The sequence below is a fragment of the Catharus ustulatus genome, chromosome Z (genome assembly GCF_009819885.2).
Source record: "Catharus ustulatus isolate bCatUst1 chromosome Z, bCatUst1.pri.v2, whole genome shotgun sequence".
NCBI classification, from domain to species: Eukaryota; Metazoa; Chordata; class Aves; order Passeriformes; family Turdidae; genus Catharus; species Catharus ustulatus.
Window position 1 is genome coordinate 8,834,042 of NC_046262.2, and position 105,882 is coordinate 8,939,923.

Below are 105,882 nucleotides of genomic sequence, written 5' to 3' on the forward strand. Positions count from 1 at the left end.
GAGCCTCGGCGGGACACCCGCGCTCCGGAGGGCACCGCACATCAGTGCATCCCGGTGGGATCCCCATCGCAGCGCTCCGACCGGGACCAGGGCGGACCGCCAACCCCGGGCAAGCGGTGGGCAGCGTGTTCGGATCCCTCCCGGTCCCGGGGGGCGGCTCACAGGCAGGAAGCGTCCCGGGGTGGTGGCGGCAGATTGGCAGAGCCCTGCTCCAATGGAGCGGCGGCGGCAGCCTCGGCGGCTTCGCACCGCCTGCGCTACCGGCCCCAGCCAGCCCGGTGCGGGCGCCCCGCTCCCGGCCCCGCTCCCGCTCCCGCTGCCGCTGCCGGCTCCGCTCCGCTAGCGCCATGGACACATAGCCGCGGCGCCACGCAGGAAGGTAGGGAACAGTCCCCCGTGCCCAGCCCGCCAGGGGAACGAGTCGCCGCCGCCCCGAGTGCGCGGTGAGGGACGCGCGGCTGCGGTCAGGCAGCTCCCGGAGCTGTGTGCTGCCCGGCTGGAGAAAGTTGTGCGGGTGTGTGGATGTCTGTGTGTCTGTGTCCCCCTCGCAGAGCAGCTGCCAGGGACTTGCCCTCCCGGTCCCTCCCGGCTGCTTGTGGGTTCCCAGTGCTGCTCTCCCTTCTCCACCCTCCGCGCCTCCGCCTTGCCCGGAGATGCTCGGGGATTGATGGATTGATGTTCCTGCGGTGGGATGCTTGAGCCCCTTCCCCAGCCTCCACAGACCACCCCCTGCCATTCCCGATTTGGACACCCCTGCTGTTTCTGAAGGGAGTTTTCTGGAGAAAGACTGGAATGCCAGGCAAAGCGCCCCCCTGGCAGGGCCCCCTCTTCTCCTGGGGGGTCCAGGGAAAAGCTGCTCCCAATTAGGAGAGGCGCTGAGAGAGGCGCTTTCCCATGCGCGGGCGCTGGCAGGGCTGTGCCTGCCTTGTCCCTCCTTGCCCCGAGATGCTGTCTCAATCCCTGCTTTCTGTCCTGTGCCAGCCCGATGAGTGGCCAGTCCTGGGCTGTGCCCACCACCATCCTCACAGGCTGGCTGTGTCACCCACCAGGTCCCTTCCAAGCTCTGCCTCCGGGCTGGTGAAGGCCGTCAGAGATGTCCGTGGGGCTGAGCTTGTCTTGGACATCACTGTCAGCAACTGTGTCCCCACTGTGATGGGGCCTGAGGGTGTCTTGTGCCTGGTCCCCATGGATGGGAAGAAAGCCAGTGCTGCAGCTCACAGATGTGTTGCCGTGCACACAAATTGGTGTTGGACTGATTGTCGTTGGTGGGACAGCCAGAGCTAAAACTTCTGGGACTACCCAAGTGCTTTGTGAGCCCCGAGGTGGCTGCCCCACATCTGGCTGTTGTGTCTGCAGGAGGAGGTGGCGTGTTTGCACTCTACCTGTTTACAGGAGGGCAGGTCACAGCGAGGTTACATGAGCAGTGACATGAGACACACAGCATCCCAGCCTGGCACAGGGAGAGGAGCTTCACAGGGAGCTGGGAGCTGGTGGAGGCCCTCCTGTGGTCCTGTGGCAAGGATGAGAGATGGCCACAATGCCCCCTCATCCCCCCTACACCTCCTGCCCCACCAATCTGGCACTTTTGGGGCGAAACAAAAGGGGTAGTATGTGCTCTCCACAGAGCTGCAAACCGACCTTGGCAGCCAAAAGGGGCTGGAGGTGTGGGACAGGGTCTAACTGGTGACAGCAGGGTTGTGCCCAGGGTTGCATGTCGCCAGCAGTGGGTGAAGAGGGCTTGTGGGGTTCAGTGGGGTGGTGGGGAGGGCTCCCTGGAGGGTGCAACTATGGCAGAGCCTGCAGGAAGGTGGAAGAAAAGCAGCTCTGGTCTTGTGCTTCCTATTCCAGGAAGGGGAACCTCACAGGGAGGGGAAAACTTGACTTGATTATATCTAATAAGCCACTTTTTCCCTGTCCCAGCAAGCTGTCCCAGCAGCGGGGGGAGGAGGATGCTTGGCCGAGTGCAGGCCCTGTTTTTGAAGGATGAATGAATGACTCACAGCACAGCGAGTCTCCCCGCCGTTTTCATCGTGGCAGCAGCAGCAGCAGCAGCAGCAGAGTTCCCCTTTGCAGCTGCTGGGTTTATCAGAAGCAGTCATGCTGGGTGGGCAGCCAGGTGGCCCACACCTGCAGCCCACACATGAAGGTGTTCTGCCTCCCCTGCCCTTCTCACACAGCTCACCTGGACCATCCTGAGTGGGGAAACCCTCATGGATGGCAACAGCGCGTGGCATCCTCACCTGCCATGAACTAGCTGAGCACTCAGTTCAAACCCTTCCTTTCCACTCTGCTCTTGTTCAAAGGCAACTCCAGGCTCTTCCTGCTCACACAGGCCTCAACCTCCCTCCGGTTTCCTGCCGAATGCGTTCCTGGAGAGCTTATTCCCCTGTGGGTTTGTGCCAACATTGTGCTTTTAGTTCAAGACCTCTTCTCCCTCTCCAGTGTTTACCCTGCTATATTTATAGCTTCCTCGTTAGGTTAAGCAAGCCAAAGGATTTTTGCCTCCTCTTCTCCCGCGGGTTTGGCTCTGGAGGAAAACCCCTTGCGAGATGCTTCCCGTGGGAGGGGGCAGGTGCTGGCTTGTGTCTGTGCTTTTCTCCCTTTGGAAAATTTTGGCGTCTCTCACAGCTTGTTTCCCCTCCTCCTGTTTAGGCATGAAAGAGAGTGGCTCTGCCCCTGCCCAAGATATAGCCAAGGGCAGAGTTTGGATGGTATGGGAGCTCTTCCCTACAGGCAGCACACTGGGGCTTCAGCAGCATTTGGGATGCTGATACAATGCCAGCATAAGGGATTAGCCCTGGGATGTCTGAGTTGGCTTGCTGGGATATTTAGAGAGTTTCTGGTTTTTCTAAGTGTTCCTGTGGTTACAGCAGCATCGCTTGTGTGAAAATCACCAAATCTCTCTGGCTGGGGAGGCCATGGCATTATGACCTGAGTTTCTACCAGCAAATCTCTCTGCACCTCCCAGTAATGGTCGTCTTCTCCCATCCAGGTTTTGAAGGTGGAGAAGGGCACAGATGCCTTGCAGTTGTGGTTGAGTCTTCTCCAACAGCCAGATTCCCATGGATAATTTCCATGGAAAAAGGAAAATTCCTCTGGAGATTAGCAGCAGGTTTGCAGTGTCAGGGATTAGTGTGTAAATAGGAATTATCTATCAAATTTGGCTACTTCCCAGGTCTCTGAGTCACCCTGGCATGGCAGTGGGATGAGGTGAACTTTGGGTTCTTTTGAAAGGTCACAGCACCTGCAGCCCCTGGAGCATCTGCCAAGCTCTCTGGTACAGGTGGATGGCTGGGCTGAAAGGTGCAGTTCCTGCTCTCTAGGTGGTACAAGTCTGGGACGTGGTAAAAAAAATGCTTCTCCTACTCCTGTAGTTTGAGTTGGGGGCACCAGGAAAAGAGGGAGAAGAAACCTGTCAAGACCTGATTTGCCTCCATCTTACCAGGACCACTCAGTGTGGTCACATTTGTCACAACTGATCAGCACAGCGTGGGCTTGCTGCAGGGGGCATTGGTCGTTGCTGAAAAGGCTTTTGAGGAATTTTGGAAGAGTCTGGGCAGGGGAAGATCATGTCCACCTGCTCATTCATGTTTCCTAAAGATGCTTTTGGAGAGGACAAGGAGTCGGACATGGGGCTGTCCCATGCAGGTGGTGATGGCCTGAGTGCAGGCAAGACTGCGTTGACCAGGAGAAGGGAGGATGCTGAAAGCACTTTGGAAATCAGCCTGGGGCTCCCCAGAGGCTGCTCAGCTCTGGTCCATTCTTCTCAGTATGAAAACAGCCAAAATAGAAACTGCCTAATGAAAATTGTTATGGACCCACAGAGATTTCCGTATAGGGAGAGGTGGAAAAGTTCAGGGCTCCATCACCTAATGAAATCCTTATGGTGGAAGGAAAATCATTTGAGCATCTTCTGGTTTATTTCATCTCCCAAAGTGCAAGCAAGGCATGCCAACCCTTGTTTAGAAGCCAGTGCTGATGACACGCTGAGGGGAAGAAGGGAAGGAAGAAGCTTCCATCTTTGGTGGACCATCATCTCTGTGGCTGTTTGGGAAGGATATTCTGACCCATTGACTTTGAGGAGTGTTGTGCTTAGTTGTAGTTAAGGGTCATCCCACCTTGGGGAGCTCCAGAAAGGGCTTGGGGCTGCTGCCTGCTGTTCTGCTGGCAGCCTAAGGGGTGTGGATGTCCTCACAGAAGGGCATGTGGGAGGCAGTAGGGCTGGCACAGCATCCCTGGAGCCCCTGGGCTGGCGTGGCTCTGCCTGTCCAGCTGTTTCCTTTGCCTTCCTGTGCTTTCACCATCCCCTTCCTTTGGGACAGAAGGCTTTCATCCTGGCCAGACCAATAGTCCCATAGGTACATCACCAGTCCATTTTTGACAAAGGTTGGCATGGGCATCAGTGCTTTTTGAATTCAGTAACATCATGAAAGGTGCAGTTCAGCCCTTACCTTCCTGCAAAAATAGATAGAGAAAACCAGAAAGGGCTGTCATGAAGGGTCTTCGCTGTGGGCCAGCCCAGTGCCGTGCCAGTGTTGCGACAGAGCTCAAAACAGCTGTGCTGCAACAGCCCTGCAAAAGTCTCCAGGGATGGCCCGGCCACAGTGGCCCGGCTTGGTTTTGCAAAAGCTGCTGTCACGCAGGGTGCCCAGGCCAGCTGGCACCTCCCCAGACTTCCTTACAGCGCCAGGGCCAGACCCCAGCTGCTGGGGAGGTCTGCAGGAGTCTTTGCTTTCCATGAGTTTTGCCTGAGGCCTCAAGGCTTAGGAGGAGCTGGTGGACCCAAACAGCTATTGCTCCATCCTTGTCTTGCAAGGGCCAACATGCAACTCCGGGGGGGTTCCTCGGTGCTTTGGCTGCTTTTGATTTTTTTCAGCTCCTGCAAGGCTCCTACTGGGCTGTTTCATGGCTCCCTTGAGGCTGCTCCACCCCATCCTGGCTTTGAGTTATGCAGCTTCATGGCTGGAGCATGGCTGTGCCAGGGGAGGCATCCGTTTTCTCTGGCCTCCTTGATCCTGTGCCTAGCTCCATTTCCCCTCTCCAGCTGGGACTGTGCCCACAGTCCTTGCACCCCAGCATCCAAAAAACAGTGTACACAGCGAGGAAGATGAGTCCCTCCATTTCCTGTGCTGGCACAGGGAGCAGTCAGTGTGAGGGACTGTCTCTCAGAGAATCTTGTTGACACAGCTCTCGATCTGCTGCACATCCACATTCCTCCTTTCCCACTGGAGTTTGCAGATATGCACTGGGTTCTCTGGCAGCTCCTCAAGCTGGATGGTTCGCCCTGGAGGTGCTTTGGAGAGCTCTGCTCAGCAAGGCACTGAGGCTTGGGCTCGGAGTGGTCCGGGAGGATGGTGAGATGCCCAAGCTCAGAGGGAGCAGCAGTGGTGCTCATGCTGTGCCTCGGATGGATGGATGGCTAGATGAAGAACTTGAGCCAGGCAAGGTGTGTGGAGAAGCACCCCTGGGATGCTGCTGTAAGAATGGGATGGTACTGGGGCAGCATGTCCTGCTGCATCCCCAAACTGTGTCCCCTGACACATGTCCCCAGCATGGTGCTTGATGGTGAGCTGTGCATGGAGAACTTTCTTTCTCCAATGCCTAGAAAGGTCTCTGAGAGCTTTTTTTCACCTATTTTCCCCCACCTATCAAGGGCAGAGGGACTGTGCAGCAGCATTTAACCCTCCTAGGATATGTGGGGGACCTCACATTGCTGCTGGCGACGTGGCTGCTTCATCTCCATCAGCAGCAGCATTTCAGGGATGGCAGCAAATGCCTCTCTACCATCCCTCACCACAACCAGAGGTGGGTGGAGCGGAGCCAGAGGCAGCATTTGCGGCCAGGCCTATGAATTTCCAATTACCAGCTCGCTTTGCCACTGTGTGAGAGGTTCCTGCACCTAATTTTTGGTGAAACGATCCATTTTTCTCAGTAATTTAATAGCGTGGGCAGGCTGCTTGCTGTCGCAGAGCCAGCAGCAAGCACCGAGGAGCCTGTGTGCCGGGCTGCCGGCCGTAACCACCTTCCCTGGGCGACGCAGGAATGCTGACCTAATAGAAAAGACATTTAAAGAGGAGTTTTGGAGAGCAGTTCAGCTCAGATTCAGCTCATGTGCACGGCTGGTGATTGTAACAGAGCCTCTCCATGCTCCAGCAGGTCCTGGGGACCGGCATGGTAACTCGTGGGGGAGCGGAGACATCCCTGGCACCAGGGCACAAGCCATGCTAGCCATTAATTGGCACAGTAGTTGCTTTATTTTCTGAGGAAAAAAGTTGCCTCGAGGTGGGGGCTGTTGCAAGTTGTGAACCAAGGCTGGGTTCAGCGCCCGGCTGCGGTTCTCCCAGGCTGGAAAAGCCGTGGCGTTTTGCTCTTGACATTTTCCAAATGAGATGTTTTGATTTATTCTTTTTTTTTTTTCCAATTTATTTTATTCCCTGCCCCAAGGTAATGTTTGGAAGACAAATTTAGCTCGATTTAACTCAAACCTTTTTTAAAAAGTAAAACCACTGAAAACTAAACAAGGCCTATCATTTAGAACAAAATGTTTTGGTTTTCATTTTCCTTTTGGCATGAAAAACACAAACTTCTTTTTTTCTCATTTTCCTCTTGACCTACAAACAATTTTACTATTTTCTTTTCTCCTCCTTGTTCATGCTCAAGACCACATTGTGCATTGTGGCCAGGGAACTGGGGAGCCCGGGTGCTTTTCTCAGTGGGATGGGGGTCCCAGGGTGAGTGCTTTCCTGTGGAGACCAGAGGAATCTTGCAAAAGCAAGCAGGAGCCGCTCTCGCTGCTGCCAACACTGACTCAGCTGGGAGCTCCTTGTGGAAAAGGGAGGCCCCTGGTTGTGGGTCTGTTCCAGCTCTCTTAGGGGGATGTGAACCCCTGGGCAGGGCAGGGCTGCGCTGCGAGTGCTGTGCTCTGCTGCTGGGCATCCCTACTGAGAAGGGCGAGCTCTGGCATTGCCTTTTCTCCTTGTTTATTCAGGTTTAAAATTAATCTGACCTTCCCCTGCTCAGACTTGTGCAAACATGGCACGTCCGTGGGCAGGGAGCTCCTGCTGGCCCAAGAGGAGCCCTCTCTGTACCCAGCTTGTCACATTACTGTCCCCTCTGGATGAGGTCCCCACGAGGATCTGGGTGCTGGGGGATGGTGGGGCTCCCTCCTGGCAAAGGCAGCTCTGGCCATCAATCAGCGCACGGTTAATCCTCCAGTGCGAGCTGCCAGAAGACTGAGTGCCCGGATCTGGCGTCTCTGAGCTGGGCAAGGGGTGGCTGCAATGCTTCCATCCCGGGCAGGAGCCCATGTCCCAGAGCCAGCGATTGTTTCCCCAGCCTTGACCCCCCTCCACTCCCCGCCATCCCAGCCCTGCATCTTCCACCTTTTGCCAAACCCCAGCTCTCCACCCTGCCCAGCCTCACCGGGCTCTCAGCCGGGCAGGAAGCAGGGAAGGGGTGATGGGGTGCAGCACCACCGCCAGACCTGGTGCAGAAGCAAGCGCCCGGCTCATCCACCACCTGATTTTATTTTATTCCCCTCTCAGTGCCTCTCTGCATACCACAGCCGTGCTTTTTATAGCCCCCAGCTGCAGCCTCGGCGTGCTCCCAGCCAGCTCCCCGCCGCAGCCCTGCTCGCTCCATGCCAGCAGCCCCGGCCGGGGGGGGATGGACGACATTCCCGGGGTCCCTGTGGCGGTTCAGGGAGCGGAGAGCTTGGGCTGCGGAGGAAGGCAGATAATTAAACCCTAACCCGGAGCCACGCTCCCGTGCCGGCAGAGGCCTTTCAAGGGCCACATTAGTCACCCCCGTCACAGCCGGCACGTGCTGCTGCCAGGTCGAGGCCAGTGCTGGTGGCCTGTCCCTCGCTGTCCCCTGCGGTGCTGCCCAGGGCTGGTTCCAGGCAGCCCGAGCCACCGGCTCCTTCCATGAGCCAGCATCTCTGCCTGGAGGGTGCGGTGTGTCAGCCAGAGGGGTACCCCCTCCAACCCTGCACCCCCGACTGCCCCCCAGCCTCTCCTGGGTTTGCACAAGTCAGAGGGAGAGATCAGAAGTTCCTGCCCACTCCCCGGGAGCACTTTTACGAGCATCTGGGGCTCGCTGCTGCGTTTCCACATCTCACAGCCACTTTCCACAGCTGGGATGCTGCTATGGGATCCGGAGCGAGGAGGAGATGAGGTATGAGGCTGTGCTGCAGGCTGCACGCCCGGAGCACCCCTTTGCTGGACGCGGGGCTTGCAGAGCGGGGGCAGCTGGCCAGCGGGCGGGGAGCGAGCATCCTCGCTGGGAAGCAGCGGGGGGGGCCCGGCGCCTCGCTCCCCGGGCTTTCTCCAGACGTGATTTCACCACTGCGGGGAGGGAGCGCGGCCAAGGGACAGGCCCTGCTCGCCCCGACGGCACCCGGTTCGCTTGCCGGGGCGTTAGTCACTTGGGCCGCGGCCCCCTGTGGGGCAGGGGGACGGGGGCTTGGAGAGCCTGACACGGGAAAGGGAAGGGGACGGGGGCGGGGATGGATGGGGGGAGGTTCCAGGCTCACAGCCCAAGGTCCCCTCCTTGCTGAGCTGGGAAGGGGGGCAGAAGGCAGTGGGGAGGCCAGATGTGCGCTGGGCATCTCCAGCTGAGCAGGTGGGCCAGGCTGGAGCCACCCTTGCTGGGCTGATCCCTGTAACTGCTTCCCAGCCTCCTGCTGTGACTTTCCCGAGCTGTACCTGGCAGCGTGGAGGCAGAGGTGATGCAGTAGAGAGGCAGTATCCTGCTTCAGGGATGGATTTGGGGAGATATCCCAAGGAGAGGGCTTCTCCAGGGATTTGTGGAGTCCCTGGGAGTGGGAGAAGCCCCATGCGACCCTGCCATGTTATTTTGCATGTGCACAGGGTGTTGGGTGCCTGTAAATAATTCTAAGCCTTGACCAAAAGACCATCTAGCTTATTTTACTTCCAGCAGGAAGGCAGGGAGAGGCCAACCAGTGGAGTCCCAGTGATGTTGCCATGTGGCTGCTGCCAAGCAGCTGGGGCCAGGCAGCCTTGGCTCCCTACAGGCAGGGCAGCGGACCAGGGAAAGCAGAGAGCTGTGGGGGGGACAACAAAGGGATGTGCTGGAGTGGGTTTTACAGAGGCACAGCTGTAATATGGGTAGCTGTAGAACTGACCCTCCCAAATCTGCTCCCTCCTGGAGACGATGAGTTTCAGTCCATGAGGGATGCTGACAGCACCTCAGTCCATGGGCGAGCTGGGGGTGGCTGGGAGGGCTGTGGGAAGGGGGAGCTGCTTGTGCTGCCGGCCAGGTGCTGAGCATGACGGGAGAGGGGAAAGCCTCGGAGACTCGTTCTGAAACAAGGCTGCCCTTTTCTTCTATTTTACGACTGCATTTTAATATCCACAAACATCCCGCCCTCCCCAGGCTGCTGCCAACAGAGCCTGCATCGCCTGCTCTTGGCCTGCCGAGAAACCCCGGCCAAACCCTGGGCCCCAGTGCAGGGGAGAGGATTATTTTCCCCCCCTCTTTTTTTTGTAAGATATGTTTTCTATAGCTCTAATTGGACGGGCTTGAGCCCCAGCCAAGGCAAACACACCTGGGGGAGCCTCACTTTACAGACCCCATCTGCTGTGTCGGGGGCTCTGCTCCCCACACAGCCGCTGCCTGGCCCCTTTATAGGGGAGGGGGCTGCTGGGGTTGGGGGGGTAGGACCGCTCCCACGCCAAACCACTGAGCAACCTCCGTGGAGGAGGAGAACCCAGCGAGGCGGCGCAGGGAGATGGTGCAGAGGCAGCAGGGGCACCCGGCAGAGCCCCGTCCCACAGCAAGATTCCAGCCCGGCGTGGAGCTGAGGTATCTCCCCCCTGCCAGGGCTGCTGTGGTGGCACGGTGCTCTGCGCCCACCAGGGTGGGATGCTGTGGGTGGGAGATGCAGCAGGTACCAGCAATGTTCTGCATTCCTGGGGTCACAGCATGTTCCTCAAGGGGTTGCAGTACCCCAAATCTGCGTGTGCCTAGGGAGGGAGGATGTGGGGGTTCCCCAGCATGTCAGGGTGTGTTTTGGGCTACAGGACCACCTACCTGGTGAAACTCATTCAGGGGCTGTTCTGGACAGCAGACAAGGGACATCAGCATGCCAGGCCACTCCAGTGGCTTGCACTGAGATCCAGATCCATTCTGGACTGAGCTTTAAGGTACTTCTTCCTGCAGCTGTTGGCTTTTTGGGGGCCTTTTTAGCTGGAGTCTTCCCCTTGCAGCTGTTTCAGGATCTACCTCCCATTACCAGTGGGCAGAGCAGTGCTGGCACCCTTACACCAGGGTGTCACGGGTTTCACCTCATATCTTATTTAGACAAAGCCAAGAGAGCTGTTGGGGTCTCTGCTTCACCTTGCCGGGGTCCCACCTCTTCTGGGACCAGGGTGCATACCCTGACAGCACGATGTGTGCCAAGGAGCTGCAGGACACTTCAGTGGCACCCACTCCTTGGCTCCTCCTGGAGTACATTTTGTCCTCCCTTCCACTCAACTTTCCAGGGTTGAGCAGGGCACAGGGCTGCACCCCCATTCCATGCTCAGGGATGCATGCAGCACACCATCCCTCCCTTGTCCCTGCCCAAGCGATGACCCAGCAGCACTAGAGAGGCATCACCACTGCAAAAAGCACTCTTGGTGCTCGAGGTGCTGCTGACCACTCTCAGGAGGAGCTCTGGAACCCGCTGCACCGTCTCCCCTCTGCCTGGTGCTAGGGAGATGCTGCCTGCAAAGGCAGGTACTGTGTTTTATTAGGGTGCATTGCCGCCCAGTGCACCCATGTACTTGGCACCCGCACTGCTGGCTTGGAGCAATAAGAACTGAAGTGGCAGTTTGAAATAGAAAGGTGGGATCCAGACCCACCAAGGCCTGCTGTCTCACTTTGGGTGAATGGGATGAGCTGTGGGGAATTACGCAGGATGGAATGTCCCTGTGTTCTCCTCTAGCCAGGCCAGAGGATCTCCCGGTGCATGGAGGGAGCTTTGGGGCACAGCCGGAGCTGTGGCAGTGCACAGGGCAGCTCAAGCATTTTGTGAAAAATTTTGGAGCTCTCTTGGCCTCCAGTCAGAGCAGGCTGCAACGGGAACATTTCGAAATTCTTTTGGATGAGGAAAATTCCACAGGCAGCCCCCCTCCAGAGAAAGTTTGGGATGGCTGAAATGTTTGGAGTGAGAGGCTGCTTGCTTTTGTTTACTCTGAAGTATAACATTGGATGGGGGGGAATCCAAATGAAAAAAGAGAGACAATAGAAGCCTGTAAACAGAGCTGGCCCTGAGTGGGGCTGGGGCTTCTCTCCAGCAGTGGGGAAGGAGATGTGTCAGCACACTCTCTGCATGGCCCTGCTTTCCCCCTCTTGGATACAATCACACTTAATCTTTCAGAACTTGGCTGGGTTTTTTTTCCCCTAGCAAAAAACGAGCCGAATGGTGTTTTTCCAACCTTCTCAACTTAGGCAAGGCTCAGCCCCTCATCCCCTGGCCCTGTTGTACACCCCCATGTTTTCCCCTTCTTTCCACTTTTTGCCACGTTTCCATCTCCTTTTGGCTTGGGGACCGCCATCTGATTGGCTTGGCAAGCAGCGTGGTGTGGGGGCATGGATGCTGCCCCCAGTGAGGTGTTTTCCCAGCCTCTGTTTCTGCCATGTGCATTGCAACCAGCTGCCTCCCCTGAGCCGCCTCCATGCAGCAAATTTGATGATCTTGGAGGTCTGTTCCAACCTTAATATTTCAATCATTCTGTGAAAGCAGGAAGGGTTGAGCTTGGAGAAGACAGGTCATGGTTGGTTTTCCCACCAGGTGAAGGAGATTGGCATCATTATCCACACATCACACGTTGTTGGGGGTCTGCAGTTTGCATCCCCTGCCCCTCTCCCACAGGGACACTGCTGGTGGTGTACAAAAGGTTAATGGGACACCCTTTGCTGGTGACTTTATTTGGGCCCCCCTTGATGGTGGCTTTATTTGGCCGGCCAGGTGGTCCTTAATGACTCCTGAAATCCCTCTCTTGCCCAGAAGGGATTTTGTTTTGCAGAAGGAGTGACAGCAAATTGCTAGCTGGGGGAGCATTTGTGTAAGGTGAGCTGTTTATTTTGGCCCTGCTGTGTTTTGGCTGACCCGTGCGCCTTCATGCCTCAGGGATGGAGCTGAGCCTGATGGCTCTTGGGCTCTGGCCAGCTTTGGAGCAGGGGGAGGGAAGGGGGAGCATCGCCTGTGGGGATGTTGTGGGGCCTTGCTCCTGATCACATCTCCCAGCCCTAGGCTGGAGTTCATCAGGAGCATCAGAGAGAACTGGGTGTGCCTGGGGCATTCACAGGTATGTGCATGTATGTGTGTTCCCTACATTTATGGATGCATGGGCTCTTGTATCAGCTCCAGAGCCAGCTTGTGGGGGAGCTTTGTTCTGGGAGATGCAGATGGTCCTGGGAGGGCAGGCTGCAGGCTGGTACCCGGCTGCTCTGCCACACTGGGAGCTGCGTGTTCACTTAATTCTCTGCCAGCCTGGGCTGAGCCCAGAAGCAGAAAAATGTCCCAAATCCCAAAATGTTCCTGGGACAGGAAAAGCCTTTCCCACCCTGCTGTAATCACAGGGTGGCCCAGCTCTCTGCTGGCAGGTCCCACCCGTGTCCCCAGATCCAACACTGTGCCCATCCCTGTCCTTGTAACCATGTGCCAAGGACAGTGGGGATGCAGCACCTCCTCCCACCAACTTCCATGCCTCCACCCTAAAAATAATCTCCAGGCTGTAAAGAAACCCACCAGCACTACAGCGCTGGTTCTTTACAGCCAGGAGATTATTTTTAGGAATGTCTCTGGCACGTGGCTTTGGAGAGAGGAGTGTGGGGATGGGGATGGAGAGGGGGGCGCCCCTTCTCTCTCCCCTCGGAATGCAAACGCTGCCAGCTGGCACAGTGTCAGGGCTGCTGGCTGCTAACAGAGCCCTCGCTGTTTTGGCCCTTGCCGATGCCTCCAGTTACAACCGGGAGCCAGAGACTTCTTCCCGCAGGATGGAGCAGGGGAGAGCGGAAATCAGGGTGTTGGGGTGAGAGTTTCCCGGCTGGGGAAAGAGCAGAGCCTGACCTCCACGGTGCTGCTGGCACGCTGAGGTGTGTAGGGGCCCCCAAGCCAAGCACCAGGAGCTGCTGGCAGCTGCTGGCTCCACAGAGGAGAGAGGTGACCCTGGGGTTATGGAGGGGCTTGGGCTTGGCTTTGGGCACCAGTGGGGCTGTGGTCAGCTGGATGTTGGAGGGGATTGGTTTGGATGGAGATGTGCACTGTATCTGGCTGTGGAGATAACTGATGCCCTGCATGATGCTGGAGTTATCCCTGTGTTTGGGCTGAGCTGGGGTTAACCCCACACCAGGGTTGCATTTGGTTTAGCCCCGCGTTTGAACTGTGTAACTCCATGACTGGGCTGTGCTGAGGTTAACCCTGTCTTTGAACTGAGCTGTGGTTTAACCCCACTCCTGAGCTGTGCCGAGTTTAACCCCACATTAGCATGGCATAACCACATGTTTGACCTGGCTATGTCCAGCCTCACATTTTGGCTGAGCTGGGTTTAGCCCCACTCCTGGGCTGGGCTGAGTTTAACCACACATTTAGACTACACTGGATTTAATTCTCCTCCTGGGCTGGGTGGAATTTAATTCTCCTTCTGGGTTTCTCCCAGTATTTGGATTGCCCTGAGTTAATTCTCACATCAGGGCTGTGCTGGGTTTAGTCCTATGTTCAGGCTGCACAGGTCTATTGGACTGGTCTGTTGAACTGCACTGGCCTCATGGGGAAAGACTCCAACTGGTTTTACGGGTTTAACTGGGGTAATTCCAGTGCTCTGGAATTGCACCGGCTGCAGCTATGCAGGCGTGTGTTCTGGCATGGCATGGTATCCCCCCAGCAGGCATGGGAGCCCACGCACCCCAACAAAGGAAAAGAGCCTTTTCTGAGGTCCCCAAGGCACTGGGGGTTGGGAGGGGGACTGGGGGCAGTGCTCAGAGCATCACCCCAGCAGTGCCCAAGGTGGGCATGGTATTGCCTCAGGTGCTGCTTGTAGTCCTGGAGATTGTGCATGGCCCTGGTGGCCCTGGTGGTGGTGGGGGACGTGCATCTCTCCAGCAGCCACTGCTGGGCTTTCTCTGGGCACCCAGGGAGAGTGCCAGCAGCGTTTGGGGGACAGGGGTGGCTGTTGCAGGGGACCAGCCAGCAGTGGAGCTGATGCTCCCCTCACAGGCACACGTTTGTGCAGTGATGATGGAAGTCGGCAGTGCAGTGGGGTAATTCCAGGGCCCCAGGCAGGTCAGCAGCCACAGGGACATACTCAGACCATGGCATGGCTCCTCAGAGCAAGGCATGGTGCTTCTGCAGGCCTGTCAGGTGCAGAGGGATTAGCAAGGCACTGCTCCCTAGGCACATTTCCCCACAGGGAAACAAGGAGAGGGGAATTCCTGTGGCATTCCGCATTTCAGCATAGGAAATTTTTCCTGCAGCAGTAGGAAAGGCAGAGAGGAGGGTTTGTAGCACAGGGCCAGAGATGCTCCCACAGCTCAGGGGATGTTAAGGATGGTGCCATCTCTCAGGCATTAGAGCCAATTTGGAGCCTCTGCCCATTGCGTTTTGCAGGTGGGTGACTCCATCAGGGCCTGGCACAGGGCAGGCAGAGCTGCCAAGTGCTCTTGGGTTATTTACCATGTCTCTGTTGCTGCAGTGCTGCCCCCAACCACCCTAGGAAGAGGTTAAGAGGCACCCCAGCTTTCTGTGCTCGGTGGGGAGCATCCCACATCTCCACACTGCCATCTGCAGCCTTGAGGCTCAGTGTCATCTGTTCCTGTCCCTGTCCCCACCACCCCTGCTCTGTGTGCAGCGATTTGCTTTGAAGAGTAACTTCAAATGAAAAGAAAAAAAAAAAGGCCCAACAAAACACTAGGAAAACAAAACCCAATGTCTTTCAAATCACTGAGTACAATGGAAAGTTGGCTTCCCCCAGGAATCTGTGCTGGGCTTTGCCAGGCCTCAGCAGGGCATGGCACAGAGCAGCTGTGCTGAGGGTCCTGTCACACCCGACCTGGACATTGGTGCTGGTGCACATGGCCATGATTTTGAGGGAAGTTTTGGCTTACAGCACTTCTGTTTGCATGCAAAAAGGGGCTTATGTCAGGATTTCTCACCAGCACTGCCCAAAAACTCAGCTCAAATGGTGCCCAGCAGGATCAGGGAGGGATGGTGAGTGACACCTTGCATTTCTGGCTCACATCCATGGGTGCCAGAGGCCATGATCATCCTGGCCATGCCAGTGACAAGAGCATCCCATGCTGAGGGAGCAGGATCCAGCACTGCTGCCCTTCCTAGCAGGACCAAACCACAGCCCCAGGCTGAGCCGGGTCCCTCTACCCGGGCTGGAACGGGATGTCACCCAGCCCCGGCTGGCGGCAGGCGTCTCTGGCCAGGATTAGCGTGAAGGGAGGAAGAAAAGCTCTGATTGTTCCCTCTGTCCCGGCTCGGCTCCAGCAGCACTGTGCCGGGACTCTGTGTCCCCAGAATGTGTCACTGCTGGTGCAAGCATCGAGGGATGTTTTCTCTGCCTGTGTGCCCATCTGTGGGGGTGTGGAGCCACCAGGGAAGGTAGACCTGGCCACTCACATGCTTGTGTTCATTTGCACGCCTGTTCTGCCCTTGGCCAAGGGGTTTGGTGGCAGAAAATAAGGGGATCCTTTCTGGCTGTCTTTAGCACCTGGCCCCCTGCCCTGCTTCTGTACCTGGGGCAGACGAGGGCTCTGGGTCTTCTCCAGCACTGTGGCTCTTTCCCCTTTTGTTTGTGGCCTTTGGGCAGGCAAGGAAGGGCTTGCCCTGCTGCTTCTCTGCAGTGATGCTCCGTCCCCAGGGATAATTTTTGGCAGTGCTCATGTAGGTCATTTACTGAGTCACTGGGTGTCTGGAGGGCTCAGTGCTGCCTTCTGTGCTGGCAGGGGTGCTCCTCTGGGGCAGGAGAGTTTGTGGGGTGCTGGGGTGAGGGTGGGGAGCTCTGGGAGGACCTTGGGACAAAGGGTGATGAAAGTGGAAGATGTGGACTGGCTGTCAGGATGAGCAGTGTTAGGGTTAGGTTTGGGGTTAGAGTTAGGGATCACTAGGGTTAGGGTCTAGGTTAGGGTCTAGGTTTGTGGTTCCTAGCTAGACTTAACCACTTGGAAACAGTCTGGGTACCCTCTGCAGTGTTTTAATGAAAAACCAGGGTGGTCAGGAGAAGAAATTATTTTACTTTAAAGCTGTTTTTCTCTCTGTATGCTAACACACTCTACCTTCTTCCTGAGACACACACATACACCCACCCCCCTTCCTCCTCCCCCCAGAACTATTCCTTCACTCTAGCCCACGTGGTTTTTGGAGTTATTTTTGGTTGCTGCTTCTAAGACAAAATACACTCATTTTTCTTCTTCTTCTTTTTTTTTTCTTTTTTTTTTTCTTTTTTTTTTTTTCCATCACCAAAATATTTTACTTCCAGGCCAAATGTTCCCAGTTACTTACCAGCATAGTTCTGGCAGAGACTTTTTGACTGATACTTCTTGGGAACATTTCTAGGGTGGTTTGGTAGGAAAAGCTTATGACAGTCTCATTAAATTATTTACATTTGGGGCTTGTGTTTGAGGCTGCCTGGCATGCTCAGAACAGGGTTGATGTGGGGTGCCGCACGCCTTCCCCGATGCAGCAGATTGCCTTGTAGCTCTTGTTTCCTTCACCAGGAGGTTTGGTCTGTGGCCATGGGCACTTGGCCACAGGAGGGGGACTGGCTGCTGCTCTGGGGTGCCTTTGCTGGGCTAAAGCATCCCTCCTTCCAGTCTCTCAGCTGTTGAACCCAGGGGGACACAGATTTATGCCTACGGATTTATGCCTGATCTTGGGGCTGGCAGGGAGCTCGCTGCCTTATGTGCCCTTAGCCCCTGCCTGCAGCTGGGAGCAGAGCCCAGCAGTGTGGGTGTAAATAAACAGACCTGTCCAGTTGTGAGGGGTGGGCAGGGGGTCTTCAAGGGAGAAATTATTAATTTCTGTGTGACAAAGACTGTATGGCACTCCTGGTAGGCACAGTGTGATGCTGGCCAGACGGATGCCCTGGAGGATGCTTGCTGGCACAGACAGGGTGATGGGGCTGGGATGTACAGAGTGACACTGGCTGATGTGCCCACAGTGGTGTCGGTGGGATGGAAAGAGTGATGGCTGGCAGGGAGGCTCCAGTCTGTGGCAGGGGCTGACCCAAGAGGAGCTGGGTGCACATCCCTGACTCTGCATCCCCTGCCCCTCTCACTGGTGATCACTGAGTGGGAGGAAGGGATTTCAGTGCCATTCTCCCACAAATGGAGACTTATCTGGACCAGCCTCGCAGTGGGTGCAGGCATGGGCTGCAGTGTGACACTTGGTACAACCTGAGCCATCACAGCCCTGCTCTCCCTGGCTGTGTGAGCCTGTTTAGATCTGGTTGCTGTCACCTGCCATGTAATTACAGGCCAGAATTTCTCCTTGGTCCCTTCCCACCCCAGCTGCACATGCACAGGTCTCTGGACCACCCTGGGATTGGGAGCCAGCCAAGGCTCCCAGCACAGGATTGAAATGGCAAAAAGCCCTTAATCCCACCAGCCCACGAGCCTCAAGCTCCTGGTCAGTGTCTACCCCCTGCATTCCTGCTCCAGGCATGGGGACTGCTCAGAAGCCAGGAACCAGCTGTGACTCTGGCACAGACTCGGCCAGATGTGCCAGCTGAGGTTCCCGGATTCAGTCTCTCTTCTGTCCTCATCAGAATGGGATGAGATAGAGGGAGATGCAGGATCCATGCCCCTGCAGGAATGCTGTGGGCTGTGGAATGTGCCAGCTGCCCCACTGCAGGGAATAACACTCTCTCCTGCCTTCTCTGCCTCCTCCAGATGCGCAGTTCCATCCCAGGCCTGGGCAGGGTGATGGTGTTCCTCGCAGCAGCCCTGGCATCAGCCTCCTTTGCTATCCCTGAAGACTGGGGAGAGGAAGGTGAGCTCCCCCATACAGCACCCCCCCTTCCCATGTCCCAGGCATGAGGACCCTGAAGACACCCCATTTCCCCCAGACAGGAATAGACCTTCTAGAGCTTTGTGAAACATGGCCTTACGTCCTACAGTGATGGCCAACCTGTGTTTCTGCTCATTGCCCAGCCCCACCTGGGACGAGGCCTCACCAGTCCCCTGTGGTGCTACCTGCATGAAGCAAGACCCCATTGCCAGTGCCCACCCACTGTGGGGTACAGCCCCAGGGACTCCCCACCTGCACCCCTGGCCCTGGTGTGGGGTGGCATGGAGTGCTAACACCCAGCTGGGGATGTGTGTCCCTCCAGGCGTGCAGTATGGACAGCTGGGAACGGACGTGACCCTGTCATGCCCTGGTGTCCCTGCCAGGTAAGTCTTTTCCTTGCACATCAAGGCACCTATCCAATGGGATGGTTTACAGGGTGGGCCTGGGCATCCCTGTCCTCTAACGCAGCCTGCCTGCTCTCCTCCTCAGCTCACCAGTGCAGTGGAGACGAGCAGGTGCCACGGCGCTGCCAGAGGGCTCAGCCATCCAGCAGGGATCCCTGGTGCTGCCAAGGGCCAGCTTGGCCTTCGTGGGAACGTACAGCTGCCATGGCGAGGACGGTGGCCTCCTGCACACTGTGTCCCTCCGCCTGGGGCGTGAGTAGCATGTCTGTGACTGGACTGTTCTAGGGGCACACTAGCACACTGCATCCCTGTGTGCTGGGTGGGCTGCAGGATGGGGGACTCGTCACTGACTGCTGTTTCCCCCGGACCCCAGACCTGCCTGGAGTTCCCTTTGTGTCCTGCAGAGCATCTGACTATGAGAATTTCTCTTGCTCCTGGACCTCCAGTGTGGAGACCTTCCTCCCTACCAGATACATCACCACATACAGGTGAAGTATCCCCACAGGGCATGGATTGGGCGTGTTATGGGTCACAGCTAAATCCATCTGGCCATCCCACACATGCCCTGGGTTCACCTCCTTCCCCAAGGACCGTGCTGCACCCCAGAGCAGGTTCTGTTTTGGGGTGAGCAGAGCACCAAGCATTTGGGGGTCTCAGCAGCACTGGGGGGCTGGCACAAGCAGGCTCCCTCCCTGCTGACAGCTCTGCCAGTACCAGAGGGGCAATAAAAGAGAAGCAGGTCATCTGCAAGCTTCCACGCTCTGGCATGCTTTGGGATGAAAGGAGCCCTGACAGCATTGCTGCTTCTAATTATCCCTGCAAGCCAAATTAGCGAGTGCCTTTGAAGTCCAATGGAGCTCATAAAACACAGCCCTGCTGAAAGCTGCAGGAGCTGAGGGCTTGGTGGGGAGGAGGTTGAGTGGAGCATCAGGGGCTCCACAGGGAGGGGGAGTGGAAGCATGAGTTTTGGGGGGCTTTAGGGGGAGGGTGAAGCCAGGCTCTGGAGAACTGCTTTTATCAGTGTCTCTGTGTCTTTGCTGCTGTGTGATGAAATCCCAGGCAGGGAAGGGTGTCCCATTTCTTTTCCCTGGGATCCCCAGCTCATGCCAGGCTGTTCACTAGAAGAGCTGGACATGCTCTGTCCCCCCTGCTGTCACATGTGCATGTCAGCGTGGGAGCTGCTTTGCAGTGTGGCCTGCTGTCCCTCCTCTGGGTCATGGTGGGGTTCACTTTGTGCTGCCCCCTCATCCTAATCATCTGCTTTTCCATCTGTCTCCGTGGCAGGAAGAAATCTCTGACAGGCGAAGAAAAGCGGAGGTAGGACTGACTCCCACCCTGCTCCTGCTCCCCAAGCACTGGCCCCCATCCCAAAGGCTCTGCTGCTGTCTTCAGCAGGGACCCCAAAGCAAGAGCTGGGGATCCCCATCAGAGAACCAGCTATTTCCCAGCTACTCTGGGAGTGTGGGAGGAGGGTTTGCCTCAGGGAGAAGGGTTTACCTCAGGGAGAGACCTTCCTGGGCAGAGTGTGGAGCTGGGATAAGGGTCCCTTCTGTCATACTCAAAGGGATATGCCATACTCTGGAAGGGTGAGTGCAGCTGAGCCAGAGAGGCTGCCTCCTCCACCAGGGTCTTGGCATGGGGGTCTCCCATGGCACCTCTTTGGCAGCATTTGGAAATTGTGCGTGGTGGGCGGGTAGGACGTGTCCCCATCCTGCCTCCCTGTCTGCAGGAACAAGAACGGGCACGTGGGGCTGTGCCTGCAGGATCCGTCCCGCCCTGGCACCTGCACCGTCCACAGGTCAGAGTTCTGGAGCTCCTACCGCCTGAACATCACCGAGGTGAACCCCCTGGGCTTCAGCTACCGCCTTCTTGATGTCACCATGCAGGCCATCAGTGAGTCCCCATCCATCTGTGTGTCTGTCCCACTGTTGGTCCATCCCTGGGCTGTTGCCGGGGGGTGGCAGTCGGGATCCCTACCCCCCTGTGCACACAGTGCAGAGTGACAAGGGCTTCCTGTCCTTTCCCACACAGTTAAGCCTGACCCTCCAGAGGGTTTGGTGGTGGAGCCTATCCCCCTGGCCCCACGGCGACTCCATGTGAGCTGGAAGTACCCTTCCTCCTGGCCAAAGGAACCCCACTTCCAGCTGAGGTTTCGGCTCCAGTACCGACCCGTCATCCACCGTTCCTGGTCCGTGGTAAGTGTGCAGGGAAAGGCAGGGCCAGCACAGGAGCAGGGTGTGCCTGAGGCCAGGGAGGGTAGTGAGGCATGCCCCTGCCAGCCCCACAGCTCCCCTCTGCCTGGCACAGGTAGAGACGGTGAATCTGTCTGAGGTTATCACGGATGCCTTCACCGGGCTGGAGCACGTGGTCCAAGTCAGTGCCAAGGATTTCCTGGATGCAGGGAATTGGAGCGAGTGGAGTGCTGAGGCCCGAGCAACACCAGTCAGAGGTGAGAGGGGGACCGAGTCCACAGCAGCCTACCACATTATCCCATTCCTTCCCAAAGTCCCCCTGAACTGCCTCTCTTCAGTCCCTTCCCCATGGCACTCATTCTCCCAATTTCAGCCAGAGCGAGTCTCAACTCCAGGGCCACTTAAGGTTGGGAGGCAGAGCTGCAGGAGGACAAAACGCAGCCCATGTCAGTCTGCAGCTGTGCTGATGCCATTTGGGGATTGCCCCCTACAGGACTTCCAAAGCACCATTAGCCCCTCAGTGGTACCCTCGGGCTCGTGGGACTCCAAGGCACAAAGATGCCCTTCCATGCTCCTCTCTGTAGGTCCCCGGGGTGCTGCATATGCTTTTGGTAAGTGTTTCCATCCCTTCTGTTCTTCCAGACTTGGCCTCCACAGCAAGTGAAGAAACCACTACAGATGCCAGACTGGAGAGCCTGGCTGAGGAGCCCTCCCAGGCTCCCAACCCTGAGCCCATAAGTGAGTAGAGCTAGGGGTGGTGGGCAGGAGTGCCGTGTGTATGGCTGAGAGCAACAGGAAGGGTCTCTTGCCCCAAGCCTGTGTGTGTGTGTGTGTCCAGGAGCTTGCCATAGGTCCCCAGGTGCTGGGGACTGCGGCATCCCTCAGCTGTGACAGTCTGTCTGTCCCAGATCGCAGTGACCCCTTGGAGAAGATGGCTGTCCTGGTGTCCCTTGGGATCTTTGCCTTCTTCATCCTGGCTGCTGTTCTTGTCATCACCATCCTCATCTGGTAGGCTGGGTTTTGAGAAGGAGGGGCTGTATGACTGCTGTCCCCATCCTGTCCTGAGCATTCAGCATGGAGCGCCCTGTGATCCCTGCCAAAACACAGTTGGTGCCCTGGAGGGTGGTTTATGTTCTCTTTGCCCCGGTGCCACACCCAGCCTGCCTGGGCTCTTTCTAACCACCCCAGATCCAAAGGACCTTTATCTAAATCCCCTCAAGATGCTGCTCCTTCTAATCCTCCCAAAGGCTCCTGCTGGGGAGTCTCACGCTCCAGATTCAGCAGAGACATCCCTGCATGTGCCTTTGCTCCCTGGGAATCCTGTCCCCAGGTCCCCTCTCATCCAGCCACCATAGGATCTCCCTGGCATGCTCTGGCTCTGCTGTCAGTCCCTGTTCCCATCCCAGTCCTGTTCTATCTGGTGACCAGTTCCTGCTGTAGCCCTGGAGCTGGCCCACTGAAGAGGCTGAGCTGAGCTCAGCACAGCTGGGCACAGCTGGATGGAAACACAGCAGGATCACTGGGCATTTGGGCAATTCTGATGCTCAGAGAGGCTCTTTGGGGTCTTTAGCCACCATTGCTCTCATCCCCAGGCTCCGGGTGAGGAAACATGGCAAGGACAAGACCAAACCCAACTTTTTGGTTGCTGCCACCCACTTGAAGGCACTACCAAGTGAGTCGGGGTGCAGGGGGGGAATGGGGGGGAATGTGGGGCAGGGAATGCGGAGCGTGGGGCAGGTCAGTGTCCCCTTTGACCCCCTGTCCTCTCTCTCGGCAGAAGCTCAGATCCTGTAGTGAGCCCTGGCCGATCCCTGCTCCCTGCACCCGCTTGCCCACGCGTGGGACTTGATGCCACTGCTGGCCCCCAAGGACCCCACGCCTCCTGGGTCACCCCACAGCTGTGGACATTGCCGGAGCCCCCAACACCCTGGGGTTGCAGGATGGATCCTAAGGAGAGAGGCTCTGCTCTCAGGAGCGTTGGACTGCCTGAGCCCACCAGGAGCCAGCTGGAGTCACTTCAGGCTCAGGGTGACAGGCCAGCTCCACCTCCGAGCGCTGCTAAACAAATGGGGATAAGACACTGAGCCAGCCCCACTTCACTGCCTAGTGTTGAGGGGGACCATGGGTGTAGGCTCCCGGGGGTGCTGGGCATCAGTGCCAGACCGAGGGGTGCTGACCCCTGCCTGTCACCCCCCACCGGCCGCCAGCAGGCGGAACAGAACACCCCCTGCCCCTTCCCTCTGCCCCAACCCCCTGTGCTGTGGCTGGACGGAGCAGCGATGCCAATAAAGGGGATATGCCAATGCTACCATTGGCACTGTCCAGGCAAACCCCAGTGCAGATGATGTGGGGCCAAGGGAAGGATGAGTGCCAGCTTGGGAATGGTCCTTGCAGGAGGTGCACAGGCAGCAGGGCTGCCTCCCAAACTGTTCAGCCCTCTCTCCAGGTGCCTGAAGGGTCTGAGGGAGCATGACAGCTGAGACAGGACCCTCTGCACAGCCCCCCTTGCTCTGCATGCGGCCCCCTTGCTGCACCTCGACCTGGCCCCTCTAATGGCTTCCATGTGTTGGCACCTCCCGACCCCCGTGCTCAGTGCCAGCAGCCCAACGAGATCCAGATGGAGCTGGATGGAAATTCAGACAGCGACAATGCGTGGAGCACGGGGAGCAGAGCCAGTGCAGGGTGGGGACCCACCTGGGTCCTGGGGCTGCCTGTGACCCTACAATGCAGAGGGAGCCTGGACTGGGGCACCCACAAAGGGTCCTTGTATCGGCTGGATTGTAGGGAACTGGGGCAAGCTGTGCCTTTTCCAGTGTCTTGTGTGCCCACAGGCTCCCTGCTGCTCTCACTGGGTGCCCTGGTTGTGGGGTCCATGCTTGACTTTGTGGGGTTGCAGCCCTTGCCTGTCTCTCATGAGCACATCAGAGAGTTGGGGTTCAGCCCTCTATCTGGCACTATCCCTGGACGAGAGCAGAGCTCTCCACAGGGCAGGTAAGGCAGATCACCACCCTGGGGAGGTGTAAGGAGCCAGATCTTGCCTGGACTTCCAAGCTCAGCAGCCACATCACCTCTCCCAGGTGTATCCCTAGGTTGAAGCTCCAGCTGTATCACACTGCCATCATCTTCTGGGCTCTGATCCCCAGCATCCAACCCAACCAACACATATTCTGACATGTCATAGAGTCACCTTTGTCTTGTCCTGGTCACCCTTTTCTGTCCTCAGTCCCCAGCAAGGCATGGCAGCCTTTACCATTGGAAACCTCCTCTTATTGCCACCAGATCCCACTCCTCTGCCACTGTGGAAGGGATCAGGGCAGTGGTTGTCCAGAGATGCTGTGGAACACAGGTGATGTACATCCCATACCTGTGGCTCCAGTGTTTGCAAACAATTTTCCAGTATCTTCCCAGCAATTCTCAGTAATTTCCCAGCATCTGGTGCTGGTTTAGAGCCTGCTCGAGATGTAGCAGCACAACAGACAGAAAACGTGAGACGGCAGCTCTGGCCCCTGTATTCTGCCTGCTTTTAAACTCCAGGAAGTCCAGGCATGCTCCAAATAGAAGTTTGTTGCTGCTGGCTGGGGAACACATAGATCTGTTGTCCCCATGTGCCAAGCCTGTGTCCCCTGGGGCTTGTCTGGCCAGGCAGTAGGGACACCCAGTTCTGATGACCAGGGCAGCTTGAGGGCAGGAGAGGCACATCTGGGCCTCATCACTGCATCCTGCTGCCCATGGTCCTGGAGGGTGACCCCTTTCTGGTGTGAGGAGTCATGACCTGCCATCCGTTTGGCAGCTGGAGATACCAAGAACAGGCAGGGGGTTTGCATGCCACCACAAAATCCTGCTTGCCTGCACTGTGGCTTCCTGCTGGGATGCCCCATGGCTCAGCTCCCTGCCCCAGTAGCCTGTAAATGTCACACACAGGCTGTGAGGACCCAAAGGAAGCAGCAAATTCTGTGCTTTGGGGAATAAAGAGGCCTGGTGCTGGGTGCTGCTCTCCCTGTTGCCAAAGGGGAAGATGCACTGGTGCTGGACATGGGCAAAGAGGGCTTTCCAGCAGACTGAGAAGATGCAAAGGGAGGGCTGGGGTGAGCAGCAATCTGGAATAAAGGAGAGGGACCCAAATGCCAAAATCAACTTTGTCTTCAAGCTGTGGAGAAGAAAAACAGGAAGGGACCATGAGACCAGTCCCAGTGCCGGCACCTCCCTGTCCCACTGTGGGGCCAGGGCACTTCCTGCAGGCTTGGGCTCTCTGGTGGCTCCCAGAGCCGCTGAGTGAGCAGGAGGCTTCCTGCTGCAGGCTGGAGCCCTGCCTGGACGCACCCTGCCCCAAGTACGCAGAGGCACATCCAAACTTGCCTTTGCTGCCATATCCCACCCTCCACAGGGTGGATGCTGTGCCAAGATCGCCAGGGGAGCTGGTACAAGCCGGGCCTGGAGATGCTGAGAATGTGCCAGGTCAAAGCAGCCCATGGACTGCATCCACATGAGGCAGGGATGTGTCCAGCTTCCTGGCAGGGAACAGGGACCAGCCCAAGCCCAGCAGGAAAAAAGTGCAGAACATGGCTTGGGATATACTTGGTTTTAAAAATTTCCATCAGCTGATGCTACGCACCAGTGCAAGTCTCCAGCACTGAGGTATGGAGACATCCATATCCATTGTCTCCATCCAGCACAGGGTGGCCAGATCGTGTCTCAGGCAGGGGCTTGTTTGGAAAATCTATAGCTTTGGCAAAAGCCTTTGCAACAGGGCACTGGTTGTGGGTGGTTGTGCAGCAGTGCCTGGGCTGTTTGACTGCCACCAGCCCTGCCAAATTTCTGAGCTAGCCCTCAGGACTAGCCTCCTCCTCTCCCTGCCTCGCTGCCAGGATCAGCCCGCATTTTGCTGGGGAGGAGGCGAGTTGCACAGGACTGTGAAGCAAAACAGTCTCAACTTACCTCTCATGGCTGCTTCTGCTTCCTTCTGTGCCAAATCCTGAGCCAAGGAAAGAAGTAAAAGCAGCTTAAGCAGAATAGCCATGAAATATACAGCCGTATATGTCATGAAATGGTGTAGAGAGCAAAGGGTATGTACACAGTCAGTGGTTCAGCAGGAAGGGAAGGATGCATGGATTGAAGGAGACCTGCAGATGTATATATGAATGTGTGGATCAGTTGTCAGGGGGAGGAAGAGATAGATGAATTTATAGATTAATGTATGGATAGGTGGTTTGGACACTTAGTTACCATCCTAAGCATCAAAGATGCTCACTCTGCAGGGGCTGACTTGTGAAGAAGGATGAGAGGCCCATGGGCAGAGAGCAAGGACTGTGTTTGGGAACAAGCCTTGGGTGTGACCTGTGTGCCCAGTCCTCATGTGGCATCACAGCTGACATGAGCCAGAGCCTGAGCTGTCATCAGTGCAGGTCCTGAGAGTACAGGGGAGAATGTGAGCATCTCCAGAGGGATTGCATCCCCCTCAGGAGCCACTTCCATCTCACACTGCCCAGACACAGAGTAGGAACAGCAGAGACAGTGTGCCCAGAGACGCAGTGCATCCAAACATGAATGCTTTGAAAATGTAGTGCTGAGCATTCACCCTGACCATGGCTTTCATCTCACCTCCATGTGGATACCTCTGCCTGGGAACTTGCTAGAGATCCAAGCACTCAACCCATTAGAGACCCCTGTGATCCCCCATACTCCCTCTTCTTCATCTGCATCCCTTTCTAGCTGCCACAGGCCTGAAAATTCCTTGCTCTTTTTCTGCAACAGAAGAGGAAACATCACCTACCAGGCCAAATGTGGAGAAGGAAGAGAACTGAGACATCTTCTTGCTGCTGCATTGTCAGCTTCTCCCTCCAGAAATTGGTTGGTTTCTTTTCTTTGCTTGCTGGGGCTGGCCCCTTCCCTGCCTCTAGGATGCTTCTGTTCTTTCACAGACGGGAAATGCCAAGCACCTGGCCACAGAGATGCTGGGAGGCAACAGCCAGCAGCACAGCACTGCTGCTTTTGATGCTCTTGGGAAATAGTTACACCCTGCTCCAAGCAGCAGCAGCAGCCCACAATTTTCCTGCTAGATTTTCCCTTTTTCTGTTTTTTTTCAGCACTGGAAACAGTCCTGCTGTCCAAGCACGAGTTCCAAGTGTGTTGTGTCCCTGTCCTGGAGTGTGGTGGCACTAGGGGGCACATGCTGCGTGCTCCCCATGCACACGTTTCTGCTGTGCAACATGAGGGCTGCACCTCCTCAGAACTGCCGTGTCACTTGCTCAGAGGAGATGATCTCCTCCCTTCCCCATGGCAGGAACTCCATCTTCTCCAGCTGCAGCGACTAAAACAGAGCAGGACACACTTTGGCAGCTTCCCTGGGCAGCCTCTCTACCTGCTTTCCTCCCACCAGCTGCACTTTTTCCTCCCCTGCATTCACTGCCACATCTTTGTCAGCATGGGCAGAATAAGCAAGTGGAGGTTATGGACAGCATGGCCCAGCCCTCTGCAGGAACTTCTGAACCAGCTGTGACGGTCCCATGCTCCCCATGTTTCCAGGATTCCATGGAGCAGGCACTGGGCAGACAGAGTTCTGTACAGCTATGCCTTTGTCTTCATCCTGAATATGATGGACCCAAGTCAAATGTGCCTCTGGGAGTCTCGTGTGTGCTGTGCAGGGTAACATCACATTCAAGCAATTCCCAGCCTTTGTTCTCCACTGGGAGATCCACCAGGTGTGGGAGCAGTTGAGCTCCACGTGAATTCTAGGCACTGGCACTGGCAGTCACCTCTGTGCTGATGGATCTGGAGGTTGTAAGGTGCCCAAAGTGTCAGATCTGTCTGAGATCCACTCCTGGGATGATGGCTGATCCCCAGCAGGATCTGCAGGTCTTACAGGCACTGATTCCCAGGGAAAGCTAACCTGGAAAGTGCTGATCACTAGAAATATGCTGACCTGGAAGGCACTGATGCCAGAGGGGATTCTGACTTGGAAGGTGCTGATTGCCAGTGGAGTGCGGAGGATGCCAGCCTGGAGGGCACTGATTCCCAGGAGGATACTAACCTGGAAGAGAGATGCCTGGGACGATGCCAGTCTGGAAGGCACCAATCCCCATGGCTTTGCTGACCTGAAAGGCACCATTTGTCCAGAACATGGTGCTTTATTTCCCCTACTACAGAGCATTTCTTTCAGCTCCCCACATACCCTGGGCAGCAGCTTGGCCAGGGTCCTCTCCAAGGCTTGTCTAGGGATCCACACTCAGGCATCTGTGGCTGGCGGCAAAGAGCCTGGCCAGCTGCCTGAAGGGAGCTGAACCAGCACCACCTATTCCAATTTCCCTCCTCCCCAGAACCAGCTATGGGCAAGGGGCCGTGTGGCTCCCGGCTTCTGCCAAGATAACCACGAGCCACATCCTTCAGCAGGCGAGATACACAGACTCTGTTTTCCCACTAGATGGCAAACATTGCCTTCAAAAACAGCCTTCGGAGAAATTGTGCCCATCCCTGTGAAAGGAGGCTGAGAAAATGCTCAGGGAAAAGCCTGGGGGTGATGGGCCTGAGGCTTCTTCAGGGTGGGGCTGGAGGTGGCAAGGACCCTGACATGATCCTCACCTTGCTCTTTCTGTCATTTCTGAAGTGGTTTTCCTTTCCCAGCTGCCTGGTTTCTCCCCGGTCCTGGAAGACCCATCCCTTGTCCTGTGCTGGTGGGACTGAGCACCCTGGGTGTGCAGGAGAAGCATCTGGTTAACTCTGGGTAGCACCTTGAACTTCCACAGCCACAGAGCGAAGCCCAGAAGCTTTTCTGGGAATTAATTACATTGTGGTTTGTGAACCAAATGAGTGTTCATTCCTCTCTGCCAGTGCCCAGGTCCACAGGCAAGCCATTATGCTGTGTGGAAATAAAGGAGGCAGGGATGAAGGGTGTGCGTGGGGATGTGCACACTTGTCTAAGGTCTTCTGCTAGCTCAGAAGTATTTCCAGGCTTGTTTAAGTTTTAATTCAGACCCAGATTTTTTCATAGTCTCTGTATTATCCTTGTGCAGAAGTTTCCTGAGTGTTTGCTGCTGGCCCTGGCATTGGTGCAATATTGCTGTGTGGTTAAACATGATGTGTCATAGCTAATGAAGGAGCTAACTGTGGATAGTAAATGTTTAATATGGACAAATCAAGCCAATTAGGGAATGTCAAGAGAAAAGTGTGTCATCTCAGCTGTGTCTGTCCTGTGTGGAGGAGAGGTCCTGTGGAAGAGTAAAACCCCTGCCACCGCAGGATCAGCAGCTCCTAACACCAGCCAAGGGTAAAGATGCTGGATGCAGATCTTCCTGCAGACCTCCAGCCCACCCTGGGGGTATCTTCACCTGGGAACAAGGACAGTTTTTTCAGAACAAGACTTTGTTTCTGGAATGCAGACCTCTGTGTGGCTGGAGGGGATGGCTGTCATCTCCAGAGCCAAGCTGGGAAATGAGAAGTAGTAAATCATCTCACTTAAAACACTCCTTGTAGACCCCCAGCAGGACTCTTGGCCATTCACAGCATGCTGCCTGGTTTTGTGGCAAGCCTGTGGCCTGGTTTTGTGGCAAGCCTGTGGCTCAGCAGTGCTCAGACGGGAGCACCATGGATCCCCAACAATGACAGCCCCTCACCAAGCATTAACTAATGGCAGCAGCTGAATTCCCTCCACAAAGCACTCTGGAGCCCTGCTCCTCACAGCTTCCTCTGCCCTCGCTGCCTCAGTTTCCTCCTGGGACATTGTTTGGTATCATTTACACTTAGGTTAGAAGAACCCTTTAGGTGTCCTGGCCTTTCTTCCACGAGGGCTGGCAAATCCCTCACCAGGCTGTTTATAGTCACAGAGAAAACTCTGGAAAATGAAAGGAAGAGTGTGACTGGGGAATAGAAACTGGGGGAGCTGTTGGGAGCCAGTGTGCAGCCTGTGGCTCAGGGCAGCGAGCCAGTGACAGATCATGATGAGCCAAGCAGGTAGAAAGAGAAGGCCCTTCTGGCCCTTTCCAGCTGGGCTCCCTGCCAACCCTTGTGTTGGTGTGTGCTGATTACTGGGGACAACAGGGACAGCAGTGACAACGTGGATGGTGTGGGCTCTGGTGCAGCACCCCTGTGGCTTGAGGCTTCCCCATCCCTTGGTGAAACTCACAGCCTCTGCAGGCAGCAGAGCAGAAGTTCAGCACAGATGTGACTGCCTCAGTCCTGAAGTTGAGATTTACCAGCCCAGGAGGGTTTGACCTCTTAACCTGAGGGCACCAAGGAATGGACAAGTACCCCTGTCTAGGGCTGTCATATCTTTGTCTTGATGTGTTCCTGATTCCAGCTTTCCAGTCCAGGTCCTGGGGTGGTTTCCACTAAATGCTTCCTGTCTCTGCATGGCATCTCCAATTGGTGACAGGCTGCCATGCACAGCAGCCACCCTCCCACCCCACAGTCTTACTTTGGGCCCCATCTCAATCCCTGGAGGCTGGGCTCTGTTAGGAGTGGTCTCAAGATAACCAGCAAACCAGGGGCTGAGGCAAACTGGGAGCCATGTTCTCCCATCCGCAGCAGCGTGACACCATCCACATCCCTCAGCTTGTGCTGCCTGGTGAGAAAATCCTCTAAGCATGAGGCTGGCAATGCTTCAGAAATTCTGGTAGAGCTGCCTGAGCTACCTGCAGAAAAGGTAGCCAAAGGAGCTGGAGAAATGCTTTTGCTGTGTGCAGAGCTGAGGAATGAGCCTCTCCAGACCCGTGTGGCAGGATAAGGGGAATAGCCCACCGTGGCACTCTGAGAGCCCCAGCAGAAGCATCGTGCAGAAATCAACACCCAGGCATGCATAGAGAGGAGCAAGGATGCTCCAGCTATGCTTGCACTAAGAAATCTGACAGGGACTTCTTTCTGGTTGGGAATGTTGCCTGGCTTTGGGTGAGGCTCGCTGACCTGGGCCAAAACCTGCTGGGAATAATGCTCAGAGTTTTCCAGCACAAGGGGACATTTGCTCCAGTCACTGCCACCTGCAGCCCTGATGCCCTGCAGTGGGCACCCCACTGTGTTCAGGGGCACTGGGACAGTCAGGAAGGTCTGAAGGAAGACTCCTGCCTGTAGCTTGGCTAAAGAGAGCTGCTGAGCTCAGGGGCCCACTGGAAGGTTGGATGGAAGGAAGCACAGAACAATTTGTGTGCCACCATTGCTGGGAGGGCTGCTGCCCAGCAGCAGGGGAACCCAGCAGAAACCGAAGCCTCAGAGGAAAGAGGAAGAAGTCAGCGCTGTTGGTGGCTCAGATCCTGCAGTGGGTTAGTGGCCTCCCCTTCCTGCGGGATTTTTGCTGTTTGCTCATTCTTATTACAGAGAATAATAGGAGCTTGGCTCTGCTCCAGGGCCCACTTCTGCAGAAAATAACCTCTTTCTCTTCCTTTTTGCATTACAATCCTTTAAAAGCAGCAGTTCCTAAGCTGTGGCTTGAGGATCTGTGGTGAAGACCTGACAGGTGATGTGCAGACCTGCTTCTTCACCTCTACAGTGCTCCTTGCTCTGCAGGGCTGGAGACCTATAAAAGTGTTAGAACTGGGATCTGGAGCCAGGGGTCAGGTCATGCTTTTATTTCTTCAGGAAGGCAGTCACTTCAAAGATAAAAAACCGAAAGGATCTGCCACCTTTGCTGGAACATCAGCTGCAAAAGGAAGTGCAGGTTCCCTTTGCACAGGCTCCAGCACAGCCCATGGTGACTGGTACTGTGATTCCCTTGGTATAACAATTCTGATACCCTTCCTCAAAGCACAGCTCAGATCCAGAATGTAAGAAAAGCCCAAAAAAGACAAGGAGACTGGTTGTCAGGGTGATGGGCAGCAGCTGAACCCTCACAAGGTGCGAGAAGGGGTGCTGCCCACCCAGCTGTAGGGTCTTGCTCCTGTCACGCCAAGGGAAGCCCAGTCTCTTGGTATCTCTGGGATCTGAGGTGTTGACCCATCCTGTGCTCCTCATCTTTGCCAGGAACGGCAAGGAGACAACACAGCTCCCCACTGCTCCTCTAGTTGTGGCTCAGGCCAGGAGTGACAAAGTACCTCTGCAAGCCACACAATCCATCAGCAGCAAAGGACAAATTGCCACTGTCAGCTCTAAAAGAGAGAGGATAAGACCAAGGTGTGGAGCTTGCAAATGTCTCTGCAAGGAAATGAACCTTCATTGTAGCACTGTGAGTATTTACTGAAATGTACACAGGGCTGTGTAATCTGTAAACCTGAGCAGACTGTAAAAAGGGGGATAAGGTGCCAAGTCCTCCCTTTATCATTTAGATTTACCTTCACTTCTTTTTTCTTTGAAGACAGTTACCAGGCTAAGTTTTTGTATCTTGTACCCAATAAAGATATTGAAAGCCCTTTAATCTACTGCTGTGTAATCAGCAGCTTATTTCACTGCAGAGGTAAATGACACTGGAGTAGACATTAGCTGTGCATGGCTCGGAGCTCTCTAGAAAACATCCTTGATTAGCTGGGAAGTATTCACTGGCATGCACCTGGGGCAGGCTAAGCAGGCTAGCCTTTCCCCATCCATGGCTGCAAACCAGGTGGCTTTCAGTGTCCTCACACAGATACAGGGGGCCATGCACAGCTTGTGACACCATCCAAGTACATCAGGAGGGTGCCAGGAGGGATAAACCCAGTGAATGGCTCAGTGGAGTGTGTCTAGGGCTCTGATGTGATTTAGCTCTGAACTGACACTGGCTTACATGTACGAGCGTGGGAACCTTGAAAAAGAGTCGCAGAGACCCACCAGGATGGAGAGTTTGGCTTCCTCCCCTGCTCACTGTGTCCTGTGCAAGCTCTTTCACCATAAGCCATGGGCATATGTGGCTGTTACCTGTGCCCAGCTCCCACCCCCTTCCTGCTGCCACTGCTGGTGCTGGTGGGAGCTTGGCAGATGCCTTCTTGCTCTGTGTTTGTGTGAGAAGGGAGCTATGGGGGCAAGGCTTGTGGAACCCTCCCCGCACATCACAGACTCCTTGAGATGGTGTCTCCAGCAAAGACAAGTGTTACATGACCAAAGCAGGGCTCCTCTGGCCCAGAGGATTGTAACAGTGTTTTCCTATTGTGTTAGGACAGTAGGGAGGTAAAGAGAATGCTGAAGCATTTCTCATGGCCCATGCCAGCTCTCCACACTGTGGCTTCAGTTCCTGCACACCAAAGGGAGCATCAGCACTCAAGTGCAGGATGTGCCACCATGTGTGTCTCTGTCAAGGAGCTGTAACTCTTGCAGATGCTGTCCAGAGACTCAGACCTGCACTAGACCCTAAAGCCCCCACAGTCTGATCTAAACAGACCAGGCATACAATGAATGGAAGAGTTATCTGCCACTCCTGTACACACCTACACTCCTGTACAGGGAAGGAGGAGGACAGTGAGTGACACACAGAGACCGTGGCAGGGCTACAGTTAAAGGACGAGCCTATTGTCACTGTGGAGCAGAGCTCAGCAGTGTCATTCTACCATATGCCAGGTGCCCCTGAGCTCAGAGCTGCAGCTTATCTGTCTGATAAGCTCTCTGACATAGGCAGGGAGCAATCTCTTCTGCTGGGACTGCTCCTCCACCTTGGGGCATAGTGGTGACAAGGAGCATCTTCCCACAGCATGACCACAAATACTCTTGTCCTTTCAGAAATGATGTTTGGGATGCAGCACCAGCAGCTGCAAGAAATATAAAGTAAGGGTAGGCATGTGTCAGAGCAGCCTCTTGCTTTGTGCCTATCTCTGAGTCATGTCATGTTCACCCCAAGCACCCCATCCGCAGAAATCCCTCTCTTTTTAAATTAAAGAAACCAACCAACCAACCAACCAACAAAATGAAAACCACAAAGAGAGATCAAGCCACAAGATACTTGAAATGTGTTGGAGTGACACAAATGCTGACTGATCAGCATTTTTCAGTCAAAGTCAGCACAGATGTGGTCCAGTGTGCTGTTTCTCTACTGCAAGGAACTGGAAGTACCCATCAGTGCCATTTGTGAGTTCACATAAAACCAGCCCAACCTCGTGCATCATGTCCTCAGCCCTGCACCACCCCTGGATGTCCTCAGGCAAAGTTCTCTCCAGCTTTTTTATCTCTGCTGCCAGTTTCTGTGGGTCTCCAGGATGTGATGCCACACACCCACAGCCTGGAATGGCTCCGTGTGACAGCTAGCCTTGGACTTTGCCTGCCTGAACAAAGACAAGAAGAGACCCGCTGGTGCCTTCCTTCTTCCCAGCGGGTGGCTGCCTTTTTCTGCTGTCCGGGATTTTTCAGGGAGTCAGGGACATTGGGTTAAGCATTGCTAGAGCAGGGCAGAGAGCCAGGAGAGCTCTTGTTCCCGTAGCACAGGAGGTCAAAGGACCAGCACGCTCCATCCCGGACAGCGCTCACAGCTCCTCTGTCTGCAGCCGCTTCCTCAGGATGTGAGGAATGCTGGTTTCATCTTGGAAATGAAAGACAGAGAAGAACCTCTGCTGGTACCCCCCATCCCAGCCCCCTCTAGGGTGAGGGGTGCCTCAGCAGGCAGGATGCTTGCAAAGAGCAGCTGTCCCAGTACCCTGTGGGGCTTGTCAGAGGACAGCAACAAGCAAGGTGAGCACAGGTTAATGAGCCTCTTTATGATTCAGAAGAGTGGCAGTATATACCTCTTATAAGAACAAAAGGATGTGAAAGGCATCAGGTGAAAGTTCACAGTGCAAAGGGTGAAGGAAACAGCCCAAGAGCAGCAGTGCTGGGTCAGGACAGAGGCTCTCTCACTCAGTCTGTCTCTTCAGCTGAGACCCTTACTGGGTACATTAGAGAAATCCACTGGAGAGGAATCCAGAGTCATCCTTGCCTGCCAGCACCCAGGAGTCACCAGTGCAGGAGCTTCCCCAGCTGGAGCTTGTGTGGGAACCACATGCACCTACCTGTGGTGGGTTTGTCCAGCCCCTGGCTGTGCCTGACTAGCACCCTGTGCTGAGAGTTCAGTGGATTATCAACAGAGAGCGTGAAAAGAGCACTGCTGTTGTTTTTAGACTTTACCTGAGCATTTCAGGGAAGCAGATGGAACAGGAGCTTTTGCTCCTGACATGAGCATTGCCATGGGTTGATCCTGGTAATGCTGCAGTGGGCTGTGTGGAGGACTTTTCTAACCAAATTTGACTGGGGGTCCTGGGTCAGCATCCCTGAAGAAGAAGGAGGCTTTAAAAGGCCTTTAAGGATTCCAGGGGATCAGTGCACTTCTAATGCTGGAGGGGTGGCTTTATGAGAAGTGAAAGGAGCTCAGGGGTTCAGTAGCTTTCAATGCTGCCCAGTTTCTGATAGCTCCTTTCTAACAGTTTAGGAGTCTAGCTAACACAATGGCTGTGCTTGGAGTTGGACACATTTTCTTTTCCCATCCTTCTGACTGTTATCTTGATGACTCTCCCCTCTGTTTCCAGTAAGAAAGGATGTACAAGCAAGACCTTCCTCAGCAGGGCATGGAGCCAGTCTGCCTTATCAGGCACAGAAGAGCCAGCCAGGGACTTCCCATTCCTTGCTGCCGTGTCCCTTTAGGAATACCAGCCTAGTACATCTTACATGCTTCAGACACTTTCCTAGCTTCCCCTGTGCACACTCGGCAGTTCTGTCCCAGAAGACTTTACTTGACTGTCTTTGATGGCTTTTTCCTGTTCCTGTTAAACCTCTGCCTGGAAATCCTTGCACTGGGGTATCCCACAGGAAAACTGGGAAGTATGATGCTGTTCTGGAGCAGTACAGCCGCTTTGCTCCACAGGGAAGCCCTCAAATTCCCAGCCACTGTGGTCTTCTCCAGCTCCCTTTGCAAGCAGCTGATAAAATGTCTCACTTTGGAATTTTGGTGTTCGGCTCTTTGCCTGTGCTGTCCCTGATGGCCCATGCAAGCATAGCATGGAGCTGCAGACTCTCTTCCCAACAGAGCTGTGCCAAGACTCAGTCTTCTGGCTGTCAAAGAAAGCCCATTATAGCAGCTCTGTATCAAACCCCTGCAGAAATACTTGCCCTCCATGTTCACACACAATGTCCACAACAGGAGAGCAGAAAGAGGAGGAGAAATGCTGAGCAGATTGAGGCTGCTCAGACTGGAAAGTACTGACCCAGAAGGCTTTTGTGTAAGTACAACCAGACACAGTCAATGAGGGGCAAGATCTGGACCAGAGTACACTGAAAGGATTCTGGAAAAATAGAGGGCAACGACCCTCCTGAGGACCAGCCAGAGTCCTTGTGAAAAAGCACCTCAGGGTCACATTCACAGGGGCGAATGGCCTGTTGAAAGAAATTGTTCTCTCCCTACCTTTGCCTGCATGCAGCACAAGAAAGGCTGCAGCCTCAAAACTAGTGGTGCAAGTGAGGCAGAGCCCTCTGGAAAGCTGGAAGGTTCTGCTCATCATGGACTTGTCCCAGCTGCCAGCACAGCCCATGATGAATGGCCCCAGCATGTTCCAGCACACCACAGCCCCCCAGCACTTACTTTAGACAGCTGCAGCACAAGGAAGACAAATGAGATCCAGAGAAACCCAACCCTCTGCTGGCCCCCTCCGTCTCTATTTACATGTCTATTTTCTCCTCCAAGGCCATGCATCTCCTTTGTTTAGGAGAGTGTCTGGCTTCTGATCTTGTTCCAGATGTTTTTTTTGCTTGAGTCCTTCCTTATTCTGCTAGAGCACTGAGCATAGACACTTGAGGGCCTGCTTTGACTAGAACTCCCTTGACTCCAGTGCTTCAGACCTTGCACCAACCCAAAACCGTGGCCTCTGCTTGGCACTGCCCTGGGGCCAGGCACTGCACATCTCCTGCCAGCCAAACTCACAGCTGCCTCCCACTCCAAATCCTGGAAACATCACAAGGATGAGGATACCATGAAGTGGCATGGTCTCCATCTCTCTATGCTCTCCAGAGAGACAAAGGGCCCTCAAGATGAGCCTGAGCCGTGCCCTCGCTCCAAGCCTGGTCTGAGCATCAGGATGCTGGCGATGCACCCATCCACTCCACCAGAACGTGCAGCAGCATGAGAGCTCTGCGGGGAGCCCAGCCCTGAGAGGACAGGTGGTCTGGGAAGTGTTTGGCAAGATGGAACAGTATGTTCTGCCAGCTAGCTCTCCAGCTTCAAACCAGCCTTTATTTATCCCTGAGCAAGGCTGCACAGCTGCTTTCAAAAGGCGTTTGATGCTAAACTCCTTGGCTTCACGTTCGCCCTGAAGAGCTCTTTTCTGTTATCTCTTTGGGTTGCTTTCCTTTTTTCCTCAAGCCTAAACTCAAATTATGCTGGTGAAACAGAGCCAAGCCTGCCAAGGCCCTCATCAGGAGCACCCTAGCATGTGGCCCAGATGGTGACAACAAGGCTGCTGGTTTTCACTGCTGATGGTTCACACTCGGCTATTAGCACCACACAGCCTGCTCCACTTCAAAGGTACTTCTAATGGAAAAAACACAAGATCTGTTTCTTTCAGTCTGGTGTGGCAAGCTCTCCCCATGTTCCCAAGGCACCTTCATCACTTGGGCACTGGGTTGGATCCTGGATTTGCATCCAGGAACAAGGGTTTCTTGTGACCCCAGGCAGCCTCACACCAAGCACCCAACAAGCAAATGAGGGCTTCAGAACATAACCCCATCCTCCCTTCTCCACCTTTTAGAGAGATTCCCAAGATCATGGGAAGTGAAGGAATTCATGTAGCCCTCAGAAGTATGCATAAGGCAGAGAAAGCCCACCTCACCCACTAGGAACCTGGTAGGACAGTATAACAGGGGGGGAAAGGATTAGGGTGGACTGCCAAGGGTCATCTTACCCATCCTCTGCTGAGCCAGAGGCAGCACTACTTCCAGCTTTCTGACAAGCTCTGGTCTCACTGTAAAAGTTTCCAGCAATGGACCTGGAGTATTTCTTAATCTCTGTCTTCCTGCTAAATGAAATTTCCCCCAAAGTCTGACCCCTGTGGTTTCTTGACTAATCAGAATTAAACTCAGTGCTTCTTTTCACTTTCTTTTCACTATATCCCTTGGTGCACTTGGAGACCATTTCATCCATTCCTGGAAGCAAGATTGAATCAAGATCCTTTGGCCTGTTGTTTAAGGCCACATCATTCACACCTCTGATCGAACTCACCACTGTTCTCAACTACCGTCCCAAGTGGGTGCACGTCTTTCTAGAGTCCAACTGTCCCATCTGGGACCACCTCTCCAGCAAGACTGATTTTTATAATTCATGCACTACAGGACCTCTCATGAGTGACGTCCAAAATCCTCACTAAAGAAATCTCAGAAATAAATCAAGCAGCCACCCCTGCTGAAAGGGAAGGGGACAATGCCTGGATGCAGTGACAGCAAACTGCAGGACATGTACCCCTTTTTCCTCATCCCAACACAACCCCCACTTCTCCTATTAGCACTGCACCAGCTGCCAAGCTGGGCTGGAGAACTGAGCACCTCTTGGTGTGAGGCTGACTCACAAATGGCTCTTTGTGGTGATTTTTTTGCTTCGGTCTGCAGTAACTCAGTTTTAAACACCAGCTCTACAGCACACAAGCATGCCAGGAGATGCTATTTTCTGCAACAAACCACCTGTGTTGGATTTGCTGGCACCAGGGCTAGTGAGCAGTTTAGCTGGAAGCCAGATCAAGGTAAAGAGAGCATCCCTCCTACCATCCTCTGTCAAGCTGCAAAGTATGTGCTGCTCCAAGTGTCGGTACTGGGATGGGGGGCAAAGCAGTGCAAACAGGACAGAGCCTGCCTTCCCAAAGTGAGAAGCGCTGAGATGAGTGACAGCATCTCCAGGACCTGCTGCCCTCCTGAAGCCAGCTGAATCCCACAGGCTCAGCAAAGAGCCATTGCACAGTGCAGACACAGCCCTCAGAAACAGCTGGGCTCCACACAGCAGATATCAGCCCTGCTTTCACCCCAGGCAAGCAGTGAAACCCGCAGCCCTGCTCTGACACTGGGAATTCCCTGGGGTAGCTGTCCTTGTCAGGGTCAGAGGACAATGCAGTGGCTGGGAAATGAAACCAAGCACTGTGAGAAGAGGCTGAATCTGTAGCTGTAGCATATCCGGGACACTTCTGCTTTTGTTCTTCGCAGTACAGTGGCTGTCATCCATCACTATAAATGCTCACTGGTGCCTTTCCAAAAGCTGTGTCAGCTAAATAAAAAGGTGGGAAACTATACATTGCAGGTACTTTCAAGGAAAACACTTGATTTGTTCACCAAAGACCACCTCAGCAGCTCACATTTCTAGAGTATCGTCCCTCCCACAGAGAGCAGAATGTTACAGCTTGATAATTTAAACAGGATTAAGGAGTGTCCATGTAAACAGAGTTGTGGGCTTGCAGTGTGAGGACAGTCTGTGCACATCTTAGCAGAGGAGGGGCTTTCCCATCCATGACATCTGCAAGAAAGAAATGCTGCTTTCTGTGGGAAAGTGGGGAAGAAAGCTTTGTTTGGAGCAAAGAACAACTAAAGGCTGCAGCAGGTGAAGTTTCCTTGCAAATCTGCATTGGCACAGCTTCCAAATCCTTTGGACACGCAGAGAACAGTCACCATGCCAGTAAAATATATCTAGGGCAGAAGGATCCCAGGAAACTGGCAGAAACTGGGCAGCATGGGGCCAAGCAGACAGAGTGAGACACCTGGATTGGAGGTTTGTGATTGTTATGTCTAAAGAAGGATTTCAGGAAGAGCCCCTGGGTCTTCCTTACTATCAGCAATCTTCTGGCTTTCCCTTTTCACCATGGACAAGGAAATATTTCTCATGCTTAGAGGTATAACAGCCCCTCAGGTTGCACATCAATTTCACTAACCCTAGAGAATGACAGAAATCTCGTCTTTGCTCGCCCCATGGCTGCCCCCTGGCAGAGCTAACCTTTGCTAGCCCCCTCCAAACCCCATCCCTGCAGTCTGAGCTGGTGGTGACCTCTCCCCTCAGACTCTGACAGAAGCAGTTCTGTTTTGCCCCTATCCAGCCCATTTTGCTGTGGTTGCAGAGCAATTGAGAATAGAAGGGAGGACAGGTTTCCCCCAGCTTTCTGTGGCAGGGCACACAGTGTGGAGAGCGGAACAAAGCCTTGCCTGGAGGCACAGCTAAGCAGGAAAATAGGAGGGAGAGGTGGGGAGAGCCACAGCAATGGCACTAAGCCTCTTGTCACTGCCTACCACTTGTTCAGGGGGGTGGTTAACAGATACTTTCCAGAATGTTCTCTCAGCAGGTTAAAGTCTTCTCTTCACTTGCCCTCCTGGTTTTGTCTTTATCTCCAGTTTTGAGTGCTCCTGTCATAGAGGGAAGATGGGTGTATCTGAGGGCAGAGAGGAACGGGTCCCCTTTCCCTTTCCAAAGGGAGCCCTGGGACCTGGGCAGAGCTGTGCCTGGCTCGTGGCTCAGCCCCCACTGCAATGAGCTGAAATTCCTGATACTTCTAGAAAGACAAAGCTGAGTCAAGTCCTGTCTAGACACAAGGGTCTCCCTGTAAGACAGCTTCTGGGCTCAGTTTGACTCTAGGAGTTCAGGACAGGAGAAACACCCTGGTCCCATGCTCCAGGCCTGGACATCAAACCATGGAGGTGCAGGCTGGGGGGAGTTCAGCAGCAGGAGGAGGGTGGCTGGAGTGGCACCAGCTCCTTCTTGGAACCACACAGCCTGGCTAAGAGTGCTGGCATCATCCCACAGGACAAATCTCAGCAGAAAGTGTCCAGACAAGCAGCAGTGGTGATGATATGCTGGAAGTGAGGGGGGAGCAAGCGGGGGCCTCAGGATGAAAGATGCCAGGTCTGGATCATCTCCATCATCCACACATGTTGTTTAGGCGAGAGCCAATGTACAATGGAACAAGACTAAAGGGGCTTTTCCTCACCTGGCTTCCCACCCTTCCCAACCATCCACATGTTCCATCTACTCACATAACCCCAGACAGGCATCCTGCCCGCTGGATCTGGCACTTGTGCCAAGGAAGAGCAGCCCCTTGCCTTGGCACCATGGGGAGACCACCAGAATGCAGAACAACTGGCCCCTGCACTAGCAAATGTGCCCAGGGCATGTCCAAAACTCCTGCAGGCTCTTGTGCACCGGGGAGTCAGGTGAAGAAGCTGTGTGAAGGTTGTGAGAGGGGGAACAGCTTTTAGCCCCTGTGGTGCTGCTCACCTTGCCTGCAGGTCTGTGTTGGGGGGATGCAGCTGGTTCCTCCCCAGTCACTCCAGGAGCAGCATGTGCAACACATGGGGGATGCTGGTGGCAGAAAAAGCCCCTGTATACCGTCTCTTTGGAGGCAAGGGACAAAACCAGTTCCAGTAAGTACCCTTCCTGGAAAGGGTGTTATGGCACAAAGGGAGACCAACATGGCATTTCCCTTGGTGCCCTTGCTTGCAGAGAAACAGATGAGTGTTTTTGCCATGGAACCTTCAATCCTGCCTCCCAGCTGGGTATGTCTGTGCCGGGTCAGACCTTGAGACTGCAGCAGATTGTGCCTGCTGTGTCTGGTGCCCCTTGAACTCAGCCTGGGCAGCATCCAAGACTGCTTTCACCACGCCAGGCAGACACACGAGTGCTCTCATGATCCCAGCTGTGAGTGCTGGCAGCCAGGGAGTGACCTGATGCCTGCTCAGTTTGCTTGCATAGACGCAGCCTTGTGCTCTCTCTCCTGCCTGATGCACAGTCATCAAGAGAGTGGCTGTTTTATCTGCTCCTTGTGAAAAGCTTTGCAGTTATCTTGTTGCACCACAACATGTGAAATACAGGTCCCCAGGTTTGAATAAAGAGCTACAGGTGATTCAACCAATGCTCCAGAGCCAAAGTGATTCCTGCATGTAACTCCTGAGCCACTGAGGGTATGTCTGTGTCGTACTGCAATGGATTCTGATCCTGCACCACCCACCCTCGAAGATGCAGTGAGGATTGAAAAAGAGCAAGAAAAGCATGTCTGGGGAGACAAAAGCAGGAGGAATTTTTTATTGAAACTAGCTTTGGACTGGGAATCGAGGTTTTTGACACGGCAGTGACTAACTGCTTTCCCTAAGGAAAGTGGCTGCTTCCTTATAGAGATCATTGACATTTTGACTCAGAGATACTCACTCCCTACTTTACTAAGTACTGAACAAGTCTGGTTTTTGACAGATTTCCAAGAAGAGTTGGGCTCTGGAGTGGGAGGAGAGGTTGTTGCATGGCCAGAGGAGGGACAGGAGCCAGGACCACGTACCTGGTCCAGAATAGTATCTCTTCTTGTCCTCCCCTGGGGTCTGAGAGCAGCCTGCTGCCAGAGCTGGGGTCTGGATCACCATCCACTTGAGAAGCACGGCAGGCAAGGACCTAGCAGGGATCTGTGGTGTGCAGCTGCATTGCTTTGAGGAGCACACATTTACTGCTCCCAGGAGAGATGGGAGCCCTGGACTAAGACATCCCTGGAACTTACGGAAATGGATTAACCTGCTTCCAACATCGAAGAGATCAGTGCAAGCCCTTTCTCCCTCATTTTCTCTGATCCAGGACACTGTTCTCCTTGTCATGGTAGCCTGCAGCCAAGGATGAAGCTGATCCACCCCAGGCTAAGCCCCTGCCCTTCACAGGGACCTGCTCCAGCTGCAGCAGCTCAGTCTCAGAGCAGATCCATGCCAAGCATCCTCCCCAGCCACGGCCCCCTCACAGGTCACTGAGCGAGCAGCGGGATGGCTTCTGTCCAAGCCAGCACCAGTTATCCTCATTTCCCACTCACACTGTTTGTCTTGGCCCCTCTTCCCATACCAGCCTTCCTTCTCTTCCTTCTGCCCAGGACTGAATTGCTGGGGCTGTCACTATAGTTAATGATCTGGGACAGAGCTGGTGCTCTGTGAGAGTCATGCTCAGAGACATCCAAGCCCAAGGCATTGCATGTGCAGATGCCAGGGAGGAGGATCCCAGAGGGGAGAGCACCTGAAAGAGAAACAAGCCGCCAGCTAAGTGAGCCAGGCGACCAGGGGAGAAGAAGGGACAGGATTAAGTTTGCACTCAAGAAGTGTCAGCAAAAAGCCATCAGCTACCTGGGCACTCCCTGGCTTGAACAGCTCAGCCGCTGCACCACCGTGGATGCCATCCCCTGAGGGCCGGTTGCCATGCTCCCCTTGCCTTCAGGAATAGTCCTGGGCCATTTCACTCTCAGCCTGTGCCCAGGCATGTTGACCAGCACCAAACCTGACTAATTTAATGATGTGGACAGTCACACAGTAGTGCTTGGGAGGAAAGGATGGCGTCTTTCTGTTGGACGCACACAAAGGCTTCAGCTGGACAGAGCAGCTTTATTCAAACCTCACATGGCCTGGACAAAAGGGGACTAAAGGACACTTTGAGACACCAAGACTTTACTCAGAGTGCATAGAAGACCTGAGGCTCAGGAGGAAAATGTCCACAGACTTTCAGGTTACTGTTGATGAGTGGCAGGAGCTGGGGCGCTGCCGTCTCTGTGCCTTATCCATGGATGTGCCCAGGAGTGGGTGTCTTCAGCAGCCTCCATTACCCCAAAAGCTTATCTTTCTACTCACCTGCACCCCAGCTGCCAGTTAGTACTGACCTGCCAGAGTAATCAACCACATTGTGCCTCAGTTTCCCTCCACTGCAAGGACAAACCTCCCATTCCTGCAGCACTTCCTCCATGTCCCCTGCTCCTGTGGAAGCATCAGCAGGACTGAAGCATTTGGGCTGGATGGTGCAATACTGGCATGCTCCCTCCTACCCCGTCCTTTCATACCTTCCCAGGGAGATCTGCTCCTGTAGCCTGGCTCAGCAGTGCAGAGCAGGGCTCACGTTTTGCCACAGCACACCCAGGAGAGACCTGCAGCCCAGATGCTGTTCTTTCATCCCTATGAACCCTCCTTCCTTCTCCCCACAGCCCAGCACAGCCCCCTTGCCACTGCAGCACAGTAGGCAGTGCTGTTTGTTCACCTCACTCCACGCTGGCTTTCAGGCTCAAACATGAGGCATGACTACTAACTTCTGGCTTTTCTTTTTATTTAGCAAAATCACAGTACAATTTTTTAAAACATAAAAAAAGAGAGTAAAGAAGAGGCATACACATGGTATTGTTGCAATGAACAGATCTAGCAGCAAATAACCTGAGAGTGGCATGACCTCCAGGCATGGGTGTGGGGCAGGGCTGGACAGTGGTGTCAGGCTGGGGGACTGATAAATCATGCAATGTCCCAGAGGAGAGCAGGGACTAAGAGCCACATCTCTGCCTGCTCCACGTTAGTGGCTCTATTTCTATGCTTGCAAGAAAGGGCAGGAGGGAAACAGTGCAGAGAATTCAGGAGTGAGAGAGGAACCACATCAGCCCCACATTTTCTGAGGGCAGCTGGGTGGTGCTTTGCGAGGATCAGCACAACGTTTGGCCCTTGTGGAACATCTCCACCACTCCCCTCCATCCCCACACTGTTCTGTGCTGACAGCTCTTCCCAGGAATTCAGACAAACTCTAGCTTGGGACTGACAAGGAAACCAAAAGGATCAGGCTATAGCTGGAGGTTGCAGCTGCTGTGCTGATGGGAAGTCTGAGACTCCCCGGCTCACCTCGCAGATCAGTCTATCAAACAGCTTCCAGGCTGCAAAGGTGATGCAATCCAGCATCCTCCAGCTCAGCCTGACACAGGCTGCTGGGTGACATTGGACGCAGAGGGAAAAACACAGAGCAGACAGGGCTCTGCCCAGCCCCACACACTGGCATGAGTCTCAAGGAGGGTCAGTCCTGAGGCTGGAGGTGGAAGCAGGTTGGCACCATTAGCATCAGATTCACAGCTGGAAAGTGATCCCCTCTTGGTCCTGTTGGGACCAGCCATGGCTTCCTCAGGCCTACTTGCCCTGGGGTTTTCCCTGTGAAGGTGGAAAACCCAACTGGTATTAGTGTGCTCCTTGGGGTATGAGGTTCCCCAGGGTCCCTTCCTCTGCTAGACAAGCTGTGGTAGTGATGGACTGTCAGGGTTTGTAAAGCACCCACCAAACTCATCACAAGCCCTCTCCATGGAGATGCACAAGCAGCAGTATCAAGGTTTGCAGGGCAGAAGTGGGGAGGGATTTTGTTCCAGTGCCATTTGCCATGGCACACACAAAGCTCAGACGAGAGTGACATTGGGCAGACAAAAGTCCCAGGGCTGCATTTAATTGGGGTGGAACAAGGATTACGGAGGAAGTCCCAGCTGGAGGCTTGGTGGAGCATGCCCCTGCTCTTCCCAACATCCCAGTCATAATGGGAAAAGCCTGTCTGGCAGTGGATAAACCCACCCCCTGGGCTGATCTCATGTCTGGCTGAGAACAGGGGTGGTTCTTACCCTCCTGGCATCCAGCCTCTCTTGGAGACGAATCACCCATGGGGAATGGAGGGGTGCACAGAGGCGCTTGCCCTTTGTGGTGATAAATCTGTCAGGCCCATGAGGGAAAAGAAAAACAAGTAGTGAGCAGACACCCCATGGATGCTCAAGAACAGCTCAAGATCTCACCTGCTTCCTACGCATCTCTGCCTTTGTTCCCTGGCTTTTGAACCATGCTCTCCCCTCTCAGCTGCTCCCCATCTCACTGAGCCTCTGGATCTCCAGGATCTCTTCAGCAGCTCTCCCTATTCCTCCACCCTCAAATCCAGGTCAACATCCCTCTGCCATCCCGCTCTGCCTTCAACCCTGCCTCCGTGTGAGGTCCATCCCTGGCCATCACAAGGCCTTGGCCCTGAGCCACCACGCCCTGGCCACTTACACGGCAGCAGAGATGTCACAACCGTCCTGCACCAGCTGGAGCCAGTAATCCCGCACGATCCGTGCCGGGATGGGCGTCTCTCTTGTCCGCAGGCAGCAATCGAGGACGTTGTTCCCACTGTGCACTGGAGGAAGAACACACCATGCAGGCTGAGGCCAGCTGCACCTCTCCCAGCTTCCCGGAGGGTGAAGGGGCTGTGGCAGGATGGTGCCTGCAGGAATGCTGTCACACACTGCCCTGGCTGGGCACACAGGCACCAGCTTTATTGCGCTCACACCGCAGTGCTGGGAGCCTTTTGCCTCCTTCTGATGGAAAGCAAAGGAGATGAGGAAGAGTAAACAGGCAGAAGGCAACCCTTCTGCATGACTGTGTCCCTTCTGGACCCCAGTAGGGACATGGGGCTCTTTGTTTACCCCTCTTCAGGGTGCTGCAATACAGACACACATTTCCGAGGGGCTGGGGGTGACTTCAGCTTTATTCACTGAAGCAATCACAGGTTTGGCAGCTACCCCACCACCAGCCCACCCCACCCCACACAGATCATTCCTGTGACAGCTGAAGGACATAGCTGTCTGTGCTTGTCTGCAGGGAAGGAGATCCAGAGTCACCCTCCCAGCAAATGCTGTATTCACTGCTAAAGCCTGACAAGGCTGGCTGCACCCACGGACGTCTGTGCCCTCAGCAGCAAGGTGTGGTGCAACACCACAAGGTGTCTAGACCCCCCCAGCAACCCACCACAGAGGTTCTGATGTCACCCACCCAGACAGCTGTGACCTGTGCAAGCCCCACGTCCAACAGCCCCTCAAACATCAGCCCTGTCACTTGCCTCCAGGCTGCCCTCCACCACAGAGTGACAGGAATGATCCCGCAGTGCCCTGGGGAAAATGGGACCAAGACAATCCCAGCCCAATGTGTGCAAGCTGGGCTAGGGCACTGGGAGGCAGGATTGCTCCATGGCCTTTCCCAAACACGCCTTCCCATCCCCAGAGCCCTAAAGGCTCCTCTCTGGACTTTGGGCAGGACAAAGTCCCTGCAGGACAAGTTACAAGAGGATGCAGGAGGGCTGAGATGGAGCGGCAGCTACACGTCCCTCTAAAAGTCTGCAAAAGAGAGAAGAAACTCAATCCTCTCACTTCCGCAGGAAAGGCAACTCTCTTACCATCCAGGATACGTCCCAGCAGCAGGAGACTGAGGCAGAGAAGATGCAGCCACTGCATTTTGCTGCTGAGTCTGGCAGAGGATGGGCTGAAGGCGATGGATCTCCAGGCAGGAGAGGTGAGCTCTGCTCAGCTTCCCTGTTCCCTCCTGCTGCTGCTGCTGCTCCCCACTGCTTATATATCCTTCCAGCCCATGGCTTTCACTTTCTTTTGGAGGGAGTCTTACAACAGGCTGGATTTTAATCTTTGAGCAATTCCTGAATATCCCAACAGCTGTTTTCCCTGCAGCCAGATGTTCTCTGGTCCCATAGCCAAACACTCTCTTGCCCTCTTTCTGGCCAGCACTCGGGCCATAGGTGTTGCTGGTCAGGACCAGGCGGCTCCAGGGTCCCTTTATGTTATGAAAGCAACCCAAGGCCCTGGGATGGCACCTGAGGGACTCTTACCCACACATTTCCCAGTCTCTTCTCTGAGACGTCTCCAGGACATTCACATTAAATATCACATAGTCTTAACCTTCTGATGCTGTGAGTGCTAGAACTTGTCTCAACGCCATTTTTAGGGTATATGTTGGTACTGGGGTGATGTCTGTCTCCACCCCAGAGTCTCCCTGGCTGTTGCTGAAGCCTGGCTTTCTCTCCCTGCCTTCTCCAGTGCCTGCCTGGTGACACATCCGAATCTGGCAGAGAGAGTCAGCACACTCCACTCCAGGGCCAGATCTCACAGCCCAAAAGCCAACCTGACTTCCAGGTGTCGCAGAAAATGGGTTCTTGGCCAAAGGCAGCTTCAGAGCTTCCTGTAAACAGGTTTTCTGCCTGCAAGAGCAGAAATCCCCCACGGAGGCTGTGTGCACAGCGCAGGGTGCCAGCAGCTCACCCGCTGCGTGGGCACTGCCGAGAGCGAGGACCAGCACTCCCGCTTTGAATCTTCACAGGAGCACAGGGATGGGGGCTGTTCCTCGTTGGTATGGTGACTCACCACCATGCCAGTGCCAGTGCCACCTGCAGTGATGTCCCTTGAACGAGGCAGCTTCAGCCCCCTGTGGGAAGCTGAGAGCACTGGGGTTGTGCAGCCCAGGGAAAGAACGATGGAAGGCTCACTGCTGCCAGCAGCTGCCCTGCAGGGAGCTGGAGATGCCAGGCTCAGGGTCTTCCTTGAGGGGCACAGGGGCAGGACAAACGTAAAGGCATCAGATGCACCCAGATAAATTCCCACTAGGGAATTGAAATAAACAGGAAAAATGCTTTGCAACAGGGGCGAACAAACCCTGGAGCAGTGTTTCTAAAAAAAGTCTCTAAAAGCCTGCAGTTTTTCTCTTGCTCAAGCTTTGGATGGTCCTTGCACCTCAGTGGAGAGCCGTGTACAGACCCCTTCCATATGGACAAATAAGGGGACAAGGCACACAGCTGGGACACGGGGACCTCAGTGAGTCCCTCTGCTCCTCTCAACAGCAGGAGAGGCCCTGCCCCTTCCCTGCTCCATGGTAAGAACCAAGAGGAGACTCTAGCCATGCCACCAGACATAGTGCTGTATCCCTGCACTGGCATTGGCATTGGCACTGGCACTGCCACCAGCCTCTTGTGTGAGGTGATCTTCTCCATCAGGAAAGCATTGCCTCTGGCCACTCCTGTGCCTGGCAGGCCAGTGCTGTGGAGAAGGAATCGGGCAGGGGCTGGTGGGCAGGAGGAGTAACACAAACAGGATGTGCCAGCTTAACTTCAGTCAGCACCTGCTGACACTCACAGGCCAGCAGAAGGCAAGTTTAGGTGGTGGAGGATTAGCATCCATCATCAGCCCCGGGCTTCCCGCAGGTTTCGGGATGTAGGCTGGTTCTGCAACCTCATCTTTACTTAATCTCCTCAGGACACTGCCAAGGAGATGTCACAGCAGGGAGGATGACAGCTCCTCGTTGCTGGTGGCCAGAACTGCTCCTAACCCAGAGCCAGCTCCTCACTGGGGTTTGTCTACAACGTGGAGCCCTCTGCAAAAAGTGGATCCAAAGAGCAGAGCTCTGACCCACTGGCATGGGTGGCAACAAACCCCCACGTCTTTGTTCCGTGTGTTTGACAGATCTTGGAGCACAACCAAGGCTGACAAGGGGTGCTGGGAGTTCCTTGCTGTGGGACTACCCTACAGGCACAGCTGGGTCCTGCACCCCATGGCAAGCAGAGGTGTCCCCAGCCACCATTTCCCTGGCACAAGGTTCTCCTGCCTGCTGCTGGCTCCCGACTGGCTCCACACTAGGAGGAGCATGCTGAGTTGGGAATATATCCATGCGGGACTAAACCTCTCAGCCATCTCTTGCTGCAGGGGACCTCCATCCCTTAAGTTGCCCACAGCCCCTGCCAGCAACATGGGCAGGAAAGGGAGATTGTTCTATCCCCACAACAGTTGTCAGGGAGCCAAGTGGGTCAAAGAACAGCAGCTTCTCACGCCTCTGCTCCCCAGGAAGAACACCAGAGTGAGGAAAGGGGCTTTCCACTTGCATTGTGAAAGGGGAATGTGATGGGTTTCCACCCCCTACTGGGGTCAGCAAGATTTCTAAGAAAAGGGTGATGATCTCTGCAGTGCATCCCTGTGGCATTCAGGAAGCTCACCCATCCCCCTCACAGGACTGAGCCTCAGGGACCAGGAGAGGTGGTGCCGATGGGAAAGACAGGCATGCTTCAGGGTCCAGAGTCTCCAGAGGCACAAACAGGGAATTTGGTGGGGATGAGGGAAGAGCATTGTTAGCACTGACTCATTTAAGCCTCTTCCTGAGCAATTAAGGGAGCATTGGAGTTCCAGCCCCGAGGACACCACAGGATACAGCATAAAGCATCCATGAGCACTCACTCCTGCAGAAGCCTCGATAATGCAGTTGTTAATTAAAGCGGAAATCAGAAGGGACTAATGATGCCTGTGGGAAATCCAACCCATTGAAATGTAAACAGACCATGTGGGTATCACCTTCACCCCTGGGCTCTGCTCAGGGAGCACTGACCATGCTGCTGCCTTCCTGGAGACCTGACAGCCACAGGAGCTGCCAGGACAGCTGCTCCCCAAGCTGTCTGGTGGTGGTCTGCCTTCCACCTCTGAGCTATGGAACTGGAAAGGGCAAAGGGGGAATTTCAGCAAATTCCAGCAAGAGCCAGTCCCTGGGGTGGGATCTGGTCTGGCTGCATTCATTTCATTGGGAAATACTGGGAAAGCACTGCAACTGCTTCAATTCCCCTTGCAATGCCCAGCTCGTGGCAGCTTCACACAGCTGTCATCACATTTCCAGTCCTGGTGTAGCGCAAGAACTGAGGCCACAGCAGCCTATGGGGCTCAGGGCCCCACTGGATCTCCTCCAGCTGAGTGAACAGAGTCAATCTGATTTTAATGGGGATAAGGGTGGGAAAACAGCAAGTCAAAGCAAGCTTTGCCCAGAAGTAGCAAAGATGAACCTGGGGATCTGGTTCAGAAGGATTTAAAAGGTTCCAATTCCTGTTCTGTTTCTAATACTCACTGGCTTCAGTGTCGCTGATGTTGAGGTCACCATGTGTGATGAGCACCATATCCAAAAAAAATCTTCAGCTGTGTCTTGCTCTACACCCCTAGACAAGCAACCATCTCCCAGGATCCCTGCAACACGCGTGTCCCTCAGCATCACCTTTGGGCTGCAGTTTCCCAGCCAGATGCTCCCTGCAAGGGAGCATCCCCTCCAGGGATTGCAGAGGGGATGGCAGGGGACAGCTCAAAGACCTGTACAAAAAACAGCCCATCAGCAATTTCCTTGACACGCACTGCATGGCTTGGCAGAGAAGGATGCCTGGTGAGGCTGAATGCTCAGTTCACCTGTGGACAAACCTACAAACACATGGGACAGAACAAAACCTTGGGGGGCTGCTCTCACTGCTCTGTTGGATCTTTGGCAGTGGGCAGGGGAGTCTGTGAAGTTATTGGTTTGTTACAGCTCTGGGTCAGGGCTCACATTGGCCCCAACACAGGAGGACACTTGGGAGTTACACATAGGAAACAAAAGGGTTGAGGGAAAGGTCTGGGCTGTGCCCTCTGGGACAGCATGAATGCCAGGGGATGCCCAGGACTGGGAAATACCTCGGAGCAGGAAGGGTGAGAGCCCCTGTTGACCACCAGCCACGTTCCCACATTCTCGCTGCTCTCAAGACCATAGCAGACCTCAGGAGTGCAGTGCTGGTGGAGAGAACACCAAAAACCCCCTTGAAGCTTTGCCTGGAATCCAAAACCCCTCTAACATCCATGCAGCCCCAGAAGGAGTCCTTGGCCCCACGAGTGCAGCACAGCCCACTGCTGCTGCTGGGCAAGGAGCTGGATGGAGAGACAGAGCTGGTGTGCCTATGTGCAGGTGAGCTCTGCTGGAGCTCCACCCAGCATCGCAGCCCAGAGCACTCCGCTGCTGGCACAGCCTGGAGCATCGTCTGCAGCTAATGACTTGAGCTAATCATTTGGCCTGGGCTCAAGGCTTTCTTGGCTACACTCAGTTTTTGTCTCGCCCGGCTGCTCTCTGCTGTCGCTGAAGCCTTTTTGCTCCAGGGTGGCTGAGCTTTCCTAACCCTTTGCTCAGCTTGACATTGTTGCAGCTTTCCTTCCTTCCCTGCAGACTGATTCCAATATCTAGGTGGGCTTTTATACAGCCCTTGCCCACCTACCCCAGCACGTACTTCATCAACACTGCCTTGTCTTAGCACAGAGCATCAGGTTTGCCCTGCCCAGGGGTACGGCTGTGTGAATTCCTTTCTGCTTCTTCACTGCTGCACTGCCTTAGACCTTCTTCTTCACATCTCTTGTCCCAGGTGGGGTCCATGGATTCAGCTCCTTTGAGAAGAAGGAATTTTGGCACCTGCTGAGTGCTGCAGGTCGCAGCTCATCACTTCTCACGGGGCATCTCCTTGCAGGTGTTTCCCTGGTGCCATCTCACACTGTGACCACCTGTTTCACACCTGCCTCGAGAGCCTCCCAGTAACCTGCCACCTTGTTTTCCTGGAAAGCAGCATTCAGCAATAAATCTGGAAGGGAACTGCAAACAGTGCAGTCTGCAGGTACAGGCACAGGTGAGGTTACATCTGTGCATCTGTGCCCATGCTCATGTGTGCCTCTCTGAGCATGGAACAAACTCTGGTGTGCTTCCAGACCCTGTGTTTTGGGTAAATTTTAGGGTGATTTAGAACACCACCACTGACGTCCTTTTAACATGTTTTAATCTAATTCCCTCCTGCCATTTAAAGGGAAAAATCCCTCCCGTGCAGTGTGGTTTTCCACAGCCACAGAGACACCAGGTCACATTTCACATGTTGGCTCAGTCCTGCCCTCCTCTCACACTTAGCTGTTTGTGGCTGCAGACGTATTCGTCTGGACCTCATTTCTAGGGAATTTTTGCAACCATTTCACAATCTCCTGACACCACAACCAGCACAAGGAGTTCATCAGAGGCCACTAGACACAGTGTGTTCCCATCAAACACAGGGCTGCCTCCAGCTCTCCCACAGCTCCCCTGCCTGATCCATTGTGTGGAGGTGTCAGTTCCCAGGCTCCCAGCAAAGCCCAGTCCAGAGCACAGTCCCGTTAACGACCTGTTTTATTGCTGTTATCCCACAGCAGCAAGGCGCACAGAGCCCCTCGTTTGAACAAGCAGTGCACAGGATGGGTCGGAGCCACAGGGACAGGCTCTGCCGTAAGCAAAGATGCTGTGTCCAAACCAGTGTTGTGCCCATGTTCACCTGAGAACCCTCACAGGGGACAGATGAGCAACCAGGGTGTCTCGACCTTGTTCACCAGCACAGCTACAAGAGAGGGAACTTGATTGCTCCCCTGTGCTCCCGAGCACCCCGGGATGCCTCGCACGGGAGCACTGCAAAAGCTCGGACCCAGGGGATGATGGTGAGTGAGGCAGAAGAGCACCTTGCCATACAGCCCCTTCCCACCCCACCAAAACCCATCACAACAGCCAGAACAAGTGAGTTTGGTTATAAAGAATACACTTTATTGCTACACGTCCTGTCCAAAAGCTGCTCTGGCAGACGGCCGCCTGTTCAATGTGGAGGAGGCAGCAGCAAGGAGACAGCTCGGCATCTGTCCCACGCTCAGGGCCAGTATCTTGGACTTCACAGTTACTTTACACAGCCTCAGAATTATAGACCTAAATGCCCTCTTAATAAAGCAGTCAAGCCAGATAGGTACTTGGTAGAAACACTCAGCTACAAGCTTTACTCCAACAAACACACGGCCCGTGCTGATACTGTTAAGCTCTGCAAATCCTATTATTGCATTTATATGACTTAATAGACCTTTACTGACCAAAGTCCACGTTCAAAATCTCTAAGCAGATAGCAGCGTAGCTCTAGTACGGCTGTTTAATTTGCTCCTTCGCAGCATGCCAAGGAGAGCAGGTCACAAGCACAGGGAGATGCCGCTTTTCCCTCAGCCCTGTCCCAAGAGTCTGTCCCACCTCCCAGTCTCACCTGAAGGTGTCCTCCACTTAGTGACTTCTCTCACTAAAGCTTTGGGATAGAATTCCTCTCAAATGGCTGCAGGATGTCTACAATTAATTTTACAAAATCTTCTCTTGCCCCACCTTTATAGCCTCTCGTGTTTCTCACTATGTGGGCTTTTCAGATTTCGTAAATAAGTATAAGAGAGTTGCTGATGCTTTTTTTCCCAGGAAACTAAGCATTTGTCTTAATAATGTCTGAAACCCTAACACAAGCAAAGCCAGGGGAAAGAAAAGGGTAAAATTCCACTAAACTGAACAATTTGTTCTGATTTCATTGCAATTTTGTAGCCAGGGGAGCTAAAAGGGTGTAATTCCACTAAATTGAACAATTAGTTCTTATTTCATGGAAATGTTGTACCTAAAAAAGAAAACTAAAAAGCAAAGGGACAAATTATGACTATCTTTATCCAAACTACAATGCAACAGTGCGCCATAAAACATGAAAGATTAAAATAATCCAGACACAGAGACACACTGTTAGCACTGTTACCCCAAAACTTTCCAACTCCGGTGCTATTAATTGCTCTGCAAAGAAGCACCCAGCAAGCAGCTCAAGTAGGACCACAGGATTTGGGATCTACCTGGTTCCCCACAGCCTTACAAGGCAAGAAGGAGCAAAGAGATGAGAGGAAAATAAAATTCTGCCATGGTTTATTTGGTAGAAAAATAAGAGAAATCTTCCAGAAAATCTAGCCTGCAGCATAAAGGCTACTTTGTGAAGCACAAGGAGACAGAAGTAAAGCCTTTCAGGAAGACTGAATGAAAGCACTGTTTTCAAATATAAATACAAATGTATAATATCCCCCAAAAAAAGTCATAGGAAAAGCATCCATTCTGCTAGGCTAAATAACTCCCCTTCAGTGGGAAGCCTGTCCACTTCCCTCTAGAGGCCATGGCTCAGCTCCCACGCCCAGGTCCCCACTTATTTGGCCGTGGGACAAGTGAGGACCTGGGTGCCTGCTTTGCTGAGAGCACCCAGGCACTGCAGGTGCTGGGGGATCTCTGTGTCAGGCATAGCAGCAACAAAGAGGTTGTGGGGCAGAGGGAATCCTCCTCAGCTGCCCCATCCCCGCCCTGGGGCTGGCGGGTGGGTGGGTGTGTGGTTTGTGTACATCCATTGCCATTGCCAGGCCGTGGGTCAGTCACCAGTGGGAAGGCATCCGTCCTAGCAAAGGCAAGGAGGAGGGGGTGAGATGGAGAGGGTGTCAGCCAGATCATCCATCCCAGCTGGGGGCATTCCCTAGTGTGACCTGCCCTGCCCATCCCCAAGCATTGCCTTATCCCAGCAGCTCCAGAAACAAATTTAATTTCAAGGCTAGCACGAACCAGGAGAGAGTTGTTCCCTAAGTGTCTCTGCGCTCCAGCCATGGCTCTGACAGCTCTCCCAGGCTTTGCCCCAGGAGCAGAACGCCCACCCTCCCACACAGAAGGATCTAGAATAGGATGCAGCACCCTCACTCTACTGACCCCCCACACCTACCTCTTCAGGCCTGACTTAGACCCGCTGCCGCCTCTGCTTCCTGGGTTTGCCCCTGGGACGCTGGGTCAGCCTATTCATGATGTTCTTGCCGTTCTTGGCCTTCTTGTCCAGGTTCTGCATCAACTTCTGGACAGCGTTGTCAGTGGGAGAGGCACAGATTTTCCTCTTCTTCTTGGTGGTGAACCTGGGGGAGCGGCAGAAAGATTTTCGGCGGGGGGAGAAGCGGGAGGACAGGGGAAGGTTTGTCTGAGCCAAACTGTTCCAAACAGTCCTGGCTGCCACAGGGTACTCACACAACAGCAGGAAGCAAACATCCCGACTCGGGTCCCTGGATGCGGTAGGATGTCACCACGCTGCTGGGGATGGCTCTCCGGCTGTGCTTCAGGCAGCAGTCCGAGGCTGAGCTTCCAATGCCTGTGAACAAGGAGGGGATGTGGGATTTGGGATCATCCATGAGTCAGGACACCTTCAGCCCAGAATGCAGCTGACAGCACAGGGCTTGCTTGGTGTCGCGGGTCGGGGTGATCCTGGCCAGCACGTGGGGTTGGAAGCTCTCAACCCCAGTGCCCAGCTACAGGTCAGACCTGGCCCCAGGAATATGGGACACCACATCTGAGAGCGGTGGAGGGGACACTGAGGCAGAGACGAGCTCCTTGAAAAGGGACTGAACCTTGTTCTCCTCCTATTCTTTTCAGCTTGTGGTACTGCTGCCCCACCAGCCACATGCACACAGACACACTCCCAAGCTGGGCAAGCACCAAAATCCAATGCCACAGGCACACACACAGAGCCCTACACACACACACAGAGCCCTACACACACACACAGAGCCCTACACACACACACAGAGCCCTACACACACCCCCAAACCCCACGCACCAACACACCACAAACACCACCCTCACCACCCAGCACCCTGCACAGACCCCACTGACCCCACACACCCTGCCCCATCCCAGCAGGAGCCCCTCGCCCTCACCTTGAGCCTGGCTGATGAGGAGGGTGGCAGCCAGCAGCAGCAGCAGCAGCAGGAAGGGACGGAGAGCCATGGTGCTGCCACGGGCACTGAGCAGGACAAGGCTTGGGAGCAGGACAAGGCTTGGGAGCAGAACACGCACTGCTGCCTCGTGCTTGAGGCTGCTCCTATTTATCTCTGGATTCCTTGCTTTCATTTTCGGACAGCCTGGCAGGCAGCCCACCAAGGGCTGGGCGATGCAGAAGTAGAGGGTGGGGGATTCCTGTAAGCTGCAAGCCCCCCTTTACAGACACGTCCTGTCTTGTTCCCAGCTGCCCATCACAGCGTGGGGTGCCAGGTGGGGGACATGCTGCAGATACAGCTCCCATCACAGCTAGATGAGTTTGGGGGCTCCGGTTTCCTACACAGCCTCACAACCTGCCACTACCTGCTCTCAGAGGGTCGAGTGTCTACTCCCATGAAAGAGATCCTGGAAGGTGGCCAAGCCTTTAAAGAAATGAAGGTATCAACCTGTTTTGGTCCCCCACTTTGTGATTTGCTTCCAAGCCAAACCACCATCACAAATAATAGGTGAGAAGTGGCTCAGGGTGAGCCCATGCCCCCTACCCCGAGCCCCCACCCATGTCTGGCTGCCTTTGGGACAACCCCAGCTGAACAGAGCTGGATACAGCTGTAGGGCTGGGATGTGTGAGGGCCAGACTGCAGTGGGGCTGGGGAAAACAGCACAGTCCATCATATTTTGCTGCTGATACCAAATTGTGGGGAGCTGAGTGTGTGTGGAGACCTTGACTAGCTGAAGGAATGTGCTGACAAGGATGTGACAGCCCACAGCAGCATGACATGACCCTGTGCAGCTGGACGTAGCTGGACCGATGGGGACTATGTAGAAGTGAACCCAGGAATTCCTGTGGTGACAAAAACTGTCCAAAGAGATGGCCATTATTACTGAACCAAACTGTGAGCAACTATTGTGACACCAGTCCTGCTGTGGGGAGAGAATGGTCAGACATTTTTCAGGCAATCACCAGAGCATGGTCTGGAAGAGACCAATGATGGTGGGTTCGCAACTGCTTTGGGCAACCTGTTCCAGTGTTTGATACATCCCCAAATTTAAAACATTTCCCCCACCATTTAATTGGAACTTTTGTGTGATGTGTTAATGTTGCTGCCTCTCACCCTGCTCCAGAGCCCCTCTGAGAAAAGATGATGCACCAGCATCACTCCAGCCTCCCTGAACAATCCCCACCAGCAAAAAGTCCCCCTTGCCATCCTTCACCACCCACTGCTAACAGCCCCTCTTCACTCACCCTGGCCTCCAGCTCCTCGGATAGCTCCGGTCCCAATGCTCAAGGCCAGCTGTATCCTGGGAGCCCCAGTGGAACTGGGCAGCCCTTGTGGGGTCTAACCAATGATAGTGAGGTTCAAACTCCTTCAAGGGCCCTGCTGCCTGAGAGCTGGGCTGTAACACCAGGACTTTCCATCAGTTCCTGATAATGACCCTGATAAATACTCATCCAGGACAATGAGTAACCCCAGAGAAGACCAAAGTCCCAGCTGCTGCGGAAAGCAGGGCTGTATAAGGTGCCCACCCTCTTGTTCCCCAGGGAGAAGGCAGTACTGGAGTCATGGATCACCAACAACAGCCAGCAGCCCTCTCTTGGGCCAGGAGACCAGCATTCCTCTGGGACTGCCTGGGGCAGTGTGCCAGGGCTGCACTCCTGGAGTTTACCCCATCACTCATGCATGGAGATCCCATTCAGGGGAGTATCCGTGTGTCCCCACACATTTCTGCAACACAGAGGCTGCTGTGGAGTCAGGCAGCAGAGCCTGGGGCAAGCAGCAGGCATGGGACACAGGCAGTAGCAGGTTGTTTGCAGGTGTATCTCCTCAGGGTACTTGGCAGCATGGGGAATGAGTCCCTGGAGGCATCCTGTGTGCTGTCACCCACGCCCCTAATCCCAAAGCATTGGTGACATCCAGACCAGGATCAGAAAAAGGAGAGCCATGCTGGTACTTAGTGCTGTTCCAGCCCTTACCTCCCCAGACAGCAGTGCCTGGGTGCTCACAGAGGAGCCCAGGTGAGCTCTGCAGTCCCAGCACAGAGCCCCGGATCCTTCCTTGCCCAGTCTATGTCCCACTATAGCAGCAAGCTCCTGGAAAGTCCCTGGCTCTCTGAGTGTTTTGAAGACACCGCAGCAGCAACCTCTGGCCAGAGGCCAACCCCAAACACGGTCTGAGCTGCTGAACAGGGGCAGGGCACGTGTTTCCCTTCCCAAAGGCATCGTCTTTGGCAATTCCCTGTTGCTGTGACTTGCACCTTTAACAAAGCATCTGGATGAGCAGACTCCTCATTTTCCAGGGAAGGTGTCTGGAGAGGTCCCAGGAGGGAAAGGGCTACTTGGCAATTGCAGATGCATCTGCATGCTGGAGCAGCAGGGCCCCTTGGAAATCAGTGTGGGGATCCATGCCCTGCCTCCCCTCCTGCCTCCCTTCCCTCAGAACATCCATCCCCCTTCACTCCTTCCTCTGGATGTGCCTTACTCTGTCACCTGCTCCCCCAGCCCAAGGAGGAAGAAAGGAGCTTCTGACAGTGAGAAATGAGTGAGCATCCCTGTTTGCAGGAATGACCAAACTTTTGGGATACAGAGGAACTGACAGGCGGGGAGAAGGGGTGAAAACAAGGCTTTTAGGGGTCTCACACACCAGCAGCCTCCAGCAGCTGGCCAGGCAGAATTTCTTGTGCATAACCCGTTCCTCATTCAGCTGGGCTTTTTCCATAGTTCATGGGTACAGGATGGAGGCAGGCACAGGGAGGGATACACAGCCAGGCAGGATGCCCCCTGATTCTCTGAGGGTGCAGAGAATCCCTCCCTGACCACAGGGTGTGTGTCTGACACTGTACAGAGCCATTGCAACAAGGCTTTGCACGATGATGCTTCCAGCTACCCCCATGCTCGGGCAGCCCAGCTCCAGCCCTTTGCATCCCTGTGGTGGAGGAGCCTCCACAGTGTATGGAGAGGGGAGGGTGTCCTAGGCAGACTGTGGTGTCCCCATACACAGAGTGCACAGAAACTGTGGGACCATAGCAAAGGTCATTTCACTGCCTTGCTCGTGAACCTTTCCCAGGCGGTAAAACCACAGTGGCAGCTTGTAGGGGCTCTCTCAAGCCTCCATCCCAAATGCTTCCCAAGTCTGCACCCTGCATCAAAGCACCAGAGCTCCAGGGCCTAGAGTTAATCTGTGAATTAGTTCCCTGGTATCTGGCATCACAGTTTCCTAACATCTCAATCCATATTGCCAGGAGATTCATTGTCCTAAGCACTCAGACTCTGCTCGTTGGCACCTGGGCTGGCCATCAGCCCTGGAGAAACTTCCAGCTCTGTCCCACTCAACCAGACTGCAGGGTCTGCTTCCCAGGCAGCTCAGGGCTGGGAGCAGAGGTCCCTCAAACTATAGGCATCAAGAGGGACTAACCAATGGGAATTTCCAAATCCTTGTAGATGCTGCCTCCAAGTTACAGTCACTGGTGACAGGAACAGGGTCGCACAGCTCAGCTTAACCCACTGACCAGCAAATTCCTTCCTGCAGAGGTCCTGATTCCCAGGACCCAGTGCAGAGGTAGTTTGCAAAGCCCAGCGTGGAAAACCCCTGTGTCTGGGAAGGGGAGCAGGCTGCCAGGCACAAACGTATAGAAATGTCAAACAGCGAAACGTTCCTTGGGATGCGGGGAAGAATTGCTGGAAGCCGGCGACACACGAGCTGGGCAGGCTGCCTGCTGGCTGCTGCACTGCCCTGGCCTTCACGAGGGGATGGGAAAAGCAGGATAAGCACAACATGCTGAGAAGGACAAGGAAACAGCTCCTCGGGAGCGCACGGGTGCTGAAGCCAGCTGGGCTGGGAGAGGGTCTTCAGCCTTGAAAAGTTTGCCCCACACACACTCTTCGTTTCTCCCATGGAAACTTGATTTCCCAGCCTGGTTAACCCTTTGGTTGCTAGCATGACTGCGTGGTGGCTCAGGGTTAAAGCAGGACACTGAAAATGTTCAGTGACAAAGTGAACGGGATGAGAGAGACCTGAGCAGATGGTGCACCCTGGAACAGTGCTCTCTCCCCATGGAATCCTCTGCAGGATGTGCAGTGCCGCACACAGTGCTTACTGAGACCAAAATCAAGGCACTGAGCAAGTTTTGTGTCCCTATGGAAACACATGGTCAGCATTGCTCACTTCTCAGCCCCCCGATCAAGGCACATGGGATCCTTTGGACTGTGGCAGTTGTGAGTGTCCACTATTCCACCAGAAAATATAGGGGAGATGGTTCAGAGCCTGTCCCTCTGTAGCATGGTGGAGACCTCCATGGGATGGCCAAGAATTGTGTCAGAAAGGGGACAAGGCAGAGAGTGGGAGGAAGAGACGTTCAATTGTTGTTTGCGCAATCCTCCAAAACAGTGTCCCTGTCATCTAGTCCTCATCCCTTGCACCAACCACAGGCACAACCCTCTCTCTTCCATCAATACGGGAAGTACATCAATACTCCATCCAGAAATCCCACGGGTCCTCGTATGGAAGCGTAAAACTCAGTGGAAACTACTGGCGCCAACCCAGCCTTCTCTGAAAGTGGAGCTGTAACAAGTCATAAATCCTCTCACAGCAAAGCAAGCAGCAGCTCCCAAAGCAGGGCATGGCGTGTGCCAGCCGAGATGGAGCTCTGGGTGGTGGGAGATGGGTGGGTTGGACAGGCATTATCTGGGATGGATGCACTTCATGCGAAGGCATCGTTCTGGAGCGTGAATTCACAGAGACTTGAGAAGCTGCTGGGAAAAAAAAGCTGTCTGAGTGTTTCTGGAGAGGAAACTGCTCCTTCTCTCTTGGGATGACAGACTTTGACACCCGGCAGAGCCTCGCTGCAGACGCCCGGCAGCCCGCTCTGCCCCACGCTTCTGGCACGAGCTCACGCCCCTGGGAGCTTGAACCAGAGGAAACAGCATCTGACACATTCAGTGAGTTCATCAGTGGGGCTGGCGGGGGCTCTGTGCATGGAGGAATCAGAGACAGCCAAAGGGAAATGAAGCACAACATGGAGAAGGCTCTGGAGATTTTGCAGAAGACATAACAGTGAGCCCTAAACTAGGAACTAGATATGCTTCAGCCAAGACTGGAAAACACCAGAGAAGGGTTCTGCTCCTTGTGGTGGCCCAGCCAGATACCCCAGCCAAGGAAGCAGCTGCCAAATGCCCAGGCAGCAGTAGAAAAGGCAAACAGCAAAGAGAAAGCAAAGAAAAAGGAGATTAAACCCCACAGTGGGAGCAGGTGACAGGCACCAACACCAGGCAGAGACCCATCGTGTTCCTCGCCCATTTCATGGGCCATGAGCATCGGGACTTGGCATCAAGGACCACCATTGTCAGGAGGGCACCTGAATAGTAGTTGGCCAAGTTGTTCCCAGCAACCTGCATGGAAAGGAAACAGCTGCTGGAAGCGAGGGAAGTGGATAGGGGGGCTCTGCGTGGGACAATTCTCTTCCTGCACAGATATAGTTAAAAGTTACATACTACAAACTTCATTATAACTGGTCATTGTACATCACTGAAGAGTGATTCAGAGCAGTAGGGCAGAACAACAGAGCCTTCAGAACTTGGCTACAGCCAGCTCTGCCACGAGGTTAGCACTAGAAGAGATGAGGAGTGACTTGAGGGTCATTTTGGCACCAGCCAAACACAATTTATGCAGAGGGGACACCCTGCACCGCCCAGGAGACCTGCACGATGCAGAGCAACCTCTTCCCAGGCTCACATTGAGCAGGGACTGACCCAGACACAAGGGAGTGAAGATTGGCATTGTGACAAACCTGGCCATCATCAGATGAGTGTGTCCAAGAGGATGCAGAGGACACATGCCTAAACATGGGGAAAAACCTTGTTTGGAGCTGGGACACTGCTCGAGGCCAGCCTGCATCTGTGGTTCCACAGGTGGCTGCAGGCAGTGTATGAGGGGCTGGGAATAGTGCGAGGGGCTGGAAATTCTCCTTGGAGATGGGGGTCAGGCAAGCATCTGTTTACAGCAAGGGAAGAGCTGCGGGCCCAGGAGCTGTGACACCTCCTGGCTGCAGCTGCCTGCCAAGGCCCCACAGATCTTGCAATGGCAGCTCCAGAAAAGTCACCCAGACAGCTGGAGAGATTGTCTTTGAGTGTCTGGCTTGGGCAGCAGGTCAAAGGATAGACATACCATCAAACCCACTGACAGGCTGCATCCCAGTGCCTTGGCAGCAGGGCAGACCTTGCTTGCTGCAGAGTGGGGTCATGGCTGCCAAACTGAGAATAAGGGCAGGCCCTGTTCCATGTCCTTCAGAACTTCTGTCTGTGGTCACAGGCGCAAAGGGGAAATTCCCCACCAAAAACACCATGAGGGCTGCCCCAATTTCCAGCTGTGCAGGACTCTGCTCAAAGACTGAAGACCTCTGTGATAGTTGCCAGCATGATAAACTCCCACATGGTACCCCAAGGCAAAGTTATAAAGGCAATAAAGAGGTTTGTGAGACCAGTTGGCACAGTTGGTATTTAGCACTAGACAGGGACAGCATCCTCAGGACAGGTTGCGCAGAAAAGCTGTGGATGCCCCATCCCTGGCAATGCTCTAGGCCAGATTGGATGAGGCTCTGAGCAACCTGGCCTACTGGGAGCTGTCCCTGCCCATGTCAAAGGGGTTGGAATGAGATGATCCTAAGGGTGTTTTCCAACCCAAATTATTCTGTGACTGTATAATTCCATGCTGCTCTCTCCATTGCCTGCAGCTACCTCCCATGCAACAGCAGATCCCTTACACAAATACCACAGTCCCTGAAGCCCCTCAGGATACAGAGACAGATGTGGTCTATCCCATTCTCTTGGGTCTCACTCTCCATGCAGTAGGGAGATGCAACCAGATCGAAATCTCCCCATGAGTTTTCAGACACAAAAACTGTTCTGCCTGTTTGCATCTCTTCCTGTTCTTAGGTTCAAGGCTGAGTTGGGCAAAGCATGTCCCACTAGCAAGTGGGGACAAGAGACAATGACTTAACATGGAAAGAGAATACGTTTAGATAAGATACTGGAAAAAAAACTTTACTGTGAGGGTGGTGAGGCACTGGGTTGCCCAGCGAAGTTGTGAATGTCTCATCCCTGGAGGTGTCCAAGACCAGCTTGCGTGGGTGTCTGAGCAGTCTGGTCCAGTGCAAGTGGAAGGGGGATTGGAACGAGATGATCTTTAAAGCCCCCTTCCAACCCAAGCCATTCTGTGATTCTAGGAACTCACAGCCATGGGGTAACACAGCCTGAGCTTAAAATAAGTTGATGAGCTGTTGCAGGTTAACTCCAGTAAGCAGCTAAACATATGGCTCAGTCACTCCCTGCCAAGTGGAGTGGAGGAGAGAATGAGCAGGGTAAAAGTCAGAAAACTCATGGCATGAGATAAAAGAAGATTTAATAGGTAAAGCAAAAGCTGTGTGCACAAGAAAAACAATACAAGGAATTAATTCACTTCATCCCATCAGGCGGCAGGTGTTTACCACTTCCAGGAAAGCGTTCATCATGCTGATGAAGTAAATACTTCATCCCATGTGGTGGCTGTTTGGAAAGACAAATGCTGTAACTCCGCCTTTCCTCTTTCTTTCCCCCACATTTTATTGCTGACCACAACAGCATTGGGGTACACCTTTGATCTGTTGGGGTCAGCTGTCCCAGCTGTGTCCACTCCCTACTCCTCAATGCACTCCCAAATTATAAGAAAGGCATTGAGACTATGCAAACACTGTTCAGCAATAACAAAAACATCCCTGTATTATCAACACTGGTTTTGATCACAAATGTAAAACACAGCAGCATATGAGCTATTGTGAAGAAAATTTACCCTTTCGTGGACAAAACCAGTGCTGTCTTCACCCCTTATTTGTACCATTTCACATCCCACACCATCCAATACCTCTTCTTTAAACTTTCTCTTCTCCCCTTTCCCATCCTTTGATTTATAAACATGCATCAACCCTTAGCCTATTGACCATCTGGATAAAAAAATCTACAAGTGACCATTGAATTAACTTAGCCCATGACTTTGGGCTCTGTCTGTTATAGGGGTCACTGGGGCAGGAGAGGGAGTGTGTTGGATGGAGTTAGTGGGCACCAAAGCAGGCTCAGATGGGGTCCCTGCTGCACTTGCACTGCTTCTTGCAAGGCTCATCCTCCATTGGTTCAGGAGTTCCTGATGCAGAAATTTGCCCCACATGCAATTCAAATTCCAGGTTGCCACAATGCAATTTCCACTCCTGGTCTGTCAGGGCGTAACACTGTGATGAATCCCTCTCTTTGCTCCTGAACTCATCTGTGGGCCACAATCCCTTTAGGGGAGAGCCTACTGTGATGTGCAGATATTTATGGTAACAGGTAATTATTTATGCTGCACCATGGTCACAGACACCTTGGGGTGCACCACATCCACACTCCAGGGATTCCATCTACAGGTCACACTAGAGTTAGTGCCTGCCCAGTGCAGCAGCACAGGAACAGCAGTGGCCATCTGCCAGCCCGAGCCCACTGGCATGGATGTTATCAGAATGTTCCCAGGCACAGCACAGGAAGGTGACAAGCTGCACAGCACTGCAACAAACTGCTAAATCTGAAAGCAGCCACTGAGAAGCACCAGGGTCCACTATATATGTATATGTGTGTGTGTGTATATATATCTCCAGTATATATATGATACTCCAGTATCAGGCAAGCAAGCCCCATGGCAAGCATGGGAGCTCAGCCAACTGACAGCTAAATAACAGTACAGATATAAATTCAGTCTAACACACTCCAATCAAATCTGTCATTATCTCAAACACTTTGGCACTTGGGTGCCAAAAAGGTCTTTATACCAGACAACATCTGCCATATGTCACATGAATACCTTTCCTTCCATGGTTAATGCTTCCCATTCCAACTATGCCCATGATGCTGTGGAAGCCTCAAGTAAGCACGAACTGCAAGACCAACCTTCTTCTGCCACTGAGGTCAAAGTACAACAGTCAGGGAGATTTAATTTGATAGATATGAAGGATGGGAGCAATGGTTGGGTTCAGCCTGTCCGACCGCAGGCCAGGAGCTATCATCAACATAATCGATCAAGTCCATTCCTCTTCTGTAAGCACAGCCCAGAGAGCCCTGCTGTCCATCAGTATGTTCAGTATCAATAATTTCAGTGGCCAAAATAACCTGTATTTATAAAATGTGTGTCTGCCACAGCCACTGGGGAATCACAAACAAGGCATTGGAGTTGATGTGCCCTTCTGCACACAAGCATCAGGAGGGACTGCTGACATCACCCTTTGGAGTCAACCTTTCAGGAAAAAAAAAAGGATAAGGCATTGCAAAAAGGATGAGGAGGGACACAGTTGAAGGATGGGGTGACATCCAGAAAGACCTGGACAAGCTCTAGAAGTGGCCCAAGGGAACATCATGAGGTTTAACAAGGCCAAGTGCAGGTGCTGCACCTGGGTCAGATCAGCTGGGCAGTACAGGCTGGGCATGAAACGTGTCCTGGGCTGCATCCAGAGCCCCGTGGGCAGCAGGGCAGGGAGGGGATTCTGCCCCTCTGCTCTGCTCTGCTGAGACCCACCTGGAGCACTGCACCCAGAGCTGGGGTCCTGCACAGGAGGGACAGGGACCTGCTGGAGTGAGCCCAGAGGGGAGACACAAAGATGATCAGAGAGATGGAGAATCTCTGTTATGAGGAAAGAGCTGGGATTGTTCAGCCTGCCAAAGAGAGGACTCCAAAGAATTGTGGGCTTCCAGTACCTGAAGGGAGCCTACAAGGAAGATGGAGACAAGAGCATGTAGTGACAGAACAAGGGAGAGTGGCTTCAAACTGAAAGAGAGCAGGTTTAGGTTAGATATTAGGAAGAGGGTGGTGAGGCAGTGGCACAGGTTGCCCAGAGAAGTTATGGATGCCTAATCCCTGGCAGTTTCAAGGCCAGGTTGGAGAGGGCTCTAAGAAACTTGGTGAAGGGGAAGGTGTCCCTGCCTGTGAGGGAGGGTGTTTGGAGTGACATGATCCTTAAAGTCCCTTCCAATCCAAACCACTCCATGATTCTGTGCTCATATCCAAGCAAGAACCTCTGTCTGTGGCACTGGGGAAGCTTTAATAGATGTCTCTGATGGGGTAGGAGACTGGTGTGCTGCCTTCATAGGCGCTCAGACACCATAGATTTGGCCCATGACAATATTCATCAAGCCCATTTGCCATGTTGAAGCTGCAGGGCCAGGCCAGAGAGCTGTAAGCAGGTCTCCCTCACTCTGTTTGGCCATGGCAAATAGTCAAACTCCCCACAGTAACTGTGATTATGAGCTCTCTCATGGGTGCAACACTCAGTTTCCATGACAAACCCTCCACAGAAGAAGAAACATCAGGTAAAACTTTGCCTAGTATGTCACAAGGAAATCCTACAAAAGGCAGCTAGGACACAGCTTTCCCAGGGAAGGAGAGCTGGTGTCATTTGTGGAGATGGGAATATATTTCTAAATCCCCAGAAAGCCCGAGGCTCCTCAGGTGGTGCCATCAGGTCAGAGCTCAGGATGAACCTGACACAAATGTCCATTGTACCCCTGTGCTCCCAAATCATGAGCAACTTCTCACTCCACAGGACAAAGTTGTCCTGGAAAGAGGATCTTACCTAGAAGATGGTGAGGAAGCTGCCGTCTCTTCCGAAGAAGAGCCCAAATCTTTCCTCTCTAAACTGGAAAGACGAAAGAGAAATCTGCTTTGGCCTGTCTGGTATTTCCCACAGCTCTGTCCTGATGGACTGGTGTGTTCTGTCTCCGTCCTTGTCATGTGTCTCCAGAACCTTGGCAGGCAGACGCTGTCAGGAGGTCACCCAGCTTCTGGCCCTACAGTTCTTCTCTTGCTGTAAACAGCCACTTGTGTTATCCCCAGCTCCAAAGGGAATTTCCATCCCCTCACACTGCTGCTGGAGCATCACACACTGCCAGCAGCCACCCACCAAAGTCCAGAGCTCAGCTTCTGGCTGGCTCAGTGCTTCCCCTGTGGGCTGGTGGGTGCCTCTCCTCCTCTGCCTCCCCTTAGCAAGCAGCTCAGAGTGACACACGGGGCCCTTTCCCCTTTGCTGAGGGTCATTGAGCTGATCTCAGCACACCCAGGGCTGTTGTGGGGTGTTCCTACTGGGCAGAGGGACATTCCTGTGCATTCCTGGTCTGTCTCTGGTGGCCCAGCTGTTGGGTATCTCTGAACAAGCCCAAGGGGTCCTGCACTCTGCACTGAAGGTCCAACTCCACATCTTAGGAACGGGGTCCTGTTCCTGCCTCCCCCTATGGGTCTTGCCCCAACAGCGTGGTTGCAGAGCAGACCCTACAAGTTTCAGGAGTCTGGAGGAGCTCAAGGTTGCCAAGATGAGATTCAGACCAGACTATGCCCCATGTATGCCACCAGTAACTGATTGTGGTTGTAATCAGGACGGGAATTTTGTGCTCCTAGGAAGATCACAAGGGCCATGGCCCTAATTCCCATCTGCGCAGGGCTCTGTTCCAGTGCTGAAGGTCTCTGTGAGAGTTGCCAGCATTGCAAAACAGCCTCCCTGGAGGGAGAGCGGGAAGATGTACACACTAGCAACAGAGGGCTGTGTACCACTGCAGTGTCAAAAGCTTTGGGGATGTTCCTGCTCTCTCTGAATTCACCCTGTGCTCCCACCTCTGGAAGCAGGACTGCCAAGGAGTCCTGCAAGCCCAGAGCCTGTTCCCCTTGCATGCCAGCTGCCCAGAGTAAGGACATTTGCACTAAAATCCTGGGAAACCGAACTTGTCTTCCCTCCTCACTGCACAATGTAGCATCCCTCCATGTTACAACAGCCAAAGCTTCGTGGCCAGAGATGGAAACTCAGTGTTGGAGAGAAAATCCAGAACAGAAGAGGCAAGGAGAAGAGTTCAGAACATCTTCTGCTGCTTCTGGATGGGCATGGACAGAGGGCATGGCTGTCTCTGATACTGCCAGTGTTGTGGGGTTTAGAGCTCCAGATCAGGAGCACCCCTCCTGGGGTTTAGAGCTCCAGATCAGGAGCACCCCTCCCTCCCTCCCCAGTTGTCTCATGCCTTCAGAATCAGGAAACATGCTTTTTTGGCAGCATCATTTCCTTTGGAGCGCTACCCATGTCTCCCCTTCCAAACAGCAGGACCACAGCAGCACCACATCTGGCCTTGCCAGAGGGGTGACAGCACTCAGGACAAGGAAATGAAGATGAAACCCCCAGCACAGCCACACCCCAGTCTGACAGGGTACCCTGAACACACCTGGCATGAGAGACTCCCTCCCTGCTGCTGCAGAAGGTGTGTGACCACCTCAGCTGCCTCACCCTGTGCCAGAACAGTGCCAGCACATGTAAAGATTGGTCAGATTTGGGGAGCAGGATTTGGAGCACAAGTGCAAAGGTGCTTGAAAACACACAAGACACTTCACTCTCAAAAGAGGGAGGCTGGTACAGAGAGATGTCCAACCTCCCACCTCTGCCTGTCTCCAGCTTCTCATGAAAGTGAACTCTGTTCAGGGGACCCCAGCAGGACCCCAACACACCACCATCAAACCCATGACACTAATCCAATCTCCTCCCAGTCTCTCATGAAGTGCCTTTTCACCTTCCATCCCCATGATGTTAGTTTCTCTCTGCCTGGGATAATAGATTTTCCTGGAAACTAATGAAATTTCCAATTGCCCACATATCACAGGGAACTAAAAAATGAAGTATTTCTTAGGAATAATGAGCCTGAGTTGAGTGTCCAGCTGAGATCGCACACAGTCACTTTGGCAATAGCTCTTCAAAGATAAGGGTAATGCTCCAAACATCCAAGCAGCTCTTGGAGGTCAAGTTGTTCTCCCTTCCCACTTGATGTTATCTGCCTTGGGATCTGCTGGGTCACACAGAGACTTCCAGACAAAAACTCTGTCTTATTTAAAAAGTTTTGATTTCCAGAGACAGCTTGGGTGAGGCACTTGCCTCACCAGACACGTGCAACATCTTTCTAGTAACCCCTGTACCCCTGTCAAGCACTGGCATAACATCTTCTAAATCTTCTGGAAATTCCCGCTGTCCTGAGACTCGGCTGATGCCTGTCCTCATCATGTTTTGCTGAAGTAAACATTTTATGTATGCTAAAGAAAGTGATGTGGGGTGTTAGAAGAGCTTTTCTCACGTGAATGCAGGCTGTCTCTGGCATTGTACCCCCAAATCTCCCTTTAAGGGCCTCCCTGAAACACTGATGGGTTCATCCACCTCCACCATAGTCCCTGGACTGTGAGACACTCCAGAGTGGCCTTAGGCTTGCCAAAAAGACATGACTGCAGAAGGTTTCAGCTTCTAGACCTGCAGCCCAGGCCCACCCCAAGCCCACTGGGGAATCAGACCCTTGTGGGTCTCCATGGAGGCAGCGACACCTTGTGCCCCAAAGCCATCACAGTGCTCTGTGATCTGCCCTGTGCAGGGCTAAGACTGAGGAGCCCATTGGTCTCCTCCAGCTTTAAATACCAACCCATTTAACCCATTCAAGCAGAAGCCCTGACAAACAAGAAACAAGGGGAGATGTGGTGCCCACACCTTCTTCTGTCCTCACTTCCCAGCCAGGGCTCTCTTGCCCCTCCATGGGTGCCAGAACATCTGCTGGGCAAACACACTACCTGCCCCCTTCTCCCACTCCAAGGATGCCCCCATAAAGAGCTGTCCTTCCAGTCCCGAGGCACTAAACTCTACACTGCAATTTCTGGGAAGCTTTGGATCTCACATATGTTTGTCCCACTTCTCCGGCTCGCCAGCTGCCCAGCTGTTCCTTTCCATTTGAGCTAATCACAGAGATTAAGGCAAAGACCCAGCCTGGAAGGTTTGCAAACATTTACAGCCTGTTTCTGCAAGCAGCTTTTGCAGTCATACTCGGGCACAAAAGCACATGGGCTAATAAACACTGTGGCATCTGTGAAGGGAATTCCCAGGAAAGGCTCGGTGCTAACTCAGGCACGTTAGCCACCAGCCTGGGGACACTGCAAACCATAGGGTGAGCAGGCACATCCCCCTCAAAGGGAGACAGCAAGGCTGGGGGAAAGGTGGCCAGAGCTGTCAGAATGGATTAATGTCCATAACACATCTCCCCAGAAGCCCCAGTGTCCCCCCAGCACTCTGCCTAGCTGTCCCCTCCATCCTCCCAAGCACATTAGCACACTCACCCCTCAGGGATGGGGCAGCCCACCATCCTGCAGGGCTCAGTGGAGCTAGCAGGGCAGAGAGGAGCCTCCATCACAGTCCTTCCAGACTGGTTGCCCTGTCCTTGTGCCTGGAAGCAGTAGATGCTGCCTGGAGCTGTTCATTATTCGATTAGGAGCCTTCTTCAAACCTTTGTGGCCCAAAGAGCCCAAGCCAACACCACGGAGAAGCCATCCTGCATCTGTCCAGCTGTGTGCTGCAGCTTCTGCAGCCTCCCTCTGAGTCAAAGCCTCTGTCCCTGTCAAAGAAAACAGGCTGTCCTCTCTCTATTCAACAAGCTCGAGAGTTCACTCTGGATCCCCAGATCATCTGTACTTTAGTCACTCCATAGAGCAAGCAGCTCGCAGCTGGCCTCGCTGTGATTGCACGCAGAAAGAAGGGAGTGCAGCCATCTGGGGTTCCTGATGGACTACAGAATAGCATGAACAGCAGAGAAACGTGAGCCCTGAGTCCTGAGAAACAGACACAAGGGTGAGAGGAGATAGGTGCTCCTGTAAGAGGGGCTTGTTGTTGAAATGTGATGTCTTCCCCCAGCACGGTGCAGAAGGTCCCCTGGTATTGCTGTTTTTGGGGCGAGGGAGACATTTATTAGGGCAGTTTGCCTGAAAGAGTGTGACAGTGGGATAAAATGCTCTGCCCTGATGCCCATGTGCTTTGGGGACACAGAGTGGCTGATGTACTGACACCAGAGCAGGAGCAGAGCTCACAACCCATTTCCTGCCAGCGCAGGGACCCGAACAAGCCAGACAAGCTCCAGGCATGTCGAAAGGGGAGGTCTGTCCTTCCCTCCTTCCTGTCCCTGCCACCAGCCCCCTCACTCTCCCCAAGGCCAGCACAACACAAGGCTGGGGGAATTTACATTTGGCCTTGATTGCAGCCATGCCAGGACCTCCCCTGCCTGCCCGTGGGTAGACGTGAAGGCCAGCAACAGGCAGTGCTTGTGCTGTTGCCACACACGAAGCTCAGGCTGAGCACAGCCAGATTTTGGCAGGGCACAAGGTGACCAGAGATCTTGATGACCCAGATGCAAGGACCCTGAGTGCCCCATCTGTGTCAGATACAGAAGATCCCATCCCCTCCCCAGCTTGTCCAGCTGTTCCCAGTGTGATGTCTTCCAGGCATGAGAACCCAAAGTTTTGCCGGTAATACAAACAGAACAACTTGGACTCAAAACATGGTCAGTTCAACCAGAAACATAGATCAGATTTAGAGGGGAGATTTTGAGACAAACAGCTTAATTAATTAAACCAAAGAACACAATCAGAGGAAAAAACATTAAAAGTCCTTGCAATTGTTTTTTTTTCTATTTTTCTTGTTTTCTTTTTCTTTTTAAGTAAGAATGTTCCTGAAAGCCATATGGGTAAAAGTTGAAAAACATGGGTTTTCGAGTCAGGAAAGCTGCTAGAGGAGCCACTGAGGACCCCAAAATAGCCAGGGGACAACTGGGAACCCACAACACTGAAGAATGCTCTCTCCCTGTGCCATGGAAAGGTAGATGACAGCTTCTTGCTAGCTGGGAGGACAAAATCATCCCAGAGAATCACAGGGACATGATCAGACAGAGTAGTTTTTTGGGTTACTAACTGTCCATGGATGAGGGGTAAGCAAGAATAAAAGTAGACGGTGGAGAGCACACAGACACGACTTCCCAACTTCGTGACCTTTGCGGCTCTTGGGAAGAGACAAACTTCAGTGGCCTTCCTGTTTTTCCCTTTTTCCTGCTGGTTTCTCCATAGCTGCAGCCCCTGGTCTCTCAGCCAAGAAACCAGGGATCACCTGTAGCTTCAGAAGGCTCTCTTGCATTGATTCCTCCTCTTTTGTTACTGCAGAGTGGTGGTGGTGCCCTGAAGTGATGCTCAGGATGCAGTGGCACCACTGTAACATCCCTACATGTGCTGGCAGATTGTCTGCATGCTCTGGCCTCTGAGCCAGGCCAGCTAATGCCAAGCTAAGTGCATGGGGGTGAGCAGAGCCAAGGACCATCCTCGAGGGATGGGGGAATGTGGCCACTCCATCCAGGGATGAGAGAGCTCGGCCCAAGGCTCTCCCTGCCAGCTGGCCGCCGTGCCTGGTGGCTTTGTTGTGCACATTTAATCACCTCATCCAGACACGGCAGTTCCTCCATTAATCACCAATGAACACGGGTCCCACCAGATGCTGAGACAGCCCAGACATCTTCCTTGCCCTGTGCACCCCACCATTCCTGATTTACAACCTCCTTCCTCTGAGGCGTAGGCGTAACCTCACGCCCCTCTCCATTCCTGATGCAGACGTCAGCATCCCACTGCTTTTTCCCCTAGAAGGTAGTTCTGGCTGCCAGCACCCAAGCAAGTCAGCCCCCAGCCCTGCTCAGGACCCTGAGCCCCACATCACTCTCACAGCCTTGTCCCACAGCTCTCTGCATGAGGCCAAAGCATTTGCAAGTGCTTTCCAAGCAGCTCCATTAATTTCTCCTCTCCCATCTCCTTTGGAGCTGGCAGAAGAGCATGCTGGATGAGTCCAAATCCAGAAGGGTATGATGGAAATTTGCTTTATTTCTTATCCAGCTTGTCTGACTCCTTATGCTGTTTGGTCCTGCTTTTCTCCACCAGTTCCAAGAGTCTTGCACTCCAAGTAGGTCCTTGCCAAGGGCAATTCTCCTCCAGTCTCAGGGACTGGTGGTAGAGCAGGCTGTCCTCCCACCAAGATTCCAGCTTTTCCCTACCTCTCCTTCAGGGTCATGCTGCACAGACCACTTTCAGTTGCTGACCTCCCCAGTCTCCTTCCTACACCTTCACAGACTGGCAAATCCATCTCAGAAACTCACAGACCAAAGAAAGACTCAAATCCAACCTTCCATACCGAACAGGGGGAGCAGTGGGATCAGGGAATCACAGAATCACTGTGGTTGGACCAGGCTGCACAGGATGACCATCATCTAACATCCTGACATCATCTGAGCTGGAGATCCTTCCAGCTCTCCAGGGCCCTCCTCAAGCTCATGACTGTACCCATGGGGGTAATTTTCCTGTGATACAAGTCAGATCACTCTCTCTCATGTCCCTCACTGTTCCCCTCCATTGAACATTTGGCTCCATTTTCTCAATAATCCACCCACAGATGCTGGGGAGCTGCTCTTGGGTCTCCCCCAAAACATCTTTTCTCACAGGTGGACCAGCCCAGCTCCCCAGCTTCTCTTTAGGGCAGGAGATCCAGGCCAAGCCATTTTAGTGGCTTCTGCTGAACTCATTTCAGTTTATCAATGTTTCTCCTGTACTGAGCAAGCTGGAATCTGAACACATTACTCAGACGTGGCATCATGAGAGGTCAGCAAGGGAGAGCAATCACTTCCTGAGATCAGCACGAAATAGTTGAGACCTTCTGCCTTTTAGCAGCTCAGTAGTGTTGCCAAAACTATTGTTCTGGCAGCCTCAAAATGATGGTCAACTTTTGTGTGTTCAAAGAACCTGTGAGTGATGCCCAGCATAACTGCAGCTCCGTATTTCTGTGTTGCCCAAAAATTCATAGGGCAAAGCAGTGGAGGAGGCCTTTTGCAGACAACAGATTCAGAAGAGAACCAGGTTTCCTGCCTCTTTGGATGTCTAAGGGAATGAAGCAGCTGCAGGCTACATTCTCCTCCAGCCTGAGGGAGCTATCAGATGAGCTTCTCACTGCCCCAGGTCTCACTGGTGGCTGTGTAGATGCCCAGTCCTTGCAGCATTTTAGCTTCTTGCTTGTCTCCTTGTGCCTGCAGATTTCATCTACAATCATTTAATATTCATTTCCCATCATGCTGAACGTCATCAGGTCCAGAGCTGGTCCTGGAGGAATATCCTGGCAGGTGTCACTTCCTCACAGATGGCTGCTTGTGCCTACTGTCCTGAGCCACCTCGTTCTCCCCAACTCAGGGCATCTCCAAACTTTCACAGGGACTCCCACCTCCACTGCATTTTCTAGGGTACCTGGAATACCTTTCATAGCACAGGATAATGGTAGAAATGGCTGTAAAAAGCTGTGGAATTGATAAAGTAAGTTGGAAGTTGTTCTGGAGACCTGTTTTTGAAGCAAATTGGCGAGAAGCAGCAGTTAAGCACCATTAGGATGTTTTCGTTGTAGGGGACAATTCTGCAGATTTGTGGTCAAACCTGCAAAGGGCTACAGAACAGAGAAGCCCCATTAAAATCCATGCACACCAAAAAGAGTTGCTGTCTCCCAGCAGCAAGACACAGGGTAGACCCATCCCAAGGGAGAAGTGATCTCTGTCCACAAACTTCTCATCACAAGAATGGAGGAGGCAGAAGTGGAGAGCCAGACAAAGGGGTCCCCTTCCCATGGGATGTGTTCCTATCACCCTTTAAAACCTCATGTGGGATTTTCATTTTCTTTGCTCTACTCTGCTCCTGCTTTTCCCAGAAAGAGGAAGCAGCCAGTCTTCTTTCAAGACGTTGTAGTAAGAGCAGTGTCATCTCTGTGGGCATGACTCACATGAAGGATGTTCTGTGCTTCAGGGAACATGGATGCCTGAGCAGAGAGATATCCAGTAGAGGTCTGTCAGCTCCAGCACCTCCTGGGAGCACCAGGGAAATTCCAGTTGTAAAAGAAATAAAGACTATTGCAGTTAAGATCCCTAAGCTCATTTTACAGGGCTCTTGGGTACAATTTATGTAGGCAGCTACTTTTGAAATATTTGCCCTTGGTGTATGTCTTCTAGCATCCCCTATAGGGCCTGATAAACTGAAAAATATTTCACAGTCCTCCTTACTTTTTCCCAAACACTGAATACAGACATTGCTTTCCTTTCTGCATCTTGCATAACAGCATTTTCTTTCTTTTGAGAAATAAATTTAGAAGATGAGTATGTGTTTTTGCAGTATCTCTTCATCATCATCATTGCTGTGGTCAGCCATGCGTATTTCCCAGAAGCATTCACAGCTTTATGCTTCTCAACTTCCCATTTGCATCTGCTCATGCCAAGCAGCTCTGGCAGGTACTGCCCCTTTTTTGCTGAGCACATTAACTACTCCATGTGACCCACAATGACAGTTCCAGTCCCTCCAGTCCAGTGCCACCTACACTGTCCAGCCTCAAGGGGTTTTGCAGCCATGCAGAGATCCCAGGGAGCAGGCAGACCCCAGCTCTGCAGGGGCTTCTCTCCCTGGGTCAGGTCTACATTGCTCAGACTCTCAGGGGAGTGAGGCTCAGCTGCGCTCCACGGGAGTGGGGGGAAGAGCAGGACAAATTTTGGAACAGCAAGGGCAGAGGTGCCTGGTGCCTCAGGCTGAGGCAGCAGCCCCTCTGCAGACAGAGCAGAGGAAGCACTGCCATGATAATCACCAGGCACTGAGTGGGCAGGGGATGCAGCCCAGGGCATGAGTCAGCCTTGCAGGGACGCTGACGTGCCACCTGCTCCGGCTTAGCCAGGCATCGTGGACCCTGGGGCCAGTCACCCCTGCAGGAATTTGGGCAGCAGCCAGAGCAAACTCTCCATGAACCACTGCACTGCTCCAGAAAGGTACACAGCTTCAAGTCCAGCCTTTTTCCTGCTCTGTGCTTGCTGCTTGTCTCCTGGCTCAGCTCCAGATTTGAGAGGACAACAGACACAGTAGCATGAGTCTGACTCCTGTCCTCAGCTGTGCATGAGCATGGTGGGATGGGTCTGATGGTCATGTTCCTTGGGAAGGACCAAAACTGGTCCTGCTGCAGGTTCTGCTGCCTTGCAGGCTGCATTGAGAGGGGCTGGGAGGACCAGAGACAAACGAGGAGACCCTAGGCAACTTCTCCTCCATCCAGGAGAAGTATCTCACATGCAGTGCTCCCCAGTGATAGTCACAGCTCTTGAAGCTCCACTGCCTGGCGTGCAGCCCCAAATCTCTCAGTCCTGAAGGGCTTGGGGTCAGTCAGGACCTGCAGGTCATTGGCTATGCCTGGAGAGCCCAGCCAGCATCCTTGTGTCACAGCCAGCAGGCTGGGAGGGGAGAGTCCAGGTCGGGGGCACTCACAGAAAGGCCATCAGCCTTCTTTGGCAGGATCAAAGCTCATCCTCTTGCCAGTTCTGCTACCGCTCCTGCTGCCTTATTGGCCAGGCTGGAAAGGGCTGGGGGACAGCCCATGGACAAAATGAGAGTGCACAGGGACTCTTCCTTGTGCCAAGGCAGACCCCATCTGGGCAAAGGAAGCTCTCACACACAATACTCCCCAGCACTGGCTCCTGTCTGTCACACACAGAGCAGCATGGCCCTCCCAGGCAGGGGTCTTGCCTCCCCACAACCCCACAGAAGCAATAGCCCCCCCTCCACAAATTGTGGCAGGGAGCCTGCCAGCCATAGCAGATGGCACCTCTTCCCTTGCTAATGAGTCGGCAGGATTTAATTCCTACCTCCCATTAGCACTCATTAGAGTGTCACTTGGCCACTCTTCCTTGTCTATCACATCTCTGCGGCTTTGGCATCAAGATGTTAATCCAGGGCCACCTCTGGGGTGGCCACCATCCTCCCAGCCGCCCTCGGAAGGTTGCTGCCTCACTGTGCCCCAAGTGGTGAGGTGTGGGTCTTAAGTGGGTCTCAAGAGGGGGCAGGAAGAGATCAGCACACTGACATCCATGGATAGATATGGTCTTAACCTACAGACCAGGTCTGGACTCAGGGCTTTCCCATGGTGTCCCCACCCTCCCTGAAATCCCACCGCCCCACTGGAGGCACAGAATCTCAGGAATATGCAGCCAGACCTACCACAACTTGTTAGGGGACAGAAGTAGGTTACTTTCTGCCATGCATAGAAATGATGTGATGCATATTCATCAGTTATGGTTGTGCAGAGATTACAACAGTCACATAAATTGCAGGTTTAGGGATCATCAGCTCCACTCCATGACTTTTTCAGGGCTTCCTCCCTTGAAAAAGAGATGGAAATTGGAGTCATCGCATGAAAAATAAAGGTCAGAGCTTTAAGTGATGTCTTAGAAAAGTACTGTTTACCGTACATGTTTTGCATCCCTCAGGTGAACAATTCAATGATCATAAGCCTCATCTTATATTTAAAATTATATTTATCAGCTATAATCACTGTCAATACACTTTTATTCTCAAAAATCATTTTACTGAACTATTCACAGATACGATGGAAACAAATTGAATTTGAAGCCCTGCCTCACAGGATCGATGCTAAGCAGGTCGCTGCATCTGTTTACAAAGGGAAAATATTCTTTCATGCAGCTGCCTTTGAGCATAGTAAAGCCCAGGGAGCTTAAAAGCTTTGAAAAGTGGAGCGGATTTGGGGATTGATGCTCTGCAATCACCCATGAAGGCAGGAGCTTGGGGCAAAGCTGTCCCAGGGTATCCACTACTGCCCTCGATTCCCTGTTGAATGAGGCTTGCCACCTCCAGAGCCGCTTGTCACAAGCCTGCTCATGCCACTGGCTTCAAATTCTGCCCCAGCCACTTGTCACCAGCCCACCCATGTCACGGTCTCTCCAGTGTTCCTCCTTGCCAGCCTTGCCATGTGACGCTGGATCCCTCAGAAGTGTTGACAGCGTGGTAATGGCTTCACCCAGCAGTGACACCACTCCCACAAAACACCCAGTGCAGAGATACCTGTGATAACCCCAAAATTATTTGGGTTCCTCTCGACCAAAGGGTATTAAGTTAACCTTGGGGGGGAAATGTGCCTATCCATGACAGATGCATCTCATCTGAAACACCAAATTTTGGACACAGAAAGGAAAAAGGACTGAGAAAACACTGATGTGAGCACTCTCAGTGCAACACAGACTTTGGGCAGTCAGCCCCTGGAAAATACTGATTTCTGCTGCCTGCATCCTCAAAGAGCTCCAGCACTGTCAGCTGCACATGGTCAGCCAAGCTGCTGACCACTCACTTTTTCACACTTTCAACTACAGTTGAAGCAATTTTCAACCCCGAAAGCAGTACAGCAACCGAAATATTACTGTCTTTCAGTTGGAGAGTGACTGCACAGCAACCCAGAGTAACTGGAGGCATTTCAGTATTCCTGTGTTATCATACAAAAAACTCCCAGGCTCTTCACAGCCAAAATTTTCATTAATTTTTCATCCAAAAGACAAGTTAATATCCTAGTATAAAGATCCTTTTTCCCCCAAATGTGTCATTCGAGCTGTACAGGACTTAGGAAAGGCTATGTATTTCCCAAGCAGGTGCTCCAAGTGCCTTGGGATAACACTACAGTTCCTTTATTGCTCCTGCAGTAACCCCTGTATGACCATCTGTATTTTCACCTCCTGGTATCAACAGAGGAAGCTGAGGGAGAGCCACTCTTAGGAGCAATTCAAGAACAGCTTCCGTGATCTGTGCATCTCCCCCAGTGCCAAGCAGCAGGGATAATAACTTCCCTCAATCTGCTGGACACTTTCCTCCTAATGTAGTCCAGGATGTGGTTTCCCTTTTCCACGACCAGAGTGCTCTCTTGGCTCTCGTTCAGCCCAGCATCCACGATAACACACAGGTCTTTCCCACCATTGCTGCTCCGTGCTCTGCTCCCTGCCCGGGCTCATCGCACCTCAGGGCTGCACTTTGCATCCTCCTTGATGAATTTCAGGGTCTTGGTGTACACATTTATCTAATCCCTTTGCACTGAGGCTGTGTCAGGTGTCAGCCACCCTCTGTCTAGTGGCACCTGATGCTTTGCTGAAGGTTCATTCCCTGTGGATATCCCTGTGGCTGATGGAAAGCCCTGTGTCAGCCTCCAGGTGCACCAGTCATTACTGACCGTCCACCAGCTGTCAAGCTGTTGGTGGTGACCCTTGGAGTCCAGCACAGCTTTCCCTTGGGAAATCCTTGCTTGCCCTTCGCACACTGAGAAATGGTTTCTGAGATGCTGCCCCATAATGGGTCTTACAGGAATTCCAACTTCCTGTCCTGATCCTCACCAGGTCACGTCTCTCTCCTCTCCAGAGAGCACAGAGCCCTTTGACTCCTGCACGGATAATCCCCGCTCCCCAGCCTCCTCCTGAACCCATATTGCAACAGAAATCACAACAGAAAATGGGGGTCAGGGATCATAGGCTGTCTCTGTGCCCCTCTGCTCTGGCTGAGCTCAGGCAGTATGTCCCAGGCAGACAGCAACACCCTAAAATCTCCTTCAGGATGATCCATCTCCAGAACAGAATAAAGATTTGGGTGCTCCAGCTGCGACGTTTCCGCACAGGCTGGAGCTTTGCATCCCAAAAGCAGCCTCAGCTAGTTTTATACAAAGACGTTAACGAAATTCAGGATATCTTGGTTTTGAAAGCACTGCATAATTGCAAGCTGTTATTGTCTGAAACCGCATTTGCAAGATGCAGTCTCAACAGCCAGGCAGTTTGGGGAAAAGAAGCACTTGTTCAGTGTGGGAGAAGCTCCTGCAGAGGATACAATACCCTTGCCAAGCATTCATAGGCCAACAGCTGCCCAAGCACCACAATTTTCAAGCAGAAACTTGTGGACAACATCCTCCTCAAATTACCCCCAGCTCTTGCCCTAAGCTCAGGGGTTTTCCTGTTCAATTCCTATATATGCCCTTTATCACACCCCCATCATCAGGTAGCAAAGCCAATGTTTTTTGTAAAGGGGTAGGACCACAAGGACCCCACTCTGAATTGCAACACCCAGAAAGCTCTGGCAGAGCCTTCATGCACGTTTCAAACCCACCCCTAGCACTGCTGCACACTGAGCCCTGCCATGCAAGCACTTGTGACTCCTTCTTGGCTCCTTTTCCTCATCTGCCTTGAAAAGCAGAGACAAAAACTGGGAAATGCTGGGTTTGATCAGGTGCTGGCAAAGCCACGAGGGTGAGCCTTGCTTCAGGCATAGGATTCAGTGAGGGACTAGAGCACCCCAGGAAGAATACAGTTGGGTTTTGTCATTATCTTTGTTTTTCTATTTAATCCAAAAAGCTCAGCTACTTTGGGCAGGATCCTACATCTGCTTGAGCTCTGATCAATGGCTCAGCAAGGGTTCAAGTGACAAGTTCTGTCTTTCCCTGCAGGACATCCCTCTGTCAGGAGAGGTGGCCACATGCACTCCCCATCACTGTCCTGTCACAAATAAAAATCCATGCATATCCCTTCCCTCGGTCTTATCCTCACTCATCCCAACTTTGGAGGACTTGTTAGGACATACAGAACTTAGACTGTGCCTTCTTGATATCACTCAGCCTTGGGAGATGGATTTTGCAGTGCATCCATTTTTTGTGATGTATGGGACAGTCCTGTTCAAACTCTGGCCACAGACAGGTGATCCAATATTTTTGGATGAAGAGCCAGGAGCATCCCTTGACTGACTTCAGTTTGGGACATTCCTCCTATGGCCTGTAGGTGAGTGTGGGCAGGACTTTGTGGAGTGGGTGTCCCAAGTCCTCCAGGATGCCTGAGGGATGAGGATAGCTCGGAGTCAGGCAACATCCCTGCCGAACGATGCTGTGGATGCTGCAAGTCTGCTTGTGTTCAACAGGAGGTCAGGTTATGGGGGAGAGACCCTCTGCTAAACTCAGACAGCTGCAAACTCACACAGTGGCCAGCATCCCATGCCCCTGGCCACCATTAACCTGAGGGGAGTGTGTCTGGGCTGGTGGCCAGGCCCAGCTCTGCATGGCCTGGCAGCATCAGTGTTAACTGGGCTCTGCCCCGGCCTGCCGAGAGTGCACATTTGCCTGCAGAGCTGTGTTTCCAGAACACTCCTTGCAATTACATGCCCTGCCACAGTTATTAATATTTATTAGGCTCAATTATTCATGGCCTCTTTAGGATCCTGTTGTTTAAGTCCAGCTTGAGATCTCCAGGCTAGCAATCACAAAAGTTGCTTTCCAGAGGAATTACCGTAAATCAAGCTGTTGGAAATGTTGCAAGCAGATGTAAAACTCACAGACAGAGCTGCCCAGAAAAGAGCCTCCTGTCCAGCACTCAGAGGCCCATATGTGCTACATATGAGCTTCCTGGGGTGGGATGCAGGGTTGTGGACACCACACTCCTTCTCCCCACCACCTGCACAGCGGTCACACTGACCGTCTCCTGAATCTGCAGGGGAGAACGGCCCAGGAATAATGGTTTGGAGGCTTTTCCCTGTAAAAAGGACACATGGTGAGGATGGAGAACAAAGCATGATGTTTGTGACAAAGCAGGCAGCAGCTAGGAGGCTGCAGCCTGTCCTGGTGGCTGAGGCACAACTGTGACCAGGGAAGTCCTTGTCACAGCTCCTGACTGGTGTTTGGTCCACAGTGGGGAAGCCACGGATGCAGGATCCAGGAGGGATACACCAGGGCATCCTGCCCAGCAGGCATAACCCATGGCACAGGGCATCCCACTGAGACCTCCCAGATTGCTCCATCTATGGAGCTAGCATCACACACAGCCCTGAGGGAGGGCATTTTCCTTCCTACCCTGTTGATGCCCAGATTTGCACTGTGGCAAGGTCTGGGTGAGCCCCAGAACCCGGCACTGAGCACAGCAGCCCCTGAGGGCATATGGGAGGAGGCAGCGGGTCTGCCCACACAGCATCTCCAGCAGATGAGAGCTGCCAGGGCTGCACTCTGTCAGCAGAAAGCCATCTGGGCCACTCAGAGGTGCTCAGCAAGGCTGATAAGCTAACAGTGATGGCTGAGCTGTCTCAGGCTGCTTGCAGAGCCCGAGGCAGTGCGGGCAATCCCAGAGCTTGCCCTGCAAAGCCTTGGCTACACTTCTGCTGCTGACCTCTACGTCTGCTCCCAGCCTGAGGCTCACAGCAGCCATCCCACAGACCACGGCCACTTCAGCAGCTCTTGTTGCCATAGAAATCACAGGTGGGACAGGGAACTCGCAGGGGATCCACAGGCCACGGGAAAGAGCTGCGGTGTGGGCAGGGTCCCCCAGGCCATTGGGCATGGCACAGGTCCCTGAAACCCTTCTGATGAGTGTGAGGAGACAGTTTCTGGTGGTGCTGGCTGTTGGGTCATGTGAAGATTGCATAGATGCCTGGGAGAAGAAGGAGAGAGCTCATTCCAGAGAAACAGACTTCTTCCAGCTCCTTCCCTCTACAAGCACTGCTCTCCAGAGAACTGGTCCCTCTGAGGAGCAAAGCATGGCAGGGAGGAGGTGCATGGCAGGCAGCACAGTGCATGGGGTCTTCTCCAGAGACCAAGAACCTCCTGAGGAGCCGCCTTGTTCAGCTCACAGCTGAGCCTCATCGCCAGGGTGAAGGGATGGAGCAACTCACTCAGAACAGGAACAGGGGGCCTTCAAGGGAAGCAGTCCTGCATGTTGAAGCCTTAGCAATGAAAAGGAAAAAGGGATGCCTCTGCTCCACAGCCAGGGATCCAGGCTCACATGACACTCAGGTGGGTGTCAGAGCCTGCCCAAGGGATGCTGAGGGGGAGAGGAACAGGGCAGAGGCAATCAGATCCCAGAGTAAGGCCCATCCCAAAGGACAGGATGCCAAAAAGGCCACATGTCACCCCCAAAAACTTGATTTCCTTGTGATCCTTTCTCTCTCCTGTCCCTGCCTCTTTACCATCTCCCCTGTGTACCTACAGCAGCTCCTGTCCATGCCATGGCTCTCCTTTGCCCAAAATCTGCATGTAACTAAAATCTGCTCTGCTCTGGGCTCTAGCACAGCTCAGAGTATAAAATTTTGATCAGTTAAATGGGTTTTCAGAGGAAGCTGGATGAACTGGAGAAGGAACTCCACTTCCCATCCTGGGGCAATTCCCTTGCCTGCATCATGCAGGCCACTGCTGAGAGGCTGCAGCAGGGCTGGCAGGCAAAGAAGGGCTCATGCCACACCAGTGCTGGCATGAAAAAGCAGCTCAGAGCCTGCTTTGCAGAATGGAATGGCTGATCCAGCTCACAGACAGGTCAAGCAGGGCAAAAACACAGATTCGGAAGATGAGAGGAGGGACAGGATCACAGCCAGGGAGCAGGGAAGACAGTCATCCCAGCTCCAGAGAACAGGACAGGCACATGCCAGTGGGGCCCAGTGCTCCTGGGAGTGGGGGTCCTACTCTGTGCCCTGGGATGACAGCAGGCTGGGGACAAAGAGGGGCCAGACCCTCTGAGCTGTAACGTCTGCCCCACATCACACCCCAAGCCACCTTTTTTAACCTCCTCCACCAAGCCATCCCACCAGCTGCCTGCACCACCAGCCCAGCTAGCTTTGGGGGCGATAGGTCCCCAGAGCCAGCACCCACCAGGCATCCCCCATCCCCTCAGGGTCCTGAGTACCCTCATCTCACAGCCCTCTCCTCACCTTGCTGAAGGAACCAATATAATCCCATCCCCAGTCGTGCCCCAGACAGTCTCCAGCAGGCAGGGGCAAATTTTGTTCCCCAAAAAGCCTCTGAATCCCAGCAAGAGCTGTTTTAATCAGAGCTTTCTGCCCTGCAGGGCTCAGCGTGGGGTAGTGAAAGAGGCACAGGCAGCCCTTTTACTCTCTCCCCTCCCATCAACCCTCTGTTTGGCTTCCTCTTCTCTTTTAATTCACACACCACACCACACCACCCCCCTCCACATTTCAAGCCTGCTTGGTAAATGTTTGAAAGTGAAGCTGATGTGGTTGGTATGGCAACACCAGGCTGGGGCCCTTGCCTGAAACCCCAAACACACAATTAGCTGATTAAGAGGAGAGGCAGTGGCGTGCTGGGGCTCTGATTCTCCACGGGGCTGTTCCAAATCACCCCATCAGGGGTGCTTGGAGGTTCCCAAGAGGGAAGACAGGGAGCATGCACAGCCCCTCACATGGGTAAAGGTTTTCCAGGCTTGGAGAGGGAGCTTTTTCAGGAAGCCAGTCTGCTGCAGTATGAGAACAGGGCTGATGGAGATGCCAAATGCAATGTGGAGCCACTTGCGAGCACCATGTTCCTGTCCAGATTGCAGCATCCAGGAGTCCGGGATCACTGCAGGTCACACCAGGTCCCATCTGCGTGTTAGAGCAGGACCCAGCTGTGCCCCAGGGAATTCAGCGGTCAGATCCAGCACTCAGAGCTCTCAGCTCAGAGGAGAAGATAGGAAAGGAGCTGTGTGAGAGGACAGGGACAAGAGAGGGAGAGCCACATTCCTCTGGAGCCAGATGGGATCTGCCTCCAGCCCTGAGGGCTGCCTGCTTGTCCCCAGCTCCCCAAACGGATTATGGTGCCCTTGCCAGCAGGGCAGAGGTATTTGGATTGGCTCCTCTCCTCTCCTCTCCTCTCCTCTCCTCTCCTCTCCTCTCCTCTCCTCTCCTCTCCTCTCCTCTCCTCTCCTCTCCTCTCCTCTCCTCTCCTCTCCTCTCCTCTCCTCTCCTCTCCTCTCCTCTCCTCTCCTCTCCTCTCCTCTCCTCTCCTCTCCTCTCCTCTCCTCTCCTCTCCTCTCCTCTCCTCTCCTCTCCTCTCCTCTCCTCTCCTCTCCTCTCCTCACACAGCTTCATTGCTCACGGAGTGGCTCAGGAAGGCAGCAATCATCCCAATGACAGCCCTGGTTAATGAAGTCGGCCTTCATTAGACATTTCCGTTCCACTTGAAGAGCTCCTCTGTGAGGATGCTCCACCAGCAGAGATGGAGGATGTGGGATGGGTGAGGCTGCAGGGTGACAGCCAGCCTGCTGGGCATTCCTGTGCAGCTGACTGCATGTCCTGCAAGGTGCTGTGGGGTTACAAACCCACACTCTGCACCCACACACAGTACAAGCTCAGCACTCCCCCCACCAACACAGCCTCAATCCTTCTCCCCATTCCCAGGGGTCATCCTGCTCTCCAGAGCCCATCAGTGTCCCGGGGAACAACTCCCTGCACCAGGCTCCACCATTTGACTACACCCACATCCCTGCTTAGCGAAGGAGGGTCCCTGGAGAGTTGTGGGGTCGGACTCAAATTTTCTGGGACTTACAGAAAATGGAACAGAGGGGATAAGCTGGGAGGGATTCCCACCGTCTAGAAGCTGGTTGGAGTGGTCCTGTGAAGAGGGTCATTTAGCTGATGCCTCCTAGCAAGAGTACTCCTAGATTAGAGAGCTCTAAATTGCTCATCTATTATCTGTCCAGCGGGAGCACCCTCATCTCATCAGGGCCATGCTTGGCAAGCCTCCAGCCGCAGGAACAGGATTGAAAGACCCACGGCTCCCTGCCCCAGCTGCTCTGCAGGGACTCCAAGGAAGGGCATCTCAGGATAAACACAAGCTTGGGGAACACCTTCCTGCAGATCCAAGTCCTGGAATATGTCCTCTGGGCAAGATGGGTTGCTGGCTTCCTCCCACCTCCTTCATGTGCTTGCTTCCCTCACCCCTGAACCTTCCCCCCAGCTCCCCATGGGGCATTTTGGCACTCAGACACTGTCAGACCACATCCTTCCTCTGCACTCCCTCCCCAAGTCCTAACAGTTGCCTCCATCAGCTTTTCTCCCTTACCATAGGATGAAGGCAGCTTATGGAGGAGCAATGTGGACAAATGACTGCACAAGGGAACAGGGTACTGAGCACCTCACACTCTTTCCAAGGCTCTTCAGAGCCTGCTCCTGTAGGATAAGGGGACAGCCAGACTGTGGCTGCAGAACTATAGCACAGAGCAGACAGTAGCATGCAGCTCTGGAAATGGACATGTGAGAGGATAGATGAGCTGGATCTAGGCTGGATCTACTCCTTCCAGCAGCTGGAGGAGCTGGTAGGATGCATTGCCTGCTCAGAGATGCCTGTTCAGAATATCTGGGGCCGCTATGGCTCAGCCCAGCAGATGTGGAGACATGGCAACACTCAACTCTGTACCTGGTCAGGGCCCTGGAAGGAGCTAAAAACACCCCAGGAAGCACAATGTGCTCATGCTCCAGGAGAGATTGTTGGATCAGGCTGGAGTGAGACCTCAGACCAAATTTGCAGCTCCACACAAATTGCCACACCTGGTGATTCTGCAGCTGGACTTCTGCTGTGAATCCAGACAGACCTCGATTGCAAACTCCTGTGTAACTGACAACAGACAGACAAGTTCTACTCCAGGCTTTTGTATTGGGGGATTTTTAAGTACCACAAAAGCTGTTGGGGGGAGTGGGGGGGTGGGAGGGGGCTCGGCAAAACCAGCCCTTGCACCCTGCCAGTGTAAACAGGGCTGCTCAGTAATGATGTCCAGCAACAGCTCTGCATTCTGGGATGGGAGGGAAAAACTCAGAGCACAAAAGCTCAGTTCCACAGCCGAGAGGCACACAGCCAGCATCCGCAGCGTCTTAACCTACTTTGGGTTCGCTGCTGCGTGGCTGCTGATGGGGGCCAAAGGAGGGGCGGCACCCACAGTGGGCACCATCTGGCAGCTCCTGCTTAGGGCACTTTGGCTACTGAGAGAGGGGAAAAGCCAGGATGATCCCTGTCCCCATCAGGGGACACCATCTCAAAAAACAAAGCAGGATGAGTGCAGGGAGCAGGAGCCATGGAGCAGTCACCACCCCATCATCAATTTGCAGTGGCAATGGCACTGCCGCATCACAGACACACAGCTAGTGGTGGGGGCATCGGTGGGGACAGGACTCGGAGAGGGAAGGTATCAGAGCAGCCTGGGCTTCTCCAGGATCCAGCTCCCCAAGGGAAGCAGGTTTAAACCTTCAGGGTAGGTGGCACCGTGTTGCAGTTATTGCACAGGGCTACAGCTCCTGTCCACCCTCAGGTTTGAGCTGCAGGGAGCTGGAGGGTGTGGGAATCGATGGCTGAGCTGTCAGGGTGTGGGACTACCAGAGCACAGCTGCATCAATGTAGAGGGTGAAAGGCAGTGTCAGTGATCAGGCCTTGGTGTGGGAACATGACAGACAGCCGTCAGCATCCTGCACAGCCCCTGACTGATGACCAGGAGTGTGATGGACGGCCATCAACGAGCCTGTGTGAATGTCCAGGGGCAGGAATGGATCACTGTCAGCGGACAGGAAGGGCAGCCATCAGCACATGGCCTTGGGAGGTGCTGTCTGCAGCCAGCACCAAGAGGTTTCCTGTGTGGTTGCCTGGTTGGTTTGGAGAGCAGGATCATATCTGCAACTGGGAGCAGCTCCATGGGTGAGATCCTGAGCTCCTTTCCCTGCATGGACCCCACAAATATGGGGGGCATGGGCTGTGGAGGGAGCCAGGCATGGTCTGCCTCACTCACAGGTTTGCTCTCGCACTGTTTATTTCAGGTGATGGGTGATGCTGTGCCATTCTCTGCCTGCAGCCTGACACCGCAGCCCATCAGGCAACCAGTTTTTATCCAATTTCATGCTGATTTTGGTATCATCCTTCCCTCCTGAAACAGCTGCCACGAGGGGAGTCGATGCCTCTCCTAACCCTCCCTGCAGCGCATCAACACTATTATCTCCATCAGCCAAACTTGCAATCTCCCGAAAAAAGATATCTTGCTATTTTGACAAGTTCTCTTTTCCATCACCCCCCGCTGACTGGCAGGAGCGCCGGCTCGCGCAGGCGTGCCGAGGCTGCTGCTCCTGCCAGAATTTGGGGTGCCCTCCCTCCCTGTCTCCCCATCCCAGGGCAGACCCCCGCCCCGCGCCCCCCGGCGCTGGCAGCCCGGGGCCGGGCGCAGGGCGGCTCCGGGGCCGCAGAAGCAGCCGCAGATGGTGAGCCCACACGCCGCAGCAGCCAGTGACCTACACGCGGGCGTCATGCGAGATTTCGGAGCGGGGAGAAGAGCTGACGAAAATGCACATTGCCGCTGCAGCTCAGCTCTCACCTCCGCCCCTGCAGCCCTCCTCCAGCAGACCGGCGCTGCCGGCTCCCTGTCAGGAGCTTCCCCAGCCTGTTGCCGGTTGTGCCGCTCCAGTGAGCAGCCAACCACGCTGTGGCTTTTCAGAGAGGACAGGGGATTGTGTCCTCCTCCTCCTCAAAGGGTGCGAGACGATCCTTAATCCGGCACAGGGTGTCCTTGCAGAAGCGGATGTGGGCTGTAGCTGTCATTTTGGGGGACAGCGCACCTGCCTGCAGCAGGATCCCAAGGCCTTTGGTAACTGAAGCAGCGGGGCTGGAGCTCCTCCTCGCCTCTGCTTTTCCAGGAACCACTCGGCCCCAGGACTGCCAGGGCAGGGACCTCCCCACAGAAGCACTAAAAGCTTTCACAGCCTGCCCGCACACTCCTCTCCAGTCCTCTGGGGCCAAGGTTCGTCTGTGAAGATGCTTCCCGCTGGCCTCCCTTACAGCTGGCATCCACTTTCTCCGCCCCGCAGCCATCCCAACACTTTTCCACATGTTCCCCAGGCCAAATAATGCAAACTGTGATTCACCCTAAAGGGAAGCATTCCTGAGGAAGGATGAAGCACAGAGAGGCACCTTGGGCCAGGGCAGGGCACCAAGAGGCTCCATTAAGGCTCCTGCAGCTGATGGAGTGAAGCAAGACAGGACCTGACAGCCACAAGCAGAAAACAGTCTGGCTCTGTGCATCCCCAGCCACAGACCAGCTCAGATCCCAGCACAAACCCCAGAAGCTGCCTTTCCCAGCCTCTGGATCTGTTTGCAGGTGACATGAACTATAGACAGCCTCAGCTTACTCCCAAGTGAACCATGGGAAGGGTCTGTAATGAAGATATGGGTATTGTGGGATCAGTGTCAGTGCCCATAAGTCCAGAGAGGGCTAGCACAGAGTGTGGAATAGCAGTCGAGGGTCAGGAACCTTCCCGGCACCATCATCTGGCACAAGCTTGCGGAACCTGGTCCTGTTAGGGCTGCCCTGTCCCAGTGACCTGCTCCTGGGGATGCAGAGAACTCCCGGGGTGTTGGATGCTGCATCCACCATAGGTTTTTTTAGGGTGTAGAAGACCTTAGGGATAGTGCTGCCCATCTTCCAGATGCCAGGAAACTTCAGTCATCAAATGGCTCTTAATCCCAGATCTGCCACTCCGTGCTCCCCATACCTCTGCATGGGAAATGTGACATCCCTACCTCTCCAGTGCTGCTCACTGCTGTCCACACATGCACTGTTCTGTGGGGCTGGCAGCCCCAGACCTGGCAGGACCCCCCCACTGGAGGGGCTGGCAGGGACAGGATGTCAGGCTAGGATGAGGGGCTGTTTCTTCCAGGCAGTATCCTGGGAACAGGAACAGTGCAGTGGGGCTGAGCAGAGCTTCCCTATGCCCTAGTCAGAACAGGACCTGCTGTGTCCAGCCTGGCCAAGGATCAGGGCAGCCCTGCAGCACACCACTGCCCAGACCCCTCTGCTCTCCCCTTCAGCACAAATCCCAAGACTGGATGGAAGCTGCATCTTGGAGGGTTCAGAGTCTGTTTCACTCTAGATCATCCCCATGCAGACCTGTCTGATCCTGAAGGGGAAAGCACAGCCCCTCACCAGTAAGGTGTAAGAGGGCTGAGTGACCATCTCCCAGGCTGATGTGGGGCAGCTGGGGATGCATGTGGACCAGATGCTCTGCCTTCGGAGGCATTGCATTAGAGCTCTGCCCTTCTCTCCCCACCAGCATCCTCTTTCCTGCCCCATCACCTCCTTCAAATCCACATGAACCCCCAGCCCTGCTGCAGTCCTGTGTTGTCCATCGAGGTGATATGTCAAGTCCTGGGGACTAGAAGAACAAGACCCCCAGTTTTGCATTGAACTGGGCACACAGGGCTGCACGTAGCCAGCAGCCACCATCCCCCTGCTGCACCACAGTGTGGGAAGGACAGCCTGCCTGCAACACTGACCAGCAGGGATGGGGTTAAAGCAGGTGCAGGTAGTCTGTGACTGGGACACACTGGTCTGGGGAAGACCCCACAGCGGGGGCAGATGAGACCTTTGCTTATCCTTGGATGCAGTCCCACCTCTGTAATCCTTGAGGTTTTTTCTGAGAAAGGCGGTTCAACCCAGGGGGCCAAAGGAGATGCAGGGAAAGCTTTCATTGGTATCTTCCAGCACACGTCAGCCCGGTTAAAAAAAATCTTCGTTTCTCCGAGAGCTTTTTAACACGGCTCGGGCAGCAATTGGTACAGGGACAGCAAACCAGGCTGCATCTGCTCAGCCCCAGCCACAAGCTCCCTGCTTCCTCTGAGAGAGAGAGAGAGAGAGAGAGTGAGTGTGTGTGTGTGTGTGTGTGTGTGTGTGTGTGTGTGTGTGTGCGCTAGACACAAGCATCCGCTCCCAGCATCTCGCTGCCTCCTGCATCCTCCGGCAGCAAGTGCAGGGCTCTGGCTTCCCGGGTACCACCCTCGCTGCTCCATCCTCTGACAGGGATTTGCACACGGGGCACGGCATGTGGTGAGCACCCGCGGCTGGAGAGGGGGCTCGTGGCCAGAAGCAGTGGCGATGGACCTCGTGTGGACTGCTGTCTAGGGCTCGTGTTCCCAGACCGACCCTGATCCTGGTAAGTGGAGCTTTTTTTGCCATTTTGGGTGCTTTGCTGGGTGCGTAGCATAGGTTGTCCACACATTGTGTCACCCTTCGGTGGGTTCCCCCACGGCCCCCGGGATCCTGGTGCTAGGGAGGGTTACTAGAGCTCCTGGGATGGGATGCCTGGGAGTGGGGATTAGGATGGGATGAGAAGGTCCTGCCCAGGCATCGGGGTCTTCATCTGGGTACTGGGGAGAGGGACTAGGGAGGGAGAAGAGAAGTGCAGAGCTGGGCAGGAGCTGTGTCTGCTGCAGAGGAAGGGACTCTGCTGTCACGGCATTTTCATCCCCCTCTGGGAGATGAAAGAGTGCGACACACCTATAAAATCTGTCATAGCGCAGCAGGACGGGCAACCTGATCCAGCAGGGAGAACAGCCACCGGCTTGGTGTCCCCGGGATTGGGACACAGCCCTTCCCCCGCCCCACACCCCCACTGGACTGCCACAGCCCTGCAGAAGGTGGGAGGGTACCATCAGCCACAGTCCTCCCTGCCCCATGGCAAATGGATCACCTCACAGCAGCAGTCCCAGCAGTGCCACAGTTCTGGCATGTGCTGTCTGTCCAGGAGAGGGGACAAGGGGATGCTGCCAGACCCCCATGGCCATCTGCAGCCAGCTCAAGGAGCTGGAATGCAATGTCCCCTGAGCAGAGCCTGCTGCCTTAGCAGCCTTGTCCCCCTCACCCCCCGCAGGCAGCAACTGGCAGGGTGTGCAGAGCTGTGCCAGAGCCATGGCAGAGCCATGGCAGCTCCTCCCAGCCCTGCTTCATGCCCTTTGGACCAAACCCTGGGACCAGGCTGCCATGAGCTCTGAGGTCCCAGGGTTCTCCTCCCTGTTGGTACCCCACCCCTCTGCCCCCAGGGTCCCTAATGCTGCTCAAAGTAATGCACAGCAGTGCAGGACAAAAGACCCAGCATCCTGGTGAGGGCAGGGAGGAGGCCTGGACCCCTGGCAGCCTGTGGGAGAGCCTGCTCCTGGCACACAAGGGGGTTCTGCTGCATGCACATCCCTGTCACATCTCCTTGAGAGTGGGTGCCATGGACCCTGCTCACGGGTGCTCCAGCCCAAGCACCCTCTGACCCTTCATTTGCTGGCAGGGCCTTTCACCGAGGACACACTGTGGAGCAGGTAACAGTCCTACAGATCCTATGGCTCCACATCCCCATTTTCCCAAGCCACACCACAGCAGCTCACCCTGGACCCACAGAGACTGAGAAACACCCATCCCACACCCCCAGCGGCCACAGACCCCACCCCACTCCCACAGCTGCTGCAACATCCCTGCACCCAAAGCCACCACCCACCCCCTGCCCACAGCCTCTGCAACACCCTCCGTGGGCCGTAACACCCGCCCTGCACTGCCAGCCACGCCGTAGCACATCCACCCCAAAACACATCCACCCCTTGCTCCTCATCCACCCCGTAACACATCCAGTCCTAACAAACACATCCCCCCTGCACTGCTCCCTGACACATCCATCCTGTGCTCCCAGCCACCACACCGCCCCAGCTGCGCCGCGCTACGCCCACCTGTGTGTCACCCGTGCCCCACACCCACCCCTAACCTGGCACCCCCTAACCCAACACAAGCCACGTGTGCTCTGCCATGCCACAGAGATTTTGCAGCCATGCAGGGACCACTGGCTCTGTTTGCATCTGGATGCTCTGCCCTGTTTCCTTCTCCCGGGGTGCCTCCATGCTAGCCGCCAGCTCTCTCCCTATTTCCACCTAACACAGGCTTAATCCTCACTCCAGCTGCACCAGCCTTGCTTCCATGCCTCAGTTTCCCCCATGCAGAGAGGGAAAGATGTGTCCATGGGTACTAAGAGGATGAAGTGCTTTCTGGCTCAGTGTTTTGCTGCAGGAATGAAGCAGCAAGGAGCAAATCCAAAAGACAAGAGTGAGGGGAACGTGTGTTGCCCAAGGATCAGGGCAGGGGTGCAGGGGCTGGAGGCAAGGGAAGGGAAGGAGTTGGAAAGTTTCCCACCACCCACTATGACAGCCCCCAGTGCTGGCAGGGCTCGCTGGAGCCGGGTGTTTGCAGGCAGCTCCTGCCTCTGCCCAGATTTAGCTCCTCTGTGGGGGCGACCTAAAAATAGCCTCACGGTACAGCCTGGCAGCAAGGTCGAGGCCCCCGCACCTCTTAGGTCACAGTGAGACAGGTGGTGGTTTTGTTTGCCTCGGGGGTGGACACAAATAGCACTGGAGACACCTCCCCCAAGGACATGTGGGGACGCAGGGGCTGCTCGGGTGTCTGGGCTGATACGAGGCAAGACTGACCCTGGTCCTCTCTCCCCAGGAGAAGGGGGACTCCTGAAGTCTGGCAGGACCCCAAGTCATCCCAGGTTCTATGTGAGGGTGAGGTCCCACCCCACAAAGCCAGGTCAGGGAGGGCATGGGGTACAGGCAAAAAGGGGTCTGGAGAGTGCAGAGCAAGTTTGGGGTGTCTGGGGAGCAATGGGGCCTGTGGAAAGGCAGTGGAGTCTGGAGACTGAGTTTAGGGTGAAGCCATTTAGCCCTGGATGTGCAGGCAGGATCCAGCTGTGTGGCACTAGCAGGGGCAGGGAGGCCAGCAGAGCTGAGAACAGACACAAGTTGTGATAGAAGTGGCACTGTCCAGGCTCCAGGCACACAGTAGATGGTGGCAGAAGGCACTCAGGGTAGGCTTGGGAGAGGAGAGGAAACGGAGAGGTGGGATGGGATCTTGCAGCAGCAGCGCAGTCCAAGTGTATGACTATGACATGAACACACAGGAAAACTAGATTTGGGGGAAATGCAGCACACCAGCCACCTTTCTGTTGGCCAGGCTGCCCCAGTGCACTGCAGAGTGGCTGGGGTTGGGGCACTCAGAGCTCAGCAGCACTGTGGGGGGAAGCTGCCAGCACGCTGGGATGAGGAACACCGGTGTAGGTACCAGGGAAACTGGCATGCTGTGGGCCACACACCTCTTTTCACTCTTCTTTGTGAGCCTAGCCCTTCTGGACCCTCTCCTCCCCTCTTCTACCCAAACCTTGGGCAGGAGTAGGCCTGGATCCGGCCAACACTCGGTGGTGCAGGGACCTACAAAGGCAGATCTTGGGGGGATTTCCCTGTGACTTCTCCGACTCTCTCGCTCGCAGGCAGAGCTGCAATGCTGCCCAGCAGCAGAGCTGATCCTGACCACGGCAGACGTGATCCTGAGCCAGCCAGGCAGAGGGTGGTGGCACGGCGAGGAGGTAGAAACATCCAGGTGTTTTCCTTCCCACTGGCACAGCCGCAGAGATGCTGTTGCTGTGGCTTGGACACGTGCCTCCAGCTCTGCCCTGCTCCCACCTTTGCAAAGCCCTGGGAGCTGAAGAATCAGCACCAGCTCTGAGCCAGGCACTGCAGCCAACAGGTGCAAATACCCCGGCCCACACACACGCACGCTGCTGGGACCCCCACGCGCAGGACGGGGCCCACACGTGTTGCAATCCCGGCTCAGCGCGTGGGAATCTGCAGGCAGATGGTCCCGCGGTGGTGGGGAGAGGCTGGGAAATCACATGCGTGTGCACGCAGTGGTGTTTGCCGCCTGCCAGCATGCTCTGCTCCGCTCCGCTCGGCCCTGCTGCTGCGGGGTACCTGTAATTACCCTGACCAGGCTCCCTGCCACAGCAGTGCCCGCGGTGTCGAGTCCTCCCGCAGGCAGTGAGATCCCGGCGGTGTGCACGCGTGCTGCTAATTATCCCGCTACCTGGGGACTTCCCTGCTGAGGCTGGCGAGGCGGGAGATTGCTGCTCCAATCTCCCTGCTTTGCCTCCTGGTCTCTGGGCATCAGCTGGAAGTGCCTCTTTGCTGCAGCATAGAATTAGAGAATAATTAAGGCTGGAAAATACCTCTAAAATCATCAACTAACCCAACATTGCCAAGGCCACCACTAAACCATGTCCCTAAGTGTCATGTCTACATGGTTTTTAAACGCTTCCAGAGATGGTGATTCCACCACTGCCCAGGGCTGCATCTTCCAGAATGCAACCCCAGTATGGCATGAGGAAACCCATGTGGGGTGGTGCTGCGCCCCACGATGCTGGAGGCCAAATTCTGCTTCTCCCCAGCTTCAGCTCACACCCAGTGGAACAGAGTCCAACTTGTTATTGCTGCTGCTGCTGTTGGCCTCCCCACTTTATCCTGAGGTGGTCTTCCCTTGATACTGATGCCAAACATCTGTCTTGGGACCCATGTGCCCCTGTCCTGTACATTGCTCCCCTCCCCTCTTGCACCCTCACAGTCCTCCTACTGCTGGCCCAGCCTGCCCACATGGCTCCCTGCAGGATGCAGGATGCCCAGTGAACACAGCAGCAGCTCACACACAAGCATGTGAGTGCAAGAAAGGCAGCTGAGTGAAGACGAATATAAGGAAGGTAAGGGGTCAGCACCAGACCTGCTATGACTTAGTCCTGGGCACAGCTGCAGGGAGGACATCTTTCACCGTTGACTGGCCACAGAGGCTGTCTTCACGGCAGAAAAGAGATGCACGCAAGGAGAAGGGTTACAGAAGGTCCTAGTACCTCTGGGTTTTACTGATCTGGCATGGAAAAGGCCTGGATGTGTTTCTTGCTAAGCTGGAGACTACAGAGCAAGGGTGGGGAGGCACCCCCAAACCATCTCCCTGCCTCCTGTCCCACTCCCCTACCTACTCAGACCCTCCATGGCCAGGAATCCACCTGCCCACAGCCACCATCATGACCCCAGTGCCAGTTTCTCACAATAACACCATTTCTCCCTGCCCTGAGCTGCTCCTCACACAGCTGGGGGAAAGCCACAGGGACTCCCTTTTGGGGGTCAGGGACATAGCACCTTCCTTCCCACCACAGAGCCATGGGGGTGCTGATGTCCAGGAGGCAGACGGTGGAGAGGGTGCAGAAGGTCAGCTTGGCCGTGTCAGCCTTCAAGGATGGGCTGCGGGAGCAGCCATCGACACGGCGTCGGGCGGAGGCGGGGACCGCACGCCAGGGAACGCTGGAGCAGGAGGTGCAGGAGGGAGAGGAGGAAGCGGTGGCAGGACCTTCCCAGCCGGAGGAGAGCAGTGCCAGCAAGGCAGCCTGGGAGCGGCTGCGGGATGGCCGGGGCGTGGAGCCAGAGGAGTTTGACCGGGCCAACAGGTTCACACCACCAGCCTTCATCCGGCCCAAGAGGGAGCTCCACGATGATGAGCCCCCGGACATCAGCCTGGAGCAGAGGGAGCAGGTGAGCTGATGGAACCGCAGAGACAGGGTAGGAGGGATGGGGACAGGGCTGGAGGTGCACAGGGCTGTACAAGTACCTGAGTGTCTGCCAGGCAGTGACAGCCTCGCAAAGCCCTGCAGAGCTGGCTCAGTGGGGTAGGGTGCCCATGGCCAGACTGGGTGGGTGGAGGTGCCACACTGGGAGCGGGATGCAACTGTTCAGATGTGCCCTGGGGTGTCTTGAAAAGGAGAAGTCACTGCTCCACACAGGCAGCTTTAGGTCTGGGGAAGAGAGAACAATTTGACCTACATGTTATTCTACCTACAGTCAACCAGCCTGCACCTCAAGCCATCCCTCCATACCTGCAGCCCCTACGTCCCTGCCCATCTACAACCCAACAGCCTATCCACCCATGCCCTCAATCCTACAACCCACCCATCCATACCCACAACCTTACCCATACAGCCACCCACTCAAGCAGCCTAAACCCCAGCCCACCTACAGCCTTATATAGCACCTTAAAGACATGAAATATCCTGAGTTGGAAGGGACACACAAGGATAATTGAAGTCCAACTCCTGGCCATGCACAGGACACCCCATGTGCCTGAGAATATTGTCCAGGCTTGATGCTGTGACCACTGCCCTGGGGAGCCTGTTCCAGTGTCCAACCACACCCTAAGCCTAAATTACCTCAGAGCATTACCGAGATAATATATCCAGATAAGTATCTCTTTGGAAGTGGAAATGGAAAGGAAGCCTTACAGCTTTTCCATTGACACTTACAACCCTAAAGACCAGCCAATGTACAACCCTACAGTCCAGACACCCACACGTACCTCACTGCTGAGAATCTGCGGCTCCATAGCCTCACTGACCCTGTAGTCAGACACATCCCCCACTATTCATCCCCACAAACACACCCACCCTCCTCTAACTTGACCAGCCATGTCCCTTACAACAACCTCTTCCCTATTCCAGCCCCACACATTCCCATCTTCCAATCCTCTCTGCCCCTCAGCATCCACCCCCATCCAGATCGAGAAGCCAAACCCCTGCCCACACTGGTGTGCTGAGCATCTGCCCATCCCTCCTCAGATCGTGAATGATGAGATGTGTGAGATCTGCGAGGTGTGGACAGCCGAGAGCCTCTTTCCCTGCCGCATCTGCCACCGCGTGTACCACGACGGCTGCCTGCGCCGCATGGGGTACCTGCAGAAGGACAGCGCCGTGGAGGTGACAGAGACGGCGCACACCGAGACAGGCTGGAGCTGCTACTACTGCGTGAGTGCCTGGACTGGGGGACACCAGGCTGCTGTGGGTGGTGGGTGCTCCCCAGGGAGCAGGGCCCCACCTTACAGCCAGCTCTGGGGCAATGGGGGACATGCTGCTCTCCAGTTCCCACCACCCACCTTGGCCTGATGGGGTCACCAGACACAGGGGACGGTGGCCCTTGGCCACCTCCCCACCCCTGCAGCGAGCTTCCCAGGACCTTGATGGGGGATGTGACACCATGGGCACATGAGATGCTGTAGAGGAACTGGCCAAAGGCTCCAGGGGCACGGAGCCATCCCGCTGCAGCACCCTTGGGTGACACAACTCAAGATCTCTCTGGGTGTCCCCACCACTTGCTCTCAAGGGCTACTGGTGCTGCCATACAGAAGTGTGCTCCCTCCACCCCATGTCTTTGCCTCATGGCTCCTCTCTGCCCCTATCCCAGGACAACCTCAATCTGTTGCTGACAGAGGAAGAGATGTACAGCCTGATGGAGACCCTGAAGAACTGCAAGATCATCCCAGGTGTGTACCCCCCATGTGGCAGTCCCAGATGGCTGCAGGAAGCAGCTGGGGAGGTGAGTCCCCCCTCCTTCCTGGGCACAGCACAGCCAATCTGTCCCTGCAGAGAGCTGCCTGACCCTGGATGACTTCCTGCACTACAAACACCAAGTTCACAAGCAGCAGTTTGAGCGGACCATGCCTGAGGCAAAGGAGGAGCAGGCAGCCCTGCAGTTCCACGCCCTGGACCCAGACAAGAAGGGGCACATTGAGTGGCAGGACTTCCTCTCCCACGAGTCCATCCAGCTACTGCAGAAAATACGGCCACAGGTATGGTTGTGGCATCCAGGGCTAGCTCCCATGGCTGTCACACATGGTCACAGCACCCAGGGCTGGCTACCATGGCCAGCAGCTGTGGTCGTTGCACTTGGGTCCAGGACCCACAGCCACAGCAACCAAGGTCAGTGCCCATGACCAGCACCCATGGTCATGGCACCCAAAGCTGGCTCCTACAGCTGATGGCTATGTCTGTGGCACCAGGGGCTGACTCCGATGGCCATGGCACTCAGGGTGGAGACCCCTGGAGCTTTGGGAATATAAGGGGAGAGGTTCCCATGTGATGAGTGCTCCACTCCTTCACTTATCTGACCCCCTAGAATGCCCTTCTGCGGCTGCTGACACCCAAGGAGAGAGAGCGGGCACGGGCAGCCTTCCTGGCCCTGGACCAGGACAATGACGGCTTCATCGGGGAGGGTGAGTGCCGCCAGGCCCGGCACACCTGGTTCCGCAAGCACCAAAAGGAGATGCTGTCCTGCAATGTCAGGTGAGGGGAATGCCCACCCTGGTGTAGGGTTGATCCCAGCTGGGATTCCCAACACAGTCCCAACACCTACCAAAGGGGATCAGCACACAAATGGCTGCCCTCCCTTCCTGCCACCTCCCCCTCCATGGCCCCTCAGCCCTGTGCACCCTCTTCCCCCACCACCACCATTTGGGGAGCAGGGATGAACAGCATTCTCCTTCCTGCCACAGCATCAGCCATGTGGGGCCCATATCAGAGGGCAGCCCTGCCAGCAGCAGGAATGGCAAGAGCCCAGAGAAGATCCTGCCAGCCACAAAGCAAGAGGAGACCAGGTGAGGTGGGGATGCTTAGGGGAGTGGTGGACACCCCCATTTTGGGGGGACACCCCGGGGGAGCAGTTTCTCCAGGGTGTCCAATGGGCTCACATCTGCCTGCAGGAGCATCGACTGGCCCGGATTCCTGCGGGAGAACGTTGCCTACATCCTGGCCGCACGCCCCAACAGCGCAGCCCTGCACCTGCAGCCCCTCGCCTAGAGCCGGCCGCGCCTCGAGCGCGGTGCCACGCCCGCCATGGGGACCTGCCCCGCCCTCCCCGACGGGCACAGCCGGGCGCTGATTGGCTGGTGGGGAGGCGGCCGTGCTGCCCTCTGCCCCGCCTCCCCCTGGGATTGGCTGTGAAGAGGATGGGCCCTGGGCTCTGATTGGCTGAGGGAATGGGAGCGGCTCTCCGGTCTCTGATTGGTGGGGGGATGCAGGGCGGGGCAGGGCGTGTCCCCACTGTCCCCCACGCCCTGCAGGGACCACGGTGGGGAAGGTGCCTGGGGTCACCATGGGGGCAGGGAACATGCTGTCCCCATGATCCCCATCCCCACAGCACCCAGGGACCTGCAGGCAGAGCAGGGTCTGCCCTGGGTGCTTGCGGGGTGATGGCAGAACCCAGAGCACCCATGTGCCCCCAGCCTCCCACAGCGCCATGGGGCAGCACGGCTGAGCCTCTGCATGCCACAGGCAGCACCCAGGGGTCTGCAGCAAGCAGTGTCTCAGCTCGTCAGCATGGTGGATCCTCAGGGGATGTGACTGACTCCCTTCAGGGTCTCTCACATCCCTGCCCTACTCCAACAGGGGTTAGAGCCCAGTAGCTCGTGGCTGTGTCTAGGAGACCATTCCCTGGCATGGCTCAATCCTTCCCTGCTGGCAACCAACTATTTAATGCCAACAGCAATGGTGTAGGAAGAAGCACTGGTAACAGAAAGCATCAGAGGGACGGGAAGGCAAGGTCAGATGTAGAGGAACCCCACTATGCATCTGATCTTGCCAGCAGCACTCCCCTGCATCCCCCATCCCCTCCTGTACCCCTGGCTCCTAAGGGATGCTCTTCATTTGCTTGCCATTCCAGTCCCACACCAACCCTGTTCAATCTTGCTCTCTGCCCACCACATCAAGTTGACAGCCTTGCCTCGCTGGGAGCATTAGTGCTTGTGGTAAGGAGGAAGCAGAGACCACAGCCCCGCCAAGTGTCAGCTGCAGGGATGAGGCATTCACTGCGCCCGTTGGCAGCCCTAAGGTAGATAAGTAGATGGCCACTCTAGTAGATGGCCCACAGATGAAGGAGCAGGAAGCCCAGAAACCTTGCCCCAAACATGTCAGGGTTTGGGATGCCCAGGTCCCATGGCAGCCCCAGCAGCTGCTCCTGCCCCTCTAATCCCTTCCCTGTAGTGCCCTCAGCCTCTCCTTGCCTTATGTGCTGTGGCTCAGCCAGGGTGTACACAGACCAGGCGTGTAATTATAGCAACCTGGTCATTCCCTCACCTTCATCCCCGATGCCCTGTGGGCATCATCCCAGTCAGCCCCCTTCCCCCAGCCAGGGCACAGTTCCCCTCTCCAGGGTCTCCCCCACTGCAAGACCAGGAGGCGCACCAGTGCCACGACATCTTCCTCTACCACCCTGGCATGCCAGGCCAATGGGGATATTTTGGATGCCAGGTCCGAGATGTGGCCAGAGCGCCAATGGGGATATTTCGGATGCCAGGTCCGAGATGTGGCAGAGCCATGGCGAGGAGGCGGCCGTGGGTGCATGGGTTGCAACTCCCTATCTGTACTGAGATACATTCATTAAACAGCTGTGTCCAGCTAGCCTCTGTCTGGTGCGCTTACAGGGCTTCTGGCTTCTCTGCGGGCAATTCTGGGTACCCACAGCTTCCTATTGTTTAAAATCCCATCCCAGATTCAGGTCACTGTCTCACCAGGCAAGTTTGGCCTCCTGTCCCCAGAGTGTCCCACAGCAGTGACAGGGGACAGCCAGCATGTACAGGCAGTACCTGGCAAACTCGGGGTGCTGCAGGGAAGCAGCAGTAAGGAGAGTGCCTGGCTGATCGTGGAACCACTCCAAACACTTCCGTGAAAAGGACCCCCTCCACTGGGATGAGTGTGCTCCCTGCCTTCAGATGCACTGGATGATGAGAACAGGGCACTGAGCGCTGGAGACAGCTGGATGCTGGGAACAGGCTGTCTGCAGCAAAATAACCCCACAGAGACACCAAGGTTCCCCAGGAGAGTGGTCCCCATGGCCGGGATGCTCCAGCTAATCCCATCCACAGAGCTCCCAGAAAAAGCTGCAGCTATTGCTGGAAGCACATGGCCTACGGGAACCAGTCTACCAGTAAAGGGGACGAACCAGTCTGGGAGGGACTTTCTTTGCACAGTGCCCATGCTGCAGCTGGAAGGAAAATGGGGTTTTAGAAGAGGATCTGGGAGGGAATTAGGAGGGGGAATGCTGCCCTAGCAGCATCTGCTCAGTTTGTGGGGCCACAGAGCTAGTTGCTGAAAGCTTGACTTGGACATTTGAGCTCACTCCCACGGTCACAGTGGGATACCATTGCGTACAAACCACAGCAGGGGTGTCCAGCTCACCCACAGAGAAAATACAGCAAGCATTTCAGGCTCTGAGAGCCAGATAAGCCTTAAAATTAGCTGTGTCACCTGGGAGAAGCACTCATCACCTTGGGGAAGAGGATGGGCATCTGCAGGAAGGGGGAGCTGACGGTGGTTTTGTGTCTGATCGTGGGATGTCATGGATTGGTGATGATGCGGGCTCTGCCAGTGGAGGGAAGCCCAGGGAAGCCCTCGCATGGCGAGATGGTGTTAAATCACTGCGCTATTGCTCCGTCTGCTGGAGATGAAGAGCAAGCAGGCCCAGAGCACAGGCTTGAGAACCTGGGAGTGTTCCACCGGAGACTGAACCACTGCCAGAACCCCAAAGCCATACCCCCAAACCCTACAGGACTCAGACTGAGAGGGCAGAACCTCACGGTCCTAATCCAACACCCCTTTGCACCCAGCTCTTCACCTGGGGAACAAGACACAACAATTATCCCAGCCTCAGCCTACCCTGTCACTCCCTGCAGCAGCCTGGCACTCCTGCCAGGACACACAGCTGGCTGGTGAGCCCGGGAAGTGGGATAACAAGGGCCACAGGTGGCCTGTGTCCTGCAGGGCTGTGCTGTCACCACTGCAGCACCAGCTTCACAGCTCTGTCATAGCTACAGATCCCCAGAGAGTGACCACCCCACAGCAGAGTGTGCCCCAGCCACGTCTCCACAGAGACAGCATGGAGGTCTGAGCAGAAGTGAGAGGATGTAGTGAGGGAATGGACAAGGTGTTGCTGTGGCTCCTTTTTGATGTCACCTAGTCCTTCAAGACTGCTGAGCTCAGACACACTGCCCTAATAAAGCCTCTGTTGCCTACAGACCACCCTCCCTAATGCTGGGGAAGCCTGTCTCCAAATGCTGGAGGATACCTCTCAAACACCTGAAATCCAGTGCTGAAAGCTCTCTCCGGACACTTGTGCAATCTGCTCACTTTAGGCTGGTGCAAACCTCTCCCCAGATCTCTCTGAATGCTGGTACAAACCTTTCCCTTAACAATGGTGCAAACATTCCCATGGTGATCCCAGAGGCATCAAACCAAAGATGCTCATATGGGATTCAAGGCTGGAGCAAGAACCAGATGTCCAGCCCAACCCTCCCAACAGTGCGCAGCCCACACATCTGTTGTCCCACATCTGTCACCCACCATCAAGGGCTATGCAGTGGATGCTGTGCTCCCTACTGGGTGTTCCCAGCCTCAGGGTTCTGGTCCAGCATCACCCTGCCTGGATCCAGGAACAAACTCCCAGGGTCCTGGGAGGCAAGTCTGGCTCCTGTGTTTCACAGCAAGCAGTGGTCAAACTGCTGACCACCATTTTCCCTGGTGGTCCTGCTATCTGGGAGGGGACTGGCAAATCCTGCCTGGCTCAGGAGGAGCCCACAGGTGATGGGGTACTGCCCCATGGGAGCCCCAGGAGATGGAGGATACTAGTGCCTCACTCTGTATTGAGGTTGCCCCTCTGCCAGGCTGCACAGGCTGCCATACCCTCAAGAAACTCTATTAGTGGGGAAGATGCATACTTGGTTTTGCACCCTAGGATGCAGATAGCACCCTGCTCTGAGCCTGGACACCTCTGCACGTCCCCGGGGCTCCCCTGGATTTGGCCAGGTGTCCTCAGGTGTGGTGTGTCCCGCAGGGGAAGTGACCATGATGAGCCCCACACCAAAGCCAGACAATCTTCAGGAGAGCTGTGCTGACATAGAAGGGAGAAAGATGACCAGAGGGAATCACTGAACAATGTCACTATGAGCCCTGGCACTGACTGGGGCAAGATGTCAGAGCCCCATCCTATCTCTGGACCAGTCAGAGACCACTGGCAAGAAAAGAGGGCTCTCTGAGCAGCATGTGACAGTGAAAGTGACAGCAAAGCCACAGCCCATGGAGGCAGTGACAACCTGGTGGCCCCAAACATCCTTCCCCTCTCAGGTCAGAGACGGAGTGACCATGCAGAACAGGGATAAATTACGTTCCCGTTTAGCAACATCGCTGCAGATGCAAGCAGGAAAAGGAGGTGGGAAATCTGGGAGGATTTGGGAGCACCGAATTGGGATGAGGAGATTGGATTACCCAGAAGTTATCTCTCCCACCCCGAATCAGGGTCCCTAGGGACACCAGGGCCCTCTGAGGACAGTTGAGGGAGGACTGGAGGTGAGTGGGCTGCGGAGGGGTACAAGATGCTGTAAGAAACAGGGTCCCCCGAAACAGCGCGGTGACCACGGGGTGTCGCCCCTGCTCCACACCGGGACCGGCGGCGCTGCTTGGGAGCCGCAGACAGCGTGCAGGAAGCAGGGATGCAGGGAGGGGGGACGCAGGGACTCGTTTCAATATCCCGAAATAATTTTGTAGGCTGTTTTGTGACCCCCTTCCCCTCCTGCGCCAACCCAGCTCTGATTCCTACCTCTGCCTCAAGTACCTCCTCCTCCCTGGTTATGTGCCCGTGGCTGGTGGTGAGGACCACACCCGCTGTCCGAGGAGATGGGACTGAGCCCGGGCAGCCGCAGGCTCCAGCAGGGATGGTCTCCATTCTCCGCAGCCCCTTGGAGGTGGGAGACTCTGGGCCTTGGAGAAGAGGAATTGGCTCAGGGCTCCCTGGGTCTAACATCCCCTCCCCATGAGCTGCACGGCAGGCAGAGCCCCCTCCTTTCCTGGTCCCTTGTCAGGAGCCCTGGACACCTCCCCTGTACAGAGCCACTGCTCCCCCCAGATAGCCGCAGGGTCTGACCACACAGGGCACTGCAACCCGGCTGGGAAGACTGCGTGAGTGATGGAAATTAAGCCTAGCACTGAGTATGGTGGCACGGGTAAGGACAGCGATCCCCACCAGCACCTGCTGGGACCAGTCACAGGCTGCTCAAATCCACAGGGCAGTCTGGAGAGAGCCGTATGGGACCCGAGTGGGGAAATGACATCCCCTCCCCTGCACGTACCCAGTCCACTGCCGGCTGTCGGATGAGCTCCCCCAACAGGACCAACAATCCCCAACAACCTCACAGGCACTCCAGCATGGGGTGGGTGTGCTCCTCTCCCGGGCAATGCACATGACCTATGCCATCCATGGGAGCCCACACAGGGTCTATGCATGGTTTCCAAGCCGCACACTGTGCCACCAGCTCCCACCACCCCCACACTGCTGGTTTGGTGGCCCAGGCAGAGTGCAGGGCTGCCAGACACTCCCTCCTGTTCCAAGCACACTCTCTCCCACTTTCCCCTGCACAGCACGGGGTGTCTGCGTGGTGCAAAGGGTGCAGAGGAGGCCCTGGGATGAGGGGGGGCACAGCACAGTGCCGGGCATGGCAAGCATCTTGTTCCCACAGCAGCTTTGCTGTGACTCATCCTGGCAACCCACACAGCACTCAGGCAGGGTGTCCAGGTCCTCTCTTGCCTCGGAGCAAGGCCATGCAGGAGCAATGCACTAACAGCACTGATTGCCTTCCTCCTCATCTCCCTGGTCCTACTGTCCCAGCATTATAGTGGGACTGGGAGCTGACCCCAGCCCTGAGCTTCCATGTTCCTCTCTGAACCCCATAGTCCCCTAAGCAGCTGCTACCAAGCACTAGGGCTGGTGTGCCAGGGGCTGCCAAAGGAAGCAGAGACTGAAATTATTTGGGGTACAGGGAAGGGCAGGACATACTTCCCCACAGTGCTGCAGCTGACCCTGGAGCAGCAGCTGATGGCCCCTCTGGATAGCACGTGGGGCAGTGCCATGAATATGCCTGTGTGCCTCAGCATTCCTCCTCATGCCATATGTTGCTGTGCACCCCAGTATCCCCTCTTCACTTAGGATGTGCCCCTGGACCCACAAGACAGCACACATAGTCCTCTCAGCTTACCCTCAACTCATGGGACACTGATATGAAAGCATCTAATGTGGCAGCTCAGTGGGGCCAAGACATACCCTGCTGGCCAGGGAAAGAGGAAGTCAGCCAGAGTACCTGGAAAGCAGGGATTTGGATCTGAGCCACTCCAGAAAATGAGCACTGTGCATAGCAGAGGCACCCAGCCCTCAGACGACTGGGGACACAGAGTTCCATCTGGGGTATCTGCCAACCCACATAGCTTCAATGGGGCCATTCACTCCCCGGGAGTGGGGCCTGGGGCTCTGGCAGCAAGGATGGGAGTAATAATGGGGGGAAGCACCTCGTGTTCATCAGGGAGAACCCCGTGACCCAGTAGGAGAATGATCTGGGGGCTGGAGTGACTGATCCGCGAGGAGCCGCACAAAACTATATCTGTCTCGCTTGGCTGAGTGATGACTAAGGGAAGGACAGGAGAGCAGTCTGCACACCGCCAGGCAGAGGAGGAATTATTTAGGCTGGAGCATGGGGGTGGAGGCTAGGTGGGATGCTCTGGCAGTGCTCCCCCTCGCTGCCTGAGGGACACTAAGTACTGGTGAAAGTACAAGAGCACAAGAGCTGGGGAACTCAAAGCTGCTGGCTCATTTCAGCCAAGGGAGTGTCCTGCCCTGGCTCCAGCCCCACGGCCAGGCATTGGCTCAGAGACAGACCATCAGCACTCTAGGACAGACAACATCTCCCACACATGGGATACACCCAGCAGCTGCCTGCACAGGGTGGGTCCCAGAGGGTGAAGGAAAGGTCCCCACCACAGGGCATCTGCTCTGAGCCCCAGCCCACAGCTGTGCTCTCATGTAACCACCTGGCACACAACAAAAATCAAAGGAAAGAGAAGCAGATGCAAAGAAAAAGGGACCAATCCCTTCACCCAGGAAGGAAGGGACCTCACCAAATAAGCTATTCCCAAAGACAAAAGGTACCAAATCTATTTTTTGGGTTCAGTCTAGTCCTTTAGGAGCTGGCACCAGGATGAAGAACAAGTGAATTATTCAGAGCCACAATTCAAGCTGATACCTTGATTGGGCCACTCTGTCTCATTCACCTGAGGGTTGCCACTCTGCTATCCACTTTGCAAAGGTTTTTGCAGCACAACCATGGTACAAACATCCCAACCCAGCTGGCACATGAAGCTGTGGGAGCCTGCAGACTGCTCCACGCATGGGGAGCACACCCAAGTGACATCTGTGCCCTCCAAACCATCCAGGCCAGGAGGAAGTTTGCTATAGAGTACCATTTTTAGCTCAAAAAGTCCCCAACACTTGCAGCCAGGAGTCTCATGAGTTGATCATAATAGGCTAAGGAGCAGAACCACACCCCAGAATGGTGCAGGAAATTAAATTAAGAAAGGGGTTGTAACCTATCATGATTTCATGTCCATATATTCAACAGGGCTTGTCAAATAATCCTAACTCCTTTATTTGATGACTATAAATTCAGTGGCTAAAACACCATGAAGGACACACC

At 54.5% G+C, this 105,882-nt stretch overlaps 3 protein-coding genes across 10 annotated transcripts; 2 read left to right on the forward strand and 1 right to left on the reverse strand.

Moving 5' to 3' along the window:
- Positions 1–287: 287 nt before the first annotated feature.
- Positions 288–31,942, forward strand: IL11RA (interleukin 11 receptor subunit alpha). Of its 3 annotated transcripts, none has more exons than XM_033085822.1 (13): positions 288–379; positions 17,902–18,001; positions 18,342–18,402; positions 18,509–18,675; positions 18,797–18,911; positions 19,708–19,740; positions 20,153–20,316; positions 20,455–20,618; positions 20,731–20,872; positions 21,258–21,353; positions 21,524–21,623; positions 22,208–22,287; positions 31,557–31,942. In XM_033085822.1, the coding sequence occupies exons 2-13, from the start codon at positions 17,902–17,904 to the stop codon at positions 31,595–31,597; spliced, it is 1,263 nt and encodes a 420-aa protein (XP_032941713.1). In that variant the 5' UTR covers positions 288–379; the 3' UTR covers positions 31,598–31,942. The 3 variants fall into 3 exon arrangements, with proteins under 3 accessions (XP_032941713.1, XP_032941711.1, XP_032941712.1); XM_033085820.1 differs by lacking the exon at positions 288–379 and adding an exon at positions 8,157–8,175; XM_033085821.1 differs by lacking the exon at positions 288–379 and adding an exon at positions 8,158–8,175 and having other exon boundaries at positions 22,393–31,942.
- A 13,354-nt stretch (positions 31,943–45,296) lies between these two features.
- Positions 45,297–82,986, reverse strand: LOC117010897 (C-C motif chemokine 21-like). Of its 6 annotated transcripts, none has more exons than XM_033085972.1 (5): positions 82,829–82,986; positions 55,364–55,589; positions 54,678–54,798; positions 54,385–54,568; positions 52,410–54,069 (listed from the first exon to the last, which is right to left on the reverse strand). In XM_033085972.1, the coding sequence occupies exons 2-4, from the start codon at positions 55,554–55,556 to the stop codon at positions 54,400–54,402; spliced, it is 483 nt and encodes a 160-aa protein (XP_032941863.1). In that variant the 5' UTR covers positions 55,557–55,589; positions 82,829–82,986; the 3' UTR covers positions 52,410–54,069; positions 54,385–54,399. The 6 variants fall into 6 exon arrangements, with proteins under 6 accessions (XP_032941860.1, XP_032941863.1, XP_032941862.1 ...); XM_033085971.1 differs by having other exon boundaries at positions 55,364–55,629; XM_033085970.1 differs by having other exon boundaries at positions 55,364–55,846.
- Positions 82,987–89,435: 6,449 nt separating this feature from the next.
- PHF24 (PHD finger protein 24) lies at positions 89,436–99,772 on the forward strand. Its single transcript, XM_033085803.2, has 8 exons — positions 89,436–89,854; positions 94,712–95,084; positions 96,161–96,346; positions 96,783–96,861; positions 96,965–97,167; positions 97,494–97,660; positions 97,870–97,971; positions 98,077–99,772. The coding sequence occupies exons 2-8, from the start codon at positions 94,716–94,718 to the stop codon at positions 98,171–98,173; spliced, it is 1,203 nt and encodes a 400-aa protein (XP_032941694.1). The 5' UTR covers positions 89,436–89,854; positions 94,712–94,715; the 3' UTR covers positions 98,174–99,772.
- Positions 99,773–105,882: the final 6,110 nt, after the last annotated feature.

Excerpts from the sequence above, each read along its gene's own strand:
- IL11RA (XM_033085822.1), top strand. The coding sequence starts at position 17,902 with ATGCGCAGTTCCATCCCAGGCCTGGGCAGGGTGATGGTGTTCCTCGCA. Across the intron at positions 18,403-18,508 it reads TGCCCTGGTGTCCCTGCCAG|CTCACCAGTGCAGTGGAGAC; the intron begins GTAAGTCTTTTC and ends TCTCCTCCTCAG. Across the intron at positions 19,741-20,152 it reads ACAGGCGAAGAAAAGCGGAG|GAACAAGAACGGGCACGTGG; the intron begins GTAGGACTGACT and ends CCCTGTCTGCAG.
- LOC117010897 (XM_033085969.1), bottom strand. The coding sequence starts at position 55,556 with ATGAAAGCAAGGAATCCAGAGATAAATAGGAGCAGCCTCAAGCACGAG. Across the intron at positions 54,799-55,363 it reads CCTCATCAGCCAGGCTCAAG|GCATTGGAAGCTCAGCCTCG; the intron begins GTGAGGGCGAGG and ends CCTTGTTCACAG. Across the intron at positions 54,569-54,677 it reads TGTTTGCTTCCTGCTGTTGT|GTTCACCACCAAGAAGAAGA; the intron begins GTGAGTACCCTG and ends CCGCTCCCCCAG.
- PHF24 (XM_033085803.2), top strand. The coding sequence starts at position 94,716 with ATGGGGGTGCTGATGTCCAGGAGGCAGACGGTGGAGAGGGTGCAGAAG. Across the intron at positions 97,168-97,493 it reads TGCAGAAAATACGGCCACAG|AATGCCCTTCTGCGGCTGCT; the intron begins GTATGGTTGTGG and ends CTGACCCCCTAG. Across the intron at positions 97,972-98,076 it reads ACAAAGCAAGAGGAGACCAG|GAGCATCGACTGGCCCGGAT; the intron begins GTGAGGTGGGGA and ends ATCTGCCTGCAG.